This window comes from Hippopotamus amphibius, chromosome 8 (assembly GCF_030028045.1).
Source record: "Hippopotamus amphibius kiboko isolate mHipAmp2 chromosome 8, mHipAmp2.hap2, whole genome shotgun sequence".
Taxonomy (NCBI): domain Eukaryota; kingdom Metazoa; phylum Chordata; class Mammalia; order Artiodactyla; family Hippopotamidae; genus Hippopotamus; species Hippopotamus amphibius.
Window position 1 is genome coordinate 141,332,209 of NC_080193.1, and position 144,179 is coordinate 141,476,387.

At 36.2% G+C, this 144,179-nt stretch overlaps 1 protein-coding gene and 1 pseudogene across 1 annotated transcript; both read right to left on the reverse strand.

Annotated features, from left to right (window-relative positions):
• Nucleotides 1–7,955: 7,955 nt before the first annotated feature.
• Nucleotides 7,956–84,191, reverse strand: SCN7A (sodium voltage-gated channel alpha subunit 7). Its single transcript, XM_057746816.1, has 25 exons — nt 84,089–84,191; nt 64,309–64,547; nt 61,289–61,401; nt 60,714–60,803; nt 60,194–60,322; nt 58,719–58,810; nt 53,451–53,657; nt 51,173–51,242; nt 48,593–48,734; nt 41,673–41,879; nt 35,649–35,745; nt 34,817–35,055; nt 33,594–33,767; nt 31,756–32,112; nt 27,984–28,418; nt 25,424–25,529; nt 23,726–23,880; nt 21,553–21,726; nt 20,708–20,815; nt 17,307–17,585; nt 16,482–16,539; nt 15,577–15,710; nt 13,952–14,056; nt 13,363–13,633; nt 7,956–10,148 (listed from the first exon to the last, which is right to left on the reverse strand). Exons 1-25 carry the CDS (start codon nt 84,096–84,098, stop codon nt 9,082–9,084), a joined length of 5,058 nt encoding a protein of 1,685 aa, XP_057602799.1. The 5' UTR covers nt 84,099–84,191; the 3' UTR covers nt 7,956–9,081.
• Nucleotides 84,192–123,042: 38,851 nt separating this feature from the next.
• On the reverse strand, nt 123,043–123,995 carry LOC130859257 (DNA primase small subunit-like; annotated as a pseudogene).
• Between the last annotated feature and the right edge of the window lie 20,184 nt (nt 123,996–144,179).

The window sequence follows — 144,179 nt, forward strand, 5'->3', positions numbered from 1 at the left end:
TTCAGACTAGAAAAAAAGATTCTTCCTGATTGAAAAGAGGAGTGCTTCCTTCATGAAGACCTAAACAATTCACTCTACAAGTCTCACCACACATGTCACTTCTTCCCGAACTTTGCTTGCCCAGCCCTCCCTGTCCAAGTTTCCTCTCCTACCTCCTTCTTGGAGCCGTCTGGTTTCTCTGTTGTGCTGAGCAATCAGTTCAGCTGTGGTTCCAAGCTCGTTAACACTCAGCAAAATACAAGTACCATAGGATGCACTCTATAATAATCTCTTCTTTCCCTCCCTCCTTCCTTCCTTCTTTCCTTTTCTTTTTGAAAAAAATTAAATTACATTAAATTTAAAAAATAAAAAAAGCTAAAAAAAGAGAATAAGATTTAAGCTTACTTTGGGGGCAGTTATTACAGGAGATAGAATTTGAGTTCTTTCAGTTAAAAAAAACTAAAAAGCCAGAAGTTTAGCTGATGTACGGGTCAGGGATAATTTGTGGAGTGTTTAGCAAAGGGGCTCGTAAAAGGTGTGGGCAATGTTTAAAAAGAAATCAAGGGGTTTTGCTTCTAGGCCCGATGGTGGGTGGGGGCTGGGTGTCAGGGTGCCGGGGGCATGGGTACATCAAGATCCCTAGGGACTAGATGTAGCTATAAGAAAGTGTCAGATACAGAAGTTGCAGCCATGAAGAGTGGATATTGAACCGAGTACTCCGGGAGAGAGAAAGCACTTATTCTGGTGATTCGTATTGGCCAAACCCACGCAGAAGTCAGAGGACAGGAAACCTATGGAAGAAACTGTAGTTAGTGAGTCTCTGAGAGCACAGAGCAAGGAGAAAGCTGGAGAGTGGTTTTGGCAGGGCAAAGGGAAGATATCCAGCACAGCTGACAATTCATGGTTACAAATATACTCATTTCTGAAAAATTTCATTTATTCCTCGATTAGTGATATCTAATATAACTTTCTGAGTTAATGGGAATATAGTAAATTTGTGCTGTCTACTATGGTAGACTGTAGACACAGGTATTTACTGAGTACTTGAAATGTGACTAGTGGAATTTAGAAAATAAATTTTTAGTTTTATTTGTTTCATTTTCTTTGCAAACTAATTTCGTAAACAGCTACATGTGGCTAGTGGCTACCGTATTGGCAGTGTATGTTTAGATAATAGTTTCTTAAACTTTAGGGTACAGTAGAATCACCTGAAGGGCTTTTTAGTTTCTGACTCAGTGCTTGGCTTATTAAATTTGCATTTCTGAGAAGTTCCTAATCTTGAACACATTCAACACACAGTCTGTGGAACACATTTTGAGAATCAGTGCTCTAGTTCAGAATTTATTCGTGCAAACAGTGATTATAATTTTGATGGCTTAATACAGTTTTTATTACTGTTTCTACTTTTTGTGTTAAGTAGTGATGCTTTATTAATATGATAATTATAACCATTCTGATTAGTGACATATAATCTTAGTATTGTTAATACTTAGTACCTTTAATATTTAGTATTTAGCACTAATTTTATTGTATTTTAGTAATTTTTAGTATTTACACTAATACCATTTTATATAATTGTCCAATTAAACTGATGCCTTATTTATGTGATATTGGAAAATGAGATATTCTACATGTCAACTTTCTCTTTAATTTTTAATAGACCTTTAAAAACTCATGAGACCTAGATGTTATAGATTATATTTTCCCTGCTCTTTTCAGTTAACAGCTGGAAATGGCACAAAAGACAACAAAGGAAGGAGGCTGAGATAGTAAAAAAAGAAGATCAGCTGGCTTGAGATCCCAGGACTGGAGAAACAACACAGGGAAGGGTATTTTGCATCCCAACACCCTACAGCAGAAGGCCACCCATCTTTGATCTAAGAAGAGAAGGCAGGACTTCCTAGCTGGTGCAGTGGTAAAGAATCCACCTACCAATGCAGGGGACAAGGGTTCGAGCCCTGCCCTGGGAAGATTCCACATGCCATGAAGCAACTAAGCCCGTGCGCCACAACAATTGAGCCTGTGCTCTAGAGCCCGTGAGCCACGACTACTGAGCCCATGTGCCGCAACTATTGAAGCCCACGCGCCTAGGGCCCGTGCTCCACAAGAGAAGCCACTACAATGAGGAGCCCGTGCACCACAATGAAGAGTAGCCCCCACTCGCAGCAACTAGAGAAAGCCCATGTGCACCAACGAAGAACCAACGCAGCCAATAAATAAATAAAATAATAAATTAAAAAAAAAAAAAAAAGAAGAGAAGGCAGCCCAGGTAGGCTCCTCCTTCCCCTGGATCTAAAGGGAGACCCTCTGGCAACATCAGAGAAACCTACACTACTGACGAGGAGGGTCTAATGAGAGCCGTACCAGAAATATCATGGCTGGGGAAGAATTCTCCTTCCCTGGTAGGCCTGAGACTTCACTATTCTGGAGAAGTAGGTAGGTGGAACTGGCCATGGAGACCCAGATGCAGCAGGTGGCCTGATCCAGAAAGCCTCTTTGGTCCAGAGGTCTGCCTGAGGCTCTTCTCTGCCCAGAGACACCTGAGTGGTGGGAGGGGCCCGCGAGGAGGATGCAGCCACACGTAGCCCAGTCCAGAAAGTCTCCTTGTCCTCACAAGCTATTTGTGGAGGGATCCTTCCTCATTCCCCTACCTCCTTCTGAGAAAAGACACATTGCTTGGCCCGTGGAAACCTCTTTCAGTCCAGCAGGGACCAGTGGGAGGCCAAGCCGCGTCAAATGAACAAGGGAAACCAAAATAACACCTCAGAGGCTCTGAAAATTAAACTACCATGCGAACCACAGCCCACAAAAATAGACCAAGACCTACATGCTAAACCTAAACAGGGTGATTAATTGCTAAAATGAAAGATTTAAATAGAGTCCAGTATCTCCTAACATAGACAAACTATCCAGAGTATGATTAAAAAAAAAAAAACAGCCAACATACCAAGAACTAAGAATAATCACAAGTTAAAGGACAAAAGACAATTAGTTGACACTAATCCTGAGATGAATCAGATGTTGGAATTATCTGAAAAGTATTTTAAAACATCCATTATAATAATGCTTCAATGATGAATTACAAATTCTCTTGAAACAAAGTAAAAAACAGAAAATCACTACAAAGAAATAGATTCTATAAGAAAATATTAGAATTATAGAACTGAAGAATACAGTAATAGAAATTAAAAACTCAATAGATGGGGTCAATAGTAGAGTGGAGATGATGGAGAAAATCAGTGAACTTAAGCAGAGAACAATACAATTCACCCAATCTGAACAACAGAGAGAAAAAAGATTGTGTAAAAAAAAAAAGTGAACAGAGCATCAGGGACCTGTGAGACAACAACAAAAGAGCCATCCATCATGTCATTACTATCTCAGATGGAAAGGAGAAAAAAGGAAGGCTGAAAAATTGTTTGAAGAAGTATTGGCTGAAAATGTCATAAATTTGGCTAAAGACACAAATCTACAGTTCCAAGAAGCTGAGTAGATGCCAAACAGGATAAACACGAAGAACTCCCTGGCAAAGCTGCACCACAATTAAAAAATTTGAAAACTAAAAACTAAAAATTATTGAAAGCACCTGTACAGAGATGACATACTACCTACAGTGCAATCCCAATTCAAATGACAATGGGTTTCTTATGTGATTTCGGGGAATCCAGAAGGATGTGGCACAATGTTCTTCAAGAGCTAAAGGAAAAGAACAGTCAACCATGAATTCTATATCCTGTGAATTTATCCTTCAGTAATGAAAGAGAAATAAAAACATTCTCAGAGGAAAAAAAAACTAGAGGAATTTGTTACTAGCAGATATATTCTTTTTAAAAATTTAGTAATATGTTCTGTTTAACCTAATATATCAAAACATTATCATTTCAACATGTAATAGAAAAATATTAAAAAGAAATAAAATCTTACTTTTCAAGATTGGCCAAGCAAAATTCTGCAACCAGAAAATAATTGACAAAAAAAGGAATGATGGAGCATCAGGGAGGAAGAAGGAAGAATGCAAAGAGCAGAAATATGGGCACGTACAAGGGCCTGTTCTTTTCCTTATGAGTTTTAAAATCATGATGACTGGAACAAAAATTGTAGGGCCTTCTGGTTCCCAAGACAACAATATTTAAAAATGGGGAAGACAAAGAGACTCAAATGAGAGTGAGGTTTCCACACTTCGCTCAAAGTGGTAAAATGTTGATACTATTATATCAGACTGTATAATTCATAGACTGATAGAGATATAGATAAATAGATATAGTAATATTCAGAATGAGTACTACCAAAAATATACAAAGAGATACAGTTAAAAGCAGTATGAGTAAATCAAGATGGAATCCTAAAATATGTTCAGAATTGTGCCGGAATGTAAGAAAAGAGAACCAGAGAAATGAGACTGGAGGAAACAAATAGAAAACCAATAATAAACGGCAACCTTAAATGTTAACCTATCAATAATTGCCTTAAATGTAATTGGTCTAAATATACCAGTAAAAAGTAGATTAAAAAATGTGACCCAGTCACACAGTGCTTACAAGAAACCCACTTCGAATTCAATGGCATATGTCTATTGGAACTAAAAGGCAGAGAAAAAAGGAAGATTTCAGGAAAAACACAAAGACATGCCCTCACCAAGGGGCAGGCATCATTCAGCTCATTGAGGGCCCAAATAGAACAAAAAGGTAGAAAGGGGATGCATTCTCTCCCTCTGTCCTTGAGCTGGGACATCTATCTTCTCCTGCTCTTGGATGTTGGAGCTCCTGGTTCCAGGGCATTTAGACTCAGATTCTGGGGCTTACACCAGTGTTCCTCCCTACTCCTTAGGCCTCCAGCCTTGGACTGGGAACTACACCATGGCTTCCCTGGTTCTGAGACCTTTGGATTTGGACAGAACTGTACCATCAACTTTCCTGGTTCTCTAGCTTCCACATGACAGATCTCAGATTCTATAATCATGTGAGCCAGTTCCCATGATAATAAATCTCCTTTTATTTATCTCTGTGTGTCCTATTAATTCTGTTTCTCTGGAGAAACTTGACTAATACCTTTTTAAGGATAAGGCCAACTTTATCTCTAAATTGCTGTGCCTAATACCTAGGAGGTGCTCAGTAGATCTTTATGAAGGACGAGAAGAAGAAAAGAAGGGAAGAATGGTGATGAAATTTTGTATGAACGAGGGCGCTGAACTTATGGGTCATTTGAAGATGTTGCCTTCATGTGGTCTAGACTAGAATCCAGGAATAGGGGTGTTGTGCCACCTGGATGGTTAAGAGAGGAAATGGCTGGAGTTGAGAGAAAATCCTATGAGCTAATTTGTAATTTTGAGGTCAATGGAGATAAGAGCAGACTTAGAGATGAGGAGATGAGTGTGTCTGACCCTGACTGTTTGAGGTTACCTGACATAAAGATGAAAATCCCCACAGGTAGAGTGAAGCCTCGGTCATTCACTGGGGCACGCTGTTGAGTGTTAGAGTTGAGAATGTGGACCTGGAATTTATTGAAAGGAATAGTTTAGGGAGGAGAGGGTCCAAGAGCCAAAGGGCAAAATGAAGCATGTCTGGGAAGGAATTCAGGGTGGCCAGAGTAATTCTACTGCAGTTTCTATTCAGTCTCTTTTCTGCAACTTTTATCCTCTTGTTGGTTCCTCTCTTTATTGTCTAGGTTGAAGAGCTAGTAGCTGGAACCTTAGGTCTCATCTCCATGACAAACTCCTCTCCTTAAAAGTGTCTCTGTGTTGAATACACTTACCTTTTTCTCTAATTGATAAAATCTTTCTTTATCTTCAGGGGCTCACTTTAGTAACATCACCTGTAATTTCTAATGTAGAATCCATCATTCTTTCCTGTATATATATATATTACAGGTTATATGAAATAGTATAAAAATGACCATATATTATATCCAGCTTAATAGTTATGTTTCTCCTACAGCCAGTAAAGTCTTTAGTCTTGGATTTATCTCTGTATATGTCTGTGTGTATGTGGATGGATGTGTATGTGTATGTCTACATAGCCAGGGTCTGGGTTTACCTCTAGTATCTGGCATTCAATAAACATTGAATGAAAAAAAACTTCTACAGTTATATTCCTTGTGCCTCTCCTTTTCCAGAGGTGGTTGTGACTTCTAAAATTTCTTCCATGGGGGTGGGGTGTGGGCGGTGGGGGTGGGGGCCTGGAGGTTAAGGGAGAGAGAAGAGAGAGAAAGAGAGGAGGGAGAGAGGGGCGGGGGAGAGGGAAAGAGGGAAAAGAGGGAGGCAAGGAGGTTCCTTATCTCTGCATAAAAATATAATTCAACTTAAATTTCCTCTGTCTTTACCCAGGCCATTTATTACTAGACAATTATCATGCAGAATGGTTAATATTAAGGCTCTGAGACTAGCTCTGATTTGCATTCCTGGCCTTGTAAATTACAAGTTCTGTGTCATTAAAAGCACGTATAGCCCTTATAAGCCTGATTGCTTTCATCTATAAAATGAAAATTATCATTGCTTCATGAGTTGTGAATGCTGAGTTCATGCATGTTAAATGCTTAGCACAAGGCTGGGCTTAGCAGTCTGCTCAATAAATGGCAGCGATTTCCAACATTTGAAAAACCATTTTAAAGTGAATTATATTTATTAAAGAAGCAGAAAGAAAAATTTTAAAGAAGCAGGTATTGATAAATAGTAGCATACCAATAAATTTAATTTCAGCATTACTTTCCATAAAGCAACTTCTAATAATATGGAAATATATCTAGTAAACTTCAGATTTTGTTAAGAGGAGGGTTTTTTACATTTTGTCAGTTTGTAATGATCTCTGGTAAGCTTACTAACATTTATTTTACAAAATTAAGTTAATCCAAAGAAAGCACAAGTATTTCCATTTTTGAATTTTGAGCCTGAATGAATAAGCTTTAATGTAAGACACTTTAAAAAGTTCTTATTATACAAAGTTGCCAACCTAATTTAGCAAAGAAAAAGAATGGAAGCTTAGCATGGTTAACAAGTTTTATTTACTATTTTCTTTAGTATCTAAAAAGTAGAATATATTGTAAGATTTGCTAAAAATAATCCTTTACATAGTTTTTGGAAGGTTAGTGGCAGACATGATTTACAATTAAAAGATACAATTTTCAAACTAAAATCAGTTCATAGTCTTTTTGGAATTTGCAGAAGCAAGTTAAGATTCAGTTTGAATATTTGAAGCAGTTTCCACATTAAAGTATTTCCATGAAATAGAAAACTGATAAGCTTAAATAAAGCACCGGCTGTCACCATGTCACCAAATTAACACTGACTCCTCACTGGTCCCCATCGCATGATGGAGAATGGGAGGAGAGAGGGAAGGAACACTTAGAGTAAGAAGCAGAACCCTGAAATTACATTTGCTTAGGGGATCCCCCAAAGGCATCTTGGTCAGGTTAATACATTTCTGAGGAGCAGAAATAGATTATAATAGTTAAGGCTCAATCAAAATCATGCATTCATAATAAAACACAATTACTGATATTTAAGTGATATTGAATGTCATACAACATATTTAAAGCTTGTCATTAAGTCAGCAGTATACATATTTTCTTTTTGAATCCTTTAGGACTTTGCAGGCACACTGAAATCAATCTTTATACAAATTGAATAAATATCAGAATTTCAAACTACAGGGATGCAAGTGACTGCATTTTATGATTGCAGCAAAACAACTATTTGTGCCTATCTTTTAAAAATAATTTACTAGTGAAAATTAATGCTTAGGATTTTAAAGTTTTTCAAACATAAAACATTTTACAGAGTAATTACGTATGTGATAAAATAAACACAAAACAAAACAAAACACTTGGAAAGATAAATGAGAAAGTGAAAACTAACTTGCCTACACTAATATTTTTATTTGCATTGCATTTTATTTTATTTGCAATAAACTGCATATAAAGTATACAATTTGATGTTTTTTTTTTCTTATTAGTAATGTATATATGGCAATCCCAATCTCCCAACTCATTCCCCCCAACCGCCCCTCGCTTTCCCCACTTGGTGTCCATATGTTTGTTCTCTACATCTGTGTCTCTATTTCTGCCTTGCAAACCAGTTGATTTGTACTATTTTTCTATAGTCCGCATATATGTGTTAATATATGATATCTGTATAACACTAATGTTACAAAACACTACCAACAACAAACTTACACATTGATCTCCTAGTTCAGAGTCCGCACAGTTTTAGTGATCACTTCCTTTCTCAAAGTTATAAAAAAAACCATGGAGTGCAGTGCTTCAAAGTACTTCAAAGTGGCCACTTGTTTCCCAATGAGAAATGAGAAAAATTAGAAAATGTAGGTTGTAATTGTAGTTCCCTTTATGCTGATTGTTTTAGGAACCCATTCTCTTAAAGATCTAGACCTCAGCTGCAACTAGCCAAAAAGATGAGAAATTGGGAATCTAAGAATAATGAAACAACATTAATTCCCAGGACCAAAAATAAAATAAAATCAAAATAACCAAATACAAAAGCTAGACTCTAATCGATCTTTTTCAAAAGTGGTTTGAATCAGCCCAAGAGTCTCTGTGACTAATCTCAAAGGCACTTTCTAAGAACTGCCTTTCCTCTTCCCCTGACTGGCATCTGCCTAGGCAAGATTATGATTTAATGGCCTGTAGCACTGTACTATTTTTTAAAACATCATCCCACATGAAGAAAATACGTGTTCATATGTAATTAAGTCCTATTAGTGGGGACTTGAATTTCATCAAGTTAAAGTAGACATAAAATGTATAAGGAAGCTCCTTTTGCTACTAATCTCTGCTACCACCTTCCCCATCCTCCAGAAAAAGCACACACAATATAAGCCATATAGAGAAAACAAGTTTTGGATTATTAAACGACAATTTTAACTCAATTTAACTCTGCAGTGATGTTAAGAGGTTGTCTTGGTGAGACAGAATATATAGGGGTAAAAGTGAATTGGATATGGGATCCTGTGAGCACAAACTTATCTTCCATGGGTTGTAAACAATTGATTATTAAGTGAAATCTTTACTTTCTCTGATCTTTGCTTTTATTTCTGATTTAAACTTTTAGCATTTGGGGGATATGCAAAGAAGGTGAAAAGGTAGTAAGTGGGATTAGAAGTGGCTTTGAATAGTTGACTTTTCCTCAGCTTTGTCAAAATAAGTATCTTCTTTGGTAGCTTGAACTTCCATGTCACCATCTATCATGTGAATATCTGATGTATTTTTGTCATTTTGCCTCAAACGGTAACTTTTATAAGCACGTTGAATGATGGTTGCTGAGACTACCTCTTGCTTTCGTTTCAGAGTAGTTGTAATTGGTTCATATGTGATCTTAAAAGGGTTGGCTAATGTAAATCCTGATTCCATCTCTGAAAGAACTTTCTCCATGCTTACATCTTTACCCAGAACTCGCTTTGTTAAAGCAAGTAAGATGTCAAGGCAATGAATTCTGTCCCCAACAGCCATGGGAAGATCCATGGCAACGAGTTGGCCCTTGTTTGGTTTTGCCATGAAAAGAGGAGGATCAAGAGCAGCTGCAAAGTCTGAAAGTTTGCTGGAGTCTATATACTGGGTTCTATCAGGATCAAACCTCTTCCATACCTGAAAGAATTTCTGGAAATCATCTTCACTCAATGTCTTGGCTCTTTTTTTAGAAGCAATGTTTAAAAACTCCATGACAACAACAACGTACATGTTGACAATGATCAGCCATGATATGAGTATGTAACTGACAAAATAAATAACCCCAACAAAGGGGTTACCGCAGTCTCCCCTAACCTGAGTCCCAGGGTTAATTTTATCAGGATCACAGTCAGACCATTTACTGTTGAAAATCGCATTGAGCATCCCATCCCAACCAGCAAATATTGTAACTTGAAAAAGACAGAGCATACTGCTGCCGAAGGTTTCAAAGTTAGACACGTCATTAATTCCAGCTTCCTTTTTAACATAGGCAAAATTGTACATTCCAAAGATGGCGTAGACAAACATGACCAGGAAGATGAGAAGGCCGATGTTCAACAACGCGGGGAGGGACAGCATCAAAGGAAGCAGCAGGTCATGGAACACCTTTGGTCCTTTCTCAGGACGTAGGATGTGGATGATCCGTGAGAGAAGGATCAGTTGCACGCGGGAGGGAGGTACAAGGTAATATCCCACCATCAGAGGCAGAAATAGTCCTTGGTATAGGAAAAGATAAAGCAGGCAATACAATTATTTAGAGGAATATAAATTATTTCACATTTCATTGGGGTTTTTTCTATATGTTAAGGTAATTAATCCTTTACCACATAACATATGTACATATTGAAAGTTTAGGTTAGCCAAATACTAATAGTGGCAAGGCTCAGAATGTCTAACAAAATTTGGGAGAGAATTATTTCTATCATCACTTTAAGGGTATTATAGATCAAGCACTTCTGGAGTCACAGATGACATGAATCCATAATGTAGGACAGCAGTCATATTTCTTTTCTCATTGCAATTAGACCAAGAAATTTAGTTCAATCCAACCTTTATTGGATACCTAATAAAGGTGTTATGAAAATATGCAAAGATGAATGACATGATTCCTATCCTCAAAGACCATATAAATCTAGAGAGGAGAGGTACACATTTAAACTAATTATAATGCAAAGCAGAAAGACCTAGTTGATAAATATAATTACAAAATTATTTGGCATTCAGTGATTCACAGATTGAATTGAATAAATAGTATCTAAATTCATAAATAGTATCTGGGCCCTTAGGAGCTTTGAATGTGAATTGAATAAATGAGCCTTTGCCTAGAACTTTTCTTTCTGGCAGTGGTGGGAGGACGAGGGAACTACGGGAATGAGATATAAAGCAAGGTGAAATTATAATTACCATAAAAAACATAAGGGATGATCTCTGGAAGTGCTGGAGAGGGTGTGGTTCATTATGAGTTGAGAAGGTGGAGAAGGGGAAAAAATCCCATGAAGCTTCTAAGTGAGATGGTATGTTTGTTGAATCTGGAAGGATCACTTCTCACATTTCTGTTAATTTGGACAGTGTTGATGGCATTCTCTCTGATGTTCTATCTTAGATATACCCTCATCTCCACAGTGTTTAGTGAACTTTCTACTCTGACTCAAATTTTCCTTTCTCCTCAATCTTCCAAATTCTTCCATTAAGCAGGAGGTTTCCCTCTTTAATTGTAAACACATTTTTACTTCCTCATCACTAAATTTTCTGTACTTCCTTTCTTATCTAAAATCTGACTCTATCTTGAGGACACCATTTCCCTTGCAGCACTCAAGCACATTCTTTCCCATTCCATATTTCTTATTTTTTTTATTTTTTTATTTTTTTGGGGGTACACCAAGTTCAATCATCTGTTTTTATACACATATCCCCATATTCCCTCCCTCCCTCAACTCCCCCCCACCCTCCCTCGAGTCCCCCCCACCCTCCCCGTCCCAGTCCTCTAAGGCATCTTCCATCCTCGAGTTGAACTCCCTTTGCTATACAACAACTTCCCACCGGCTATCTACCTAACAGTTGGTACTATATATATGTCTGTGCTACTCTCTCGCTTTGTCTCAGCTTCCCCTTCACCCCCCGCCCCCCCAAACCTTGAGTTCTCCAGTCCATTCTCTGCATCTGCGTCCTTGTTCTTGTCACTGAGTTCATCAACCGAAATGCCCATCAACAAATGAATGGATAAAGAAGATGTGGCATATATATACAATGGAATATTACTCAGCTATAAAAAGGGATGAGATGGAACTATATGTCATGAGGTGGATAGACCTAGAGTCTGTCATACAGAGTGAAGTAAGTCAGAAAGAGAAAGACGGATATTGTATGCTAACTCACATATACGGAACCATTCCATATTTCTAAGGGTAGAAAGATGGAACAAGCAAGCATCTTTCTTTTTATTTTTAATATGATTTCCAGATACTTTTCCTTCACACCAATTTTATGAAGAAAAACAAAATTTTTGACAGTTTGTGGATCATGCCATTCAACTATACCATCGCCTACTATTCCTTAGTTCTGTGATCTATTCATTCCCTCTCACCCATATTCATTGGAGACTTGGGTACTTGGCTCCATGCCACCCTTTCCACACCAGCATCCACCATCAACAACCCATTGAAAGGCCAGTCCTTTAGTCTTTGGCTTTCTTAACTTTAACAATCTCCATCATTTTACTTTAGTCACACCCATCTATGGTCACATTCTGTACCCAGGACACCTGATTTCCTGAGATCTCAAATTCAAGCATCTTTATCTCAGACCACAATTTCCTCTCCTTCTAGATGTCTGATTCACTAACTCTCATTTCAATCTCTTAGGGCTCTTTAATTCCATTTCCTCTGTTTTCTTCCTATCAGCCCTCTCCCGACTTTACACACTTTTCTAGCAAGCTTCTTGTACTTGTCTATCAATATTAGTTGTACTGCCTCTATTTCCAGCTGATGAGTGAATTTTCTGGAAGCACAACTGGGCAGACAGTTTAGCTACATTTTTCACTACTGACTTCATAGAATAGTACTTGACAATAACAGTTAAATGTTGTCCCTACTCTTATGGAGATAACATTCTAGTATGTGTCTTATGGGAGGCAGACAATAAATAGACTTTTCCCTGCCTAAAACACTTTTATGCTAGATTCTTGGCTACCTCCTTACCCAATAGGTCTCTGCTTAGATTTTTGCTTCTTCCATGAAGTTTTCTCAGATCGCTGCTTACTGATTAGGTGCTCCTGTGTCTACTGTGCTGCTGTGGTATCCCATGCTTCTTCCCTCATAACCTTAACAGCATGACATTAAATGTACTGTTTAATTATCTGTATCCCTTGATAGATTACAAACTATGTATATACAGGAATTATGCCTCCTTGTTTGCTACTGAGTTCTTCTCACATAGCATAATATCTATTCACAAAGAGGGGGATCAAATATATTTGTTAAATAAAGGACTGGGATCTCCAGAGTAAGAGAAAACTTGTGACAAATTCATTAAAGCCTAAAACTCTAGTGTTGCGAAAGCAGTAGACAGTTTTAGAGATTAGAGGAAAGGAAACAATGAGTTTGAAAGGTTATTCATGCTAGGACATAAAGATCCTTCTAGAATCATCTTAGAAAAATAACGTATGTCACATACGAAAGGGGTAACTAAGCATTTACCTGGTGGTCTGTCAAGTAAAGTCTATGCACTAATTCAGAAAGTATCTTTAATATCTTAATCTGTCAGGCATATGTACATGTATGAATGGAAAAATGTAAGGCATTCCTGCTGGAAATAAAAAGGGTCCCTACCTGTTTTGCTTATTAAGAGAGTGTTTATCTGGAGACATTTCCTATAAGAGTTTGTCTGAATTAATATTATTACAAATGAAAATGTGACTAAACAAAATCTTACCTGTAATAGAGAAAACCACCACCATAAAATCAAAAATGTTCCATCCACTGGTGAAATAGTTACAATGGAAAACGATCAGCTTTAGTACACATTCTCCAGTGTATAACATAACAAAAACTGCATTAATCCAGTAGAGAGCAATGTCCATTTTGGGGCTCTGCTCATCACTTTGTATCATAATGGTTATTGCTTGGAAACATATGAGAACCATGATGATGACATGAAAAACTTGATTTGTTACCAAGTCAAAGATGAATCCTTGGAACTTATTCTGCGTGTAAAGAAAAAAGGTGTAATAGTCTTATTAATAAGATATTTATATAGACACATTGCCTTTAGATCTACAGCTTCCCTCCCAGCATAAATAGGAGAATAAGTGAAGACTAAGTTTTTGCCAAACTACAATGATAGCATATAGTCAAAGCAAACAAAAAAAAGACCATCGAAAGCTTTTTCAAAGAACATATTTTAAGAATTTGGTCAAAAGCATTTGTTGTTAAGAATTTTAAAAACACATCTTCATTTGTAAGAGAGAATATGTAAAGGAAACTTTTTCAGAAACTTAAAAAAAAACTAGATATTTCCTTACTTTTGGGCGACGTACTGGTTTTTGAGAATCTTCATATATCAGCTTCTTCAGTGCACGGTATTGTTTCTTCTGTTTTACTGTTATAAAGATATTCAAGCCTCCCTGGTAAAGAAATGAAAGAAAAAGATATTAAAATCATATTTAATCCACATTTCACCTTATATTAATATGCATTCTCAAAAGCTTGGCAATTATTTAATCCTTTAAAAAAGGCTTAACTGCAATGAACTAAATCATGATTAAATATGTCTGACTTTCTGCACAAAAATCCATAAGAAACACTTAGAGAGTACACACTGGGAATGATGGATATTCCATTATTTTTTGATGCACTTTCCTGGGGGTAGCCAACCCTATTTTAACGTTTTAGTTGCTGAGGACTTCTTGTTAGAGACAAAGGAGATACAGCAGGGGATATCTGGAAAAGTTACTAAGAAGAGTTGAACTAAAAAGCTAAAAGCAAAGCTGATTTGTACCTTTTAATAATCAGGAAAAAATAGAATTGGTCATATATGTGTTTTTATATGCTCATAAATCATTTGATTTTCCAAATACTATCAGAAGATACCTTTTCACTATTTTTCCAAGAGCACCTGATGCATACCTCATCACAGAACCTTCCAGGGATTATTCATCTTTGTGTTTCTAGGGCTAATTTCAGTATCTTATACAGAATGTGCATAGTATAAGAGGTGAATATTTAATGTGTTAATCTAGGAATTAGGAATTGTTACTGCCCACGTTAGGACTTGATCACTTAAAATTGACAGGGGTCATCAATTTGACGCCCAGAAGCAAACTCTAGGATGTTATCCCATTGAGTTGAAATCCCTAGGAAGCTGAAGCATCCAATTCAATGAATATTTGACCATTGATCTGTCTAATCCCATCTAATTAGTGCAAACTCAGAGTGGTTTGTTTACCAGATTCTGCACGTGGTTAAACTTTGATGACATGGTCAAAGGTGGAATTTCAAGATTAAACTCTTCTTGTCTTTGATTTACTATAAGGCATTCCTATGCCTAATAGAAAGTAGGGCCCTGAGGTTAAAATTAGTGGACCTATATGACTTTTGAGGTGTTTGTATTAATAGAAGCCCTGAAGGGTGTCTGTGTGTGGAGATGGTACCAAAGAGGGTTGTTCAATTCTGCCTCTGAATTCTCTCTTATTTGTTTCAAGCACACCTATTTAGGCCATCTGAGTAGAATTTATGACTCTGTACTTTTAGTGGAAAAAGCTACTTCAACAGACAAAGATGTCTCTGCTGGTTATGGCTCTGAAAGCTTTGAGTATATCAGAGAGTAAAAAGTGTGGTTTATTTTTCTTAAACATCTTCAGATATTTGTGCAGATGCATAACAATGTTATTTTTCACCTTATTATTTATAAACATATAAACAGACGCATTTGTAATTTTTAACGTTTAAACTTTGTGCTTATTTGAGTACAGAAAACAATGTAAGGATGAACATTTTAGCAATATTCATCAATGTGTGAGAACATTAGTCATTTTTTAAAAGATAAGTACCAAATAAAAATGATATTAAGCTGAATCCAGAACCAATGACTTGAAGCAGGACATTTTTTTCCCTTGGGCATTGATGAACAAAGAATGTTTATACTTATCTTTACTTTTTGCTTGTTGAAATTAGTAATCATAGCACCAATCAACATACTCAGAGGAAGAAATAATCCAATGATAATAAAGTTAATAAAGTAACAATACATGTAGATGTTGTCTTCAAAATTAGGTTGCATATCTACCTAAAAATTAAGTTAAAAATATAAGCAAAATAAGGCAGAGCACAGAGGATTTTTAGGGCAGTGAAAATACTCTGTATGATATTATAATGAAGGGTATATGCTATTATACATTTGTCCAAACCCATAGAATGTACAACACTGAGGGAACCCTAAGGTGAACTATACACTTTGGGTGATCGTAATGTGTCACTGCAGGTTCATCTTTGGTAAAAAATGTAGCACTGTGGTGAGTCATGTCACTAATGGGGACTCGATGCCTGTGTGAGGGCAGGGGTATACAGGAAATCTCTACCCCCTCTCAATTTTGTTGTAGATCTAAAATTGCTCTGAAAAAACTGTTTTTAAGTATAAAATAAATTAAAACGCGATAAAATAAGCAAAATAGTTATACTGACGTCCTAAAACATAAGATTTAGAACACAGTTTATGACAAGAAAATACAACAGTGCTACTTGAGGCAATATTTCCCCTGTGTTCTTTGGTGAAAAGATATCATTGCTTTTATTTGAATTTTAAAGTTTATTGCATGGGTTTAATGATTGTTATGATAATCCTTCAGATGGGCCTATTGAGCGCAACCATTGTATACAATCCTGGAAGGACTTCATTGTTCATGAAATATTCCATCTGAAATGTATTTAACTTCTGCCTAGCATAAGCATTTGCTTTTACCATGTTAATTACTCAATTATTGCTTGTGTCCTCTCCTTAAATTGCAAAAATGACTTTGTATGAACCTTAACAATGGTTCTAGGATTATATTGTACTTACACCAACAGAATCAACTGCTGAATTCATAATAGTGATCCATCCATTAAATGTTGCCTGTAAAAATGGCATGTATTTAATTCTTATGGAAATCTTATGCTTTGTGGCACATAAAAATTAAAACTCAATCTGTTATTAACACAGTAAAACATTTGATTCGTAAGGCTGACCACTCTTCAATGTACTGTGTAATTGAGATCTTTACCACTTTCATTATCACATTTATATTGTCTGCTAACAACTATTTAAAACTGCTTAGCTTAACTGTAGTTAATAACTTAAAATATTTTAAAATAGTGTTAATAAAAAGAGAGGGAGAGAGCTGGTTAGATAGATGGATAAATGGTAAATAGATACATGCTGCCCAAGTGTCATAGTTACTTATAATTGCTGTATATGTGCTTTACTATGACGGGGGTAAGGCAAGAAAGATTCACCACCTTGTCTCTGTTGGATGCTGGGGGACTGAGTAGCCACTCCTCAAAGGACTAAGTAGAAACAAAATAGCAGTAACCTGAGTTGAATCAAAAATTTCGAACCTATTATCTGATCAGTGGTGGAGGAAATAGGTTTGCCCAGTACCTGCCATTTCCTCCGTGAGTCCTACCTTTATTTCCACTTCCTTTTCCCAGCAGAGCAAGGGCTATATTTCACTTTTGTCTTTCTAAATGAGCTTAGTACCATATGTCCCACAATGTGTATCTACTAACTAATAATTGCTAAAATGATTTAAAACCAACTTTATTAAGCATCCACATTTTGTCCTTTATGTTCACCTACAATATGAATGGACATATAATTCACAAATTCAAACATGTACTTACTACTTGAAGCAGTGAAAGAAAACTGATTCCAACATTATCGAAGTTCAGTTTTGCATTCTCCCATGGCATGGATTCATTAAACACAAGGGTTTCACATTGACTTCTATTCATGACTTCAGATATAGGAAACCTTTCTCCACTTGTTGGGTCAATGCATTCATAGAACGTGCCGGCAAATAAGTGTACTCCTACGATGCTAAAAGCCAGCCAGATCATAAGGCAGACCAGAAACACATTCAACGTGGGTAAAGTTGTTTTTATCAAAGTTCTCACTACCACCTGGCATATAAAAAACAAACATGTAAACTTTAGGTAAGAAATGTGAAAGTATTTTAGTTAATTTGGAAATATTAATGTAATGTCATATTGAAATAACAAAAAAGGCCATCTTTAAAGATTTAATAGGTCACATCTGGTATTTGAATAAACTAACAAATTTCAATTAAAAATACATATTAAAAATCCAGATATTCTCAAAATTTTTGTACTAAAAATATTAAAAGCCACAGAGCTATTTAGTATAAATACTAGAATAAATGTCACTGATTTAACACATTTATCCATTTCTTATATTGTGCCAGAAAGGGGCAAGACAACTGAACCTGTGTATATGTGTGAGATTATTTAGAAAGCAGATAAAATGAGAGTGAAGTAAGCCTAAACCTGAGTCTCAGGGATTCTAACTTCAGGGAGAATTAGCCTATAAAGGACATGGCGAAGAAGTGGGGGGGAAGTAAGAGGAAGATCAAGAGATTGTAGATCAGTGAAGCCAAGGCAAGAGACTGTTTCAAGAAACATTGAATGGCTAGCTCTGCCTCCCAAAATCACAGATCACAAACCTCCTCTCTGAACCACTGTCTCTGTTGAACCACTCCAGAGTGGGAAGTTTGGGAAACGAATCCACCACCTAAACTTAAATAACATCAATAATCTATAATCACTGTCTTCATTTCCTCAGTTCCCTTTATTCTTTCATTATTATTGATACATTCAGGATTTTATTCTTATCACTATATTAAAGCTGTTATGGTGAATGTAAACCAGTGGCTATACCCGATACAATATTTTCAGTCTTTGCTATCTCTTTATCTTTCCTTATATACTTATAACTTTCCATAGATATACCTATGATGTATCTTCAGAGTTAATTCATCTACAGAACTTTCAGAGGACAAGGTAAAGATTAAGATCTGGATCTGACCTTGACCTAAACATAATTATTTACCTGACCTCGAACTGTCCATGGCTACTGTCTCATTACCGTTCTAAGTAATGTATGGTATCAAATAGTATAGCATTTGATTTCTGACAGAGGCAGCTTCCCTAGCAAATTGCTTCCTACTTTTCTGTGAATTGAGGGCAGACAATTTGCTGATTTTGACACTCTTTTTTCCTCTCTGCGTATCTAAATTGATTAGGAAAAAGAAACCCTGATATTATGCCAGAATGTTTGTTAAAATAAGGAAAAGTATTCTAAGTACATTCATTATCTAATCTGTGTGTGTTAGTGTATATCTGTGTGTATGTTTTGCTTTATTTAGGTATACTTTACAAAAATTGTGTAAATTTAAGATGTACGAGGTGATGTCCTGATATATGTATAAAATGTGAAATGATTCCCACAATCAAGCTAATGAACACATTCATCACTTCACATAGTTACCTTTTTGGGTATGTGGTGAGAAACATTTAAGATCTACTTTCTTAAAAAATTTCAAGTATGCAATGCAGTATTACTAACTGTCGCCACCATACTGCACATTAGCCAGAACATACTCATCTTATAAATGAAAGTTTGGACCCTTTGATCATCACCTCCCCATTTTCCCCACCCACAGCCCCTATGATTTAATAGGCTGTGTGTAGTTTATAGTCCTAGAATAGACTATGAAATTTTCTTATCACTAAACTGAATTTGTGCTAGAAATTTGGCTGTGTTGTCATTCTTGAATCTTACAGATCTTTTCAATCATTTTCTTCTTTTCAGCTTATTTTCCTCCTTATTTTGGTTTAAAAGCACTGGATAGTATCACCACCTTGTGGACTTCCATAATGTTTTTAATAAAATGTTTCATAAGTCATAATGTAAATTACAATTAATATTTAAAATTTTTGTTTTCTAGGTGTATGATAATTGGAATTTTTCTGTATTTGCTACATTATCAAATGTTTCTTTCCCAACATCAGCACATCAAATGCATTTGGAGAATAGTCACAGATTCATATTAATTACAAAAATATTGTCAATCATGTACTTGTATATATATTAAAATGTAATTAACATAGTTAAAACATACATGCATATGTACACAAATGTGTATCATATAATAATATATTGAATAATATAAAGATGGTACTATTAAAATTTTGGAAGTATGTTTTTGGTAGAACACATTTTAAAAATTACTTATATTTCTGTTTGGATTTATAATAATCATTCAAATTTTAAAATAAAAATAAATATCCATTTTTTAACCAAGTGGAAAGAATCTAGGTATTGAGTTTCTTAATGAATGACAGTTTAAATGTAACATACAATGTATCAACTACAAAAACAATACAGCTTAAACATAAATTTCTTATTGTTTCCACCTCCATTGAATATACGATATTCCACAATATTAGTCAACTAGGCAGGCTAGTAAATGACAAACGCAAGGAAATACAGATGTACCATTACAAAATAAAAGGTAAAATTTGACTTTGTCCCCCATTCTGCACTTAACTGATCAGTGTATAGCTATATAATTATACTACTTGTGGTGGTCATAGTCTCTGTTTTCCCTTTCGGTTGAGCCATATGGGATTTCCATCATAGGCCCAAAGATTGAACACTGGCCATTTTACATGGTTCAACCTATTAGTTTCCCTCACATTGTGCAGAAGAAACATTAACATGGGAGCGAGAGAGAGAAGACTGGCAAGAATTCATAATTTGTGCCGTGTGACTTAAAAGTGAATTTATTTTAAAACTCAAACTGTTATTTCATTTGGTAAATTACTAAGTGTGTATGATGTCCTTATGATTTAAAAAAGTTAGTTAACGGATGAACATTTCATTTTCTATCAGTTATATTTTTAACATGGAGATAATTTCATTAACACTTCTATGTATCCGTGGGTAAGAATGGTATTACTTTTTGAAACTATATTTTCTCTCTCAACTATTAGAGTTTTTGCTTCTCTTTATTAGTTTTCATGTCTTGTGAGCAATAAAGGCCCAAAATGTCAATAAGCATAACTAATAAGCCGTTCTTCTATAGTTTTAATTAGTAACATATAAGGCTTTTGTATTAATATTGTTAAAGACGCAAATATGAAGACAACAAAGATTGTCAGTTTGTGGAGATTTATTGATCCTAAATAAAAGCCTATAGATAGATTAGGAACTTTTCTCTTACCTTCATTCTTTCAAATTGAGATAGAACTCTGAGTGCTCGAAGGAATTTCATGGAAATAAGTGGTTTTAGTTCTTCCTGAGATTTTCCTACTAAGCTAAGACAAAACACCTGGATATATCAAAAAAAAAGTGAATAGAATTTAATTTTAACTTTAATCAAAGCAATGTGTAACATGAACTTTTATCATGGAAAAGATACAGAGTCAGACCAGGATGGGTGAAAGGGAGAGTAGGAGATAAGATTGGATCATGTAGAGACCTGTAGGCCTTTGACTGCCAAGACTGTAGCTTTTACTCTGAGTGAGGGCTGTTTATTGGAGGATTTCAAGAAAAGTGACCTGAGCTGAGTTTCATTTTACAACAGTACAAGGTATGTGCTTGTTATATGGAGAAGAGAACAAAGGTTTGCAGTGGTGGAAACAAGGTTTCAGTTTGGAATCTACTGCAGTGATCCAAATGAGCTGTTCGGGTAGCCTGTATCCGTGTGGTACTGGTGACGGTTACGATAAGTAGTCTAATTTTAAATGTACGATTTGAAGGTAGAGTCAATCTAAATATTTTAGAATGCTGATATTTTCAAGATATTGTGCAATAAGCCTGTTCTAATTAGCAGTGAATTTATAGGCAATGATTAGAAGAATCCAGGAGTTAAGTACTGAACTGTTAAAATTTAGGATGAAAAGGATGAATGTTAGGTATTACATATGAAGAAATATGGGATGTTGGTGGCTGAAAATGTATAGAGGGAAAAGAGAGAGATAAGTAAATGGAAGGGTAAGTCAGAGTGAGAGTAAAGAAGGAAGAGTAAACCAAAGAGCCTTTAACATTTTTCTTTAAAATACGTACAATAACAACCATGAAGTCTAGTCTGTACCAGCCATTAGTGAAATAGGCTTTCAAACCATATGCCATCCACTTTAGAAGCATTTCCAGAATAAAGATGTAAGTGAAGATCATGTCCGCATATTCTAATAAGATTTTAATAGTCTTCCTCTGATCAATATAAATATCTTCAAAAGCCTGTGGGTAAAAAAACTTAAGGATCAGTGTACATGTAATTTCTAAAAACCCATTGGCATAGCGGGGAATGAAATCGCATCCCTGGGTGTTGAGCATCGCCATAGACTGTAGTCTCAAGGGCTTGTTTGCTTGGTTTGGATTTATTCACACACTCCACATTCATTTTCTGATCCCATGCCTGTAGCAGACAACACTAATCGATTCCAGAACCTCTAAATAGGGTTCTAATTAGTGATCCAAAAAGCCTCTCTCAAATCAGTTAATCAAATTTAAGGGGCAGAATCTTTAGTCACATCTGATCTAGTTCTTATCTCTAATTCCACATAGCCATCTCATAGATACATGCCACTGCAAATAGAGGAGCCGAGATAGACAAACAAATAAACCCCCCAAAGCTGTGTTTTTCAGAAATCCATGCTGCTAGTACATGAAAAAGTCGCAAAGCTTGTCAGATAAACCATTGTAAACACATGACTATGAAGCAAAATTATAACGTTTTTCTAAAGTTTCTTGGTTTTAATAGATGAACCTCAAGTTTGCTGTGCAGAAATCTGATAATGTCATTCAAAGCAATGTCATAGTACTTTTTTAGCCCTGAAAAAAGGCATTATGGTATCAATAACCTCAGGCAGACTTGCTTCAAAGTGCGTTAAAGATTAAACAAGGATGAAAATCTTATGCAAAGAATGGTGTGATTCTTAAAAACCTATTGTTAAATAAAAGTAAATATAAAAGAAGAGAATTGCTGACTCGATTGAACCGATTATGGAGTAAAAGTGTCCATAAAAGCAGGTTAAAAATATCATCCAAAGTTATTTTAAAGAACTTTATTCATTACATGTATTTACTTACTGGATAGGTACATAATGCAAAATAATATAAAAAGATATATAGAAGCTTCTATTTCAGTTAAAACATTAAAGAATAGGCAAAACCAATCTATGGCAGTTGAAGTCCACATACTGGCCACCTATGTGGCAGGAGGCAGCAACTGTTCGGGGTGAGGGTATGGTTCCGGAGCCCTGGTAGGGTTCAGTTTCTCAAGGCAAGCCATGGTTACATGCGTACATTTTCACTTGGTGAAAATCCCTTATGCTGTACACTTACGATCTGCATGCTTTTCAGCATGTGTTCTAAATGTCAGTACAAAGTTTGCTTTAAACATATATGCAGTACAAAGTCTGGTTCCCAACCATGACTCCATCTTCTCTGTTTCGTGCATCTCACGATTAACTATTTCTTGTGTACCATTCTTTTATCTTCGTTAATTAAACACAAGCAAATATCAATACACATTCTATTTTCCGTCCTTTCTTACATAAAATGTAGCAGGCTGTGCATTTCACTCTTTTCTTTTTCTTTTCACTTATTACCATATCCTGGGGGAATTGCAATCTCAGCATGAAGACAGCTCTTGTATTTTCTAGGTAACTGCACAGTATCCCACTGGCTGACTGTAAAATAGCATATTTAAACAGTCACCTAATATGGATTCTTTTTGCTTTTCAATCTTTTTCTATGGCAAAAAATTCTTCAGTGCATAGCTTTGTAAATGCATTTAATACATGTGAAGACTTTAAGATAATTTCCCCAAATTAAGATTTTGGGGTCAATGGGTAAATATATTTGTAGTTCAAAGCTTCTTAAAAGTATATGCAATATTTCTCTTTCTTTATGGGACAGGTACCAAAGTACTAGCACAGTGTGTGCACTTTATCAAACTTTATTAACATAGCAAAAACTCGGTGTTTATTAATATTCTTTTCTCCTGCTATCATTCATACATTATGAAATTATATATTATTTATTTAATATTGAATGAGGCATATGCAGACTCTCTAAGAAACTGTAATGTATGTCTTCTAAAACTGAAATCATAGAATGTGAAATTTGGTGCTATAATAGATCTTCTGGGGAAAAATAATTTTGCATGGTGACTTCATGAATAAGACTCATGATGCATTTCTTTCTGGTGAAAATATCACATACTCTCACTTACCAGAGCACCTGTGCTGAGCACAGTAACTAGGCCAATGAAACACTTAAAACAACTGTTTTCAACTATTTTGCAACAAGTTTTCCTTATGTTCTGCCAAGTTTTTCCTTTCTTGGAGTCTCTACTGATTTGAGCAGATGAAGATCTCTGTCCATTACCTGTCAAGAATGAAACTATTAAGGACAGAAATCTAGAAAATTCATGAAAAAGTAAACATTCCAAATGTTTCAGCAAGTATTTATTTACAGAGTCTATTATGGGTGATTTCTGGCTTATAAATATTTGATTTTTACCCCTGTTGCAGTGACCACTGCAATCACTGAGGAAAAAAAGAAAAACTTAACTTGTGAGTTTGTAGGAAGAAAGAAATTATGAAAGGCAGAGGTGACTTAGAACATCCTCTTAGCCTGCTGGACGGAGTGTGAGAACAGAACTTAGCCCCACTCCTACAAAACACACAAACACATACACACACGCACGTGTGCACACACACACAACTTCTGATTACTACATTTTTTGTATAATGCCTGAAAATTCATTCTCTGAGGATTCATATGGCATAACAAGCATTTCCACTTAACTATACAAATATCTGTGATATGTTAAGAGCTATAATATCAGTTAAGTAAATTAAATTGATCCCAGTTCTTAGGTGGCATGGGAATGGAAATTTTGATTCAAATTATTTAAGAAGCTAAGCTTGGGTTATGGAGTGATTTGTGGGTAGGGTACTGGTGTATTAGTGGTTGAATTTTACTTTCTGGTCAAGAGAGTTAGCATAAGGGAAACCTGAGGCTTGAAAAGGGTGTGATTAGCAGGTAGGGGAATGAAGAATGGAGGTGGGTGGAGTTCAAAGTCAACACATTTTAGGATTTTACCTGGAGTCAATTTGCACATCTTTGGTCAGAAAAATATAGAAAATGTTTCCTCCCTGGTCTTGTGTGATACAAGTGCTAGAACTCAAGCTACTGAGAGCAGATTCTTATTTTTGAATATAGGAATTTTAACATTTAGCAATTACCATTTTGATGATTACCAGTGATTTTAAATATTCAGAACCTACAGGTATTTGTTAACCTTGTTAGAAAAATAGTTTGAATTAAAAGTCATTGGAAGGTGCATGCTACACATCTAGTGAGTCAGTCCACTGACTGAAGCCCTTTACATGTCTCAATATTCATGTGGAATAGAAAAACACATGACCATTACATGATTTGTTTTCCCATGAGTATTTTAAACATTGACCCCATTCCATACATTATAAACACACACATACAGACACTAATTTAATCTTTTTAATAATCCCATGAAGTAAGTCTTCGTATTATCCTCATTTTACATATCAGGAAACGAGTCAGAGAGAGGGTAACTAAAAGCTAGTCAGTGCTGGGCTGGGATATGAACTCAGGCTGTCTGATTTCAGAACCAACACTCTTAACTACTTCATTAGACTCACTAGGAAGTAGGCCCTTTCTTTCTTTTCCAAATGTTGACTTTTTCTTTGACGTTTATTATAAGTTTCTACCAGGATTCATGCGGGCATGTGCGTATGTGCAGGCAAACATGTCCGTGTGTGTGTGTGTTCCTTAGTCTAATTAACAAACTCTTTAAAATTAAAAGTATATTACATAGCATTATTTAGGTTAAGAGAAATTTAGTCTAATTTCAATATAATGATCAAAGGAATTTATTTTTTCTCACCATTTTTGAGATGCTTTGGCTTTCCATGTTCATAGACCATTTCTTCTTCTTCAGAGAGTGCAATATCAACTGTACTGCATTCAGATGAGCTGGATTGCTTTACCTTCTGAAAAGGAAAGTCCCACCAAGAAAGTTGTGATTATAGTTTCATTTACTCACTGTAGCTAAAATTTATTTTATTTTCAGAAAAAAGAAAAATTATGTACAGAAAGACTACTATCAGGTGTAAAAGACTGGGTTAATTTCATAATTGATATTAAAATGCATACATATCTCTGGAAGCTAAAGTTTTTAAAAAATATTTTTAAAAATTAATTTAAGATAAAATAATTTTAGATTAAAATTAACATATAGTTAATAATACTGTTCAACTAAAAGATGTGTAGGCTATCTCAAATTTCTGAAAGGAAAGATCTAGGTAGAGTATATAAAAAAGAAAATTATAAATATTTTGTTCCACCTCTTCATCATTTGCACAATGTGTCAAGGAAATAAAATTAGGAAATTTTGTTTGCTTTAAACCATATACAGTCAATTGTAAGACATTGTGGTGCTCAGTTAAAAAATAAAATATCCAGCAGGATAGTACTCTTAAATAAGAAAATCTTTTAAAAGATTATTTCATTTCCCTTTGTATTCTCCTTACTATTGATAAAATAAGGGTATAGCAATGCACTGATTTGGGAGTAGACAATAAATAAATTAATATTATATAATGTTTAAGCATTCACACATAAATTATTTGATGTGATTTTCCCAAAACCGTGTGAGTACTTATTATTCTAAATTTATAAATAAATCAAGATACAAAATTATAAATCATTTTAGTAAAAGATTACTTAATGACCAACATATATTGCTACATTATGAAAAAACAAGTTTTAAAATCTAAGTTTGACGTTATTTTTATGAAATTTATGCAGTTGCATATTTGTAATAAAATACGAAAGTTTAAATACCAAAGAAACAGGAGTATGAATTTCTGAATTATCAGATCACATGTAATTGTGGTATTCTATTCTTTGGGTTTTGGTAGATTAACATCCTAAGTACTCTTGGGCTATATAATCTGGAAAGTGTCTGATTAACTAAATATATAATGAAATATATAAATGAATAAATCTTGGAGTAGTTAACCAATCAACAGGACCAAAACACTATGCAGTTTAAATGACGACTTCTGAAACTTCAACATTTAGGGTTATATTAAGTTCCATCTTTCCTATGTATTTTCATATCTCTGACTTTCTAATGAGATTGGCAAGAAGTTTCCCATTTCCACATGATGTGCTATGATAAATAGCAATTTTACTGAGAAATGGATGGTAGTGCATCCCTTATAGTGTTGTTATAATTTAAATAAAATCAGCTAGCACTCTATAAATATTCAAAAATATTTAAGTGAAGATATAGAAGTAGAAGAATACTTTAGATAAGAATATTTTTCATTTTCGAATAATGGTATTAATTAAAGGAAAATGAACCTGAGAATATTGCTTGTGATAAGGAGTGAAAATGATTCTCTGAAACAAAAATGTCTTCACTAGAAACTGGAAAGACTTTGAAAAATGGAAACTTAATTCCTGTTAGAAGACCAATTTGATAAGTTATTGCAGAGAGCAGCTGCCAAGCCAGAAGAAGTCTGGGAGATAAAATGGTGCTAGAGACTTTGGAGACCTGGAAAAAGACATTCTCTGCCCTTCCTCATGTCGGTGAATGAACTGAAATGATTCCCTAGCTGAGGTCCAGTGCAAGTGGCTCACAGTGCAGATGTGATCTTTGTAGATGTAGCTTTGTATTCAATGACACCTCCTACTAAGTTATGCTGCTTGCAAATGAAGACACTAAGGCTGTATCCAGTAAGGTATACAATTTAAAAGCTAAGTGAACAGCAGTATCTGCCCTTCTTTGAATGTGACTCTTCTTTTTTTTTTTTTTTTTTTGCCAGGTGTTTATAAAGCTACAAAATACTCACAATTCAAACTGGTGGTTTTTTCCTTTGTTCTTTTTGTCCAACTCAATTATAACATTATAATATGTTGCAGAAAAGATCTGACAAGAATCTTAAAATTTTAGCTGGCAAGAAAGTAACTTAGCATTCTTCTAGTCCCATCTTATATTTTAAAGATGAGAAAGCTCAAGAGAGTAGTGATGTCTCCAATAATACATATTGATTTTTAAAATGTAGGTTTCTTCAATATGCTTTTCATTACCCCATGGTGCCTGCTTATTAACTGACAGGCTATTATAATTATATTATCTGAAGTTTACTACGTGCTAGCTATATATACTGGGCATTATTCTATGCATTATTGAACTATTTTTCTTGATCCTTCTATCTCCTCTAAGAAATAGATACAATTTTATCTTCATTTACAGATGAGGAATCTGAAGCTTAGAAAGTTTGAAAAACTTGATCAGGAGCAGAAAATCAGGAACAAGGCGTGCCATAGCTAGGATCGAATGGGTAATCTAACTCTGGAAACTCAACACTGCTTTACTCCCTTATCGACAATGCCATCAAGCAGCAATAAGCAACTGTGGTATTAAAACAACTTACCTCTTTGCTGCTTCCATCACCTGATTTGCTCTGGATCTTATTGTCCAGATTTTCTATATCGGATTCTTCTGATGCAATCGGCACAGTTTCTGAGACACTGGGACTGGGGATAAGTGATCGATTCTCATTTTCGGTGGCTGTGTGTTTCTCTGTGTCACTGCTTTTTTCCTTATCCTTGAGGAAATCTTGGGTGTCGCTCAATTCAGAGAGAGTATGGTCAGAAATATTCTCTTTAACATACATGTCACTTACATTGTCCATTGTTTCCTCTATAGCATTTTGGTTTTTGCATAATATTTTAGAAAGCGCATAATTTATTCCCTTTTTAATCCTTGCCATTGCACGCTTAAGATTTTTTGCTTCATCACGCTCTTCAGTTGTTGCAGCCTTGTATGAACTAAATGAGCTGACCAGTGCCAGAAACAGGTAAAGTATCTGAATGAGGAAGTAAATGAGGTTAAACGCATCTCATTTTTTTTTTGTTTCCTTTCAAACAACAGCAACAACAACAAAACCGTCTTTTAAAACATCTGACCTGAGATTTGAAAACAGCATACACACATACAATGCTATTTAGGCTATTCAGTTTTTACTCATGTACAGTGGGCCAGGTGCTGTGTTAGGGGTTTGTATAGCCAGAACTCAACTCAGGGTCACAACATTCTATGAAATATCATTTGTTTCTCTTTTACAGATGAAAAACACAAAGCTTACAGATGCAAAGTGTCAAAGATCACAGAGGCTGAATGTAACTCTGTCTTATTCCAAAGTTGTTTTCTTTCACGAAGCCAGCCTGACTCTCCCAAGGTGAGAAAATGAATTGCTACTCTAGGGGGCTGACGTCACTTCAGCCCTAACCCAGGAAGATGTGTAATGACATCTTCATGGGTTCTGCAAACTCTTGAAGAATCTCATGGGGAGGGAGCTATCCCTGGTTCTAAAGCCCAGATCTCATTTTCCTTGTGAGGTGCAAGCACAGAGATTGGGTAGGTTAATTGATTCTCTGTGGTAATAAATTTGGTCAGATAAGAAAGAGAGGTGTGATGGAAGAATCATTTCTAATATTTGCGAGTTACTTCGAATCTGGGGATAGTGTGTATTTTGACCTTTACAATCACTGAGAAATAAGATCAAGGCATATGCAGCTTCCAGAGAATCAGACTTTTATTTTGTTTGCTGTTGTCAGTATAGATTATAATTCTGGAGTCTAGTGTTGGAGATTTATATTGATTATTCTCTTAAAGCAATCATTTGAACATTTGTCTATTCTGGCAGTTTTCTCTCCTCTCTTCAGATATTTGAGCTTTTGAAGATTTAATTTACTTTATGTTTTATATAACATTTTTAAAGGAAAAAGTTCAAATGGTACACATTATATGTAAGAATATGTATATAACTTGCATAACATTTCCTGCCTTTATTTCTGATTTCTTCATATATTAAGATCTACTCTTAAAAATACTTATACTGACAATTTATGTGTACATAAAATAAAATAGTTAAGTATATGAAGAGGTGCAACATTCATTTGTTACAGTATCTTTCAGAATTTTGGATCTCTGAGAAGAGATGAATTCTCCAGCACTCTGATAATTACTGTTTGTCTTGCACATATACACCTAAAATATTATGAAGCACCCACCTAATTGTGTTCATTTCTAATGAATTACTTTTGCTTCTCAATACCCAGAACTTTTTTATCTCTTAGGAAGAGAAAAAAGCTCAAATAAGACTCACTCATGGAAAAATCAAAATATTTTTGCAGATAATAAAATCATCAAATAAATTATCTTATTTGTAACCATAGTTTTGGTGTAGCAATAAAATGGAGCGTGTAAGATGGCCCAGCATTGGAAATTTCTTGCAGGTAAGATCATCTGAACAACTAACACCTATTTTCTGTAATCTACAATGACAGACTCTCAATGGATAAAAAAGTAAAAAAAACTGAAAAGACAATAATTGAATGCCAATACCCCCAGAACAGTTTGACTGTTCTCCCACTAGTTTCCCATTTTGATATCAATACTTATTTACAGATAATCTGGGCAGAGGCTCCATGGCCATTGTAGGAACTACACTATTAGCATCTCTATCATTCTCAAAGGACAAAGGGCAAGACGAAGAGTCATTCAAAGGTAGTTGATTGTTTCTTTTTCCTTTGTTTGGTTAAGTATTGTCCATGGTGAGAAAAATGCAAAGGGTGTTAGGTAAGAATTTCAGGACTATAAGCTTCATACAAGTAGGAACCATGTTTTCTCTTAAATAGACAGCCAGCACAATGCTAGGCACAAAGCACATGATACATAAATATTTGATGAGAAATTAATTACTTATGGAATGAATGAAAGAATAGATTTTTATGCCAGGATTTGGAGAAGGAAAAATTATGCTACAGCAATTGTATTTTTAAGAGCTTACAATCTAAGATTTCTTATATCTTAGACACACACACACTCCCCCCCACATATATATGCATATATACATACACAAGAAGAGTGTTAAAAGGCTGAAAATTACGTTCAAAATGCTCTGGAACTGCGATATAAAGAAAGAATTTTATAACACTGTAAAATGCTACCGCTTTGTTTGAGTTCTGAATTAAAAATAGCCTAGTCTCTTAAAAGATTAATAGGAGGACTCATGATTCCTTCCTTCACGGAGCTTACAGTTTAATAAGGAAGAGAGACAAGTATATGAACACTTAAACATAATGCCAACGTACATATGACAGCAGTATGCCCAGGGTAAATAGAAGCAATGAGGAAATGCCCTGATATAATGGAATCTAACCTATGATTTTTATCCCCACCTTTTGGGAGGTGTACTTGACCTCTATGACTTAGGAGTAAAAAGTAAATATTGAGTCTCTTTTTTTTCCTGGTAAGAACAATTTTATCTTACAAGCCATTTTTTTTCTTAGAAGTAAAAGATACTTCAATTCATGTAATCTCACTCCAATTACTGGAAACTTAAGAGTGAAAGCATTTCCTCTTAGTTAATGCATGATAGTTTTATAGATCAGTGGCTTTCCAACTTTGCTGCACAATGTAATCAAATGAGGATTAAAAAAAAAATCCTGATGACCGGGTTATGTCCACATACCAATAAAATCAGAATCTCTGGGAATGAATCCAAGACTAGTTTATTTTTATTGGTTCCCCGTGTAATTCCAATGTGCAGTCATATTTGACAGCCAGCACTACATTTAAGTGCTGCTTAAAATTTAATGTGCGTACACATCACTTGGGGATATTGTTAAAATGTAGATTCTGATTCCACAGGTCTGGGATGGGGTCTGAGAGTCTTCATTGGTAACTATTTCCCACAGAAAGCCAAAGCTGCTCTGAGTAGCAGGTAATAATAACCAGTGCTATCCAATGGAAATATCATGAACATCACACACGTGAGTTTTCCAATAGCCACATTAAAAGCGTAAACAAAAACAGGGAAAGTTAATTTTATTAACATATCCTATTCAACGAAGTGTAGCAAAAATATTATAATTAAAATGCATCCAATATAAAAATTATTAATGAAATTATTATTTCTGGAGAGGTAAGACTTCACATTCAGTGGGTACTTTACACTTACAACACATCTGGAAGTGGACCACTCATATTTTAACTGATCAATGGCCACATGTGGCTAGAGGCCACCATGTGAGACAGCACAGTTACAGAACACTGGCTTTCATAAGTCCATATTATGAAAATGCCAGGCTACAATACATCAGTTTTTCACAGAAAATTTTAAAGCATGGATTACTTACCAATAAGTTTCCAATTAAAATCACCATCATGTAAAAAGGAATACAACTGAATTGGCCTGCCACCTTAAAGCAATCCCATAACGTCTCAATCCACTCTCCACAGAGAATCCGGAACACATTCAGGAAGGAGTGGAAGAAATCATGCATGTGCCAGTGTGGAAGCTGACAGTCTTCATCTATGTTGCAGACGTATACTTTGTAATTCGAACCAAACAGCTTCAGGCCAAGCACAGCAGAAAAGAACACGAATGTGAACAGCAGCAGGACCAAGTCTTTCAGGGCCACCATTGCGTTACCAAGAGTCAGCATCAAAATCGTAAAAGTTGGCCAATATTTCCCCAATTTGAAAATTCGCAACTGATACAGTAATGTAAAAGTAAGAATAGAGAAAAAACAACAAAAAATCTGGTCATTATTCATTATGATGTACATTTAAAATTTTTATCAGCATTATACATGTATACGTATGTAGTCTCTAATGTAATATTCAGTTTTGAGCATTATTAATACTAAGCACTGAAAATTCAGTTTATGTACAATTCTTAATACATCTTACATATTCTATAGTGTTTTACAGTAAATCCGTGTATATTTTCTTCTATCGATCTGTCAATTTCCATTCAATATCATAGTATCATAATTACTCTAGTGTTATATTTTAATATCTGGTAAAGCAAGTATCCATTCTTTGTTTTGTTTTTCACAGTATATTGAATATTCTCTCACAGTTTGACATACAGATGGTATCGGAAAAGTCTTCAGCTTCCATTGAATTCCACTGACAGTTTTGTCATATATTTACCTTTAAAAATAACATGAAAGACCAAACACAACATTCTAGGTTTAGTCTGAATATTTCAATTCTTTTCACTAGGTTTAACATTTTTATTTATATGGCAAAAGATCACCTTAATATTTGGGTCATCTAAAATTCATACATTATTTTTATATGTGCTATAGCTTCCCCAGTTTTTTATGGTATATAGTTGGCTTTCTAGACTCAAGGGTAGGACTTAACATTTATCCATGTAAAACTTACTCATCTTATATTCAGTCTGTTACTAGTCTTCCAGATATTTTGATACTATCTTTCATTACATCGTCTGTGTTTCCCAGTCTTGTTTCACCCATAAATTTGATAAATATAGCTCTTATAGTTTTCTCTTACTCATTAGACAAGCCTATGGGTAAAGATTTAAGATAGGATCCTGGAGAATTATTCGGATAAGATCAAATCTACTTAATTGTCCTTGATATCTGCTACATTTCTTTAACTTGTTACCAAGAATGAGATAACATATTATTTATCACATACCCAACATTTCCATAAATATTATTCTAATAATATTATTTCTTTGCCTAGTTTTCTGATACTTTTACCACCACCTACATTGCAGGCATATAGTGATTCTGATGATAATTTTCCAATAAAATGTTATTGGCCAGACTTCTTTTTTTACAAAGTTTTCTACCCTACATTTAGAAATACTCACCTGGTTCTATGGCTAATTCTTTAGTTACACATTGGCATTCAGCTTCTGGGGCTCTATTATCCTGCTTCTCAAAACTGACGCAGTAATCCTGACCCTGCTTTCTAAAATTATATCTCAAATTTCCTGCATATATGGCTTATTTCCTTTAATGACTGAGCCAAACAACAGCATTGGAGACTACTAACTTTTTTCTGGGTTACTTTCTTAGCTCGTTACATAGGAATTAATTCATTTAATACTTCCTGTATACCTACAATATAAGTATTACTATTCTTCCCAATTCATATCTGAGGAAACTGAGATGAATTTTTATAAAATAAAATTTAGGTCTTGGATTCTACTTACCACCCTGAATGATCGAAAAACAGCCAGTCCGTGAAAATGTGTCACGTAAATTTCTGTTAAACCATGGAGCACAATTAGGCTATCATAAATGTTCCAACCTACTTGAAAATACCCATATGGATGCAGAGCAATTATTTTAAAAATCATTTCTGCTGTGAAAATTCCAATAAACACCTAAATAAAACAAAACATAGGGATGAGAACGTGATTCCAATAGCTCTATCAGAACCCTCACACACAGAAACTGTAAATTTTCACTGCCACATTCTTCATATTTCCTCTGTCAAGATCTGATTAGTTTTGGAGTCTGTATTACAAGAACAGGCTCATACATTTTGTTTGACAATCTAATGTCAAACATCGCATATAGAATCTTCAATCACTTTAATAAAAGCCATCCTGGAAGAAAACAAAAGAATATTTGAGAGTGAAAATCTTTTCATTTTAAATAGCTCCTTTTGGGATAAAGAGTACATATGAAAATATTTAATTTTTAAAACTGTAAAAGAAATTTTTTAAAAGTATATATGATCCAGAAGAAAAGCAAACCTATGGAAACTGTCCTTTGAAACCACTGACAGAAGTAAATAAATTACTGTTTTGGTATCAAGTAAATATATAGTTCAAAATTGGTAGCAGTTGGCTGTTTGTATTAGTATCAAGCAACTAAACAACAACAATAAAAGCAAATGAAATTAAACAATGTATATTTGCTTGAACACAATTTGTTTTTAAACCCATAGAAATCTCTGTCTTTTGCACTGTGTATGAAAAAAGAGATAGGTGAATCTCAAAAATATCTCGCCAAAAGGGTAAGCTCTAATGTAAGATTAGGTGCAGTTGTAACAGGATTCAAAATTCTGGTGTCAGCGAAGCACTTGCATCTATTATTTCACTTCTGCCCTACTCTGATCTAGGGGCTACCATACCAAGAGAGAGGATATTTGAAAAGGTAGAGGAAATAAGTAATTTCTACTTAACCTGACTGCCATGCAGCTAGCTAGAATCATTAAACTTAAACGGACTCTAGCTACAAATCTATTCAATAAGAGCATTTACAAAGCATGGCTGGGGGAGGTGAGGTGAGGAAACATGAACACAGCACTTCATCTAATAGAATGCATGTGCAACGTTTTGGAGTTGTAAAATCAAATAACAGGGAGGACAATGACTAAAGAAAGGTTGAAATTGCAAAAGAAAATAACATACAATGAGAGCCTTACCAGGTTTCCAATGCTGAGAATATGGCTGGTTTCTACGCTCACTGGGTAGTGTTCCAAGGCCAAAAAATGTATGTTTAGAATTATGCATGTGGTGAGGAAAAGATCAGTAAATGGGTCCATTATAATCATATGGACAAACTCTTTCCATTTTAACCAACAGGGAGAACAATTCCAGATCAAGAAAGTTTTAGCAAATCTATACCAACAAAACGGGCAACTCTTCCTGGATTTTTTAAGTTCTGAAATGAAAGAGTAGAAAAGTTATGCATTAGCTAATTGTCCATTTAAGCTCTAGCTAGTAGAAAATTTTGACTTTTGCATGCACAGAAACTAGACCTCTGATTTCGTCTTAGCAAATAGAAATAGTTTGTATTAATAAAAATCAGAGCAAAGTAAATCTCCTCTCTTTTGTTCATGCTTGCCGAGTTAGACAAATGAAAATAATTTTAGATTTATATGCTCTACAAAATAATGTCTTTCCATATTGTTTATAATAATGATTACTAGTTGTATATATTAACAAAGCAGAGACAAGTATAAAAAGGACCTTAATATGTTAACATTATATACTCCAACTGTAGTTTTAGTTACAAGTTAATACTTCATGTTATTTTCAGTGTTAAACAAAGAAAATTCCTTGGCACTCTTTGGTGACCTTTTCTAGTGTTTAAAACACTATACTTATGACATTTTAAAGTAGCATTCGTTCTAGTAGTCTCATGTTATTCCTTAAATCTTAGTTATTATAATCTCTGAAGAAATTGGAGAATTTCTTTAAAAGTGACCCATATGAATGGGACCTTTCATACTGCCTAAATATTTTTTACTTTACCTTCTTCATGTCTGATAGTAGCGTCATCCAACATATCCAAAGAAGTAATCATAGAAGTTGATGATCTTTTCTTCATTTCTATTTGTGTGGTCTTGGTCTAAAAAGAAATTTGATGAGTCTAATACTAGCTTCCCCCTTTGTAGATCCAAGACTATAACTATAAGAAGGTTTATAACCTTCTTAAAAATGGTGATTTTCACTTCCAAAAGTCTTTCTCGTTTCCATAATTTGCGACTCTTTACACTATAGGTACTATTAAACTGACAGGATTATTTGGAAAATGAATGTGTATTATTACTTGCAACTCAATAAAATCATTTTATACTACAAGGTCAACTATAAAAGGGGTAAACTAGAGAATGTTAGTGGTATTACCCATATTTGACAAAGAATTCAATGTACAGTTTAGAATGATGGGCAAACATGCTACTGGATAATAACACCTTACATTTCTCTAACACCTTACATTTTTTACTCGAGGATATGTTAACGATGACTTTGTAAACTCTCTTGACAAAATCAAATTATTTGGCATTGAGATGATGAAATATGTCTCGTGTAATATCAGGTAATAGAATGAATTTTAAAGGATAGTTTTGGTTAGAATGTATGTGATAATTCCGAAAAGGAATCATTTCTTTCTGTCCCTCGTGTCTCTTGAGTAATGGTTTTAAGACACTCTCTGTTTCGTGGATGTGGTTACACGCAGTTAAAAAGAATCCGTGCATTGGAAAAGCACTCCAAACCCCTATGCGCTGATGCAGATGTTACAAGTTCTGCACATTCATGACTATCACAAGCATGGCCCCAGATGCTTCTAGTGACCAGGTATAAGTCTCCTACTTGAATTTAAGCTGTAAGATACTGACGATGGGTAGATGATATTGCATCACACAGCTCCCAACAGCTTTTTTACTTGACACACTCAAAGAATAATATTTGTATGCTTGTTAATTTGGTAAATAGGTGAAATACATAGTAAACAAATTTAAACAGGTGAGGCTGCTTTTGAATAGAGAGAAATGGCATGGGCCTGCTGTTCCCCTAACATTGAGGGGACTAGTGGTTAAGGCTCACTGACCACCCAGGCCCAGTACACCCTGGCTGCCAGGTTCTGCTGTGGTCTACCTGAAGTCCCGAGTAGATATCAAGGGAACCATCTTATTCATCTCACTCAGCGTCAGTCAAGTCCCCTCTAATTTCATAAATACTGGAGCTAGGGAAGGTACAAACCATCTGTACCACATACTGAATTCCAGCAGGAAAATGACAGATTCTGTAGGTCTACAGATCTCTGTTGCCTCACTTTTTTTTTTTTAATTGAAAAAGTAAGCAAAAGCTCCGGATGTGAAGCTAATTTATTTATTGAAACCATGCTTATTCCAGAAAGTATTTTCTTAGCTGACTTACAAGGCTACATAAAATATGTGATAATTTATATAATTCCAAATTTCCATGAGCTAAAAACCAACAGGACTATATTTTCTCTGTTATTAAAGTCTGAGAGGAATTTCCTAGGTGTTTATTCATAAAGATGATACTTTGTCTTATCTTGAATGATATCCTCCAGTATATTCTTAATACCAAGGAATCACTTCTCATAGAGCTGCTTCTGAGAGTGACAATGTTTGATGAATTTACACCAAAGAGCAAGTCAGTAAAGATAATCACGGGGGGGGGGGGGCGGCGTGGAGAGGGGAGAGTAACAACGTTATTGTTGATACAGTCAATGCTCAATTCTTCACTGATTTGGCTTGAACGATGGATATGTTTTAGGAAATAAAAGGAGCAAATCACACATCAGTCTAGTAATATATTTACCTCAGTTGAGCGTCTCAAAAATATTTAATAAGTGCCCATAAGTTGGCCAACTACTGCAGATATAGCTATTTTACAATGCAGATGGAGAGGATTATGACTCCCAAATCTCCTTTTTGGAAAGTTAAGAGCTAACAAGGGCATATGCCCGAATTTTAGACTATCCAACATTAAAATTAGACTGGAAGAAGCAGTTAAGATTCTTCTCACCACTAGTTTCAATTTTCTCCAGAGGGGAGATATGAGTAAGGAAGAACCCAGTCACACTTCTGGTGGTTAGCAATGAACACCTGGAATGTTCCTCTTGGACTCAGACTTGCTCTCTCTACTGACCTTTTTCATCCTCTGACTCATCCTGTTCCCTCCTGCCAGAAAGCATGGACTCATTCTTCAGATCTCACTTCAAGTGTCAGGTCCTCATAAAAAGCTTTTCTGACTCAGAGAAATCCTTTATTATAGGCTCTCAAAGCACTATGTTTCTCATTTTTATAGCACTTCCCACACTTTCATTTAATTTTTTAGTGGAGAATAATACTCACCAGCTACCCAATAGGTTGTTTCAACCATTAGTGACATTATACTCTCCATTTTTCATGTATGACTCACCCTACTTTCTTCCCGAAGTATTTTAAATCAAATTTCAGACATCATAAAATTTCAGAATAAGCTTTTTAAAAAGATAATCAAAACACCATTATGACAATCAGCAAAATTAGTAATTCCTTGATATTATCCGATACCCAGACCATGTTCAGTTTTCTTTCATTGCTCAGAAACATTCTATTATAGTTGGCTTGTTCCCATCAAAACACAACATGATATACATTTTTTTTTGGTTTGCAGTTCTGTTGATTATCTCATGATTTTAATTTATTTACCCTATGTGATTTATTTGTTAAAGATACTAAATTACCTATATTGTAGAATTTTCCACATTCTTAATTTGGCAGATTATGGTTTTTACTATAATTTAATACATTCTTCTCTCTCCTATAGTCTCTGGAAAAAGATGGTTAGATCTAGAGGCTTATTAGACTTCGGACAGATTTTGGCAAGAAGATATTGTGGTGTTTTATGTTTTTTATTTCATAACATCAGGAAACATAATGTCTGGTGGTCCTAGAGTTACAATTTTGTTTTTACAATAATTTCATATTTTATTATAGTATATTTGTTGTTATTGATTTTTAAACCTCCAATGCTTAATACAATGCCTAGCATATAAAAGATTGCCAATAATGTTTTATTTAATTATATAGGTGAACTACAAGAAGGTCAGTTTAGACAGGCACATTTTTAAAAAAATATTTATATTCCTACAGTCATATATATCTGATTCCTTTCTGAGGTTTTGGCAATTCATAGGAAATTTTCACATACAAACTGTGTAATTGATGGAGTAACATTGTTTCAGTGTCGATTCTCCAGAACAATGATGGTAAGGTGATGAACAGTGGCTTCTCTTTCTCAGTGTTGAGAAATCAAATACCAATAAATATACATCAAACTTTGCAACTGGAACCCCTCATTAAGGATTAAATTTGAGAATTCGTGAAGACAATAGTTATGTGTCTGGCACATAGCTGACACTCAATAAACATTACATACTATTATCACTACCATTATTATTATCATTATTATTGTTATTTTAATTACCCCAAAAGGGGGACATAGTCAAAGACAAGAATTTTGTATTGACGAGTATTCTCCATATGGACTGCTGTGCCTTCTTGCAGTGGTCTTCCTGTGTTTCCTATAATTAGCCATTACCATTTTTTCAGTTGCTTAGTCTATTCTAAGTAGTGCTAAATGCTTTACAAGCATTTATGTAACTTGAATCTCACAAGAACCTATGACACAGATATTATAATACACAGCTTACAGATGAGGAAACTGAAGTTAAGAAAGGTTAACAGACTTGGCAAATATCAGACATCTATTAAGTAGCTAAAATGGACTAACATTTATATTTATTTGACTGCAAAACTGTGATTTTAGTCAATATGATCTACTGTTTTCTTAAAATGTGAGAATAGGAAACATGCAATTTCCCAGTAATTCCAACATTGGAATTAGAATCTGTCTAGTGTTAAATCAGATCAGTCACCTAAAGGGTTCTCAGTATGTTCCATTTTAAATTCTTCACTTTCCAGTCTTTTTTTATGTATAAATAAAAAAACAAAAAGAAAATACATCAAGTGAAAGTGACTTTTACTCTCATTTTCCCAGAAAACTTTCCAAGGACAAAATGTTCTAGTACTCTTCCAGGAAAAGAAATCCTTTATAACTGAAAGATTTTAATTAAAACAAGAAAGGCTGTATGTGGTCCAGAATAGCCAGATGAATGGAGATATTGGGAAATTAGAAAATTAAGTTCTTCATAAGCATCTCATCTGAAATAAGAGAAGTATTGTGCTGTTGGATACATTTGTATGTAGCCCTTGACATTTGAAACGCCACTTCAAAACAGATTACGTATTCAACATATCATTCAGACTACAATCTGAAGGGCCTCAGATTCAATTCTAGAGACAGAAAGCTTTTGGAATTTGTTTTTCTGTGGCTTCCTCATGGGTGATATAATGGCTATACTCAATAGCTTCTCTTTTACATGTTTTCTTCATACAGTCTATGATTGTTTCTTGTTTCAATGGTATGCATTGAAACCTTGTAGATGCATGTATCTATCAATAACTTGTCATTTGGTATGATCCTACATCATGTCATTCAGCCCTCACTTTTCAGTGAAATGTCTTTTCTAGAGCTTCTTTACTGATGACAACTTAATGAAAGACTTATATATTAGGGAAGTTAACATTTCCCCCATTTTAGCCCAGCAGGAGCATTTGGTATCAATGAACTTCTTAGCCAGCCATACTATACATGCCAGAGTGAATCTTGGCCCTTTACTTTTCCCCACCTCTTTTCATCTTTTTTATATGAGAGGGTCCTGGATATAGCTCCTGCCAACCTTTTGTTTGCTCCCTCAATCTTTTTTACATCTACTAGAAAATGTAGTTTGAGTATTTTTTCCCCTATGTAGACAATCTTCATTAGCAGGTGTTAAGAGTGCAAAATAGTAACAAATCCAGAGGGATGGAAAAAAAGGCAGGGTATGGCTCCCCTCCCACAAGTGAGAGCCCTGTAACCAGGCCAGTGCGGTGGAAGCAATTGACTTGCTCGTGACCACTTTGGGCTGAGCACCCTCCCAAGAACAAGCTTCTGGGCAGAGGAATTCCTCACAATACAGGGGAAGAGAGCGACACCCCAGAAGAGGCACGGGTTCTCTCCCACCTTTGGCTGCTTTGGCTCTTGCTGACCGCACACCTTGGCAGCTCTGAGTAGGGATATCAGGAGACCAGGCTAAAGCTATCCCTTTCTAAACCTAGGAAGAGGTGTGAGATACCCAGGTCCTGTGGAAAATAAGTAAGCTACTTCTGGTTGCTTTCCTGGGTCCTTATGGCACAATTTAGATCTTTAAAGATAATTTTCTACAACTTCATTCATGTTACTTCTATTAATACTTTTCGACTCATGGATTAAATCTTTTGCTGTGAAGCTAAACATCTGAAAACATATTCAAACATAACACTAGGTCATTGAAAATTAGAGTAAAACTATAGTAAGTTTTACTAATCATGGATTTAATTATTCCACAGATGAAATAACTCCCTATGCCAGGATGCACAGTGCATTTCCTCTTTAAAGAGCTAAAAAGTCAATAAAGTAAATTTTTTTCCTCCTTTTACAACTTCAGTAGTATACTTTGATCCATGCTTTTAGTACTTTAGATTTCTAAATTATGGAAGGCACTATCTCTTTTGAGTTGAACAACAAAATTTTCCAAGGTTAATTCCGATGTGCTGTCTGAAGCAAGTTTAAATTAATAAACTATACCTGCATTAAGAGAAGTCAAGTTCAAAAATATCTATAATATATCCATAGTTTATCAGTAGTAGTAATATGTATTTTGGAACCAAAAGATTGCATATATTAAGAAAATCTTCAAGATGTTGGTCACTCTTGGCCTACTGCACTCAGGAAAGAATGTTATGTAGCAAAAAATGAGCCTTCTTATCAAAATCACTTATGATCTTCTTATCACGTACCACACACAGATATCGAGCATCTATTAGAAGGCAATATGCTCCAAGACCTTGAGAGGATAAACTCTGACTCTAAAAAAGCATTTAAAAAAATCTATACCTCTGCTCCTTTTTTTCCTTCTTGAAGTTCCGTTAAAGCCTGCTGAAGTTCTGGCTTATTCTTCTTAGCTTTTTCAGCACTTCTCTGCTTTTCTTCTTCATAGGATATAGCAAGTATGCCTAAGAACAAACTTGCCATATAAAAGGCAAACCAAAAGCTTATCACGACAAAAAATACCATGTAGACCTTCCCAGAAGCATAAAGGATCTAAGGAGAGGTGGAAAACAGGACAGAGAGGAAACGTTATTTATCTCTCTGTAATCAGCTATTATAAAATGAAAAATGAAATTTTGTTATGAAAATAATTTAGTCGTAAGTGGAATGTAATCTCATCATTATATTGGAGAAATAAATGAGATGCTCTTCAACTTTAGACATATATGTAAGGTACAAAATACGTGGAACAAAACCAGGGAAGAATTTAGCAATTTAATTAATTCATGGTGAGCATTTGACTTTTATGTCTTCATTAATAGAGTAAACAAGTTGAAAGGAAAAAACTGTCATGTTTCAATAAAGAAAGCTGGACTGTCTGAATATGAAAGATTATTTCCTTTGCAGTAGAATCTTTAAATATATGAAGCGTAATAAAGTCAAAGAATGAATGTTTAAAGATTATTTTCCTCTGATCATTACTTTATGGAAACATCACAGTGAGGTACAAAATCGGGTCTATTTAAAAGGATGAGGAGCGGGAATATTTCTATATCTGTCAGAATACCTGCTTTGTTGAAGAACCGCTAGACAAATCACATAGGGAAGTCATATCATTCACTTATACAAAGTCATTTATGGATAGAAAAATAGAATATTGTAGATTTCCAACCTGAGCATTGACTAGCTTTTATTTCATAATAATAACCTAAGGTATATCAGAAAATTTAAAAACTTATAAGTAGATATTACAAATCCAAAATATAGTCTACTGATCTATCTTCATTGATTAAAAGTATATGAACAAACCTCAAGAAAATAAATGGAAATAGTTTTAATTTTTAAGCATTCATTTGAATCAACAGACAAGTATTATTTGCAGAAAATACTGTGTTGATATAACAGAGTTAAGCATGTTTATAAATTAATAGAAGCTTTTAACATTTTATTCAGAAATAATTTCTTATTAATCTATAGTATGTTTTTCTTTAAAGGTATTTTTAATAAACTCTATGTTCCCAGTGAGTCAGTTATTTAGGATTTGGTTAAATATTTTTCCTATTATTTAGTAGGAAATGTACAGTATATTTACAGTTTATTCAAGAGTTAGTAATAGATACCAAGGTGTATACTGCAGGACATGCACATTAATAAATACTTTATGTTTACTATTTTATTAATTCTGTGTAAAACATTCATGTAGTATTTACCACATAGAAGAGATGAAAATTAGGTAGGTAAAGATTTCAAAGCTGGGGGGAAATGCCTGAATTCAAAACTTTTGCTCTTTCCACTATATGAGGCTGATTTATTAGAATGGAAAGTGTATAAATTCTAGTTCTATTATATTTTAACAGGAAATAGGGGCTAATTATAGCCTCTTTGTCATAGATTTGTTAAGAAAATCAAGTGAAACAATATGAGAAGATCTTAGCTCATGGCAAGTGTGCAATAAACGTTAACTGTTTCTAAACGTAACTGCATTCCATGAGGACTGACGATCTGCCCTGTTCATTTCTGTACTGGTGCTGTATCGAAGAGTATTTGGATCAAATAAATATGTGTTGAATGAACGGGGAATGATAGTTTCTACAACCTGAGCTGTACTCTTTGGGAATAATTGCTGAATTTCTCTAGCCGTGGTCAGTTTAGTTCAGTAGGGCCATGCTCAGAGTAAAAATTCAGTCCAAATTCAAGCAAACCTTATCTACACTAGTCAATAAAAACCTAGGGTGCAATAATGATGAAGGTCCTGTAAGACTCCAGCACCGGGGCAGTCCCGGACTGATTTTTCATTTCACTGGTTTTATGAAAGGATTTCCTTTAGACAAATGCTACCAAGAAAATTAGGTAACACACTTTGAAAGCTATAAAAAAGGCAAGACATTCAACTATTATATAAAGTAATATAACCCGTAAATATTCACTTATATTTTTGTAATTAAAATTTCATTAAGCATTTGTATGTTAGATGCTGAGAACACAAAAATTAAAATAAGACAAAATACTTCTTCTTAGGTAGTGTATCTCCTAGTGGGAGGAAATGCTGAACAAGCAATTAAACTAACCACTATCAAAAGCAATTACATGGAATTCTGATATAGAATATATCCAGCTCTAAAAGAAGAGGTTGAGGAAAAGCTCAAAGAAGAAATATGGCTTGGAGGCATAAATCTGAGGCATGAGACTGAAGATAGAAGAAGCTTGAATTTACACACACTGAAACAAAAAATTACGGGAAAATGTCGTTTAGGAAACAGCAAGTCTTTTGACTTAAATAAAGCAGAGTATATATTGAGGTATTGTTGGGAAATGAATCCGGCAACAAATGCAGAGACTGGAGTTTAAAGGGCACTATGAACCGTGAATGTGGACTTTGAGCTTCATCCCATAGAAATGTGGAAATCACTGAAGAATTTTTAGAAGGAGACCAATATGATGCCATTATTTTAGAAATAAAAAGTGCATCGTGTTGTGGAGGAGGCATTGGTGTTTGTCAACAAGTTTGGGAAATAACAGACTACTGCTACAAAATTAGAAAAATATAGTTTGCATAAGGAAAAGAATCACTTGTAATATTTTTATGTACTTCTACTAGAAATATAATTGTACTACAAGCATGTTTGGTTTACTTGATTTTCTTTTAATAATATACTATGAACCCTTGTGCCAAAAATATATTAATTTACCCTTATCATTATTAATGGCCTGTAAACACACATATACACACACACCATAATTTATTCAATCATAAAAGCTATGGTGTGTGTGTTTGAAAAGAGTGTTCTTCTGCAACTGTAAATACTTTTGGAATTTAAAGTAATTTATTTATTTTATCTAATATCCTTTGATATTAACTATGCTGCTGAAATGACACTGCAGATTCCACTGTGATAGAACTTTTCTTAAAAGAAAAACTGAATCTCTATTTAATGAGCACATATTACATCCTTCAGGGACACTATCACACACAAATCATCAGTTATAAAGGAGGACTCTCAGAATTTTGATTTCATGTCTCATGACAGCAAGCTTTCTGTTACTACAACTGGAGCATGATTGAATATTAAAGGAGAATGAGAAGAAATAGAAGAATTAAAAAGAACGTACATTTAAAATGAAAAGACAGAAATAGGATTAAGATGGTGGAGTAAGAGGATGTGCGCTCACTCCCTCTTGCAAGAGCACCGGAATTACAACTAAATGCTGAACAATCATCAACAGAAAGACACTGGAACTCACCAAAAAAGAGCCCACATCCAGAGACAAAGGAGAAGTCTCAATGAGACGGTAGGAAGGGCGCAATCGCGTTAAAATCAAATCCCGTAACTGTTGGTTGGGGACTCACAAACTGGAGAACAGTTATACTGCAGAAGTCCACCCACTCAAGTGAGGGTTCTGAGCCCCATGTCAGGCTTCCCAACCTGGGAGTCCAGCACCAGGAGGAGGAATCCCCAGAGAATCAGACTTTGAAAGCCAGCGGGATCTGATTGCAGGACCTCCACAGGACTGAGGGAAACAGAGACTCCACTCTTGGTGGGCACACAAAAAAGTGTGCTCACCAGGAACCAGGGGGAAGGAGCAGTGACCCCAGAGGAGACTGAACCAGACCTACCTGCTGGTGTTGGAGGGTTGCCTGCAGAGGTGGGGGATAGCTGTGGCCCACCGAGGAGACAGAGACACTGGCAGCAGAGGATCTGGGAAGTGCTCATTGGTGTGAACCCTCCCAGAGTCCACCATTAGCCCCACTAAAGAGCCTGTAAGCTCCAATGCTAAGTAGCCTCAGGCCAAACAACCAACAAGTTGTGAACACAGCCCCATCCATTAGCAGACAAGCAGATTAAAGTTTTACTGAGCTCTGCCCACCAAATTGGATTAAAGTCTTACTGAGCTATGCCCACCCAGACCTACCCACCATCAGTACCTCCCATCAGGAATCACGCACAAGCCTCCTAGATAGCTTCCTCTACAAGAGGGCAGACAGCAGTATCAAGCAGTATCAGCAGTATTTCGTCTTGTGGAACTGAAAACCACAACCACAGAAAGACTGAGAAAAGGAAAAAGCAGAGGATTTTGTACCAGATGAAGGGACAGGATAAAGCCCCAGAAAAACAACTAAATGAAGAGGAGATAGGCATCCTTCCAGAAAAAGAATTCAGAATAACGATGGTGAAGATGATCCAAGACTTTGAAAAAAGACTGGATGCAAAGATCAAAAAATTTACCAAAGACCAAGAAGAATTAAAGAGCAAACAAACAAAGATATGCAACACAATAACTGAAGTGAAAAACACACTAGAAGGAACCAATAGCAGATTAACTGAGGCAGAAGGGTGAATAAGTGACCTAGAAGACAGAATGGTGACAATCACTGATGTGGAAAAGAATAAGGAAAAAAGAATGAAAAGAACTGAAGACAGCTTAAGACACCTCTGGGACAATGTTAAATGCACCAACATTTGCATTATAGGGGTCCCAGAAGGAGAAGAGAGAGAGAAAGGACCCAAGAAAATATTGGAAGAGATTATTGTTGAAAACTTCCCTAACATAGGAAAGGAAATAACTACCCAAGTCCAGGAAGCGCAGAGAGTCCCAGGCAGGAGAAACCCAAGGAATAACAGGCCAAGACATATAGTAGTCAAATTGACAAAAATTAAAGACAGAGAAATGTTATCAAAAGCAACAAGGGAAAAACGACAAATAACATACAAGGGAACTCCCATAAGGGTAACAGCTGATTTCTCAGCAGAAACTCTGCAAGCCAGAAGGGAGTGGCATGATATATTTCAAGTGATGAAAGAGAAGAACCCACAGCAAAGAATACTCTACCCAGCAAGGATCTCATTCAGATTCGAGGGAGACATCAAAAGCTTTACAGACAAGCAACAGCTAAGAGAATTGAGCACCACCAAACCAGTCCTACAACAAATGCTAAAGGAACTTCTCTAAGCGGGAAACATAAGAGAAGAAAAGGACCTACAAAAACAACAAAACAATTAAGAAAATGGTAATAGGAACATACATATCAATAACTACCTTGAATGTAAATGGACTAAATGCATCAACCAAAAGACACAGACTGGCTGAATGGATACAAAACAAGACCCATATGTATGCTGTCTCCAAGAGACCCACTTCAGACCTAGGGACACATACCGACTGAAAGTGAGGAGATGGAAAAAGATATTCCATGCAAGTGAAAATCAAAAGAAAGCTGGAGTAGCAATACTCATATCAGATAAAAGAGACTTTAAAATAAAAAATATTGCAAGAGACAAGAAGGACATTACATAAAGATCAAGGGATCCATCCAAGAAGAGGAGATACCAATTATAAATATATATGCACCCAGTATAGGAGCACCTCAATACATGAGGCAAATGCTAACAACTATGAAAGAGGAAATGCAAGGCAGAAATAGAGACACAGATGTGGAGAACAAACACATGGACACCAAGTGGGGAAAGCGGGGAGGGTTGGGGGGGAATGAATTGGGAGATTGGGATACCAAATCGTACACTCTACATATATGCTGTTTATTGTCTGTCAACTGTATCTCAATAAAGGTTCTTTAAAAAAAATGAAAAGACAATCCTCAGAATTGGAGAAAATATTTGCAAATGAAGCAACCAACAAGGGATTAATTTCCAAAATATACAAAGAGCTCATGCAGCTCAATATCAACAACAAACAACCCAATCAAAAAGTAGGTGTAAGATCTGGACATTTCTCCAAAGAAGACATACAGATGGCCAAAAAGCACATGAAAAATGATCAACATCACTAATTAGTAGAGAAATGTAAATCAAAACTACAGTAATGTATCACCTCACACCAGCCACAATAGCCATCATCAAAAAATCTACAAACAATAAATATTGGAGAGGGTGTGGAGAAAAGGGAACCCTCTTGCATTGTTGGTGGGAATGTAAATTAGTACAGCTACTATGGAGAACAGTACGGAAGTTCCTTAAAAAACTAAAAATATAGTTACTGTATGATCCAACAATCCCACTCCTGATTATATATCTGGAGAAAACCATACTTCCAAAAGATATATGCACCCCAATGTTCACTGCAGCACTATTTACAATAGCCAGGACATGGAAGCCACCCAAATGTTAATCAATAGAGGAATGGATAAAGAAGATGTGGTAGACAATGGAATAGTACTCAGCCACAAAAAAGAATGAAGCAATGACATTTGCATCAACATGGATGGACCTAGAGATTGTCATACTGAGTGAAGTAAGTTAGAGAAAGACAAATATAATATGATATCACTTATATGTGGAATATAAAAAACTGTATAAATAAACTTATGTACAAAACAGAAAAAAAAAGTACATTGTATGCATTCAATAAATAATGTCTTAATACATGATAATCTTATCGGTTCAATTTTTTTGTCTAAAGAATTCGTACTTAGAAATGCTCTTTACTTAGTTAATGTTAAACGTCTGAGACCATAGTATAGTGTTCTCTGGCAGATACATGTGTTTTAACTTTGGAGAGATTACCTAAATGCTCTGATCTTAGGGTTTTCACATAAAAAGCACATACACACATTTATATCCTTGTAGGATTGTTTCAAAGATTAAATAAGATATCAATATCACACATAAGAACACAGACTTGGGCTCAGTGTTAACTTGAATTCTTCTTCACGTACAAATTTAATAAAGTGCATTACATTTGATCATTACCTCAGAAAGGAGGAGCATGGCACCATTCGTCCATGCAGTACAGATGCTTTGTGTTCTTACCTGGTGATAAAGTGCTTCAGGGTAATCCTGCGTCATTAACCGAGATAGGGCTAAGAAGGCCCAGCCAAAATTGTCAAAATTTGTGTAACCATAATCAGGATTTGCACCAGCTTTTACACACACATATCCTTCAGGACACTGACTAATTAAGAAAAGGAAAGAAAAACTGCTTACTCTTAGGTGACTTTCAGGTCATGGTCAAATCATAAATATAGAACATTTGCCCGTGAATAATAAAGGGTTCCCTCTTCCACAGGGAGTAGTCTACTCCCAAACAATTCCCAGTGAAAAAAGCTGCATATGAGTTAGATTTTAAGTTGATGTAAGTGAACAGCATTAATTAAGCTGAAAGACAACAGGGCCTCAGAAATGGTTTTTGCCAAGCCTTTGTTAAAGATTTCTTTCCTACCCAATATCAAAGTAAAAGTATAACTGATGGAAAATAACACTGATAAATATAAAACTACAGTAGTTGAGGGTTTAATTTTTAAATGATCTCACCACAAACCCTTAGATCCCATCACTGAAGAGTGAGAAAACATTTATCATCAATAATTTATAAGCAGAACTGGCAGTTTGGTAGAAAGATCAGATTAAATATTTACTTCATTTCCTTTCATGGAGTCTTCATACTTTTACCTACTGGGGCTTGGGAGTTGTGGTCCATTATGACAGTAGTGGTTCAATAAATCATGCTTCCTCCATCTACACGCTTCTGTAGTTCCTCCCACATTATTGGACCCTTGGCCATGTGACTTGTTTTGCATATTTGTTAATGGTTAAGAAATGTGATGCAAACAGAGGTTTAAGAAGTACTTAAATTGCTGACCTATAGAATCTAAACAAATGGATTTTTGTTCTTGTCTTAAAGCACTAACTTTTGGGACAGTTTACCATGCAGCAAAGTATGAGGGCTGCAGGTGAAATGCTGCATGGCTTTCTCTTCTGGCCTTGACATACTGTATCATTGTGGTTCTGACTATCCATGACCGGATATCTTCAACATGCATTTCAGGTCAAATTTAGCTGGGCATGTCCACAGAAGGGGTTAGCTCGAGTAGGATGGGGCAGACACAATGAGATGGATTCACAATTGGGACTTGAAAATAGAAAGGAAGCCCAGCAGTAGGGGGGCAAAAAGAGCCGAGTAAGCACCAAATGCCTGAATCACCTTAATACAACTAAACTACATAACTCATGCTCCCCTCCTCCGTGTGCTATTTTGTCAGTCTGGGCCCAGAGCCTCTAAGAAAAAGCTGAATTTACAGATGGGTGTCAAGTCATCCCAGCTGAGGAAAGTAACATAAGGCATTGAGTCATAGTACTGCTGAGAAGAACTCTATCTCTACCTTCTCATCTCTTCATCTGAAATTAGAGAACAATAAAACTTGAGAGTTTTGTCATCTCACTGAAGAATTATTTATAAGTACTGTTTTTAAGAGCAATAAGCTTTTTATTAATGTAAATTATAGTCGTTAAAGATATACAAGCCATAAAATTAGTGAAATAACATCGTGTCTTTATTATTTCTTTTCTTCAAAGTCTCCTGGCCAAAGAACAGGTTATATTGTCTTCCTTGATAATTCCTATTAGCTCTGGGGCACACTGAAAACAGAAAAGCAGATTCTTATTTAAGTCCCAGCACTGCCATTTACTAACTTCTTGAGCTTCAATAAATCATTTGCTTAGTCTGTTATATTTTTTTCTGTAAAATCAGATTAATAGTATTCCATATTGTACACTTCTCAGCATGGTTTTGATGGTAAAATGAGATCATGTAATCAGATGAGAACCATTAGTAAAAGCAATAATCTTTCAATAACTACTATTGATCAGTGATGCTGAAACGGAGCAGGACCCTGTGATCCTTGCTTTCCCCGCCCCCCCCCCACCCCCCAAGTCCTCAGCCTGTCTTTTGACTGTGGAAAAACTTTAGCCAAAGAATAAGTTTAATCAGAAAAGTGAGAAAATGCAGAGACAAAGGAAAACAAAGGAGATCAAATAATAATAGTTTAGTCACTAAGCAGAGTCAAGGACCTTTAGTTCCTTCTCAAGGGCTATAGGTAATATTCTGAGCCATATCCTGTGAGCTGCCTTATAGATACTGAAACCCCACCAGGTGAAAGAAGTTAACTACACGATGACCAGACTGCAGTCATGACATAAGATGCCGTAATTCTGAGAACTGGCCTCAAGGAAATGGGAACAAACTGACTCTCGAACTGAAGATGAACTGTACCTAAAACAATCAAGATGACGTTGATCAGACCACCACTGACCAATTTCAAGATGACTGTCAGAGCTGACTGTGCTGTTTCTGCATGAAACCCCCTTCCCCTGTCTGTAAAGATCTTACCCCCTAGTTGTCAGGATAGTGGGGGTAGAGTTGGCCTTTGGACAGGGGTCTTCCCTTTCCTCCATCCCCTCCACTCCCCCCACCCATGTTGCCAGCATCCAAAATAAAGCAAACTTTCCCTTCCACCAAGCTGGGCTCTTTATTGGTTTTCAAGCAGCAAATAGCCAGACCCCACTTTCTGTTACAATACAGACTTGATCGGGGAAAACATTAATACCACTTACCCAGCATCTGTTCTGTTGCCACAAAGAAGAGCATATCTTTCTCCTTCCAAATAATAAAAGTTTTCTGTTTCTGAAAATAGGAAAGAAATGATATTCTATATCTAATCTTGAGTGAAAGGCATATCTGAAACCCAATTAAATCTGTACAGGTGAACATCCTTCCTACAGTGAGAAGGAAGGCGCACATAGCCTGCCTTTTTTTTTTTTTTTTTCTTTTCTTTGTATCTAGGAAGCTGTCCTAGCATCCAATGTACAGGCCAAAAGACCTCTGGCAATCCACCTACACCAGCCAGGTATGACCAGACCCTGAAAGAAAAATTCCCAAGACTAATCTGTTTGAAAGCTGAGGATTGTTCCTTCCAGGGTTTATTCCTGAAGATCTTCCTGAACAGAAGACCAGATTTTTCTGTGTCTGGTTTAATTTCCATTCTCTTCCCACTTCACAGCTTATTTTTCTATAATGAGTGTCCAGTGCCCCCTAATTACTTGTCCTGATGTCACCTAGTTTCAATCATAATCTGAGCTAATCTGACTCCTAGACCATAGAATTTATCCAGGTATTTTTAACTGCTATCAGTAAAAATGTAAATTATGTATTTATAGATATCAGTTACCAGTGCTGGGAACATGCAGACTTAGTAGCATTGCTTTTTAGGTTCTGAATTCAAATCACAAAGATCAAACCCATGAGATCAGTCCTGAGTGAGTGCGTGTGTGTGTGTATACAAAATTGAATTACACCAACCTCAGACAATGCCACTTTAATTTGTCACCTAAAATAATTTTAGAAGAATTTAAAAATCATAGTTAGGGACCATTACTCAAACCTTTTGAGTGGCAGTCAAAAACCAAATGAAATTTAACATTAGAACTGGGCACTCCCAAGTGCTCTTCTAAATACGAGGACTATGACATGGAAATTAGGTTAAATAATGTTTTGCAAATATATTTCCAGCAATTCCTAACGTTATTTGAGAAAATGGAATGACTAGAATTGGACAAATATTAAAGTGATAATCTTTACAACTGATTTCATTATAATATACATACTTTAACAAAGATGAAAAGAAGCTGGACTCTGTTTTCTTAGCAATAACCAGTGAAGAAGCAAAATTTGTTTATTTTGCAGTAATTAGCATATTTTTGTTACAACATCAAAGAAATTAAAGAGGATTTCAGTTGCAATCTAGTATTTAACATCCACCTCCTGTTGTTCTTATCAATAGAATTAAGATCATGAAATAGAGCTACATAAAAAGGAAACATTTCACATACTCATATACTAACAATTCTGCATTACTTTCATCATAATCATAGCATGGGGTAAACCAAAGAGTAAAAATTATTAAGATTTGTTTTAAAACTTATTAAGTCCAAAGGATACCTAAAATTAATGTAGAAGGACTACTGAAGATTTATCAATATTTGATTTTTATTAGCTGAAAACTATGCTTTTGTTTTTTCCTCAATACTGTCAGGAAGGAAATGATGATTTCAATATGAGAGAAAAATTTAATAAGAGAGTATGGCCTGGTGAAAAGGGAATGGGTTTTAAAGCCAGATGGAGCTTGGCTAGAATCCTGGTTTTACAGCCGAGTGGTTATAGTGTGTGGGAACATTCACTGGATTTCTTTGCACTTCTGTTTCCCTGTTTGTAACAGGGATTATTCATGTCTTCTCTGCAGGATTACGGTGAAGATATGTGACCAGGCATGTGAATTACTTATATATAAGAGCTAAGCAATACTTATTTGACATTATTTCTGTTAGCCTAAAATATTTTCATTATTCATCAAACTATAACTCAAAGCATTTAAAATGAGCAGCGGCAACTGAAATCCAACAACAGTAAGAATGCCTATATTGTAGGCCATTTTTTGATTTACATGATCATCGCAAAGTTTCTAATGCATTCACTTACATTTAGATTTTAAACAACTTTATTGAAGAAAGGTAGTATCACGAGGATTGTACTTTGATAAAATTGCAGTTAAGACTTTGGTCATATTTATTTATTTTTGAAAGGATACAATTTGCAAGTTTTAGCAATTCCAAACTTAGGTTTCCCTGATTTAACTATCTAAAGACTGGGAACTTTATTATCCTGTTGAAGGAAACTGATCCAAATTAGTACTTGAGCGTAGTTACAGCATTTACACGAAGGTTGTCCCAAAGTTGAATTTGTTCTGAAATTGAATGGTCAAAAATTTCTGTGAAGAATCCTTTGCCAGTAAGAAAAGTTTTAATTTTTTTGATTGAGATGGCAAGAGATTCTTACCTCGAATATAATATGGGTTTCCAGTTCTGTTGTGCAGCGTTTCAGTTTCATTTTCTTGGGGCCCTCGCAAGCATTTATGCTTCAGGTTGCCCATGAAGAGCCCCATCCCGATCAGAGAAAATACCGTCAGGAAAAAGAGAGTTAGGATAACGACCCCAGTGAGTTTCTTCACACAATCGATCAGGATCCCTGCAAAAGATTTCAGACCTGCAAAGAGGAAAGTTTGTTTTTGAGAAAATAAAATATCTTAATAAAGCAGCGTTAGCAAACTTCTCCCATGAAAAATGCAGATGTCATCGGAATCAACAGCTTGGTGTTTCATAGTGCATCACTATCGAGGTCCAGTGACTAAAATGAATGAAACCCTAAACTTTGAGGTTTCTGTATTATTGTGAATTTATTACATCTGACCATAATTTAGACACAATTTAGTATTTTTAAATTAGCTCTTTGTTTATTTCTCTTTACTACATAAAGAACAGGCCTTCTCTCTTGACTGTTGCTTTTCATACTAATCACCATTATTTATAAGCACAGGTAAAGGTGTAGAGTTATAAATCAACATGGGTTGCAAATGTTGTTGAAACAAGAAATAGTTTGAAATAACAGTGGTCTACAAATTCTTTTTTTTTTTTTAAGCTCTTTATTGGAATATAACTGCTTTACATTGTTGGGCCAGTTCTTTTCCGTACACCAAAGTGAATCCAGTTGTATGTATACATTCTTTCCTTAACTTTTTAAGAACCCAATTTTTGGAGCTGGTTAAGTAAAACATGAAGAACTTTTAATGATTAGAAATGAGACTAACACATGGGTGTGTTTATATGTGGCTGCATTTATATCAGAATACTTGCTAATTGAGAATTCAACTTTAAAGCTAGCTTTATTTAAGGACATTCATTTTTCTAATTATTAAATAATACACGTTCAATTCTGAAAACATAGAAAACAAGAAGAAACAACAAAACCCCCATAATTAAACTTCATAGATGAAACCACTACTTCCTCCCTCTCTTCCTTCCTTCTTTCCATCCTTCGTTTGTTCCTTCCTTCTCTTTTTCCCTTGTTCTTTTTTCATTTATTGCACTGTTTGTATTTATGATCCTAATAACTGCTCAGCTGAACAATGGATGAGAATATACTAGCTCTGTGACGTCGAGCAAGTTACCAACATCTCTATGCTTATTTTATTATTTTTTTAATGGGTGTAATTATGCCTATTTCAAATATCACTGTGAAAATTGAAAATCTGTTTTTTAAATGACCTCTTCAGTTGGTTAGATTTCTTGAGTGTAATAGAATAGGATTGAAATAAAGTTATTCCTGTGGTTAAAGAAATGTGATAGATAGAGTAAATATATAATTTTACTTGCTATCATACTGAAATACATATTTATAGCTACTTTTGCCACCTGGGATTATTATATTAACTTTTTTTTGCTATATGCAAGTCTTTTTAAAGTATTACATTAGAAATGGAATTTCTGTGTCAAAATATATGACTGTATTTAAGTATCAATTCATATGTTCAAATTGTTTTTAAGGGAGGATGAACCAATGCATAAACCAAAGACTATAAATATATAGTCAGGCCTTCACTAAAGCGAGGACATTTTACAAAATATTGCCAACTTATCAGAAGAAAAATGGGATCATTTTACTTTGATGTAGTTCCCATGATTACCATAATAAACTTTTAAAATATGTATATATGCACTGTGTAGTTTTTATTTGGTAACCGTTACGAGTCCTCTGTATATTTTTTACTGAAAAAATTCTTTCATACTGTTCCGTTTAAATTATCTTTAAGAATAGAAATTCTTAAATAAGAATATATATGTGTGTATAAATTCATGCACAGTTTATTAATAATAATATTATATAAAATATGTATACAAATATATAAATTAAAATATGTTTATAAATATATGACTATAAAACATTATTAATATTAACATAATTTATAAATGTTATATATAATATATATAAAGCCAAGTTTCTTGTGGAGCTTTAATTTTAGTGGCGAAATTTTGATTGAAGGTAAAAAAAGTCACCATCAAATTTTACAGAATCAAATTTATTAGTAATTTTCATTGTTATTTGCCATTCATTGTTACCTACCATTCAAACTTCTCAGCCATATACCAATTTTGATTTTGATTTTTGGTATAATTTTTTCCTTCTTTTTACTTTTAAACTTTCATTTTGTTTTAATTTAAGTATATCTCTGGTGGAGTTTAACTTATTTCTGATTTAATTATAAAATCTCTACATCTTGACAGACAATTTTAACCCAATTATATTCATTTCTATAAATCAGCTTTATTTTTGGATTGGCCTCTACCATTACGTTTTTTGGTTTCTATATTCCCTTTACAATTTACTATGTGTCCTTTCTAAATAAACTTTAATTTCTTTTTTCCCTCTAGTATTTTAGGTAAAATATACCTATTTTGAGATGTATCCAACTTGCTCAAACTTAAGTTCTTATTTTGAAAAAAACATGTGCTTTCTACGTCAAAACTAAAACTGTATCTGCTATAGTCTCACCATATAAGATAAATGACTATATTTACTTTCTCACATTTCTCTATTCCTATTCTCAGTTTTTGTTTATTTATATAATTTAGGACTTTTGACCTAGTTATTATAATTGTTGAATTTTATGTATTTTGCATTGTATCTTATCTTTTGTGATTTATAGGAAAGGTAACTTTCAAATCGTTACAAAGACTTGTCAGCAAACATAAATTCATGTAACTAGGGAGTGAAGGGTACCTGGATGAATATACCTAACTTAAAGAGGCAGCTGCTCCTCAACTATAGCTGGTAGTTGCCATGCAGGAATGCTGACAATTCATCCCAGTTAATTTAGAATTTAATGTTAAAATCATCAGATTTTTATAATGTTGGCAACTATTTCAAATTTTTCTAAAAAAGCAAAATACATCTCTAGTTGAAGAATAACCCACAGATGTCTATGTTATAATTTCTGATTTATAATATTTGCATTCTGTTTTGCAACCCACTAACAACAGTAGTTTGGAATTTATTCTCTGTTGAAATGATTTCAGAGTTCATTCCCATTCCTTTCGTACTAAATCTTCCCATTGTTGAATATTTTATTTTCATAGTTTTGATTTTCAGCAGATATTCAGAAATGATACACATAAAATTTCAGAGTTCTTGCATAGCTGAGGATGTCATTCTGTAGACTTCCCATATGAATGGCAGACAGGCATAGAATTCTGGTGTCACAACCTCCGCATCTACACTTTCCCTAAGCTCTGAAACTCCACTGTCTACTCGTGTTTAATATTATCAGGAGGTGTGCATAACCTTTCTATAGGCTCTTTTTCTTTGCTCTTTTCTTGTAGGTTTTATAATGCTTTTTTTCTTTAATAGTTTAAATTTACAAAATTTTATACTATGTCTAAGTGCATCTGTTAGTTTTTTTTTTTTTTTTTTAATCTAATATAGACGAGACTTTTCCATTTGTGACTAAGGTCTTTCTCAGGTTAAGGGATTTAAAATACTCAGATGTATTTTTGAAAAATTTGTCTTTTACATTTCATATGGCCTCTTTTTTTTAGGATCACCAATTATCCATATGACGGAACTTAAATTTTATCCCCTTCATTAACTTATCCCATTTTTGGTTCTACTGGTTCTCTAGTTTTCCTTCACACACTGTAGGTTTATTTGCTACACCATAATACTATACAGATAATGCTATATTTTACCGCTTCTATTACCATCAAATGGTCACCAAGGATGTTATAATTTTTTTTATTTTTTTGTCTTAAAGGTTCATTTTCATCTTCTGCTTGAGAGTCGAGGTTTTTTGTTTTTTTTTTCTACTGGGACTACAAAACTACAAAACAGATGATTTCTTATGCTTGCCTCTATTCCTTAGAATATATTTTTAAAAGAAAAAAAAAGGATTATTTTCAGTATCTTGAATAGTATGTTTTTCTTTCTGTCTTGCAAAATATTTTCATACACTCTGCATTGCTGGTGTGTGTCTCAATTATTTTCTCCTTTGGAACAAAGAGTAGTTCTTGTCAGACTGTGTGCTCCCAATTCTGTTTACTGTATTCTTCTTGTATTACCTTGGATTTACCTGAATTCTTCCATAACCTTTACCTCTGATTCTATGATGAAGATGAAGGTGATACAATTTTATGTTCTAGTAATTTATGGAGAGTAGTAAGAGAGCTAGGACTGTGAAAATTCCTGCCAGGGCAGTTCCCACTGCTGGTTTCTTCACTCTGTTTGGTGAAGCTGCCATGCCACAGACCATTTTTATCAGACAGCTTTGCTGAGATATAATTTATAAACCATACAATTCACCTGTTTAACGTGTACTATTTAATGTTTCAGTTTATCCACAAGAGTAGGCATCCATCACCATATTTCTCCAATCTTTTTGCTGTTTTGCCCGGCCTGACTCCAAGGACAGAGTATGCAATATATCTGGCCTTTTTCATGATGTTCCAGTGGATGAAAGTTGCCTGTAGATCTTAGTTTTTGGTATTATCACACTTGCCTGTGGATTTATTCATTCAACTATTTCATAATACTTCTGACTCACACCAGTCAAAAAAAAAAAAAAAAGAAAAAGAAAACCCTGAGTGAAGTTTTCCTATCAGATTGTTTTTATTCATTCAGGACAACAAATCAGAAGGTATTTGTAGGCTTCTCTAAGACACCTTCAGGAATGGGAGGTGTAAATTAGTCGTCATTATCTTCAATCAGTGTGGTCACAGCTCTACTTTATTTAGCAGAACCTTCTTAAACTTTGTGGCATGTGGAATGCATCCTATCCAAGCACTGAGAGCAAAAGGGCATTTATCTTATTTTACATTACTTTGTTCATTTCAACTGGTTTTTAGATGCAAGAAGGAAAAAAAGAGGACAGATTAGATATCTGTCTACACTGCTCTCTCAGAAGTCTAAGGGCAATTTTATAAGTTCATATTTAAGACATAAAAATAAGTGAATAAGAAAGAGAAAAATAATATATTTTGATTGAGCTCTATATTTTATTATCAGAAGTATCGAACCCACTTCAAATAAGTAACAAATGTGATACTTTTTTCTTGCCGGTCCAGGAGTGACTGAAATAAATTTAAAGATCAGATAATTCATTAATTCCAAAGCTGAAACATTGTTCAATTTAACATTTCTTCAAGCAATAACAGGGGTGTTCAAATGACTGCATGGAAGTACATAAAACAAAATGAAGAACTCAATGCCTTTTCTTACCTTGGTTTAAAGGAATAATTTTCAAAATTCTCAAATTTCTTGTAATTCTAAATATTGGAATGAAATTTAGAGGTGAATATCTTGATATATGTCTGTGGAATAAATTAGAGTTATTTAGAAGTCATATTGAGTTTATGTTACTTACCTTTATCTCTTTATGCTATTTGAAACTTATTTTTAAAATCATATATCCAACTGTTTCCCTTGCTTTCATTATTGCACTTTGCAAATAGTTGTATTATTGATTGGAGGGAAAGATTGCTGCAATGCAAGGTATCCAAGTAAATATTACTCTACAAACAAATTATGAGAGTTTATAAAAGCTTGACACCTTGAGTACTCACAACTTCATATCGAATACTCTATATTATGTTCATATATATTTTGAATCTAATTGGTGAAGAGATAGTTAAAAATAAGAAAATCCATAGGTTTTTAAAGGAATAAGATTTAAGTAAACTTCTGATGATGATAACGGTGATGGTGATGGTAGCAGAAGACACGGTGTATAGCGGTTAAGGGCACAGACTCTGTAGCCAGTCTGCCCGTGTAGAAATACAGGCTCCACTATTTACTAGCTGTGTGATATGACAAAAATGGCAATCTTTCTTGCCTCGTTTTTCTCAAACGTAAAGTAAGGAGAATAATACTTCCTGATTCTGAGGATTTGGGGGGGATTCAATAAGTTAATATATGTAAAGTTTATAGCAAAGCAACTGGCACATACTAAGGGCTAAGTGTTCACTAAGTGTAAGCTAATAGCAATGGCAAGAGGAGAAATAATAATAGCAATAGTAGAAGTAGTAGTGACAATAATTTCAATGATATTAGCTACTATTTTTTGACTGCTTACAACATGGCAGAAAATAATTATGTTCTCTATACAGGTTATTTCTTTTTAAAAAAATTGACCTCAAGTCTACAAATAGAGTATTATTTTAAATTATTTTTAACAGAATTTTGCTGCATGACAATTTCTTTAGACATAAAATAGAGTACACTAAGTAGAAGAATTAAAAAAATCAATACACATGTAAATTATCAGAATTTAATGTACCATTCTAGAAAGATGTGCATGTGTATAAAATATCTTATTCTGATAACTAGAATATTTACAGTTCTTAACCAATGTAGATTAGAGACAAAATCAGATATCCTAGGATCCTCTCCTAAGTTTCCAGGAGAGTTTCTGGTCACTGAAAACATTCACTTCAAATGCAAAAATTCAACCTCTATTGTTTTTGACTTAGGTAGAGAACAGAGATAATATCCCATTCTTTCATTTTCATCGCATATTCTGAGGACTAGCTCTGTTGGAGCTTCCTGAGAGAACTCATTATGGCTATGATGTATGAGTTATTCTTTACTCACAGAAGTTTTGCAGGCAGAAAACTTTGTCAACGCCAATGTTTCTTTATGAAAAGCATTTTCTTAGCAAGGTATCAAGATGTTTGCAACTTAAAAGAAGTACTCACTCAAACAAAGTTACACTGAAATCAAGCCAGTTCCATGGATCACCAAAGAAATAAAAAGGTCCTGCCCAGATGCCACTTGCAATGAGTTTTACAAGTATTTCAAATGTATAAATTCCAAGCAAAGTATTCCTGCAGAAAAATTTTCATATAATTTTCATATAACTTTTCATATTAAAAGTGAGACATACATCGTTTACTCTGAAATACTATGCCTAGGGTAATTACCTGGCAACCAATCAACCAATCAACCAATCAATCAATCAACCAGACAACCATAGGATAGGGCTTTAGTTAGAGCTTCTAGAGTGGGCTATGTCTTACAGCACTGACCATGAAATTTGACTATCAATTAGTTGTGCAATGTGTATAAACATTATATTATGTACACTGTATAATATATATAAAATATAAATATTAATTTGTACCATAACATGTGATATATAATGTACTGTAATACAATGTGTTAAATATAAAATATAATTATATATGCAATTATATATAACAAAATTATTTAACTTACTGTAATGCTGGCCCCCATTTTGGCAAATCAGTCATGGACATAAGTACGCAGTCAATCAGGACACTAATTAAGATGAACATTTGGGAAAAGGTAAGGTATAGTCAAGGAGTGATGGTAATAAAAATAATATTGGAAATACATGTTTCTATAATCTATTTATATGTATGTACACATACAAAATCAGATAGTTTCTTAAATGTTAAAAAGCATACTATTCACATTGAAAAACAATGAGGATTAAGATTTGTTAACATTTACTACTGTTGTATGTACTAGAAAAAGTATGTATATATTTTTTGGCCACGGGGCATGCAGGATCTTAGTTCCCTTACCAAGGATTGAACCCTCACCGCCTGCAATGGAAATACAGAGTCTTAACTGCTGGACCACCAGGGAAGTCCCTAGAAATATATTTTAATGTATTTTCAAATATGGGACACAGTGCAATTATAATCAAGATTTCAGTGTAACCTAAAATGAGATATTAATTAAAAAGACAAAAAGACTGCAGCAATATTTGAATAGAATAGTTGCATTTGATATTAGTACAGCCTAAAACCAACAGAAAAGGATATGGATGTACCAAAATCTTAATGGTTGTTCTTCTAATGGAATTGAAAGGAGACAATGTACACCAGGTGGCATTGAATCTGAATATGGTTCTCTTTTTATTTAGTACAATGAAGGTCTGCAAGAGGAAAAGAGGAACATTGAGTGAAATCAGAACTGAGAGCTATGATCTCATCAATTACGCAGCATGTTGCCAATGATCGTTTCAGTCACGAAGTCTAACAGTTATATTTCTTACATTTTGAAATCCTTTTACAGACTAAATCAAATGGAAAGGGTTTTTTTAAAAGCTGTTTTTATTAATATTTAGGCTTGCCTACCACTTTTTTCTTTTTTGCCAGTGTTCTACCTAAGAAAACTACTTGTCACACACCAATCCTTAAGTCTTCCTGCAGAAGTAAAGTAATAGAAAGAAATCAATATCTGGATGGCTCATGGGTATGCATTTAAGCATACTAAAATTCAATGAATGTAAAATAAGTTAATTTTATTTTGAAGCAAATAAGGTATGGGATTATAGTAGTAAAAGTGACCCGATGCACTCAAACATTACATTAATCATTAGTAATTATCTATGGTATAAAACCCACTTGTATGTTATCACTGACATAAACATATTTAAAACAGAAATTTATATCATGTAAAACTAACGTGTTGGGGATATAGAAACATTAAGCCAAAAAAAGGGAAAAATCAGAAACACCTTAGAAAGGATATATATGTATATGTGTGTATATGTATATGTGTGTAAAATATGGATAAACACAGCAAAAGTGTATATGTAGGTGTGTATGTCTGTCTTTGCTGTGGTGTGTGTATAACTATATTACATGTAGTAAATATTATATAGAGTATAACGTAGCAGTATATAATATATAATGCACAATGCATGTGATAAAATATAATATGCTAAAATATATATTACATTTAATATATAATTATACAGAGGTATATGTGGTGACTATATATTTGTATTTATATTTGTGTATATATACAAATATATATTCATTGATATTTTATGAATACCCATTATAAATGGAAACCAAGTCACGCTATAATTCTCAATAGAACACTTTTCCAACAAATCATCTGTGTGTATTTTGGCCTGATTGTAGTTATTTTCCCTCTTTCCATTTTAAAAGCAAAGAGAAAATTAAAAGGGCTAAATAAAATAAGTCTGATTGTTTTAAATGTGCTTTCCATGTATTTTCCAAAACAACCTCAAACTTCACATAAGATGTAGCCAACCAGCTTATGTCTTTGTGAAAGGAATGAGTAATTCCAGATATAATAATTTTCTAGTTAATGTTTAACTGCTGAAATTGCTCATTTAATTTTAGAATTATTTATTTGTATGCCATCATTAATAGAGTAAACTAAATATAATTCAAATTTTTACTAACTGTTATCACTAACAAGAATACTTTTTATACTAAGGTATCCTTACAGTTTTTAGTTTATTTTATTTTTCAAAATCTTTGATTTTGTCTTCAGTAACACACCTAGATTTGTCTTCTATGTCTGTACACACTACAAAGAACTCAGGACTCTGCTACAAGTTACCTCTAAGATTATTGTGTTATATCAACCGTTAATGACTTAAGCATAGCAAAAGTAAAAGCAGAGATAATTGAGATGAAGACTTACATTTTCACTAAATGTTCTTAAGATTTTACAGGTATTTTATAGTGAATGATGCATAATGCCCATGGAGGCTACCAGAGATACTGGAGTCTTTTTGTTAATATATACATTTATACTGTAAAACGTCAATATGCTTCCACCATGCAAAGTATTCGAAAGAGTTGTGATTATACAAAATGTTCACTTTGCTTTCCATCCAGAAATTGATTCAATTCCATTTCATCCATTTGGTAAAATCACTGAATGCTCTACAAGAATATCAAATTACATTTGTCCACAATGGGGCTAATCTTTATCTCCCCCAAATCTGATACTTCTTTATAGTTACTTCATTTTTGCCAAAAGCACTTCTATTCTTTCAAGCTGGAAACTGCTGGCATTATTAATCAGTCTTCAAAACCTGCTGCTTCTTCTCAGATGTGTTACCCCTCTCTACCCGAAGTACTCCTATAATCCAGACCTCTTGACTTCAGGCCTCGATGGCTTTCTCTCCAATTTCATCTTTCTGACCCTATCTCTTTCATGCAATAGTAATTTAGAAATCTCTAGATTAATCTTACTTAAACACTGCATTCATCACATCAGTACTTTGGCCACCACATTAAAGCCAGGTTGTCATCTCCATTACCTCATCTTATTTCCCACAATTTATACCACATCTACAGGATTCTAGTTCTATCATCAGCCTATCTCTTCCCTATTCCAGAATTAATCTCTGCTATGGACTGTTCATTGAAGATCTTCCATTTGCGTTATAAAAATGTGAAGTATTCTCCAAGCTATAACTCAAATTCTATTTCCTTAGTGAAGATTCTTCCAGCTTTGTCAGTCCACACAGATCTCTGTCTTTTCTAAGCATAATTATTTTTGTTTTTATCATTTTGTGCTCCTTTTTGGAGTGTTCAAATATTTAGTACGTTCCTCAAGTCGTTTTTGGGATAAGATAGGATGTGACTGTATGAATGAATGAAATATAGACCCACTTTATTTTCATAACTACCAAGTAAACTCATCAAATCGAACAGTTGAAATTGCTGTGCATAGCATAGAGATTTTATATCATGTTATTTGAAAATCAATAACCTTAAGTAGCCAATAGCCAATCATCATGCTCACATAAACAAATCATTTACATTAAGGCATAATGGTATAGCCTGTTACATACAAAGTAAAGTAATCCAAACAAACTAATCTACCAGGCAAATAATCACTTTTGATAAAAATCTCAGATATGTGTGAAATTTCTTATCCAGTTTTCTGTAACTTAAAATAACGCCTTCACTTATTCTTCCATCTTCTTTCATCTTATCTCAATTACATTTTTTTGCATGTCTGGAGAATGAATAAAAATGCAGTCACAATAAGTTCAATTAATCCTTACCTTTTTATTCTTGTAGTATGGGTCCACATCTTCCAATGGCTCTGACACCATTGCTCGAGGAAGATTTCCATACACAAATGGAAGCTCTTTTCCAACTTCCAAGTCAGAGTCCGGCTTTAAATCTTCCATGTGTTCCTTGCTGTGTTTTTTAGCACTAAGCTGTTCCATAATTTCAAGAGACTCTCTGGTGAAGGGGACAAGGCCCTTAGGTTCTGGGGAAGCCATTTTCAATTTTGCACCTGCAAGAAAAGTATTTTCTTCAGTTCTATATAAGATTCAGGTATATAAAGAAAAATTTTAAATTATAAAAGTTTAGGATATGAATAAAAGAGAATAGCAAACTGAATAAATGCATTCAAAGAAAATTCCTGAGTTTTAGAGAAATCTGAGTTATTAAACTTGGTTTCATTTCACTTAATATTAGACAATTTGTAATTTCATGAATAACGCATTCTATTTCATTTATTCATCCATTGAATCCTTTTTCTTTTACTGAAATCTGCCTTTCAGTTTCTCCCTTGTTAATGAAAGAGTTCTGAAGTGGCTAGAGATAGCTTCCTCCACAAGAATGCAGACAGCAGTATCAAGCAGTATTTCATCTTGTGGAACTGAAAACCACAGCCACAGAAAGATAGAGAAAATGAAAAAGCAGAGGGCATTGTACCAGATGAAGGGACAGGATAAAAACCCAGAAAAACAACTAAATGAAGAGGAGATAGGCACCCTTACAGAAAAAGAATTCAGGATAATGATGGTGAAGATGATCCACGACTTTGAAAAAAGACTGCATGCAAAGATCGAAAAGTTTACTAAAGACCAAGAAGAATTAAAGAGCAAACAAACGGAGATAGGCAACACAATAACTGAAGTGAAAAACACACTAGAAGGAACCAATAGCAGATTAACTGAGGCAGAAGGGCAAATAAGTGACCTGGAAGACAGAATGGTGACAATCACTGATGCGGAAAAGAATAAGGGAAATAGAATGAAAAGAACTGAAGACAGCTTAAGACACCTCTGGGACAATGTTAAATGCACCAACATTCGCATTATAGGGGTCCCAGAAGGGGAAGGGAGAGAGAAAGGACCTGAGAAAATATTGGAAGAGATTATTGTTGAAAACTTCCCTAACATAGGAAAGGAAATAACTACCCAAGTCCAGGAAGTACAGAGAGTCCCAGGCAGGATAAACCCAAGGAGAAACAGGCCAAGACATATAGTAGTCAAATTGACAAAAATTAAAGACAGAGAAAAGTTATCAAAAGCAACAAGGGAAAAACGACAAATAACATACAAGGGAACTCCCATAAGGGTAACAGCTGATTTCTCAGCAGAAACTCTGCAAGCCAGAAGGGAGTGGCATGATATATTTCAAGTGATGAAAGAGAAGAACCTACAACCAAGAATACTCTACCCAGCAAGGATCTCATTCAGATTCGAGGGAGACATCAAAAGCTTTACAGACAAGCAACAGCTAAGAGAATTGAGCACCACCAAACCAGCCCTACAACAAATGCTAAAGGAACTTCTCTAAGCGGGAAACATAAGAGAAGAAAAGGACCTACAAAAACAACAACAAAACAATTAAGAAAATGGTAATAGGAACATACATATCAATAACTACCTTGAATGTAAATGGACTAAATGCATCAACCAAAAGACACAGACTGCTTGAATGGATACAAAAACAAGACCCATATATATGCTGTCTCCAAGAGACCCACTTCAGACCTAGGGACACATGCAGACTGAAAGTGAGGAGATGGAAAAAGATATTCCATGCAAATGGAAGTCAAAAGGAAGCTGGAGTAGCAATACTCATATCAGATAAAAGAGACTTTAAAATAAAAAATGTTACAAGAGACAAGAAAGGGCATTACATAGAGATCAAGGGATCCATCCAAGAAGAGGAGATACCAATTATAAATATATATGCACCCAGTATAGGAGCACCTCAATACATAAGGCAAATGCTAACAACTATGAAAGAGGAAATGCAAGGCAGAAATAGACACAGATGTGGAGAACAAACACATGGACACCAAATGGGGAAAGTGGGGAGGGTTGGGGGGTGATGAATTGGGAGATTGGGATACCAAATTGTACAATCTAAATATGTGATGTTTATTGTCTAAGTGTATCTATCTCAATAAAAGTTCTTAAGAAAAATTAAAAAATTAAAAAAAAAGTGGCTAGAGATTGTTGGAAGGCCAAATCCAATTATTTCACTCCCATTTACTAGATTTTCCTTCTCTAAATTCAATTTTTATCAGCTCTGGGACCCACTCTTCTATATCTCTTCCTTTAGTCTGATTATTTCCTTTGACTTAGTTATTCCTCCCAAATTTTAACTTGATATCCTTTAAAGTTCTGCTTTTCCCTTTTATTATATCCATTTTTATGGTAAATACATAGGCAAACACAGTTTTAACTACCATACATGCGTATTTACCAAGCACATTTCCCAAAACACTCCCTTCCCTCAGTCATCTATGAGGCAATCTACCAATAACACCAATTTAACAGGTAAAAACAAAATTTGCTATTTTTCCCCAAGACTAGAATCACTCTTTTACCTTCTAGCCATTGTAAAAACAAAAACACACATATAAACTTATTACAGTGAAAATTACTCATGAAATTTTTTTTTCATTAATTAGCCTGGAAAAAGTAATTTTCTTACAATTATTTTCCTTAGGTATTTAAATATTACCCATTGTTCATATACCTACATCAAGATAGTCATCTTTGTAATTCTATCTCTGGCTTGCTTTAGTAGTCTTTACAGGTTTCTCTCAATTCTAGTCTTTATTTCAAGTCATCCTATGGGTCACTCAGATTAGTCTTCATTAAATATAATTTCATGCATGAATTCTTCATTGATGAACCTTGTTCTTTCCTCTCATATAAAAGTATGTTCTCTTGTTGATTTTTTCCAGCTCAATTTCTGTCAAAACCTACTCTTCAAGTGAACCTACTCAGCGACAACTGGCTGATTATTCTTTATACATTCCCCTTAACCCTCCTTGTAATTTTATTATTGCAGTTAAGGATAATAAACTTTGTACTTGACACTGTAGCATTTTCTATATGTATATTTTGTCTCTTATAGTGCTGGTCTTAGCTGAATTTCCTCTATAATATTTTCCTAAGACAGAAATCACACACATATGCTAATTCAGAATTTTCCACTGCTGGGCAAATTGAGTTGTTTAATAGTTGAATCCATTACTTGCTATTAATGGAAAGTAAGAAAATATAAGTTAATCATAACAGAGTACCAATCATTCTGAGAATCAGACTCCTACCAGCTTAAACAAGAGGTGTTAGAGAAAGATTTTCACTAGACAAATATCAATCTCATAGACATCCAAGGAGAGAACACATAGTCTATTTCTATATCCTGAAAAATAAAAATGGAAAATAATTACTGAGATAAGTCCTTACTTGGCATCATAGTTTTCTCGACTTTTCCTTTAATTTCTACTGCATTCTATCTAAAGAACGGCTACTTATGCTTACTTCTAAGAATGCACATAGAACAAAATGCCATCCCCTGCCTCAATTTTATTTGATTTTCAGTTTAAGTTCCCACCATATGCCTATAACCTCTACATCCAAAAATGTAAATAAAAAGATACTGTTATTGATTAGCCCAGCCTATGGATTTATTTCCTCTTGGTTCAGTCATTTATGACCAGAGAGAGGGACATTTTCACAATAGCACTGGCAGCTTATGCCTGAGACCCTCAAGGGATGTTGCAAGGATGGGGTGCAAGGCAATTTTAAAGAGAGAAGCAGGGAACAGGAATGTTAGCATGCATCTACTTGGAACCCCCTTTCCAGAATAATAAAAACTAACAATTGCTCATCATAAACGTTGCTTATTTTTCAAGTATCTTGCTTCAATATCACGCATGAAACTAACACTTATTAAAGGATTATTAAGAATTACTTATATACACCATAGGCACATACAGATACATGCATAGTAATACCTTACACATCAAATTTTATTGAGGGAGTCAAAATGCTTTGAATAAGTACAGTTTATGAAGACAAGCTACAGACCACTGACGTTTGCTCTTACTGACATATATAATCTTCTTCTTTTAAAATATTTAATGAGTTTTCAAAATTGTACTCCTTACATGGAGTTCCTTAAATAGATTCTTAACGATTCATGGTTATAGGCTAGTACAAACAGAATCACAAACTTTGGAATTAGACCTACAGTCAAATCCTAAGTTCTGTTATTAATATTCTTAGAGGTCTCAGTTAAATTACTTATATTCTTGAATCTGTCAATCATAAAATTAGGATTTCTACTCAGGTTAAATAAGGATAAAATAAAATAACATGGATGAAAATGCCTAGTGCAGTGACTGGCACATAATAGGTTCGAATGAAACATAGAATTTTTAACTGTGATATGATTTTATATCTAAGAATGATTGGTCAAATCTGATAGAATAATAGTATAGTAGGAATACATGTAAGGTTTTGAAATTTGAACCAAAACAACCCATCTGCGCAAGTGCAGTCAGTATGTTTTTACAGCAGAGAAAGCTGCCAAGGCGGTTTACTTACTGGTAATTGCAATATAAATCAATACTGATTTATGTCTGCCAAGAAAGATAATATAATCTTTATCTGTATTGAAGGAAGATGGAGGAGGCAGTTTTTCTCTATTCTGCTGTATTGCATGACCACACCCAAAAGGCAGGCCTGTAAACTAGAAGGTCTTCAAATGGGGTCAGCATGTTGATAAAACTCAAATCATGCCATCTATAGACCAATTAAAAGAAAAGATACATTAGTTGAAGTAGAAGAGATGGAAGTAGAGCATTATTGTTTCCAAGTATCTGAATGATTTTATGTAGAAGAGAAATTAGACTTAAGTATTATTTTTAAAAAATAAGATGAACTAGGAGTAATGAGCTGAAGCCAGAATAGATTTGGCTCAAGATAATAATGCACTTTCTAAATAGCCATTTAAAAATGGAATAGGTTGATTGGGACATTAATGCTTCCCTGTGACTAGCAATGTGGAAGCATGAACTTGTTAACAGTTGGGTAGAAAAATTTTAATGGGTCCAAATACTGATATATTACTACCTTGTAGTTTTACAACTTTCCAATCCTAAAATCTTTGAATTGAATTTTTAGAGTATCACATGACCTAAAAGTTTGGGCTAAATATTAGCTAAACTAAACCTATGCAGCATTGAATTAACAATCATCAAATTAATAAAATCAAAAGCATTTTTACATATATCTTTTCAAAAGCATTTTTACATATATCTTCTCATATTACAGTAAAAGTGCTTTTTTATATTTTACTGATCATTCTAACTGCTAAATATCATTATTAAGTTTATGTGTGTAAAAAATATTTTCCTTAAAAGTAGATACAAAGGCAGGTTATAAACTTATTGCAAAGATGTCACCATTAATGAAATATTTTTGGACACCATCCATTGAAACCTCAAAATTTAATTTGCCAGCCAGTCTTCTTATTGTGTAGTCCAAATATAATCTTCTTTTTCTTTCTGTTATCACTTCACAGCATAAAAATCTTTGACTCCCCAGTTTGCCACTTACTCTCTATGAGACCTTGATAACATAGCCTGGGTAAATTTTGCAACCCTTCGTATACCGCACAGGGTCACAAACACTAAACCAGACCACCTATGCATATACAGAAAGCCTGCTCCACAGTACTGACTCTGTCAGTGCTAATTCTCTCTCCCCATCCAGTCAGTTATTCCAAAAGACTTCTTAGTCATGATTTTGATGCTCAATGAGACCACTCTGGTTGTTGACTAGGTGAATGAATGGGTAGTGGGCATTGTCTTCTGCGGTATGACAAAGAAATGCAAGAGCTTAATCAAATAAAACTGGCTCGCATCTGACTTTTAGACGGCTGAGTGCAGATTGTAAATTATTAATCATTAAATCATAATTCAGTAAAAGCATTTCTGTGGGGAATTTATGAAGTATGGTCCAGGCCCTATGTTTTCTGGTGAGTGATCTTAATATAGAACTAATGCCTGAAAAATATAGAAAGATTAATAGTTAATCTGTCCATTAGACTGCCTTTCTAAAAAATTGAATAGCTAAAGTAAGATTTTGGCAAGAATCATATCAAAATCAACTCAGGTTTGGTCTCTAACAAGTTCCAGTTGTACTAATATTTTATGTTGTTGATTAAAGTGCAAGCCATTTCTCTTGGACATTAGATGAAAGTAGCAGTACCAGCACCAGTATGGAGAAAAGAGGTGCGTTCTTATAGAAAAAAATATTCTCCTTAAAAAAAAACTTTAAGCATCTGAGCATGGGCCAATATTTACCGTAATAATTATGGCAATTATAATGATCGTTACACTTGCTGAGTGGCTACCATTTCAAGGCACTGAACTAGATGTTTCTAACTCTGTTACCTCATATTCTCACATAGTACCCTTGTGATCACCATTTTACAAATGAGGAGACAGAGACTGATGAGTCTCACGACCTCTCTATCATTGTACAGGTAGTGAAGATAGATGCTAGCCTAGGTGTGTCCAAATCGACATTTGAGTGCCTCTAAACTACACCAAAAAAGTGCTCACAAGCTGTAAAATTTTAAGACAAGTGTAAATAATTGATACCTCTGTATGGCTACTTTGGAGATATCCCCAAACCAATGGGCTTACTAGGATAACTTGCTTCACTGAGTAGCTGCCAGGTTGATGTCAGGTGGAATGGTCTGGAAATTTTCTTTGTGTAAATGTTGTCAAAATCAAATATTTTGTAAAATTTTGTAAAATTGAAGGTGAGCAAGCATGGTGGACATTAATTTGGAGGGAGGAGGTGCTGCCTAGCAATGGCGACCCTGCACATAGATTTAGGGAATCTGTTACTGTATGAATCACGGTGGGAGACCTGCTGCAATAGAAATAGAAAGGAGCAGGTGACTTTTCCAGGGCCTCATGGATCTAAGAAGTGACCACATGACCTTGGCTGAGCCAATCAAGTACATCAGCTCAAGATTTCTAATCTGGATTTAATGACACAAAATAAGAGAGGCAGTGGAGAATCCCTATGCGTAAGAGAGTCCGAAGTTTTAGGTTTTCACCAGTTTAGGAATCAATAGCAGCAAGGGAGTCAGTAGCAGTGACCAGAGCGATATTTTTGGTGGTTTTAGCTGAGGTATTATTGATGTCAACTGGACCGGTTCTGCCATATATTGGCTTTGATCTTGGCTGACTAGTTTGCCATCCCCTATTACCCCTCCCCCCATTTTCTGTTTTGGATGCCCAGATTTAAGATTATTGAGAGCTGAGTTTTAACCTGTCACATGATTTCATTCCCCCAGACTGATTTTGTTACTGTCATTAAGCATAATTTGAAGCATTAGTATAATACAGAATCTACACAAAAACTGTAGTTTCAAATCAGAGTGGGAAAATAGAGTTTATTGGGAAGTTTGTGGAAATGCTTTTTTCCCCCAGCACTTTCACAATTAGGGAGAGCATCCTCTTTCTGTCAGTCATTTAAAATGAAAATTGAGACTGTATTTTCTATAAAGACTTGGAGTATGAGAGAGAGTGCAGATGAATTTGGTTTTACTTTTCCTTTACAGGCATTTTGAAGTTTGGGCATCCTCTGCCTCCTAGTTATGCTGATGGTGTGTGTTTTGTGTAGTTTTGTTTGTTTTTCTTTTTTGTGCTGTATTCTTTGTGCAGCATATATATGAAGGAGCAGAATCAGGCAGTTTCCATTATCGTTGGCTCTATCCACTTATATCCAAATAGAAGTTAGATGGCTCAATGATTCAAATCAAAATAAAATTTAAAAAAACACCAATGAAACATAAAAGAAATCAGAAGTAAACATGTTTATAATAATTTAAAATGGAAGCCCTAGTTTAATAAAGCAAAGTCCTGCCTAGGATGTAGGAAATAAAGCACTCTAGTAAACTTTTTTGATAGTGTTAAATTGGTACAAATCTTTTAAAAGGAAATCTGATACTAGTTCTCTGACTTAAAATGTACATATCTTACCTTTGCAATTTGAGCAATAGGAACTGACCTCATGGGTATACCTCAAACCAATTTATATGCACAAGATTGTTCAGAGTAGTATTTTGATAGCTAAGAATAGAAGCAGTTAACATGTATTTCAGGTCCGGCTTCGAAAATCTACATATTTTAAAGTATACGCATGTAGAATTATTTTAAAAATAGAAACAAGTGTTAATTAGAAAATGTGATTTTTAATACCTCTTTATAAATTAAAAAACCTAATAGTTGATTTCTAACTAGGTACATAGATCACGGGTTCTGACAGTGAGGTCTATAACATCTGGATTTTACGACTGAATATCATGTCATATAGAGAATATGAAATGTGAAAAAGTACCAGTTTAGAGATTATGGCAGGGAGAGATAATGTTTTGTATTTTTGGGGATTTGAGGTACATCTGAAACATCCAAAAGTAAAAATTGAGAGATTAATTAGAAATTTGGATCTAGAGTTTAATAAAGAAAATTAAACTGTATATGTGCTTATATGTTTTATACATACACAGAAACATATGTGTATAAATGAGTGTGTGCATATATACATACTCTACGTGGTTATATAGTTATACCATATATAAATAGCTGAAACTAAAAGATTATGTGGATTTGCAAAATGTGTGGAATTCTTTGTGAAATCACAAAATGTGTGATTTCAAGGACAGTTTATTGAAAAGGACCTACCTATAACTTAACCATTTTTGATGAAAAAAATAGTTTAGAAAACAAATTATTTTATATATCACTACTAATAAAGGTTTTAAATCAGATCAGTTAAATATTAACAAGGGATACCATGGTCAGAAGAGTAAAAGCATGTAAAAATAATATATTATATATTAGGGAACAAAGACAAAATAATCACTGGCTTCTAGTCATAAAAGAACAGAAACCAGAAGACAACATAACAGTCTTTACAGTGCTGAAAGAAAAAGAAATGTAAGGCTAAGATTACAAATACACCAAAAGTACCCTTCAAGAATGAAGGCAAAATAATTTTCAAATGTTTCAGATGGAAATTTAGATCTCTAGGAGGGAATGAAGAGGAAAATGATAAACATATGGGAGAGTATAAAAAATATAAAGCATAATTACCAAAACCTGGAAGCAGCCCAGCTGTCCATCCATAGAACAGAGAAAAAAATAAAAATTGTGGCATATTTATACAACAGAACACAATCCTGTGATAAAAATGAATGAACCACTGATGCACATGAGTCCAAAACCTTCTGCCAAGTGAAAGAAGCCTTACACCAAAGATTACGTCCCCATTTCATACGAAATGCTAGAACAGACAAAATTAATCTCTAGGAGTGAAGTAGGAACTGACTGGTGGATTGGAGGAAAGATGGAGCTTCTGGGGCGGGGTCATGTGTGACATCCTGAGGGTTCGGAGCACACGGGTATTTATGTTTGTCAAAACTGATGAAATGATACTCTTAAGGTTTGTGGATTTTACTTGTCTTTACCTTAAAAAAGCCCATAAACAAATACTGAATTCCAGTTAACTATATGAACTATGAAGTGTTTATGGGTGAGGCCTAATGGTATTTGCAACTTATTTTGAAAGGCATCAAAAAATAAGAAGAATTAATTGATGGCTTGAATAATGCATAGACAGATATGTGATAGAGCAAATACTATAAAGTGACAATTGAAGATACTAGGTAATGAGTGTATGGGTGTTCATTGTACAGTGCTATCAATTTTTCTACATGTTTGAAATATTTTATAATAAATATTTGAAGAAAAAGTTTGGTTTTGGAGCTCCTATCTGAATTCAAATCTGGGCTTTAGAACTTTCTGTGACCTTGAGCAAGGCACTTAACCTCTCTATGCCTCATTTTCCTCAACGATAAAATGGGAATAATAAGAGTATTTACCTCATAGGGTAATATGAGCGTTGAATGAGTTAATAAATATAAAGCACCTAGAACAGTGCCAGCCAGGTACTACACACTCAGTAAGTACTAGTTACTATTTTTTCATCCAGGTACTACACACTCAGTAAGTACCAGTTACTATTTTTCATCCTTTAATGCATAATATTTTTTTGTTTAACCATCTTTTTAATTAAAATTACTGCCTTATTTCTTGGAATTTATAAAGGGAATATGCAAAATATAACTTAATTTCTTACTGACAAATCAAAATATTAGTGGTATTCAATTACAATAATCAACTGTATACTGTGACATAATTTTAAATAATTTTTAAAACTCAAAGTTTTGTTTTTTACATTTTCTCCTTTATTTATTTGTCTCTCATTTATCATCAGACTTTCAGACTTTATTCTTCCTGCTTTCAAGTTGCTTGCTTCTATCTGCTTCTTCTTCTAACAATTGCCTCTAACTTGCTAGGTGTAAACACAGTGGTAGTCCAAGGTCTCCAATGAAAAAAAATAATCAACCATTATTTTCTTGTCCTGAGACATAGCCTAAAGAGTTGAGATTGATGAATGATGACTCCTAGGTTAATAAGGCAGAATGTACTTCTCTTAGATTCCAAGATCCCTGTCAGGTTTAGAAGAAGCTGATGATATTTCTTTTTATTGTAAGTATAATCCAAAACCTCACATTAATTACCTGATGATTTAAAGTCCCACAGGTAGAAATATTTCTACACGGGAGGACTGATTGAAAGGCGGCTATCAGGACAGACCAAACATCTGATGAAAATAGCCCTTATACTCCTGTGGATATATAAGTTCTACCCGCCCCTCTACCCCACCCAAGCCAACTCAAGCCTCACTGCATTTACTGCAGAACTAACTTATTTTCTTGGATTTTTCTCATATTTGCATCTCTTTGCTTCAGTGTGGCTAACATTTTCTTTATTCCAGCTCTTTTTCTTGCCTCTGAGATTGTTTTACTCTTTCCTGACTTAAATGACTTTTGATTTTTGGCTCTTATCTTTACATGCCCCGCAATTGTATTCTCCCCAGGGTTTAGCCAGTTTTCGTCCAGGCTCCTCCATTTGTGTGCCTAACTTAGGACTGACCTACTCTGGGCTTTTTGGTGGCTTCAGATTTCCTGATGGCTCAACTCTATCCTTCCTGAGATGTCCTAACCCATCTCAGACCCCTTGGAACACATTATTGGAATATGCTACCTTGCAGAGAGTGGTTGTAAAACAAGTGAGTTCCTCAAAAAGATATAATAATATATACTTATTTTTATTTATATTTCTATATTTTAGCATTTTAATTTCAGACATTTTTCAAAAGTGAGCTCCAGTTTTCCTTTAAAAGATCGTTCCTACAGTTTGATAATATCATATAGGGCAATAAGTTTAACCATGGTGTTTGCTTTTGACATTCACTTTTTAGCAATCATTTGTGGAGCATATATTTATGAAGTGCCAAGCACTGTGCTAGGTATCAGTGCTGGAAATATTAATAAAATATAGTCACTGAATTTAAGGACAATGGGAGACAGACTTGTAAACAAATAAGAAGCAAGTTATCTTGGTCATCTCTGAAAATTATTGTTTCAAGAGTAACAGAGACTGAAATTAAAATCATCTCCAACACTGGCTGGCCTAGATTCTACAGAGTGTATGTCAAATTTTCCCTCATCTTCTTGAGGGAGGGAGAAGTCTAGGACATTAAGCTTCAGAATGGCACAGTCAATATACACAGGAGGATTAGAAGATCTTAACCAGTAGCAGATAACAAAGTCTATCTGCACCTGACTGAGAATTTTCTAAGAACAATGAACAGGAAGCTCAGTGGCATTTGAAATACCAAGAAGGGATGCAAATCACTGGGGACAGGATCCCAATGAGGGTCTCCTGCCTCACTAACAAATGCCACTATGACAGTGATAAAGGCAATGGAAAGCCAGGTTGCCAGGAACACAAAAGGTAAAGCTGATTCCATCTTAAATAGTCCTACTTGAATCTTCTAAGACAACAAATGCTTTGATTCCCTACTGATGAGTCTGGGAAAGTGGTCTAACTCAACACTGTAAACCTCTCAATGTTCCCAGTTTCTCTAGATGTTCTCAAAACTTCTACTGCTTTGTGAAATTGGCCTCTAGGGTTTCTGAATGATCCCGTTACACTGAAAAAAATAAGCAAGTTTTAAAGGAGCCAGGATCTTCCTAGAATTGTATTTCTCATGAACCCAAGGACCTGACAGATCCTTGACCAAAAATTTCTGGTCAGTGGCCACAATAAGGGTTAACAAGTAAAGGAAAAGTACCCTCTGCCACTTTGCAGAGGAATGCAAAGGGGCTCTGTCACACAACCAGATTCTGTAAGTTATCTTCAGTCCTAATGTTCCTGATGCAACTGGTTCCCCTGAGATGTAAGACCTGATCTCAATATTTGTTCAAAAAATCCAGAACTAGAACTATACCTTGGAGCTCTTGCGGACCATTCACAACCAGCTGACCTCCTTAGGCACTTTCTTAATCTCCAGAAAGACTGTAGATTTTCTCAGACCTTTATTGTTGCCCAGCTTCTGAGCAGTGGAACTAAGCTCATAGAACCACAAACCATGTCCTAAATCTGCAGTCAGATGGAAGAGCTCTGAATCAGTTGTCATAAAAGGCCAATCATTAACCTCCAGCACCTACTGTGGCTCTGGGTTAGCTTGAGATGGGCACAAAACCTTCAACAATGTACCACAGCCTGAGTGGCTGACTAGATGTGATCATGTCAAATCTGCAGTTTACGACTCCTGGGGCCTCTGAGACAGTGGAGAAGGGAAGAGGGTCGTGAACTCTGATCAATATCCTGGTACTGAGAGTTGTAGGGAAAGAAAACCCTCTCAGTGCAGCAGATTTCAATGATATCAGCTCTTGACGGCATATTAGAAATCTGGTGCTAATGTTGAATATCTAGGAGTCAGCGGCCCAACCCAGCTGGACAATTTCAGATTCTCTTGGGCTGGGGTCCCTTGGGATGAATCTAGTGCAGCCTGCTAGAGAGAAAGATTCCTTTGGCTGATAGCCACGTTTCATTCAACCACCTTCATAAAGTAAGCAGGGACATCATTACATTTTCTTCCGTTGCTTTTTCTTGTCTGATATCCTAAGTATGAGAGACGAAGCTTATACCGGAATTGCTGAGGCAAATACTCACTTTAGAATATCACTTCTCCAAAAGATCACATGTGTTTCACCTCTCTGGGCACCTTATCTCTCTCAGCTCTAGAATTTTCCTTATTCTGTGGGTGCATTGACCTAAGCAGGTGTTGCCATTCTGCCACAAAGGTCCTGGTGCAAAACAGGTCTTAATTTTGAAATAAAAAATGTAACTGGGCATCGATCTTATGTTTTACTCCCGGTTCCCTCCAAGATAACAAATCTAGCTTCTTCCTTCCACTCTTTCCAACCCCCTCAATCTCATAGTTAAGTAGCATGACCAGACGTTACGGGGTTCTGGGGACAGTTTGGGTTTATGTCTGTTGCTGAGAACTAATTATTAACGGCATTCTATTTCCTTTTCCAAAGCATCTGAGTTAGATGATGAATGACACAGCCACTCAATCAGTGGGCCAATGCTCAGGCTCTCTGTAGCTTAGTTACCCAGAAGGGGCTGTGTGGATAAATGGTATTGTCTATCAACAACTGCAGCTGCATCTTCTCAGAGATAATGAAGGCCAGGGAAGAAAGGGGATGCCAGAAGTCAATGTTTTTCCTCCCCCTCCTCTCCCATTCTTTGTTGCTTCCCTTGTCCCTCAGTTTGACTCTTAGATTGCAGCCTGCCAGTAACGCAGTCAAGCTGTGAGGACAGATTCTGCACATGTAGGAGGTGACTGCCCAGAGCAGTCACAGCCTCCTCACTTCCATTTTCCCCACCTTAGGGAATTAAAACTACAGCATCTACATAATTAACCTATACGCTTTCTGGGAAGCTGGAGTTGATCCTAGGGGTGAGAAACAGATGCTAGAGTAGCTTTGCCAAAGAAAATTACAAAATGTTCTACTCTAAAACAGATAATACGTATTTATTTATTCTCTTAATACATTTACCAAAAGATTTAGGGTAGCTTACAAAGCTGTAGGCCACAGAGCAAGATAATATAAATTAAGAAAAATGAAGCAAAAATTAGGACCCATAGAGTAAGGATAACTTAGCAAATGTCAATTTCACTCTGACAGGAAATATAGGAAATAAAGGATAAAATGACTTAGTTTCCAAGTTATTTTGAAACAATTATGCTCTCTATCAGACATGGACAATGCAGCAAGCCTCTTGCACCAATTACATTCAGATAATTGTAAAAAAAAAAAAACAAACTAATGATTGTAATGACCAGGCTGATAAACATTTGGAAACTAGAAGGTACTGCATGCACAAGTGAAAGAGACACAGTTAATGTGATGATTAACTGGAATCTGTATTATTGAGAATGTAGGAACCACAGCTGCTTTAGTGAAGTGACCAATTGAGATTATATTTTTGTTCACTGACCTCTTGACTGCACTGCATAGATATATCAGCCTTATATTTCATCTTTCCCAATTCTGTAACGACTCACAGCTAAATTCTCTTTTCACCAGGGGTTCTCTATAATTTTTTCTTCTCCAGGTTCAGAACTCAAATGATATTAGATGCATTGCTTTTTTCTTATAAAGGATACAAAAATATTATCATTTTCTTTTAGCAAGCATAAGGAAAGATGATTCACAAAATCTTGAAATATATGGATAAGATTAAAACAATCAATAATTTTAACAGTAAAGCTCTAGAGTCATATTGGAGACTCTTCTCAATGGATGCAATCTTTGGCAGGCTAGGATATGGAAGTAATGGGCCCTCTCTCACAGTTCAGGTAAGAGTGTGAATAAGTGCATTTTTTTCCTGAAGGACTGCTTGGTAATACTTCCTAAAATAAAGTTGCATGAACTCTTTCGCCCAGCAATTAAACTGCCTTTTAATGAATATTTTGCTGAAGTTTGAGTCTGCGTTCACATGGAAAGATTCCTCAGATAAATTAGTGAAAAACAAAATTTTGAGACCAGCTTGCACTGCGCTCAAAGAACGGCTTTGAATAAAATGTTTTATGAGGATTAGACACACAGTAGCACATATGCTAGCACGTGCTTGATGTTTTCCCTCTGAGAGGAAGGTAAACTGCTGTATCTATGGAGAGGGACGGAAAAGGTGTCAGAGGACTCTGTTGCCTTCTGGTTAGTATTTCTATACTACTTGAACATAATTTACCATGTACACGTATTACTAAAATCCAGAAATGGAAAGTTTACATACTGACGGCTTGGGAATAAAGGACAGATGGACCAGAACAACACCAATCCACCTGGCATTTTGCAGCTGTCTGTTCCCCTTGGCTTCAACCTACCTGGTTTTCTGCTTTTGGATTATGGTTTCACTTTAGCTGCTTGCTTCCTGTTTAGCTTTGATTATCTGACTCCTACACTTGCACTTCCCTCTGGCAGACAGTTTATCTCGCCTGGCTTAATTGACTTTTTCCCCTTTGTCCCTGGACCTGGATTCTGCCTGCAGCTGTGTTCTGTAACTGGGTAGGCCTATTTTGACTTCAATACATCCACTTAATTCTGGACTCAACTCCCTTACCGTGCCAATTTCAGCCAACACATTCCTAGAATATGTCATTCTGCAGAAGAAAACTGTAAATAAGTAATTTTCTCAAAAACATGCACTGCCATTTTACTTTGATTTTATTTCTCAAGATTTTTTTTTTTTTATTCCAGCCATTCTTCTACATTCAAAAACTAGGAAAACAGCTTTGGAAATAAACAACTACCAGCAAAAATCCAAAGGGACAGGTGCCATTTTTCCCCATCTTTCCCCAAATAAAAGTTCTCCTTTGAGAACTGAACTCTCCCCAAGTTTTGTAAACTTGAATTCTAGCGATGGTTCATTAACATAATCAGGATCTGAGGTCTCTGTAAGTGTCATATTTCCAGGGAGGAGGAGTTCAGGTCACACATTCAGAGTAGTACCAGAGTCTTAGCACCTGGTCTCTTTTCACATTCACTTAGAGGAATGAGCCCAAGAAAGGTCGGCGCGGTTTCGAATGCCCGGACAGGATGCAGCACAGGAAGCGTCTATGGGAGATGGAGTCTCACCAGGGTGAACCATTATGACTGCAATGAAAGCAGGGAAAGTTCTAGGAACATGAAGGAAAGTTGCCTGGGTTTTAATTATGCACACTTAAGCTTCTCTATGGCAACCGCATGGTTCACTAGCAGAGTCCCTTGTTTCTATGGATATGACAATAACTTCTAAGCTGTGCCTGTCCAGTCCATCAAAATAAGCATGTTGGGGAAACGCCAGAATCTTTTCAGAATTAACTATTCTTGTGACCCTAGTCAGTCAGAGCCTTGACCAGAGGAATCTGGCCAGAGACTATTTAAGAGCTCAAGAGGGAGGAATGTATTCTTGCCTCTGTTAGAATAACACAAAAGAGAGCTTGTTATGCATGTATCTTCTATACTCAGTAGCAATCCTGAGACCTCCTGGCTTATGGCTTTAGACGCCACTGAATCTGTGGAATACAAAATGTTAACAAATTCCAGAACTGGCGTATTCACTGGAACCCTAGAGGCCTCTTAGAATTGGCTATTTACCTTTGCTTCTGATCATCTGAAACAGTTGGCCTGCTTTTCCAGGGTCTACTTGTACTACGCCCAAAACTACAAATGTGGTTTCAAATGTGGAACCAAACACACAGACACCAACTCTTTCTCAAGTTGGAGAGCAACTAGAGAGGAGCCTTGAAACATATCAGGGTGAGGCAGGATACGGACCAGTGCCAAAATTATAGCCTATAGTTAGGCTCTTAGACCTTGCAGCCTCTGGGAGCGTTCAGAGAATGAGAGGCTGGTGAATGGGAAGCCTCACCCTGGCATTTAAAGCAGAAGGGGAGGAATATTCCACTCAACGCCATATACTCAACCAGGGACTGTGGCCCCCAAGTCAGCACGCTCTTATGTTCCAGTTTAAAACCAAGTGCCCTGGACTAATCTCTGACTTTTAAAATCAGAATTTCCCTGGGTGGGGCTTCAGCATTTTCCTCGAGCCCCTGTTTGATGCTAATACAGTCAGTCTGGCACCTGACTGTCACCACGGCACCTGACTGTCACCACAGTCAAAACTATCTATAGAGTTGGCTGTATCAGTCAGCAAAAGCTGAGTCAGTCTAGTCAGAAATACTGTGTATGCAATAGGAATATCTGGTAGCCAGACATGGGGTCTTCCCCATCAGCACAGAGCATGACCGGAATACTCCTGGTTTATAAAGAGCAATGAATGAGCAAATACATGGAACTCGTGATCCCAGCAAGGCAAAGAGATACAGACCAGATGGAGAACTTCCCTGGAAGCCCACCAATGAAAGCTTTCTCTTCAGCCTTAAAGGTTCCCTCTTTCAGTGTTGTAGAGGTGAGACCTTGTGTGCATGGCCTTGGTTAGGCTACATTAATAGAGGAGAAGGGGACCAGCGCAGGGAAAAATTAGATCTGTCCATACAAGTTAGTGTCATGTGATGGTGAGTAACTATGCATTGCTGATAGCTAATCAAGGTGGGCAGACTTTGCAGGTGTCCTCTCACAACGGACCAATCCTGATACGCATTAGTGGAAATAATGGGATCAGACGTCCAGGAATCAAGAATGTCTCTTTCATGCTAATGCCTCTACCATACGCTTTCAAGAGAGAGTCTATGGTGGGGCTGTGGGTCAGTCTCTGAATGCCCTAGTTGCTTCACAGATCCTGTCATAATGAGATCCAGGGCTGGGGCATATTAGGGTACTTCTTCCCTAAGGGAGGGATTGAGCAAAATGGTGTCATTTCCATTTCCAGTGTGCTTTAGACCTGCATTCACCCTACCCGATCAAAGTGAGTGGGACTGTAAATCAGCTGCCCTCCCAGAGCCTCTCCCACAGGAGACTGTGATACAGAATGCCCGGTTCCTGGATGCTTAGCGCTACAACCTCTTCTCCAGTGGAGACTGATACACAGCAACATGTGGACCATGTCCTTTGGAATCTGTTGGTTCCTTTCCTGAGCCTACATCCAATTTCATGTTTTTTCCCTATTGTTTTAAGCACACTGGTGGTAAAAAGGGAGCTCACAGTACCTCTCCACTCAGTGCAGAATTCTGATAAATCCCAGCAGTCAAGAATAGCGTATTTATGCCTAAACTTTGATTTCTCCTATGTTAATTAATGGATCAAACAAATTCAGCAATATCCACTATACTTGATGGTTTCATCTCAAGGTCGTAAGAGCATATTCCTAAAACAAAATTTAAAACTAAAAAAAGAAAGAGGGTAAAGCATATTGTGAGAATATTCAGAAGTGTTTAAATATGAATTGTCAGCCAAAGCACACAATTTTGTGAGGATGGAGGCTTACAATTTAGAATATAATTTAAACTGTACTGGTGGTGGAAGGTCATGATCTGCATTTGAATTTCACTTCCTCTAGTGTAAGGCCTGTCAAAACCTTTTTTTTTTTTTTCTTATATTGAACTGGACTTTAAATGAGAGCTAGAGAGTGAAGTGGATAAAAATGCAGAACAATTCCTTATATAAGCAACAGTTACACATGACATTACCTTTACAAAACCCTTCATGGAATCTCTGTCATTTAGTTCTTATCAGCATCTGTAAGTTTTTTTATGTGTCATTTACAAATAAGAAAGATAAAGCTTAATCAAACATTAAATAACTTCGACATCACAAAAATGGAAATCAAGTTTTATATTGCATTCAAAGTTTTCTTCACTGGAATTCCAGCTCATCATTGATTAGCCAGGTAACCTTATCAAATTATTCCTCTTGGGCCTTACCTTCTTTATTTGTACAACTAGAGGCTGGATTACAGAAACTTTAATCAGGGATGGTCATAGCAGGTACGGTGCTCAGGACTTTGTTTATTACAGGACCCAACTTCCTTATATTTTGCTATAGCCAGGAAGAAAAATATCCACAAAAAGCACCATCCAAACTCCTCCTCATTTCAAGAGATTTTTCTAGCCAGTATCCAAACTTGACTCCACCATTTCCATTAATGAAAGGACCCCATTGGTGTGTCATTCCACCTGTATTCATCATTTGTCCTTCTTAGACCAATATCCTAAGTATTGGAAGCAACGTGTAACCAGAGTCACAAGGAATACATCATCATCACTTTTAAAAGGAAACCTTCAGAAGCTATGCATATTACAGAGCCAAACAATGGAAATGGAAAAACAAAAACCTGTTGGTCCAAACAATACCAAATTGCCCAGCCATTTAAATTGGGCACACCATTGCCCATCACATTGTGCTACAAATTTTATACTGTTGATTCTTACATGAAAAGCACCAGCCTTGAAATCACTAAGTTACTTGGAGTAAGAGATAAGATTCCTTAGACGTATACTCCATCCTGCATAAGCTTTTATTCCTTCTGTTCTATCATTGTGTCATGTAACCATAAAAGTCATTACCATACAGGGATTTTAGAAATTTTACACTAACAGAGCATCTTGGTGTTTAGAAGCTTACCTGGTGGGATGAGAAAACTGACCACACATACATACAGCGCAGAGCACACCTTCACAGACCGTTACTGCTCTTGAAGGAGCTCTCTTAATTCAAGTCCAGAACCTCCTGCTGGGTCCCTAAGGGTGTGTATGGGGTGGGGCAGGCAGGGTGGGTCGGACAGGCTGGCAGCAGATGGCAGCTAGCACCATCCTGGGAATGGGCACTCAGCAAGAAAAAGGCACTTACTTGCTACCATGTGACGGGTCTCCACCAGCACCTAAGGGAACCCTGAGAAGCTGGGCTCCTTGGAGTCCCTTTCTCCTCCTGGGTTTCTCTTTCCTCCAAGATCTCTGGTTTCCCGAGCTCTGGTTGCTCAGGAGGTGTTGCTAGGGTGGCGTATGCCCTCACCAGCGGATGCCACCCAGGCCACGACAGCTCAGCAGTACACGGACCCCACCGAATTGCCGGCTGGAAAGAGTCTCTGGTGCGGCTGCCCAGCCGCTGACCCAAAGAACCCTGCTGCCCAGATGCGCCGCGGAGCCCCGCCCGCCGCCTGGAAGCTGTTTTTGAGCCCGTCTCACTCCTCCCTCCCCTCTCCCAGCCACGCCACCTTCGCCCCCGCCCGCATCCCCGGGCCGGTGCTCGACTTCTGCCTCCAGACCGGGCGTGCGCGGGGGATATGGACGGAGACCCGGCGGCGGCGGCGGCGGCGGCGGCGGGCACGGCGGCAGCTGCGGTGTCTCCTCCACCAGCTGCCCGGGAAGGGAGGGGCGAGAGCAGCTGGATGGGTGAGGAGTGGGAGCGGGAGAGGACTGCGAGGGCACGAAGGAATGGAGAGTAGAGGACGAGCAGGGATGCAGCTGGGGGTGGGGGAAAAGACGTGAACAGGAGAGCCCGGAGCGGGAGAGGAAGAGAAGGCGCAAGCTCAGGTCTTTATCTCGGTAACGTGCTCTCTCTCCTTGCCTCCTTGCCCCCATAGAGGCAGTGAGAGGCAGTGGTTAGCCTGCAGCACTCACATCTGGACATTGCTGTAGGGGTGTGTGTGTGTGTGTGTGTGTGTGTGTACGTGTGCAGATGTTTAGGAAAGAATGGATTGGAGCCACTCTATCTTCTTACTCGAGATTGCTTTCCCACTCGGGATTTGAGACACAAGGACAGAGGACTAGTTATGCGTATCTTGGAAAACTAGTGCGCAACAGCGTAGTATTGGGGGTGAAAGAAGGAAGTGTTGGATCTTCTTTCCCAAAGGGAGTTGGGGAAATTTTGCTACATCACAGAACATTCATTTTATAACCCAAACGTGTTGAAAAATAGAAAGATTCCTACAACGCAACTCAAAAAGAAAATAAAAATGAGGAAAAGGGAAAAGAAATAATGTATATTTATGAGGCTCAAATTTTACATTCCAAGGCATCAGACAGAAGAATAAAGTAAGCTAACATTAGTTCTGTGCAAACCATGTCAGAAACAGCATCTTTCATCCATGATTTATTACATGTATTTTGTTTGTTTAAATTATGCATTTGTTATGAAAAATTTCAAATATATAAAAAATACAAAGAAATTATAATAAACTCCTATGTACTCATCATTCAGCCTCAACTATTCTCAACATGTAGCCAATTTTATCTATACCCAACCTCTCACCTTGGATTAATTTAAAAGTAGTCCAGATATATCATTTTATCCAAAACAAAATCAGCATGTCCCTGAATGATAAGAACTTCTAAAAAATACAACCCAGTGCAATGATCATTCCTAAAAATGAATAATCGTTATTTTTGTAGTCAAACGTCCACTTGATTTATTTTTAATAGACAATGTGTGGTGTACCAGCTTCTCTTCCTCACACTTTGAGGTGACACTGCAAGTGGATTTTCTAGTGCATTGAACTTTTCTTGGAGCAATTCAGCTTATGCATTCATCACACCCAGTAACATTTTATGCATCTTTCTGCACATTCAAACATAATATAAATAACATAATATAAATTTAATAAACATAAAAATATCAAATATTTTAAAGTTTAAATAAGGTACCTGGGGGCTTCCCTGGTGGTGCAGTGGTTAAGAAGCCACCTGCCAATGCAGGGGACACGGGTTCAAGTCCTGGGCCGGAAAGATCCCACACACCTTGAAGCAACTAAACTCATGTGCCACAACTACTGAGCGTGCGCTCTGGAGCCCGCGAGCCACAACCACTGAGCCCACATGCTGCAACTACTGAAGTTCATGCACTTAGAGCCCATGCTCTGCAACAAAAGAAACCACCACACTGAGAAGCCTGTGCACTGCAATGAAGAGTAGCCCCTGCTCACCACAACCAGAGAAAACCCGTGTGCAGCAATGAAGATCCAACTCAGCCAAAAATAAACAAACAAACAAATAAATAAATAAGATACCTGACATGAATAAAGGGAAATTCTGCTTTGTATAATGTACAAGTATGACAGGCAACTAATCCCAAGACTTTGTGCAAACCAGTAATAGAAACAAGAGGCAAAAAAAAAAAAAAAAAGAAAAAAGAAAAGAAAAGAAAAGAAACAAGAGGCAAATGGAAGGGAAACCAATGACACTGGATTTACCTTCTGAGTTGGACAATAACTTTTCGTTGTTGTTATTGTGGAGCAAATATTTTGTCAATACGATTAGATAATATTACTAAATTAATCTGACCAAATTTAGCAATTATTATGCCCCCAATAAGAACTGATGAGACCCTTTGGGTTGCTCGGCTGGGGGAAGTGTGTGTGGTGGGAGGGGTCGCTTGCCCTTTGTTTTCCATGCTTCTGCCTTAAGAACCTTATAATCATATATTTTAAGCTGTGTTTCCTAAGTATATACTCAGAAGGCAGAAGCTCGAGCCCTGCTTGCCCTACCTCTTCAGGAGACACATCTTCTATCACACTACACTTGAACCAGATAAGCCCCTGGAGGAATCATTTCCCTTGCAGCCTGCTCAAGTGGAGGCTGTTTGTTTCCAACCTCAAAGGTGTCAGTGTCAGGGGTGCGGATGGGCCTGGTGTTTGGATTCCCGCTCCATATCACCACATCCAACGTTGCTAAAACCTTAAAATCATTCTCCCAAAACACAAACAAATCAAAACATACCTTCCTTTGAACGTATGTCCACTAGCTGTATCATCCATTTCTTCTTCTGGTCTAGCATGCGTCTTCTGACTTTATAAATATTCTTATTTATTAAGGATTTATTTTCTGATCGACAGTCTTCCCTTCCATCTGGAATCTTACAACTTTCTACTTTATACTCTCAACAACTTTATCACCCATTTGGATGCTAATAGTCATTTCAATAGCTAGTTTCTAATTTCCTCCCTAATAGATGATTTTTTTCCACTTTACCTCAGCTATGAATTCCCACACTCACACTTTGAATCTTGTCACAGCTGGCAACTAAGCTGCAACACTTATCTGACATGCAAAATATTAGTTGCTTACTTTTTTCTGTCTTGTCCCACCAGAATGCATGCTACATGACAAGGGAGATTTGTTTATCCTGTTATAAGGTGCTTAGAACAGAGGTTGTAATATAGTAGGTACCCAGTAAATTTTATGAATACTAATCATGCCCCCAGTCCCCTGTGTGCTTCTTGGATGAATGTGGTGATTCACCATAGAAACAGATCATAGGGCACATGTAATATGAAGAATGTGAGAATTGTTTGTTGATCTGCTTTCATTCTGCTTATTCTATGATACTTATATACTTTAATGCTTCTGCATACACAGGTGTGAAAATTTCCCCAGGCTGCAGAGTCTTGATATAAAGCACAGGCCTGTCTGAAAAGAAGCGGTACAAATAAGAAAGCCCAATTTTGTCTATGGGGAATGCCAAGGCACCCAGAGACATAAAGCACTCAGCATCAAAACAAAAAAACAACCAAAAACTATACCCTTATTCTAACACACTAAGTAATAGACATCGATGTGAGATTGTTGTCAAAATCCAGGCCTAGGTATTTTTAAGGATGAATAAAAAATAAAACATATTGTAGAAACATGTCTCTGAATCATTTGAATTTTGTGATTATTAAGACGTCGTATTTTCTTTAGCAAATGCTAGTTAACTCTCCACGTGTCATGTGTAATATCACAAGCAAATGCCTATGATCCTTTTTGTCTTAGGTCTGCTATAAAAAATATCACAAACTTGGTGGTTTATAAATAATAGAAAATTATTTCTCACAATTTTGGAGGCTGGAAGGTGCCAGCATAGTCAGGTTCTGGTGAGAGCTGTCTTCTAGATTGCAGATGGCAGCTTTATCATTGTATATCCACCATGGTGAGGAACTGAGAGAGGAAGAAAGCTCTCTTATGATTCTTATAAAGGCACTAAGCCCATTCATGAGAGCTCCACATTTATGACCTCATCTAATCCTAATCACTTCCCAAAGGCCCTGTCTCCTAATGCCATCACATTGGAGAGTAGGGTGTCAATATATAATTTTTTTTTTTTGGAAGAGGACACAAACATTTCATCTATAACACTTTCAGTTTTTATCATCTTCACCTACCTACATCAAGACAGGGCTGCAAAGCCAAAATCAATTCCTTATTATTATTTTTATTTGTATAGTACTCTACTTATGGTTCTGACTATATGTTTGAATTACTTAGAACTGTTCCAAGAAAATCTTGCCAGAGTCTTCAATTCTGTCCCAAGTTCCAGAACTATAAGAATTTGGACAGTGAATAAAACTGTATAAAGTTGTTTAAGCTGTTGCAGAGGAACCAAATAAGTGTCTTGATTCTTAAGGATTCTCAAAATTGAAAGAACAGGCCATAGATGCTAAGAGTCGATTTGGGGTCCTCTATAAAAATGTGAGCAAAAATCCTTTTAGAGCTTTAATTATCAGTTGATAAATTACTAAACTAGTTCCAATTTCTCCGATTCCCTGGAATATATACACATGTATACAATGTTCCAGTTTGACTCTTCCCCAAAATGTTCCAGAGGTAAGCATAGTTAACAAAGACTATCAGTGAAAAGCCAAATTAAATATTGGAAATCAGCAGGGAAAAATATGTCAAACATCTCATTTGGAAAACACATTCATAAAGTATAAGGTGGACCATTTTGTGCCTACATTTATTTCATAGTTTTCTGTGGTACCAAGAACCAGATTAGTCAAATCACAGACACATTTGTCATTTGTGTTCAAAATGTTCCTGATCCCAATGCATTTCCTTTTGCAATTTTGTATCCAACACTCATCAGTCAAGTAATTTCTAAACAGTCTTGGCAGAAATGCAGAATATTTTCAAGTGAAATAATAAAAGACAAAACAGAGACAATTACAAAATCACAGTTTGTTGCCATTTATCTGTTTGTGTGCCCATATGAAACAGTTGAATATATGCATGCCATATGTAAAAGTAAGATTTGATGGCTGTAACAAAAACCTTAAAAAAATGTGGCTTAAACACAGTAGAAATTTATTTCTTTCAAACCTAATAATTTAGGCATAAGGAGTTCAGGGCTACAAAATATCAGCAAATCAGGCTCTTTCAATCCTGTTGATGTGCCATCTCTACTATATTGTACAATTGTTTGCATGATCCAGGACGGCTCACCAGCGCATTTGTATACCAGATAGTAGGAAAAGGGAACAGGGAAAATAGAATGCATGCCATTCCACTAAATGTTACAATCCAAAACTGTCACTTTTCACATTCTTGAATTCTTAGCATGTTGGCCAGAACTTAACTCCACAGATGCAACCAGCTGTAAAGAAGCCTGGGGAATGTCATGTTTATTCTGATGTCTATTCGTTGAGTCAAAAGTTGAGGTTTCTACTAAAGTCGAGAAAAATAAAAATAAATATTGGGAGACTTCTGCCAGGCCATGTCTGCAACTGCAATTAGCATTCTAATTAGACTGGATGCCCTTACTACACAGCAAATTAGAAAAAAACAAAACAAAACAAAACTGTGACTACTAAAGATTTAAGAACTTACAAAAGCGTAACTAAATTTATCAATAAACATTTCTCCCCACCTAAATTAGAGTTATCAAGCAAGAAATTCAGATGGAAGAGCAACCAATTGAATAGTTACAGTATTAGATTCTAGTTTGTCTCCTCAAATGTTTCTTGCATATCAAGAGTTGTACTGGTGAAAGTCGAGATACTCATCCTCTGTAGACAGCTAGAAAATCTCAGGAATTAGGGAGACCTGGTTATCTTGCACTGGGCTTGGTTGGGTGCTGAAAACAGGAAGTTGTTTGAAAATCTGTAGGCCACCAGAGGTCCAACTCTAGCCCAACCTGCTAACTGTGCTCTTCCTCAACTAGTGGTAGGAAATATGTTCTCTAGAAGATTTGGATTGTAAAGGCTTGAAATCTGGAATATTAAATACAGAGAAGAATAAAGAGAGGTGCTGGACTGAAAAGATGAACATTAATAAAAGTTTGTATTCCAACTGATGAGGCTCTCCCCCTTGCTCCAGGTAATTTCCCGTAATCAGCACCCAGTATTCTGGTAGTCACATTTTATATTTTAGAAGGGAGATTCTAGGATCTTCTCCTGGGAAATCTGACCTATCCCACAGGATAGGCCCATTGATACTGGTATACTTATGTCTTCAACAAAAAAGTTAACTGACTACTGGATCATCCTAGAATAAAGTCTTCTAGTCTACAAGATTTACTTCCCCAACCTTCAAACACATGCACAAATATATAGTGTATCTGATTATTTACTTAGTGACCACTAAACAAAAATCACTGGACATTTGAGAAATGACTTCATCATGGCAGAGAGGAACTGAAACAAATCAATTGAATGAAGTAACTTTGTGAAGGTAGAGACAGAGTAAGGCACAGAAGAAAATTCAAAGAAAGTATAGTTAATGTGGGAAATAAGAGTGAGTGATATATCCATGGAACAAGGACAGGATGTACTATTTTAAAGGAATACTATGTGAAAGAGCTCTTGGAATCTGTCATCATCTGTGATAAATGATGAGGATGGAAGAGTTTGGATAATACAATTGTGGAAATGACCAAGTATGTGCAAAGAAAGAGACAACAGGATATTAAAGATAAAATAGACTAAATCCCAAAGGTTCAACCTTCAGCATCCAGAAAGAGAGAATAGAGAACAAGTGAGAGTAAATCATCAAATCAATAATACAAGCAAATTTCTCAGAATTGAAGGACCCAAGTCTCCCAAGTGAATGTGCCCAGAGAGGGTCAATCAGTTTAAGTGGAAATAGTTCCTCAACAAAGAAAATCACCATGAAATACTAGCATTTTTAGATAAAGATAAGATTTTAAAGCTCCCAGAGAGAAAAAAATTGAGTTACATACCTTTTGCCCACATCTTGGGTGTAATATCACTCTCCAGTAAGATCAACCAGGATTCCTTTGAGAGACGGTTGGTTGCCGGTACGGCTGGGGCAGGAAGCTTGAGTCTACAGCACCTTGCAGTGCCAGAAAGTAAGAAAGCTCAAAAAAAGTTCACAGCAATGGGTGTATGTCCAAACAAAGGGATATGAGGGCCAGCTGAAAGCTACTAATGACCAAAGCGGGGACAATTTGAGCAACAGAATAAGTAGTGTTGGATTATAACCCAAAATATAAAATATCCATGAGTCCACACTGATATAAATAAATGATTGAATAAATTAATAAGTGTGGGAGAAGAGACAAATCTCCCATGCAGAAGAATTCTAAATAATTTATGTAGATTCTCCACACCGAAGGAGAGGATAACTCCTTACCTCTTAAGTGTGGGTTACACATAGATACTTCCTTCCAAAGTGTTCAGTACGGAAATGGGGAAAAAGAGTAACTTTACAGTGCAGAAACCTGACAATCCTACCTCAGCCAGGTGATCAAGGTCAGCATCAATAGTCATAAATCATGTTGATAGTAGACACTCTTGAAAAGACTTGATGGAAATAGCACTTTACCTCTGTGATCTCTTCCCAAAACACACATCTTCAGACTAAGAAAAAAACATCAGACAAATTCCAATAGAGGAACAAACTACAATTTACCTGACCAGTACTCCTCAAAACTGTTAAGGACATCAAAACAAGGAAACGTGTAAGAAACTGTCACATCCAAAAGAAGCCTGAGGATCTGACAACTAAAGGTAAATATGGTAAGCTGGATGAGATCCTAGAACAGAAAAAAAGGACATTAAGTTAAACACTAAAGAAATCTGAATTAACTAGGGACTTTAGTTAATAGTTGTGTCAACTTTGGATCATTAATTGTAACAAATGCACCATACTAATGTAGGATGTAAAAAGCAGGGGAAACTGTGTGTGTGTGTTTGTGGGAGGCGGGGGGAAGGTACATAGGACTCTCTGTATTATCTTTTCAAAAATTTTTTTATGAATCTAAAACCTCTGTACAAGAAATAAAGTATTATTAGGATGAAAGTATAATGAGAAACAAGATATCCCATATTCTCAAAGAATCTAGTCACAAAATAGGCACTAATTACAAAGGAAAAAAGAGCAAATTTACGGTGGAATGTCCTGACAGAGGCCAACATAGTGAAACAATCAAAATTAACATCACCAATAATGACATGCAATATCTCGCTCCCAAATTCATAAACTCAATTTAATCAGGAGAACGCACAAAACAATCTCAAATGGAGGGATAATCTACAAAATACCTGGTCCATACTCATCAAAGGTGTCAAAGTCGCTAAAGGCAAAGGAAGACCAAGGGATTGTCATAGATTACAGAGACCAAGGAGGCTTGACAACTACATACAATGTGGAATTCTGGACTGTATCTGGAATCAGAAATGTGACATTGGTGGAAAAACTAGTGAAATTCTAATAAATTCTGTAGATTAAAACCACAACACAACAAAGAATTGGGCTATAAATGATATAGGATTTATCAGTTGCAGCACTGGAATCCAGAAGGCAATGGGGTGGTTAGTTCAAATATCTAGAGAACAATGAACTCCAATCTAGTATTTTAGACACGGCTAAGCCATCAGTCAATAAAAGAGGAGGATATAAATAATTTTCAGACATGGGAGTTCTCAAAACTTTATTTTCCATGTACTTTTCCATTTACGTATTCTTTCTTAAGAAATTACAGAAAAATGTGATTTATCCAAAGAGAGAACCATACAAAAATATTCCTGGGATCTGATAAACAGTGTTTCAAGATAGAACAAATGTGCCAGAACCAGAGCGACACTGCAGGCCCCAAGAGATCCAGTCCAGACTGGAGGTGGAGGTACATGTGGTATTTTACAGAAATTTTGAAGAGTATGAGAATATTTATTCAACAGTTAAAAAAATAAGAAAATTTAAAAGTTATTAAAATATTAACTCTAGAAAAATCAAAATCACATACATATAAGGAAATACAATTATGGTACTCTCCTTGACTTAGCAGAATCTTATGATCAAAGCAACCAATGTGGGTCTAATCAGTGTCATGTAGCGACATTGGCAGGATGTTTGCATGCTCAGGGGTTAAAAAGAGGGAAAATGCTAATTTCCATAGTAGAAATGTGATAAATAATATCTAAAATTGATGAATCAAAAAAGAGCAGTATCCACATACTATTGGTAAATTTGGAAGAAGATTACAGATGAAACAGCTAAAATGGTTTAAAAGGTTGCCTGCCTAAAGTCAAGAAAAAGACAGTGTTTTGATATTTTGATACTGATGCCTTTTAGGACTATTTAACTTTTTAATCCGTGTTTATGTTTTACTTTAATAAAACATACAATTAATTAAAAATAAAGTTAGGGACTTCCCTGGTGGTGCAGTGGTTAAGAATCTGCCTGCCAATGCAGGGGACACGAGTTCCAGCCTTGGTCCGGGAAGATCCCACATGCCATGGAGCAACTAGCCCGTGTGCCACAACTACTGAAGCCTGTGCGCCTAGAGCCTGTGCTCCACAGCAAGAGAAGCCACCGCACTGAGAAGCCCACGCACCGCAATGAAGAGTAGCCCCCCTTTGCCGCAACTAAAGCCCACGTGCAGCAAGGAATACCTAACACAGCCAATAAATAAATGAAATAAATTAATTAATTAAAAAAAGGAAAGAAAGTTAATACATAATTTCCCAGGAAGTTATCACACCAACATGAGAATATGTATAATGTGCCAACTCTCCCCTTGACTGATGCTTTCTCTCTTTATCCCATCTGAAGAAAAGACAGACTTGGAGAGAGAGATTTCACGAAACAGCTATTCAAGAAGTGACTCTGCAAAGAGATGGCTGGCATCCCCATCTTTTCACATCACCAGAAATGAGAGAAATTTCCACAAAGTCACTCAATATTCAATTGGCTCTTCTCTTGTTAAGTGAATATTGCATTTATAGCCACAGCCTGAGAAATTCATCTGCACATCCTTCCAAACTCCATTCTCACATTCAAGGAAGTCTACCTGCAGGCTCCATCTTGTAACCTCCTGTAAACAAAGAAAAACAAAGTGTGTTATTCACCACCAGGTTCTACAAGGGTTAAGTTCTTAGCCACGGCAGTCTCTGACCAACAAGACACCCTGAGAGGAATTCAGGATGAAAAACAGAATGAGGCACCCTGTGCCTTGGGTAAACAGGCCCCATAAATAGTTAGATGTATAACTCAGGAAGAATTTTAATGAACGCAGATTCTTGCATCTTCCCATACATCGAAAAGCACTAAAATTATTAACTTGAGATATCCGTTCTTTGTGACTAGAAGTAGTCTTTTACCAAGATGTATGCTTGACTACATGTATTCCCTAGCCAAAAAATGTATATAAACTGGCTTCTCCTCTATCTCTTAGGAGCAATTTCCTCACAGCTACTGAGTAGTTGTCTCCTGGGCTGTTGTCCTCCCTAAGGTCCCTGAATAAAACTTAACACTCACAACTCTTAAGTTGTGTGTTTTTCTTTAGGTCAGCATCCCTTTTGCTGGCAACTCTCTTCCAGAAGCAACTGCATCCCTTTCAGAAACAGAATCTAATTGTCTTTCAGGACCCCTACCTCCCCGTGCCCCCAGTATTACAGCTGACGGAGGGAGGAAATCTTGAATGAACCAATAGTACAGGAGGGTTTGTATCTTGCCAACACCATCTTTTCTGATGCACAACAAACATCAGCTAAGGTAAATAGTTAATTAAATCCAGCATTTGGAAATGTATATAAATAGCAAACAAATCAGGTTCTTTTCCTTCACTATGTTCTAAAAGACAGAAAGAATTAACTGTTGTTTCGTTCTTCTTTCTGAGTCAGATTCTTCTCCAATGTTTGTCAAACATTTTGCCTCTTGCTTTATTTTCCCTTCAGTGGTTTATCCTTCATTTAAAAAATCCTTAGGAAATCCTTTGCTGCCTCCTACCAGATCAAGTTAATTATCCCAGCTATGAGCTTTCATATTACTGCAATGTAGTTATTAACTGTGTCACTATTTGTTTAATTTACATCTTCTTCTCAGAATGCAACACCCAAGGGGTCAGTGAATGTACTGTTCTTACTACGTGTCTCAGTATGAGCTCTGGAGATTCAAGAACCATTGTATATGTTATCTGTAAAACAAAATAATAATGTACCAATGTCTAAAGTCATTGGGGTGATTAAATGATGCAATGTATATAAAGCTCGTTGACATAGTAATTACTTAATAAATGTTATGTTTAATTGTTATTTAGATTTTTTATTACAGATTATTGAGGAACAATCAGAACAACAATGCAATTTCCAAAGACTTACTTTAGAATAAAATATAGAGAGGTTAAAAGAAATAGTATCACATTGTAATTATAGACAGGCTTCCTAGGAACTGTGGCTACTTAACGTAAAGTGTAATGTGGATTTTGGACACGTTAGAGAAAGGCAGAAAATAAATTATTCATGATAAGTAGGAAAGAAAAGTAAGATTCCCAAGTGTACTAAATGTATAAAATTATTAGAGCCATACTAGACGAGGTCCTTCTTTGCATAATTCTAGCCTTAGTTCTAGTAAACATATGTAAGAAATTAAAACAGTACTGAGTGTAATCTGTTAACATTAAGTGCTTAATTAGAATTTGTTGATAAATTACTTTATAATTAGTGTTTTTAGACATTTTCCACGAAATGTAATATATTGTTTAACAGAAACATTTCTCTATGTAAAGGCAAAAATATTTGGAGAAGTCCTAGGTGAAAGCAAGAAGAAATTTAAAGCTCTGTAAACAGTTTTTTGGGACTTAATATGATTATTCAAGACTATCTCAGCATATAAAGACTTTCTTCCCTAAGATGACCAAAATTGAGGCTTTTTTATTCTTCCTTAAGACTTACTTTTCCCTTTGTTTCCTGATTCCTTTTTTTGCCTCCTTCCTCTGGGAACTTTTTCAGTTTTCTGCTTTTTCTTTATCCTCAAATTCTCTCATTAGACTAACCTGTAGATACACTACACACTCGATTTACAGAAAAAGGTACATATGCACAAACCTAGAAAGTTTTGCACTTAGTTAACTTCATAAGATTTGTGAACCAGGCTGAAGGTCATTTGTCTTTAATCTTAAAGCAGACAATGCAGGGAAATAAACTGCTGGTCTTCCATAGGCTACCGTTCTTACTTTTTTTTCTCTACCACCTCAAAATAACAGCTTATACTTGATGTTTTGCTTCCTCCCTGTTCATTTTTTCATTCTACTCCGGAATTTGGTTTTAGGTTCTTTCCCACTGAAGTGCTCTTGCCAGCGTCACTAACAAGAGTACCTTATATGAATAAAATTCCGTGCAAAGGATACACAGGCTGTGGCTGTTGTCTCCATAATATAATTTCACAAACATTTTGCAAAGTTTACACCACAAAAATTAAAATTGTACATGTTTCAATGCTGATTAACTGAAATAATGTATCACCATGTCATAATTCAGTAATCTCATTTTGTTACAATTGTTTTCCCTCTCTGGAAAATTATGTTATGTTAGGATTCTGGGAAGTAAGCAGACACTGTATAAAGTTGTGAAAAATGATTTGCTAAATGTCAGAATCAATAGGCCCTTTTCCGTTTCCATCTGCCTACCACCTCTGTTGTATTATTATTTCCTTTTTGAAACTATCTGTTTCTTTGTGTTTGCCAACCCCACACTTCTCTAATTCAATTTCTCCAGCCCATCATCTCAAGAGACCTGGTTTTATTCCAGCTCTGACTCTAGTGCAGAGCTCTCCAAAAGAACTCTCTGCAGTGAAGGGAATGTTCCATATCTGCCTAATACAACAGTCATTAGTTCCATGGAGCTAATGAGCATTTGAAATATCGCTAGTGAAATTGAGGAACTACACTACAGATTTTTATTCTCTTAAAATTGGTTTAAAATAAAATAACGACGTGTGGCTAGCAGTGACCACACTGGGCAGTACAGTGCTAGAAAACAGTATGATCTTGGAGAAGACATTTTTCTTCTCAGGTGCTTCATTGGAAAAAACAAAGGGGGTGGGGTGGGGTCAGAACAGCTGGTTTCAATGATTCTTTCTACTTCCAGGTCTAAATTCGATTGTGCTCCTTCACATGAAAAAAATGATGATTTCCTGAAAACATAAACCCCAAAGATTTTCCTTTTTTATGATTTGAAGCAGTTTGAATACTGGAGAAGAGAATTAGCACTCAGCTAGTTATTGGCATTTATTCAGAGAGCATTTGCACAAAGGAAGTAGAATGCCACTTAAGGAATTATAGTTTAGTTGCTAAAAGAGTAGATCATAAAAGTTCTCATGAAGAAAAATAATTTGTAACTGTGTGTGGTGATGGATGTTAACTAGATTTATTGTGCTGAATGTTTCACAATATATACATATATTAAATCATTGTTGTACACCTGAAACTAATATGATATTATATGTCAATGATGTCTTAATTTAAAAAAAATTATGGATTGCTGTTATAAGAGGCATATGTGTTGGTTTAAATTGAATTAGGAAGCCTCAATTTCAATGAAGTAACATAGAACTGATGATGGATTTAATAATTATTCCATTTTAAATGTCTATGAACTGTGTGTATTATTTCTTAAGGAATTTTCTCAACATATTTTTCAAGGGTCTGCACACAGTGGGCACTGAGTAAATGCAACTGATTGAAAAACAATTTTAAATTGTTTTTCCTTTAGATACATTGTATTTTAAATAAGAAAACACGGTATTGCCCCCTGGTGGTCAAATTAAGCCTTATAAACTACACAGTCTACCTCCTACCCAACTTTCCCATTGTTTTATTCAAGCTTTTTCTTATCAGAGGTAGGGTGTTGGTGTTGGTTCAGATCTATTTTCATATCAGCTGTGATTTTTGTGAGATTAATAATTATATCTAGACCTCTGAGCTGATCCAATTGACATATCCGAAATAATTCCTACCTAAAATCTAAATTTTAGAATCTGTATCTGTTCTCCTTTTACCTCTTCTTGCTTCCCTTGCTCCTTTCCTCTTCTCTTCCTCTCATTAATAATACATCCATGCACATTTGCAAGGATGCACATTCTTTTAGCTTGCCTTTTGCCCCTCCTGCTGAAATTAACTGTGAGGAACAGCAAAATATTATTAAACATTCACAACTGACAACAATCTTTAGTTCAAATCTCTCATTATAGAAGTTAAGATGTATTTCACAAGGGACATAAGATAACAGTGTCAATAATAAGATGTTAAATGTCCTGCCCACCACTCAGGCCTTTTCCTGCTGTATTCCTTCTTCATTTCCTTCTTAATTTCCTTCACAATTGCCTTAAAGTCAAGCAGACAGGGATTTTTCATTGTTAATTTTATACACGAGTAAATTTTGTGCCAGATATTGTGCTAAGCACAAGGCAGGCCCTTCTTTCCCTTATGAAAATTATGGTCTAATAGAAGATACAGATAAATAGGATTTACAGTACAGTGTGATGTAAGTGCATTAAAAGAACAAATACAAGGTACTAAGGAGGATCAGGAAATAATCACTCCGAATCTAGAAGGCAAGAATCAAAAACACTTCCCATCAGAAGTGGTGGCTAAACTTTGACCAGTGCTGCAATTTTTTTTAAATTAATTAATTAATTAGTTTTTGGCTGTGTTGGGTTTTCATTGCTGCGAGCCAGCTTTCTCTAGTTGTGCTGAGCAGGGGCTACACTTTGTTGTAGTGCACAGGTTTCTCATTGTGGTGACTTCTCTTGTTGTGGTGCATGGGCTTCGTTGCTCTGGTGCATGGGCTTAGTTGCTCTGCGGCATGGCATGTGGGATCTTCCCAGACCAGGGCTTGAACCTGTGTCCCCTCCGTTGGCAGGCTGATTCTTAACCACTGCACCGCCAGGGAAGTCCAATGCTGCAATTTCAATAACCCCATAGTAGTCAATTTGGTTACAGCTATAAGAAATTTGGCCATGAGGTGTAAGAGCAAGGAGCTTATCTTTCTACAGGCCAAGTTGGTTTAGAAATAGGGATTGATTTATAAGGAGAAAACAAAAAACAAGTTCAGAATCTATTTTCTTCCTGATTAAATACCTGAGCCTCCCCTAACCCAGGCATAGGGAAAGGTAAGGAAAGAGGAGAGAGGAACAAGTAAGTTGGCAGGAAGGCCATTAGAAGATTTTACAATCAATTCAATAAAAAATAATGGCACTAAAGTCCTTCAGAAAAGAATCACTTTTGAAACTCTAGGCAGACTAGAGGGAGTTTATATGAAATCAGTGCTCAGACTTTATTTTAATAAGATAATTTGTTTCAAGAACTCAGAATGCAAGGAAAGTTTAGCTACATTTTGGGGGAGGGTAGTTGCAAAAAAGTGAGCATTTATATTTGGATGGAGGAAAAAAGAACAAAATATTGAGGACCAGAATTAGTTGCAGGTTCCAGATCCTGTTTTAGAAGAACATTTTTTTGTTTTAGGAAATTATTTGTATTTTAATGATAAGAATGTGTCTTTTGAGACATCCACAATTACAGATTTTAAAATTTACACAAATACCATAATTGTGACTAAAAGAACTTTCTGTGTATAATCTATTGCAATTGCTTTTTGGCTTCCACACTTGTAGTCATTAAGAATAAATGTCAGTATTTGTAATGGCACAAAAATTAGTCTTGCTGCAATGGTAATGATTTTCAATAGTCCAAGGGCAGGGAAGGAAAACCAAATGCATTTACGGAGCGAAGATAAGTGAGAAATATAAACACAGGGAGATCAACTCGATGATGGGTGATGCTTTAGAGGGCTGGGATAGGGAGGGTGGGAGGGAGTCGCGGGAGGGAGGGGATACGGGAATATATGTATAAATACAGCTGATTCACTTTGGTGTGCAGTTAAAACTGGCACAACAGTGTAAAGCAATTATATTCCAATAAAAAGCTTAAGGAAAAGAAATATATTACTGCTTAGGCAGTTCTTGGAGTCTCGGGGACCTTGAGACTAAGGATATCATGATTATTTGAGAACTCACAATTGCATCTTAAACATCATGGCTTCATTTTATTTTAAATCAGTTAAAATTATTTATAGTTGAAAATTTTATTGAGAACACTATACAATACATTCCTCAGCTCAAACTGAAACTTATGGTAGATATTCATTTTATGGAGGGTTAATTATTTATTGAAGTCAGAGTTATAATGGAGTATGTGAATAATGTAGTATATTGTACTCTCCAATCATTTGTTTGCTTGAAAACAGCCCAGATTCTCTTTTTTGTAGGGCTCCTCCCTCCTCACCCAGTTTCCTTCCACCTAAGTTATTCTTCACTTGTTTTGAAACTCCAAAGAATCCTGAATTGCTTACTGGGTCCCAGTTATTTGGGGGCAACTCAGTCTATGTTCCTCTGACATTTAACAGAGCTGAACAATGATGTTTCTATTTAAGTAATTCTACGCTTTCCCAAGAAGTAACTAGACCATAACAAATAGGCCTTTGACTCCAGAAAAATGCAGAACACCAATTTTTTTTCAACTAAAAATATCCTCAATTCTGCAGGTTTGAAATTCATTTAAAATGATCATGGAGGGGATTATTAAAGGGGAAACAAATTTATTAAAAGGTAGCACACAAGGAGTGAAGGCATTGAGAGTATGGAGCTATGCTCTGACAGTTGTCATTACAGCCGGCATCATTCAGCACATATTATATGCTGAGCTAAAGGCTCATAAGGGAAGTAAGATCGTCATCTCAACATACATGATGAGTCCAGGTAGACTTAATCCAGGGTCCATGTTTTTAACCCCTAGTGGATAACCTCTTAACCTCTATATTCTAAGCCAATTTATAGTTCCCGAATTTGGATAGCATTAAAAAAAATAGCTTAAAGAAATTATTGCAAATTTAATGGATATGGAGTGAGGTCCAGGGATCAGCATTTTAACTACAGCCCAGATTACAAGTGTAGACATACTAAAGTACCGGGATATCCTGGTTTAGCAGGGATCATGAATAACAGTGGAGTTATTTTGTGCATGTGAGCATCAGGTATTTGGTTCCTATAAGTTGCAGGAGCCAGCTTCTTTACTTAGCACCCTTCACTCACCTGCACGCATCACTGCCCAGCACCAGGCAAGCCCCCTTCTAGGGATGCTCTGTTTACCCTGGAAAAATGGCACTGGCTTCTTCCAAACATTCACTTTTCCCAGTGTAACTGTTCCGGCTAAGCATTGGCATCTTCTTAGAATATTAAAACAAGAGTTAGAAGAACATAATACTCTTCACAGGCCCAGTGGGACTGCTGAGTGGACAGCATTGAAATGCAACTCTTTCCAAGCTTTGCTAAGAGCCATCAGTGACAAGTTAAATTCTAATCCATCTTCTAAACACAATTAATGGAGATGCTAAAACGAATGGAAGGATGGAAGTAGCCATCTCTTATGTAATAATGTAATTTCCAGTTTCATTGTAACTTGTCTGTAAAAAGAGAAGTGTTAAACAACATGTAAACCAACTAGCATATTGGTCATTTTTATTCCTTACTTCTACTTCCCACCTATTCTACACTTCTGCTATTTTCTAAAGGTATCTCTAAATTTATTTTACAGAGACTATTATTTATAACCATATAAACTTTATCCAGTTTTAGTCATCACACCAAGTTTTATAATGTCCGAGAAGTTCATAGAGCACTGAAGATAGGTTAACACAACTTATGGGTGTACTCTAAGTGCTATAAAATATGAACAAAAATGTGTTTGGGTAGAATTAATGGTTTTGATAAATCTTGCTATTAACATTGGTCTTATTAATATGTTCTGAATTTCAATGTGTGATTTATTTTTTGAATGATAAATTACTTGGGATATTACCTTGAACGTGCTCTGCTGGGAGGTATTGTCCCAGATTTTAAAAATGCAGTAGTGTGGAATTTGCAAAAAAAACAGAGTCAAACCGTGTTCTTGATCATCAAATTATACAACAGCAAATTTTGTTCCTTAAAAAGGCAACACTGGAAATATGGAATGTATTTCTGGAGTTTAACAGGCAGAGTTAGGCTATATGAATATATCGGGCAACACTTACTGCCGTCACAGAGCTCAAGCTCACCTAAGTTTCCTAGACCAATTCTTTGGTCCCATTGTTGTAAATCCACTAACTTTATGTGGACCTTGTCCCAACTACCACAGAACAATCTAATGCTAAATTTTGTGATGCTTGCTCATCCTACCGCTTCTGACTCACACGTGAACTTTTCTATGTTCCACGCATCAGATGGGGGAATTTGGCTTTCTGATGGGAGCTGAGACAGTCAGGTGAGACACCTGAAAGTGATGGCAAATTAATCCCCCATGGGGAAAACTTTGACCAGTGAGGGATAAGAGTCCAGAGTCCCTCTCAACATGCTCCTGGTTTGGACTATTTGAGATGCAGTAGTTTCATGCTGCATCTATGATAACATCCAGCAAGCCAAAGCAAAAAAACTCATCCTTGTTACAAAGCTGTGGCTGCCTCACCCCTTTTAAAAACATCAGAACCTGAAGCAAAAACTATTTGCTTATGCTTTATTGGTACTGCAGTCCCTCAGACCTCAGCTCCTGTGGTGTTGCAATCACCAATAAAAAGAAGGCACATAAGCTTTTACTTCAGATTCTATTTTCTATGTAATCCTATCAAAGACAATGTGGTTGGCTGGGCAGTGTTTATAACATAATTTCAGTCCTAATGCAAGTTTCAAAAGGTTTAGGAGTTTGTTCAGCTCCCATTGGAGGGAACACAGGAAGCCATAGAGAAATATACTTCACCAGAGCAGGCTGAGTTAGGAAGCTCAGAAATTGCTCCAATAGGGAGAATTGTATGCCTGAAACTGTTTACTCAAGGCTGCCTGAGTATTGCTAAAAGGAGATTTGGAATTGTGGTTTGTAGGCACAATTACAGACTTTAAGATTAAGAAGATTTCTGAAAGGCAAGGGAAAGGAAACATGATAATATAAAAAATGAAGTTGGAAAAATCAAGAAGCAAAAGAGGCAAATGGTTCAGAATTCAGCTGAGGAGGCTTGGCTTGGAAAAGGGAGTCTAGAATAAACTGCTTAACTATTGTCCCACCAGCTTTCCATTCTTGAAGATACATCAATATGCTCATGGCATATCATCCTTTTTATTTATTATTGGATTTGATATGCTAATTTTTAGGGGTTTTGCATCGATCATCATGATATATTAGCATCCAATCTGTCTTTCTTATAATATCCTTGTCATATATTAGATCCATGATTATGCTGACCTCATACCAGAATTCAAGTCATTTTTCTATTTTCTGAAAGAGTTTATGTATATGTCTAGAAAAGTTCACATGTGAAACCATGGGTTTAACGCCTTATTCAATTTTTTGAGTAAGTATAGAACTATTCATATTTTCCATTTCTTCCCAAACCAAATTTGGAAAATTACATTTTTGAGAAATTTGTCCACTTCATCTAAATGTTTAAGTTCTTGGAATAGAGTTGTCCATTATACTCTCTCTAATCTTCGTATATTAGAATATGTAATCATGTTCCATTTAAAAAATTCCTGATTTGGTAATTTCCTTTTTTCTCGATCAGTTTTGTTATTAAGAAGATTTTTTTCTGTCTTTTTAATATTTATTTATTTTTTAAGCTCTTTATTGGAATATAATTGCTTTACACTCTTGCACAAGTTTTCGAGGTACACCAAAGTGAATCAGTTGTATTTATACATATATCCCCATATCGCCTCCCTCCCACTCTCCCTGTCCTGGCCCTCTAAAGCATCACCCATCATCGAGTTGATCTCCCTTTGTTATACGGCAACTTCCCACTAGCTATCTGTTTTACATTTGGTAGTGTATCTATGTCTATGCTACTCTCTCACTTCATCCCAGCTTCCCCTTCGCCCGCCACCCCCCACCCCAGCCTCGTGTCCTCAGGTCCATTCTCTACATCTGCATCTCCACTCTTGCCCTGTCACTGGGTTCATCAGTACCAATTCTTCAGATTCCATATATATGAGTTAGCATACAGTATTTGTTTTTCACTTTCTGGCTTACTTCGCTCTGTATGACAGTCTCTAGGTCTATCCACCTCATTACATATAGTTCAATTTCATTCCTTTTAATGGCTGAGTAATATTCCATTGTATATATGTGCCACATCTTCTTTATTCATTCATCTGTTGATGGGCATTTAGGTTGCTTCCATGTCCTGGCTATTGTAAATAGTGCTGCAATTGAACATTATGGTACACATTTCTATTTGGATTATGGTTTTCTCTGGGTATATGTCCAATAGTGGGATTACTGGGTCATACAGTAGTTCCATTTTTAGTTTTTAAGGAACCTTCAAACTGTTTTCCGTAGTGGCTGTAGCAACTTACATTCCCACCAACAGTGCAGGAGAGTTCCCTTTTCTCCACACCCTCTCCAACACTTATTGTTTCTGGATTTTTTGATGATAGCTATTCTGACTGGTGTGAGTTGATACCTCATTGTGGCTTTGACTTGCATTTCTCTAATGATTAGTGATGTTGAGCATCTTTTCATGTGTTTGTTAGCCATCTGCATGTCTTCTTTGAAGAAATGTCTATTTAGGTCTTCCACCCATTTGTGGACTAGGTTATTTGCTTTTTTGGTATTAAGCTGCATGAGTTGCTTGTATATTTTGGAGGTTAATCCTTTGTCCGTTGCTTCATTGGCAAGTATTTTCTCCCATTCTGAGGGTTGTCTTATTGTCTTGCTTATGGTTTCTTTTGCTGTGCAAAAGCTTTTAAGTTTCATGAGGTCCCATTTGTTTATTCTTGATTTTATTTCTATTATTCTAGGAGGTGGGTCAAAAAGGATCTTGCTTTGATGGATGTCATAGAGTGTTCTGCCTATGTTTTCCTCTAGGAGTTTTATAGTGTCTGGCCTTCCATTTAGGTCTTTAATCCATTTTGAGTTTATTTTTGTGTATGGTGTTAGGAAGTGTTCTAATTTCATTCTTTGACATGTAGCTGTCCAATTTTCCCAGCACCACTTATTGAAGAGGCTGTCTTTTTTCCATTGTATATTATTGTCTCCTTTGTCAAAGATAAGGTACCCATATGTGTGTGGGTTTATCTCTGGCTTCTCTATTCTGTTCCATTGATTTACCTTTCTCTTTTGGTGCGAGTACCATACTGTCTTGATCACTGTGGCCTTGTAGTATAGTTTGAAGTCAGGAAGCCTAATTCCACCAACTCTGTCTTTCCTTCTCAAGATTGCTTTGGCTATTCAGGGTCTTTTGCATTTCCATACAAATAGTAAGATTTCTTGTTCTACTTCTGTGAAAATGCTGTTGGTAATTTGAATGGGATTGTGTGGAATCTGTAAATTGTTCTGGATAAGATAGTCATTTTCACAATGTTGATTCTTCCAATCCAAGAACATGCTATGTCCCTCCATTTGTTTGTATCCTCTTTGATTTCTTTCACCAGTGTCTTATACTTTTCTGCATACAGGTCTTTTGTCTCCTTAGGCAGGTTTATTCCTAGGTATTTTATTCTTTTTGTTGCAACAGTAAATGGGAGAGTTTCCTTAATTTCTCTTTCTGCTCTTTCGTTGTTAGTGTATAGGAATGCAAGGGATTTCTGTGCATTAATTTTGTATCCTGCTACTTTACTAAATTCATCGATTAGTGTTAGCAGTTTTCTGGTAGAATTTTTAAGGTTTTCTATGTATGATATGTCATCTGCAGAGAGTGACAATTTTACTTCTTTTCCAATTTGGATTCCTGTTATTTCATTTTCTTCTCTGATTGCTGTGGCTAAAACTTCCAAAGCTATGTTGAATAATAATGGTGAGAGTGGGCACCCCTGTCTTGTTCCTGTTCTTAGAGAGAATGCTTTCAGTTTTTCCCCATTGAGAACGATGTTGGCTTTTGGTTTGTCATATATGGCTTTTATTATGTTGAGGTAATTTCCTTCTATGCCCATTTTCTGGAGCATTTTCATCATAAATGGATGTTGAATTTTGTCAAAAGCTTTTTCTGCGTCTATTGAGATGATCATGTGGTTTTTATCTTTCAATTTGTTAATGTGATGTATTACATTGATTGATTTGCATATATTGAAGAATCTTTTCATTTCAGGGATAAACCCCACTTGATCATGGTGTATGATCTTTTTAATGTGCTGTTGGATTCTGTTAGCTAGTATTTTGTGGAGGATTTTTGCATCTATATTCATCAGTGATATTGGCCTGTAATATTCTTTTTTTGTGACATCTCTGCCTGGTTTTGGCATCAGGGTGATGGTGGCCTTGTAGAATGAGTTTGGGAGTGCTCCTCCTTCTGCTATATTTTGGAAGAGTTTGAGAAGGATAGGTGTTAACTCTTCTCAAAATGTTAGATAGAATTCACCTGTGAAGCCCTCTGGCCTTGGGCTTTTGTTTGTTGGGAGATTTTTAATCACAGTCTCAATTTCCATACTTGTGATTGGTCTGTTCATATGTTCTATTTCTTCCTGGTTCAATCTTGGAAGATTGTATTTTTCTAAGAATGTATCCATTTCTTCCAGGTTATCCAATGTATTGGCATATAGTTGCTTGTAGTAGTCTCTCATGATCTTTTGTATTTTTGCAGTGTCTGTTGTTACTTCTCCTTTTTCATTTCTAATTCTGTTGATTTGCATCTTCTCCCTTTTTCTCCTGATGAATCTGGCTAATGGTTTATCAACTTTGTTTATCTTCTCTAAGAACCAGCTTTTAGTTTTATTGATCTTTGCTATTGTTTCCTTCATTTCTTTTTCACTTATTTCTGATCTGATCTTTATGATTTCTTTCCTTCTGCTCGCTTTGGGGTTTTTTTGTTCTTCTTTCTCTAATTGTTTTAGGTGTAAGGTTAGGTTGTTTATTTGATATTTTTCTTGTTTCTTAAGGTAGGATTGTATTGCTATAAACTTCCCTCTTAGAACTGCTTTTGCTGCATCCCATAGGTTTTGGGTTGTTGTGTTTTCATTGCCATTTGTTTCTAGGTATTTTTTGATTTCCTCTTTGATTTCTTCAGTGATTTCTTGGTTGTTTAATATCATATTGTTTAGTCTCCATGTGTTTGTATTTTTTACAGTTTTTTTTCCCTGTAATTGATATCTAGTCTCATGGCATTGTGGTCAGGGAAAATGCTTGATACAATTTAATTTTTTTTTAATTTACTGAGGCTTGATTTGTGACCCAAGATGTGATCTATCCTAGAGAATGTTCCATGTGCACTTGAGAAGAAAGTGTATTCTGTCATTTTTGAATGGAATGTCTTATAAATATCAATTAAGTCAAGATGGTCTAACGTGTCATTTAAAGCTTGTGTGTCCTTATTGATTTTCTGTTTGGATGATCTGTCCATTGGTGTAAGTTTGGTGTTAAAATCTCCTACTATTATTGTGGTACTGTTGATGTCCCCTTTTATGGCTGTTAGCATTTGCCTTACGTATTGAGGTGCTCCTATGTTGGGGACATAGATATTTACCATTGTGATATGTTCTTATTGGATGGATCCCTTGTTCATTTTGTAGTGTCCTTCCTTGTCTCTTGTAATAGTCTTTACTTTAAAGTCTAATTTGTCTGATATGAATATGGCTACTCCAGCTTTCTTCTGACTTCCATTTGCATGCAATATCTTTTTCCATCCCCTTACTTTCAGTCTATATGTGTCCCTTGGTCTGAAGTGGGTTTCTTGTAGGCAGCATATAGAAGGGTCTTGTTTCTGTATCCTTTCAACCAGTCTGTGTCTTTTGGTTGGAGCATTTAATCCATTTACATTTAAGGTAATTATTGACATGTATGTTCCCATTACCGTTTTCTTAATTGTTTTGGGTTTGTTTTTGTAGGTCTTTTCCTTCTCTTGTGTTTCCAGCTTAGAAAAGTTCCTTTAGCAATTGTTGTAAGGCTGGTTTGGTGGTGCTGAATTCTCTTAACTTTTGCTTGTCTGTAAAGCTTTTGATTTCTCCGTCGAATCTGAAGGAGATTCTTGCTGGGTAGTGTATTCTTGGCTGTAGGTTTTTCTCTTTCAAGACTTTCAGTATATCCTGCCACTCCCTTCTGGCCTGCAGAGTTTCTGCAGAAAGATCAGCTGTTATCCTTATGGGTTTTCCCTTATATGTTATTTGTTGCTTTTTTCTTCTTTCTTTTAATATCTTTTCTTTGTGTTTAATTTTCATTAGTTTGATTTATATGTGCCTTGGTGTATTTCTCCTTGGGTTTATTCTGTATGGGACTCTTTGCGCTTCTTGGACTTGATGAATTATTTCCTTTCCCATGTTGGAGAAGTTTTCCACTATAACCTCTTGAAATATTTTCTCAGACCCTTTCTTTTTTTCTTCTTCTTCTGGGATGCCTATGATTTGAATGTTGGTGCGCTTAATGTTGTCACCAAGGTCTCTGAGACTGTCTTCCATTCTTTTTATTCTTTTTTCTCTTTCCTGCTCTGTGACAGTTATTTCCCCCGTTCTATCTTCCAACTCACTTATTCGTTCTTCTGCCTCAGTTATTCTGCTGTTTATAGCATCTAGACTATTTTTTTTTTTTTTTTTGGGCACACAGGCTTAGTTGCTCCGCGGCATGTGGGATCTTCCTGGAGCTGGGATCGAACCCGTGACCTCTGCATTGGCAGGCAGATTCTTAACCACTGCGCCACCTAGGAAGCCCTAGACTATTTTTAATTTTGGTTATTTTGTTATCTATTACTGTTTGTTTGCTCTTTAGTTCTTTTGAGTCCTTATTAACTGTTTGTTGTATTTTCTGTATTTTGTTATCAAGATTTTGGATCATCTTTACTATCATAACTCTGAATTCTTTTTGAGGCAATTTTCCTGTTTCCTCTTCATTTACTTGGTCTTGTGTATTTTTACCTTGTTTCTTCATCTGCGAGATTTTTTTTGTCATCTCATTTTCCCCCCACTTTGGATGGGCGAGATTGTGTTCCTGTCCCACTGGGTGCTTGGCCTGAGGTTTCAAGCATTGGAATTTGTAGGCTGTTGAGTATAGCTGGGTCTTGGTGTTGAGGTGAGAACCTCTGGAAGACCTCACTCTGATGAATATTCCCTGGAAACTGGGTTTCCCTGTTAGTCCAATGTTTTGGACTCAGATCTCCCATGTCAGGAGCTCAGGGCTTGTGAATCAAGACCCACAGGCCATGTGGAGCAGGAAAATGAAAAAAATTTAAAAAATAAAGTAGAACAGCGGAACAATAGCAAGATAAAAAAAATACGCTAATAGGAAACTAAAAGGTGTTAGAAAAAAAAAAAAAAAGATGGAGCAACAATTGGAAGGTAAAACAACTGCAGTAGCCAAAGTGAGGAGGTGGGAAGAAAAAAAAGAAAAAGAAAAAGAAAAAAAAGAAGCCAGAAAAGGCCTTGGTTGTGGGGCCTGGGCTTAGACAAGGGTGGGGGTGAGGGGGTGGGGGCGAGGTTAGGCAATAGGCAGGGCCTATGCTTAGAAAAGGCCCTGGGGGTGGTGAGGAACAGGGCTTAGGCCCAATGAGGCAGAGGGGCCCAGGAATGACTCTGGTCCTGGGGGCAAAGGACCAGGTCAAGGTACCCAGTGGGCTCCTTTGGCCTGAGTTGGTGGGAGAAATGCTAGGCACCTCCCCTAGCCCTCCAATCTTGGAGGGTCCCTCCCCCTTGGGTTCTCTTCTTCCTCATCCCCTCTCTTCTATTCCCCTAGGACCCTCACAGCTGCAGGGGGCACTGGAAGGCAGGAGACCAGACTCTGATGCCCAACAGGCTTCCCAGGGCCATCTGAGCTAGGGTAACTCCGGCAGCACTTCCCCAGATCTCCCAGTCTCATAGGGTCCCTGTCTGCCTCTCTTCCTCTTCCCTGCTCCCCACTCTCCTAGGTCCCAAGCTGGAGGGGGCCCTGGAGTGTGAAAGACCAGGTCCGTGAGCCTAGCAGGCTTTCCAGAGCTAGTGGGCAGGGGAAATACCTTCTTCGCCTCCCTTGATCCTCCAATCCCAGAAGGTCCCCTCCCCTGCCTGCCTCTCCTCTTCTCCCCTGCCTTCCTTCTACACCCCTAGGGCCAGTGAGACCTAGAGGGGCTCCTAGAGAACTGAAGACCAGGCCTGGGGGCACAACAGGCCTCCCAGCACCAAATGGGTAGGGAGATTTCCCACAGCATCCCCCCTGATCCTCGGGTCCTGCAAGGTCCCCCCCCCCACTGTCTGCCTCTCTTCCTCTTCTCCTCTCCTCCCTCCCACGCCTGTATGACCCACTTAGTCAGAGAGGCTGAGGGACCAGACTCGGGAGCCCAGCAGGCCTGCCGGGCCCAAGTGGGCAGAGGAAATGTCCTCCGCACTTCCCCTGGTCCTCTGCTCCTGGAACATCCCACCAGCAGTCTGCCTCTCTTCCTCTTCCCCTGACATGCTCCAATGTCCCCAAGACCAACACCTCTGGGAGGGGACCCTGGAGATTTGGAGACCAGGCCCGGGAGCCCGGCAGGCTTCCTGGGTCATTGGACAGTGGAAATGCCTTCTGCTCCTCCCCCGATCCTCTGATCCCAGAGGGTCCCTCCCCCCTTCCGCCTCTCTTCTTCTCCCCTCACTGCTTCCCTCCTGTACTTCTAGGACCAATGGCTGGGAGGATCCTTGGAAGGTGGAGGACCTGTCCAGAAGAAATACTCGGCAGCTCCTCCCCTATTCTTCTGACCTGGAGAGATCCCTTCCCACCTCCACTGTCTGCCTCTCTCCCTCCCCATGTCCCCCTCCCCACCATGCCCCCAGGATCCTTGTGTCAGAGGGGGGCCTGGAGAGTGAAGGACCAGGCCCGTGAGCCCAGTCGGCCTCCCTGGCCAAGAGGGCAGGTGAAACACCCTCTTGCCTCCCTATCCTCCAGTCTCAAAGCCCCCACCCCCACCTGTCTGCCTCTCCACCTCCTCGTCCCTCCTCCCTCCTTCCCACACCCCCAGGACCCAGGCAGCCCAGAGGGGGCCTTGGATGGTGGAGGACCCTTCTGGGGGCCCAAGCTCCCAAGCTGGGGAGCTCAGCAGGCCTCCTGGCCTCCTGGGCAGGAAAAACCCAGTGGCAGTTTCCCTGATCTCCCCAGCCCCCAAATGTCCCTCCAGGCAGGAACCTCCCCTCTCACCCAGCCACCCCCCAGGGGTGCCGGTCCCATCTGGCTTCCCCTTCCCATCCCCCTGACTTCCCCTGGGTCCTACCCAGTTGCTCCAGGGTTCCTGTAGTCTGCTTGGCCCTCAGGTCCCCCACCGGCCTCTGGCAACCTATTTATTTGTGGGGAGATGTGATCTCCGCGTCTTCCCATGCGGCCATCTTGACTCCACCCTCTTAGTCATTTTAAAGAACTAAATTTGGTTCTGTTGGGTCCTCTGTTGTTCATTTGATTTCTGTTTCATTGTTTGTGCATCTTATCTTTATTATTTATTTTCTTCTCTTGTATTTTGGTTTGATTTGCTGTTACTTCTGAGCTTCTTAGGATGGATTCTTCAATTATTAATGTTTAGGCTTTCTGCTTGCCACAATATGCATTTCAGTCTATAAATTTCATATAGCACCATTTTAACTGCATGCTGTAAGTTTCTGTTTGTTTTCTTTTCATTTTCATTTAGCTCAAAATATTTTCTGTTTTTCTTGAAAATTTGTCCAATGGGCTATTTAGAAGTGTGTTATTTAATCACTGAAGAGTTAGAGATTTCTTTTTATTGTCATTGTTTATTTGCTACTCGTTTAATTTCATTGTGGTCTGATAGATGTTCTGTATGATTTTTAAACCTTGGGCTTTGTAATTCAAGATATTGGTCTATTTTGTTTAATGTTTCATGTGCCCATGGGGGAAAAGTGTATTCTGTTGTTAATGTGTAGAATGTTCTATATGTCAGTCATTTTTGTTAATGGTTTTGTTCAAATATATTATATCCTTCTTGACTTTTGTGGCTTTCTTTTATGTGTTAGTGAAAGAGGTATGGCAAAATATCCTTCTGTGATTGTGGATTTGTGTATTTTTCATATAATGTTGCCAATATTTGCTCTCTATATTTTAAAGCTGTATTTTGGGTATACAAAGATATATTGTGATATCTCCTCAGTATGTTCAACCTTTTATCATTATGAAATATCATCTTTATTTCTAGTGATGCTTTTTGCTTTAAAGTATTTTTGTATTACCTTAGCAAAACCACACACTCTTTCTTTTGGTTGATATTGTATGGCATAATCTTTTATATCATTTTACTTTCAACCTTTCTTACATTTAAAGTATGTTTATTACAATCAGAAAACAGTTAGATTTATTTTCATCCAGACGGAACATCTTCATCTTTTAACAGTATCACTGGTATATTTGGATATAGATCTATCAGCTTACTCGTGTTTTTTATTTTTCCCTTTTGCTTGTTTCTTTTTTCTTCTTTCTTGATTTATTGTGAATTAATCAAATGCAGTTTTAATATTTCAATTTTCCCTTATATTAAGATTGTGTTATTATTTTGGGAGGAAGAAGGATGAATTTCCTAGAGATTACACAATGGATCCTTGATTTATTGAGTCTACCTTAAATAAATACTTTATCAAGGTAGTACAAACGGATACATAATATGGTATATTTGAATTACTGCTGTATACAGCAATTTGGATGAATCTCAAAATCATAATATTCAGCTAAAGAAGATATATACAAAAGAGTACATGCTTTAGGATTCTATTGCTAAAAAATACTGCAAATTGCCAAACTAATTTATGGTGATAAAAGTCAGAATAATGGTTTCTTCAGGGGAAAGTGGCAGAGATAGGGCACAGAGGGAATTTCTTGAGTGCTGGTATTTTCTATATTTTTATCTATGTGTTGATTGTATGGTTGTACTATAACCATGTTACGAAAATTCATCGAGGTATACACTTACATACGTACTCTTCTATAGATATATTGATATATGTGTATATTAATATATGTGTTATATTAATATATATATTAACCTTTAATAAACATAAAATAAAAAATCTAGTCTTAAAAACACTCCTTGGAGCTAACTTCTATAAGTTGTGCAGATAGGGTGAATCACTGCACTGTGCTCAAATGACACATTGTCCACCTGTTTTTGAGCACGCAGCGACTGTATTGAAATGTGCAAGTGTACTCAGCAGATTAATAATAAAATAATTCATTTTTCAAGGAGGGTTCTGGGAAATGTAAGGTCATGGGTCTTTAAGTGGTCATAGTAATCTATTTTGCAATTGACCTTGATTTCAGAAAAAAATGTAAGTAATGCTTCTTCAGCTCAGCCTTAGGCTTGCTCTGGTGATCCTAGAGATAGGGATTGGCAAAACAGCCCACAATGGGCATGGGGTCTCTTTCTTCAAGAAGCTGAGGCTCACGTGCATGACATCTAATTCCTCAAATCTGCCTGCTTCTTTTTCCTAGAAGTACCTAGAATCCTGCCACAATTATCCTCCTTTTTTTTCTTCATTCTTCACCGACTTTACCAAGTAATCAAGATGTGTGCTAGGTGTGTGATTAAGAGAGACCTCTTCTTAAAGAAAGATTCCTTCATATCTTGCTTCAACTTGTAGCAATCTTCCAAATACTGGCTCCTTGACTTGTCACTCAGAGTAGAACTTCTCTTTAAACCCATAGGCAGATTTTTTCTACCCTTCTTGTTTAAAGAGTTGTTGTAAATTCTGCATATGAATCCAAGTTACTGCACTACCTTTAGTGTAATGAGGATATCCTCTGCTGAAATATTGTCTACTAGTGCCTGACCCTGCAGACTTTCACACAATTGACAGCATTTTTGTGTTTCTTCAATGGTTTTCATCTCTCTTCTATAACAAGAGCTTATTGTTCTTTTAAACAAATTCATATTCTCCTTTTCTTTGCACATAATTTCTTCAGTTTCTGGTAGAAAATTACCCTTACTAATTTCAAATTTTATAGCAGTAGCCAAAGTCTTCAGCCTCAGCCAGAAAGGCAGTGCAATGGCTTTAAATTAATTCAGGCATGTATAATAATGACCACCATTTTTTAGCCAAGAAAAGTCCTACTGCTTTAGAAATTGGGTTTCCAGGAAGGTTGGGTTGAAAATATTTAGTTTGCAATCCTACAGAGAAGTTTCTGTAGCTTTCTCTGTGTAATGAAAACAATCAAAGAAAAAAGAAAAAAAAAAAAAAACCACTGTACAGAATATTTTATATCTTCTGATTGGATAAATAACTTTTTCCTCCAAATCGCAACTCTAGTCTGGTCAACTTGCATGCCTTTCGACAGAAAATTTCAATATCATATGTTCGTAGTTAATCAGCACTCCTCTCTAGGGTGATGATTATAATTCTAGATAAACTCTGCTTTCATTTTGAGGATAGAGTTTTCAACGAGTCAAAAATAAATCTGACACAATTTCTAGTCCCCTCTAGTCATCCCAGGAAACAGCTGCTGTCTGTCTAACTAGTTACTCAAGCCAGAAATTAGGAGTCACCCATGGCACTTTCTTATTGATCCTCCATCCACTCCATCATAATTAGTGAAACCTGTTGATTTACTTTTAAACAGCTTTTAAATCCATATACTCGTCCACATTACAACATCACTACGCTATTCCTGGCCGCTATCAGCTCTCACCAGTACTACCGCAATAGCCTCCTACTGGTCAATTCACATATCCTATTCTATTCCAAGCAATCTCTGAAGAAAAATCCTTTCACAATGTAAAATTGATTATATCAACCCATCTTTCCTAAAGACAAGATCAAAATCAATATTAAGATCCTCAGGACCCCACATAGTCTGATGTCTTTCTACCTCTTTAGTTCCTTTCACTTCAAGCACCACCTCACTGAATACACTTCAGCCACACTTCCTTTAGTTCCTAGAAAAGGCTATACTACTTCACTTACTCATCCTTCAGATTCCAGGGAAAGCTTTGTTTGACCATCCTGAGTATATTAAACTCCTCTACTTTTACAATTGTAGCAATCACAACATTAATAATTTAACACCTGTATGTCTGATGATTCAATCAATGTTTGTCATCCTGCTCCTACAAAAACTAAACGCAGACAGAAACCTAGTTTGTTTTTTCTCCTCAAGACTATCATGACCTTCTAGCACAGGGTATGACACAAAATGTTGGCTCACTAATAATTTGTTGAATGAATGAAAAAAAAAATGATCTGGCAACCTTAAAAGTAATTTTACTGTCTACTATATTCTCTTAAAAATTCTCAAGTCTCAGTATCTTACTAAGGCATGTTCTTAAAAACCATTTGCCTATTTTTTTCACTTTCTTATACCTCCTAGTCATCTCTGTTTCTTTTCTCTTTCCTGTCTTCTCTCCCAAGAGAAATCCTGTGATTTAGCCAAAGCAAATCCCACTAGTTTCTCTTATTCTCCAGCTTTCACCTTTACTCGCTATTAGGATAAGTATGGGGATCTTTGGTTAGTAGATAATCCTTAAAGAAATAAGTGAGGACTGGGAAATAATAATGGTTAACATATACTAAGGGCTTCTTACTGTGTCAGGCGCTGATTTCAGTACTTTACATGGATTTGCTCACTTAAACTTCAAAAGCCTCATTATGTAAGAGCTAAAACAATTCTCATTTTATTGAGGAAAGATATGAGGCACAGAGGAGTTAGTAATCTGCTAAAATCAGAGAGATGATAAATGGTCAAGTCCCGTCTGAACTTCGAAAGTCTGAGTCCACTGTCTATCAGTAAGCAGTACGCTGCTGTCTCCCTAAAGTAACAAAATAATTCTCAGTGGTGGTGAGCCTGGAAAAGGCTATAAAAACTCATGCATTTATATTGTTCTGTGCTTGTCACACACACATACACCCATTCAGTGTCTAGCATAAACTCTAGAAAATGGCCAGTAAAATATCAGTAGAATGAACTAACGAATGAAAGAATGATTAACCAATGAATCAGTCCATCAAGCGGTATGACTTAAGGTGTTGAAGCAACAAAATGATGGATAAGCAGTGTGTATTAAGAAGAATAATCTGTAGGATAGATGGTAGGAAACAGTCTTGAAAAAACACCAGTAACTAGACACCCTTGATAATTTACATAGGATATAATCATGAAGCTGGTCAGATAGATACTTTTTATAAAATTTCTTGAATGTGAAGTTCTTTTTCTATTTTTCTCTGACTTCCATTTACATAGCTGTAGAAGGACAGATAAGGCAGATAATGGGGAAAGGAAGGGAATTCACATCTATAAATTGTTTAAATACATTATGGTCCAGATTTTAAAAACTGCTCTCCAAAAAAGGACCAGCTCTGTCTTAACAGAACTTATTTCCTATTTAATATCCCACAGGGATTATATTACCCTCTTTCATTGTATTACAGTTTTAGTGATAAAGAAGGAACTTAAACTGTTTCCAAAAGGGCCTTTTTCTTTTTTTCATCCCTATTACTTTCTTTCTATTCCACAGACCACATTAAATTTAGCCGCCAGTTTCTAAATGTTACTAAAGTAGATAGAACACTGTCTTCTTCCTCTCTTGCCAAAGATGTCCATATCCCAATCCTCAGAATATCAATGTTACCTTGCCTGGCAAAAGAGACTTTGCAAATGTGATTATGTTAAGGATCTTATGATAGGGAGACTATCCTGGATTAACTGAGTGGGTATAATGTAATCACAAGTGTCCTTTTAAGAGGGAGGTAGGGATGTCAGAGTCAGAGACAGTTTTGAAAATGGAATGAGAGGCCATGAGCCAAAGAGGGCAGGAGGCCTCTAGAAGCTGGAAAAGGCAAGGAAACAGATTCTTCTCTAGAGCCTGCAGAAAACATGTGGTCCCTATGACATCGGATTTTGATATTTTGACCCTCCATAGTGTAAGATAATAAATTTCTGTTGTTTTAAGCCACCATATTTGTTATAATTTGCTACAATAGCAATAGGAATGTCATACCTCTATAATATGCCCATAATATTTTTTTTTTTTATTTTAAGGTTGGCAAAGGAGCAAAAGACTAGTATTGATTCACAAAGAGTCAATTATTTTGCTATTGCTGAGGACAGAGACAAAGAAATTCTCGGAACATTATAAAGTTAAAGTCATCCAGCTTTGTTTTGTTTTCAGAGATACTTTAAGTGGCTTCAATACAGTATCTTAGTTTTTCAAAACTGGATTACCCCTGGAGGAGTAAAAGATTGATAGTGGGAGAAGGGAGAGAGACAATGTAGATGTAAAAACATGTAATGTAAAAACACACATTTAGATATGTGCTTAATCTATAAAGTACCAATTTTTTTATACCATTGTTTGATTATCAGAGGAAAAAAGAAATCCCAGTAGCTCCTGAGAGTTAATGATATAAATCCAAGCATACATCATTTTGATATATAAACTTTACTACATAAAAGGAATTCTGGAATTATATTGTTCAAAACAAACTTTTCTAGCAAGTTAGAAGCAATGTTTACATCTTCCTTTGTGTTAATTACTCCCTTTATCCATATCCTAAACTATAATTTACATTTCAAATTGTATATTTTCCACTATACTACAGCCTTTCATTAATTTACCCATAATCTAAAACTCAACTTCTTCATTGTATCCAATTAATACATGTTTATCTTTTCCCATTTGTTGTGTAACTATGCTATCTATCTGCTGGTCAGAAGCTTTCCAAAGCTGATTGAATTTATATTTAAATAACAGAGGAAAGAATTCACATCTTGGTATAATCTTATACTCAAACACAACAGACTAGGGGAATAAACCTATATTCTTTATATTACTCATGCTATGTAGATAACCAGGAATAATTCCAAAGTATCTTCTAACTGTGCTTCTTAAATGATGTGTGATTAACAAGTTTTAGTCCTCAAAGTAATTTAAGAAAAAACCTTCTACCTGCCAGACATCCCTCTCACCTCTGTTACACTTGCTCAGGAAGAATTCTCACAACCCAAACAAAGTTTTGCTTTCCCAGTAGCTGCAGAGTGAAACTGACAAGCTGTGATCTCACTAAATGATGCCAAGAGAATCTGTTATTTCTGTCTGATTGCATGAAAGCATAGCTCTGATGAGTGTCCTGAGTCATAGGCTTAGGTAATTCTTCTAGAATCTAGAATCTAAAAGAAGAAGCCATTAAAATGTCATAGACAAATGAGTTTTTTTCTTAGTTCAGTAACTTATTGGTTCTGCCACCACTTTTTTAGTTAAAGACTGTATCTTTGGGCCTGAATTAAATTCTTCTTACATTAAGGATGAACATTAAAACTCCATGAAAATGGAGAACTGATGACTATCCTTCCTTTTACATACTTGTTCTTGCATCAATCATCCCTTCGCAGTTGAACTTCGTTGTGTCAAACAGTTCATTTAAGTGGTGACAACCACTGACCCTTGTAATTCATTCCAGTCTTGCAATTTCACATTGTCTCATTAGGTTCAGTTCTAGCCCATTTCATGATCAGACTGTAATTTGTTCATTTTCTATTAACTTCATTATAGGCAATCATTTAAGAAACTCTCTTAAAGAGTTGTCAAATGGAGAGAAAATCAGCAGATTTTAGAGTTACTCTGCCTCTGGGTACACTCTAGGTAGATGATAGTAATCCAGAAACAATCGGACTTGTTCTTAAGCAGCCCCAAACATATAATTTCTATGGTTCCTATCGTCAAGAGATTTGAGGCAGCCTAATTAATCACTCTTCTCAGCTTTGGGAACTTAACCAATTTAAGTCAGACAAAGAGCCAGTAAGTATTAAAATAGGCTCAGAATTTTTACCTGTAAAGCTGGATTGAAGAGTATAGCAGGATCTTTCTGCCTTTATTTTGATCCTAGAACCTGAGACCCTCAAGTCTCTGACTTGTCTGTCTCATTGCAGGTGGATAAGCTGAGCCTAAAAGAAGCCCTGCTTCTTCAACTTTTACGCTATGGAATTTATGAGAGCAAGCATTAGCTTTGTCTAGACACAGTTCTCTCCAAAAAGACAAGAAGAATTGGGTTCATGCTGCCTAAATCATAATGCCTGGGTCCCAACCTCATGATTATGTGATTTAGGGAAGGGCAGACTCTTTTTTTTTTTAAAGTGTACAATTTGATATTTTTTTCCTTATTAGTAATGTATGTGTGGCAATCCCAATCTCCCAATTCATTTCCCCCCAGCCCTCTACCCCTCCGCGCCCATGCTTTCCCCACTTGGTGTCCATATGTTTGTTCTCTACATCTGTGTCTCTATTTCTGCCTTGCAAACCGGTTGATTTGTACCATTTTTCTATATTCCGTATATATGCGTTAATATACGATATTTGTTTTTCTTTCTCACTTCACTGTGTATGACAGTCTCTAGGTCCATCCATGTCTCTACAAATGTCCCAATTTCATTTTTTTTTTACAGCTGAGTAATATTCCATTGTATATATGGACCACATCTTTTTTATCCATTCATCTGTTGACGGACATTTAGGTTGGGGAAGGGCAGACTCTTAATCAGAATGCTCACTTCTTCTACTATGGGGAGAACTCAATACTGGAATAAGGTGGAAAGGAGGATGGGATGAAGTGTTCCTTACTGGAAAATGGAGTGAAAGCTCCTTCACAGAAAAATGAACATGGAGAAAACACTCAGGAAAAACACCCTGACTTGTCAGGTATATGACACACTGACTTCCAAGTATTTCTATGGAGCTGTTTAGAACTTGGACCCAGCAGAGATGATTTTAAATCTCAAACTGCTACCTTTCAACTAGAACATTAGATAAACATCTTAAGTGTCTAAATCCCTGTTTCTTCATCCGCCATAGGGTAATGATATCAATACCTACTTCACAGGGGTGATGTGGATATTAAGTGAGAAATTACATGTAAAACACTAAATAAAGTGCTTGACCTACAGAAAGACCCCACCAGAATGATAGCTCTAACAGTAATTGTAATTATTACTATCACTATTATTATTCTCAACTGAATATCTTCTTCTTTTTGAACTGAACTTGCTTATATAGTCACATGCATATAAATGGTGCCTATTCACTTATTGAAATCAGTAACTCTAACCCAGAGTCAGCAAACACAGCCCATAGTCCAAATTCATCCTCAAATCCCTCTTTTTTTTTCTTATAAACAAATCTGTATTGGAACACAGCCATGTTTATTCATTTATATGTTGCTTATGGCTGCTTTTGAGCAACAATAGCAGGATTGAGTGGTTGAGACAGATGCCAGACACCAACCAGATCACAAAGCTGAAGATATTTACTTTTGGCGCTATACAAACAATGTTTAGCAATCACTCCTAACCTCTGTGCAGGAATACGTGAAACACAAAAATGGGCCCAACTTGGGTGGTAAGAAACATTTATGGCAATTCAAAATTAGAGCATCGATATGTTTTGAAAAAGGTAATGGTTAAAAACGTGAAAATGCCTCTGATTTGGGTTCATGAGGCAGTCAGACTTTGGAAACTTTGCTGCAATCACTTTGAAATAATACTGTGTTTGGCCCCTCCAACCAGACACAAATAAGCATGTTTTTGTTTTATATTATTGTTTCTTAATAAAATGTTTTTAAGCAATTAGTCCTTTTCACCTTTCCTAATTCTCTTCCTTATTTGAGATTGTCATTTTTTTCTAATAGCTTAAGGTAAATACCAACTCCTCTCTTTTTCATCTTTCTTTATTAACAAAGTATTGTGAGGGTACAATTTTTCCTCAATCCTGCTTTTTCTGTAACCTCTAGGTTTAGCTATAAAGTATTCTCCTTTTCATTGATTTTTAATTTATCATTTTATTTTTCTGTCTCCCTTGATTCAAGAGATGGGTGTGCTTCTTAACTCCCCAATAATTATGATACATTTAAAATTCTTTCTAGTTTTATTATGCTATAAGAATATGATATATAAACATTTTACTTTTTTGGATTTAAGATACTCATTTTAGCTAAGTGTATGATTTTTTTAAACTTCCATAGATATGTAATAAAGATTATTCTCAATTTGGTGAATTTAAGACCCCTCCCATATATATAGCCATAGCTATGTAGTCAGATATACCAATTGCGCTATCCACAGCCTGTATGTCTTTACCTGTTTTTTGTGTACTATCTCAATCCAATTCCAAAATGCATGTATTGAAATCTTCCTCTTGCACTAAAAGAAAGAAAAAAAAAACAAGCAAACAAAAAATGCACTCTATGACCTCATTCATGCATATGTAAAATTACCCTTAGATGTGTGTGAACGTTCTTATTCCCAGGTGTTACTGCCATCCTACTGCCACCACCATCCATTCTTATTTCTACCAAATCAGGGTTTCTATCTTCTCAAACCTTGCTATCTTTTAAGGTTGATATATGATATATGATTGGCCTTGTAAATATCTGTCATATTCCTTGGATCTAAGATTGGCCCTGTAAATATTTGGTAAGTTCCTTAAATCTAAGAATAGCTTCTTTAGCATGGTTGTTTTTCAGGACAGTAATGAAGAAACTCAAAGCAACACCCCTTTGACTGTACCTGCTTTGAGTCAGTGCCCAGCCTCATGCTAGATGGCTAGTCTTTGAGTCTTGCCCATCACATATTAAATTTTATTTGCAAGATGTGATTCCACTTAAAGGACACTAGGTGGGACTAAAATCTCACTTAATGCTTCTCATAAGGCACACTGCTTTGGGTTTTCTCCCAAATAAACTCTGATTTAGGTTGTTTTTTCCTGAGCCACTTTCTTGATCCTCATATACAGACCACAATTCAGAGTATTTGTTTTTGTTCACAGTCTTTAATATTTCTTTAAAAAAATCAGAAAGGAGAAAGAAATGCAAGGCATTTCAATGTGTTGACTGCATTATAGAGTCTGTTCCACATAAACTAAAAGATAAAAGAAAAAAAAAAGACTGTGTGTCTATAGAGAAAACAATGTTAAGGAAAGAAAATTTTCATTTAGTCATGGAAAGCACTAGCCCAAAAGCCTGCATCTCAACCTATCTTCTTTCTCAGAAGATAGAATGTAAACCAGAACAACTCTTTTCTTCAAATTGGTTGTAAAACAAGGCAAAATAAATCTGACACTTCAAAATCTATCACACAAAATCAAACACGGAAGAAACAAAATCTTTAAAATTGAATTTAAGTATCTATATATGGAAAGTACAAGCATTTTGACAAATACAACAGGTTTTATGTTGGTGAAATGAAGTTGGTTATTTTTTCTCAGCTGCTTCTTTAAGGTAGACTAATCCAATTGTTCTCTGAGGGAAGAAGTTAGGAGCTACAATTGTAATAGTTGTAAAAAATACTCTAGTAGCCCCTAATATTGTAATCTAGTAACTCATATCTTTTGAATTGAAATTTTGGTAGGTTTAGATGTCCAGTTCAAAATAGTTTTTAAAAGATGGTCAGTAGGGTGTGGCCTGACCAATAAAAATATTAGTGAGCAAAATTAGGAAGTGACTGAAATATACCCTCCACATACAATTAACTTAAGTGTCTCAGACTTAAGGACAAAGCCCTCACTCACCTAGAACAGTCAGTCCAGAAATATGGAGGCTATATCCAGTTAAGTGAGATGAACGTTTTAGACATATTACTGCTCACTTACCTCTGTATATGACAACCGGTAGAACTGTATATTCATATCAGAAATCTTAGAATATTAAATTTTACAAATTTATCTGCAATCCACTTATTCTTTGCATTATAGCTCCTTCCAGGAATCTTGACACTCTCCTTCGGTGGTCTCAGGAATCTTTCCAACATAATTATTTCTTAAGAAAAAAAATTGCTTTGAGCATTAAAAATTCATATGTGGTCCTGCAATATTTATTAAATGGCTCTTGAAGTATTTGATTCTTGGTGGAAGGCAGACAATATTCACACTGGCTTGAAGGGAGTTGTTATCTTCAGAAGTCTTTTTGTAAATCACTCTTCTTGATAACTTCTCCTTTTGTTGATTTACTTAAACTTTAAAGAAACTGTTCAGAACCTTTTACAGAAGGAGCTAGGCTGGTCTTATAATCTCTGATTCTATGTTTAACATCAGATTCAGCTTCTTTCTCTTTTTCCTATTTCACTAGTGGAAATAGTATCCAATTCATGGCACATGGTGCTTATGGTTGGAACAGTAAATGGATCAAACTGATCTACTTTCTGTAAATCAATAAGCACACTGCATGCTGTTGCAGGATGAACACTAAAAGGGCTCTTCAGTCAATGACTGATTCCTTTCCAGCTGTGGAAAACAGTACTGGAGTGTGAGCTCTCATTCCCGCCAGGGGCCTCACTTGTCATTTTCGATGTTATTCTGACATCTGCTGGCTCCCTTCCTCAAATGCTCCCAATCCTCAAGGGAACTGTGACGATTTGGGAAGCTTTGTTGAAGTTCAACATGAATTGTTTCAGAAACAAGGGCTAAACTCTTACCCCAGCTTTATTTTCAAGAATATCTTGATCAATCAAGGCATATTCGTCAGTGTATTTTTTATTATGTTCATAGATTTTCTGACAAAAGGCTGAATTTTTTCACTTAGGTGAACTTTCTTTGTAACACCTTGACCACCCTTCGCAAGCCTCAAATACTCGACTACCAAAGAGAGTACTTCAAAGGACAATTTTCGGATTCATCCCAGACGCAGCAATGAACCTCTCCTTCCAGAATACACCCAGAAAAAGATGCTTAAATGCCAAATCCTCCTTCAGTGCCTATGGCCGACGTCTGAGAGCCCAGCACTTAGACTATGTGTCCACATCATCTTTCTCAGATCACTCTGGTTGTTGCAGGATTGGTAGCGAACGTAAATATCCTCTCAAGGCGAATGAAATTTCACGGTGCCAAAATCATTCGGTGATTCTTCATCACTCCGCCACAGCTGAGTCAGCGATAGTTCTGGGCGTACGGGAAAAGCCTCTGGTAATAAAGCTTAAGCAGCTCCGGCAGCTGGGCGGGTTCAACTCCTCCACAGAGCGAGGAGCTCTCTCCCAGGCCCAAGGCCGGGAGAATTGGCGGGAACCGCAAATTGCAGCCTCGGCCACTGCGCAGGCGCGGCGCGGCGCGGCGCGGCGCGGCCTCGGTGGCTGTCTGCAGCCGCCATGGAAAACTGGGAGGTGGCCTCGCGCCCAGAGGCTCGGCCGCATCTCTGCCCATCCGCTCTGACAGTGGGGCCAATGCTGAGATGGACGGAAGGAGGCCATGCCTATTCAAAAAAGAAGTTTTTTTTTGCAGGAAGGGGAGCCCTTGAGCATATTGAGAATCAGCAGCCAGGTGAAGACACAGGTAGTGCAGGGCGAGGTGTGTGAGAAGGGGCTTCCATGGCCTCCTCCTCAGGCACGCCCCTCTGCCCAAGCTCCGCTCTGGTCACCAACCCGGAAGCTCCCAGAGTGATTTTTCATACACACGTTGCTTGCTGCAAAAGCCCGTGTCTACCTGAGGGCAAGGCGGTTGAAGCAGAGGGGGCAAGATGGAGCTTGTTTGCCCGCTTTGCCCCTGCTCAGGTGGAACTGCTGCCAGGAGTCTGAGCTGCGCGAGGTATGGATTAACTTGAGATGGAGTTCAGCATTTGCTTATTAGTCTCCAAAACTTCATGGCCAGAATGGTTTAGAAGTTGGCCAAAATAAGACATGGTTTCTGTCTGAGTAAAGCTTCAGTTGATTTTTTCAGACCTGGTGATCTAAATTTCAAAACAGTGCGAAAAAGAAATCAGTCAATTGGTACTTGACTCTGGTTCACTGCCTATCTAAAATAATGCAGAAAGTTAGCATTACTCACATTTTGGGGAGAGGATCTGGCTTAAGGATATTTTTCCCTGTCCTAAGACCGTAAATATATGCTCCTATATTTTCTTTAAAAATAGTTCTTTATTAGCCTGGAACACATCTTTTTTAAGTCTAGTGAAAAAAAGAACTTGCTGGGGAAGAAGGTCATGGAAGGGCTTGGGTACCATGAAAGATAGAATATATTGAAATATCTATTCTTTATTTCAGGAAGATAGAGATATTGTTAAATTAAAAAAAAGAAAGAAAGAAAGAAAAAGGAGAGCAGCAGCAACCAGAAAAAAAAAAAAAAAAAAGAAGGATGTATGAATTTAAACCCATCAAAGGAAATTTGATCTGTCAAGTGCAGGGCAGGAAAGGAAAAATGGAAAAAAATATATATAAAAGAAATACAAAGAAACTTGGACAAAACTTGTATTAATTAGTTCTGGCTATCATAACAAAATACCCTAGACTGAGTGGCTTAAACAACAGGTTTTTATTTCTCACATTTGTGGAGGTTGGGAAGTCCACTATGAAGATTCAGTTCCCTGGTAAGGGCTCTCTTCCTGGGTTGCAGAAGGCTACCTTCTCAATGTATTCTCACATGGTGGAGAGAAAGGAAGCAAGCTCTCTGATGTCTCTTCTTACAGGCCCTAATCATAAGGGTCACACCTTCATGACCTCATTGAAATTTAACTGTCTCCATCTCCAGTTGCCACCACATTGGTGGTTAGGACTTCAGCATGTGAATTTTGGAAGGACACAATTCAGTTCATTCCATTCCACTCCTGGCCCCACAAAATTCATGCCATTCTCACATGCAAAATACATTCATTCATGCCATTCCAGTAGCCCCAAACCTTAAATCTTTTGAGAATTAATTCTAAATCCAAAGTCCAAAGTCTCATCTAAACAGCAAAATCAGATATGAGTATTACTCAGGGTATGATTTATCTGAGGCAGAAATTCCTCTCCCGCTGTAAACTTGTGATACCAGATGAGCTCTGTGCTTCCAAAATACATTTGTGGGACAGGTATAGTATAGACATCTGCATTCCAAAAGGGAGAAATAGGAAAGAAGGAAGGGATGATGAGTCACAAGCAGATCAAAAACTAGAATGGTGAATTCTCAGAATAATCCTCTTTTGTTAGATGCTCTGCTTTTTGGACCCATTGAACCTACAGTCCTGCTCATGCAGCTCTGCAGGGTAGGGATCATGCCCTCAAAACTCTGTCAGGTGAAGGTCATTTCCCCAAGGCTCTTCCAGGTGAGAATCTAGTCTTGAAGGTTCTAGGTGACCCCAACCCCACAGCTTCAGTTGGCAGCCGTATGGCATGTTGATACCGAAGTGGTGGCCTTAATGATCTCTGAATTGTCTTCAGCATGATTTGTTTTTTTTTTAAATTGAGGTATAACTGATATATAACATAATGTTAGTTTCAGGTGTAAAACATGTTTTTTGTGAAATGATCATGATAAGTCTAGTTAAGATCCTTCAGCATATGCAATTACAAAAATATTTTTTTTATGATAAAAACTTTAAGATTTACTCTCTTAGCAACTTTCAAATATGCAATACAGTATTATTAACTATAGTTGCCATGCTGTAGATTACATCCTCATGACTTATTTTAAATGGAATTTTGTACCTTTTGATCGCATTTACCCATTCTGTCCACCATCACTGCCCCCCCCCCCCCGCCCCCCAGCCTCTGGTAGCCACCAGTATGTTCTCCTTTGTATCTATAAGCTTGTTTTTTTTTCAGTGTCATTCTTTTCTTTTCTTGAAGAATTGTGCATGTTTGCAGCTGAATAGCTTTATTGTCCTGTCCTGTAGAATCTAAGTCCAATAGCCTTTCTTTATTTTATCCTTTCTTGCTCCTCTTCGATTCAAACTGGCAGTGTTTCTGCTTATATAATCTCATAATTTCTTTATCAAATGATAGTCTAGCCAAATCCTTGGTATTATCTTCTGAATATACTTTCTCACTTTTTGAAATATGGACAGGCTGAGAATTTTCCAGATTTTTTAAGTTTTGTTCCTTTTTGCTTACCAATTCCTTCTTTAATTCCTCTCTTCTTGAATTTTACTATAAGGAGGTAAGAGGAAACAAGCTGCTCCTTCAACACTTTGCTTAGAAATGTCCTCAGCTAAATATCCAATTTTATCACTTAAAAGTTATACCTTCTACAAAACACTAGAACACAAACACATTCAGCCAAGTTCTTTGCCACGTTATAGCAGGGATTATCTTTCCTCTGGTTTCTAATAACATGTTCCTCATTTCCATCTGAGACATCAAAAGGGCCTTTAACATCCATATTTCTGCCAGTATTCTGCTTCTGAATGTTTATGTATTTTCTAACAAGATGGAAGCTTCCTCTCCAGCTCTCTTCTTTTTTTCCCTGAGTTCCTCAGATTCACTCTTAATGTCCATATTTCTAGCATATAGTTCAGAACTCTTCAGGCAGGTCTTTACCCATTACCCAGTTCCAAAGCTACTCCCACATTTATAGATATTTGTTGTAGCAGCACCACACTTCTTGGTATCAAAATTTATATTAGTCAGCTCAGGCTACTATAATCATAGACTTAAACAGCAGGAATTTATTTCTCACAATTCTGGAGGCTGGGAAGTCCAAGATCAAGGTGCTGGCCCATTCAGTTCTCCATTGAGGGTTCTCTTCTGGCTTGCAGATGGCTGTCTTCTTGCTGGGGCCTTGTATGGCAGAGTGAGAGCAAGTGAGATCCCTGGTGTCTCTTCCCAGAAGAACACTAATTCCATCATTCCTCATATATGGTATATAGGATATATATTATGTATAACATGTATATAAATGTATGATATATTTATATAGTGAGTAAATATGTATTACATTTAATATATATTTAAATCCAGCAATACTAAATCAACTAAAACTCAACAAAAGCTATAAAACAGGAGCTAATTTGGCAAGAATATGTAATTTTATTAAGAAAACAGTTGTATTAAATTTATTAAACAAATTTGAATAAATAAAACCTAGGAGATATGAATGCACAAGACTTGGGACAAGATAAGCAGATTGGAGTGAACAGAGTTTAGAGCACATGGTTATGTTAACAAATGGATGTAAAACTATAAAGATATATTGGAGCCAAATTGTAAATATTATTGATTACTTTAAATTTTAGCCTACTGTTGTTGGGGCATATGGAAGGCTTTCAAAAAAGTTAAATGACACGACCAGGATTATATTTTAAAATTATAGTTATGGCAATGGAATCAAAGATGAATTGAAACAGAGCTAGAGGACACTAGAGAAAATGTAATCAGCCAAGAGGTTTCCTCAGCTAAAGAAAAGAAGGTCTAATTGTTGTGGCTTGAGCGCAGGTTAGAAAAGAATTTCCAGACACAAGGCAGAAGAATGTAAAGAAGATAGAGTTTATTAGAGAGAAGGGATGCTGCAATGACAGTGGGACGACTTCCTGGCAGACCAGGGAGAGCTGACCCCTTTTGCCGGCTCGCAGCCAACTTTTATAACCCTTAGATAAAGAAAATTCCTGCTTAGGAGAATGGCATTAATCAATTAGTCAGTGTGCCATAAGGTAAAGGGTATAGTTAGGTGATAGGCCAGGATCCTATATGTTGAATACCTTCCCTAATATGGGGTCATGTTGTCAGCTAGCCTAAGTCAAGAAACATAGCCTAAGTTAGGATACAAATCTTGCGGGGAGAGGGGGCGATGTATTGAGCTAACTCCGGAATTGAGTTGCTTGGCCATAAACTGACTCTGACTTTGGTTTAGGTCTCCACACTTACACCAATGGTAAATTTCCTTTCAGTCAGTTAAAGTTAATCCCATGTTCAGGTATCTATCATGGCTCATTTTCCACTGCTGAAAGCCTCAATCTGCCTGGCATTAATGACACCCACATTTTAACCTCACTCTTCATATATAATTATTTCCTAAACTAATTGTTTGTCTAAAAGTACTAAAATTTGTAGTGAAGTGATTTAAAGAAGACGTGAAATCTAGCATGGGTCTTGTCACTCTGCTTGTGTGACCTCAAATAAGTATTGTAATCCCTCAGTGGGACTTTTTTCCTTACCTGTAAGTTCCATGAGGGCCTAGACCATGTCTATCTTGTCCATTATTGTTTCAGCCCAGAGTGTAAAACACAACAAGTGCTTAGTAAACACCCATTTATTAAATGGAGTGATAATAATTTTTGCCTTATGTACCAGATGGGGGTCCTGTGAGGATGGATCAAGCCAAAGAATGCAGGGGATTAGCATTTTACAGTTTAGCCATGTTAAAAATCTTAGTTTGATTACGACTTGGTTATAAACAAACAAACAAATAAACGTGTGTGTGTATATGGTCTATGTATAGAAATAATGAATTTTTACTCTAGAAAATCTTTAAATTTGGTAAATCACACACAAAAATAACAACAGATGTTATTATGCTATGCAGAGATAGTCAGCAAGATGAGCTTGCACTTAGGCTTTTTCTAATGAAGTGCACACCTTAAAAAAAAGAACGTATGTCATAGAATATACTCATTTATCAGTAATTGTTGGAGGAAGTCGTTGAGAGGACATAAATGCCTCTTGACCCACAAGCTCCATACCACCACCACCATCCCCCCACCCCCTGCCTTGGAATAAATGTTCCATCTTCTGTTCTCATACTAGAAGCCACTTCACGGATGCAGCTTTGACAGAGTAATGTGTTATTGAGACTAGCTGGACTATATATATGACTGAACCTTATTAAGGCCTCTGTTTAAATTCTTAAGATTCTGGTGGGTGGGGGTAGAAATCTACTTGTCTTGTGGTAGCCCAAGACAAGCCTCATGTATAAGTTCCCTTGCTCACTGAAACTACTGCCACCCACAGAAAGAAAAGAAAAGAAAAAGTAAAAGATTGTTGTATTAAGTTTATTAAACAACTTTGAATAAATAAAAAGGTATATCACGTTCATGGTGGAATGACATAACATACTAAATATGTCAAATATTATAAATTTTCTCCAAATTAGTTTACAAATCCAATGTAATCTCAGAAATAATTATGCTGGATCTGTGGTGTAACTGAACAGATTCATTCAAAAATTTATGTTGGAAACTAAATAAACACCTGGAGATTGCTAGGTTCACTTTAAAAAGACAGATGAGAATACTAACTAGATATTAAAAAATTCTGCAAAGCTATAATTATAAAACCAATATTATCTTTATATCAGAAGAGACAAATAGATAAGTCAAACAGTATAGAAACTTTAGTAGATACATGCATTTGTGGAAATGTAATATATTATGAAATGGCACCAAAAATCAATGGTTAGAAGATATGAGGGAAAACAGCTTCTCTAATTGGAGAAAAATAAAGCATGGGTACTCCTTATCTCTGATACAAAGGCAGATTTCAAATATGTTATAGACAAATGATGTGAAATTTGCACCATAAGCACCATAGACCACAAGGTTAGTCTTCTACCATTCTTCTATGTAGAAGAAAATTATTTCTTATATTTAGAAGAAAATTAGTAGAATAGCTTTGTGGACCATAGGTAGGAAAAGACTTATGTAAGACCTTCAAAGCACAAGCTATGAGATGAAAAAGCCAGTTGTTATGATGTTATCAATAATAAGATTTTCTGGTCAATGAAAGATACCATTGATAAATGGGTAAGCTATTGGCTAAATTTAACACTAACAAGGGGGAATTCCCTGGTGGTCCAATGGTTAAGGCTCTGTGCTTCCAGTGCAGGGGGCATGGGTTCGATCCCTGGTCAGGGAGCTAAGATCCCACATGCCACATGGAGTGACAAAAAAACAAAAGCAAAACAATAACAACAAACAACAACTAAAACTAACAAGGGATTGTTATCTGTTATATAGAAATAACTTCTATTAATCAAGGAAAAGACAAAAAATCCAATGGAAAAAAATGGACCAATGAAAGAGACACACGACCATAGATCAGACTTCTGCACAACTAAACAGTACGCAAGGAAGCTCTTATAATCATATAAATAGAAATTAAAGCAGTGAGAAATCACTTTACTCATGTCAGAAAGACTATATTTCAAGGATGGAAACATCGTGTTGGCGAATGTGTATGGAGTGCTAACTTTCACTCACAGTGGAAAGTAATCTGGAAAGTAATTTTTCCTAAATTAAATATTAATAATATATGATCTCACAGATCTGTATGATATATATCATACAGAAATTCTCAGAAGCCTCCACACATAGATAAAGACAAGGATATTAATTGTGGTATTGTTTGTGGTGATAAAGTTGGTGGCAACATCAGTAAGAGATATGATGGGTGTTTAAATGCAGTGTATGTTTACTAAGATTCACTATGAAATATTTAAGAATAAGTGAGCATGTTCCAGCAACACTAAAAGACCTCTAATCAGAGATTTGGATAAGAGAAGTAGAAAACAGAATGAGATTTATATACTGTATAGGAAAATTGGAAATAGCCACAAAACATACTACACGTTTTATAAAGTTATATTTAAGAGCATGGGTCAATCATATTAGTTGTGGCGTGAGGGGAATAAGAATGGTGATGGTGAAAGAATGGCAAAAATAAAATGAGAAGGATTACTGGCAGGATAGGTGGTGTTAGTGTGCTCTTTAATTTAAATGTGCGATCAATTCTTTCAAACTGAGCTCCATTAGAAAGACAAAAAAGCAGGGGAGGGGGGAGGGGGAAGGAAGGAAGGAAAAAAACCCCTCCCCTAATATTTGGTGTTTGCTACTTGAAGTTCTGAATGTTTTATTTAATAAAACATTTTAAAAAGGAACACATTGAACATTTAATTTATTGAGCCTGGTAGAGAGAAGAGAGTCTGCCCTGATACATTTCTAAATGTGAAGTTCTTTGTTCATTGCTTATTCGTTCACCAATTTTTTATTGTTACTGTTGTTTATTACCACACTACAACCGTTATGTCACTACAATGCATTGGTATGGTGATTAATTCTTATTTATTCTGCTCATCATTCCGTGTGTACTTTCCAGTTGAAGATTCATGTTTTCTACCTGTACTGGGATATTCTCAGCCTTACATCTTTGTGTATTGTTTCTCTAGTACTTCCTCAGTGTCTTTCTTGTGCATTTCTATAATAGGTACATGAGAACCTGTCAATAAATCTGTCATTTAACATCTGTCTCTGAACTTCTTTTTTGTATTTTTACTCTTTATTTTACTGGCTCTTTTGTGTTCTCTGTGCATTCCTTACAATAATAAGGAAACACTCTAGTCCCTTTTTTGACTATGTCCCTTTTCACCCTAAACAATCTCAATTTTTAAATTTCAGTCATTGCATTTTTTAAAAAATTTTCTCTACTAAAGTCACTGGCCCTTTAACTCTTTTTTTTTTAATGTTTATTTATTTAGTTAGTTATTTTTTATTGGCTGTGTTGGGTCCTCATTGCTGCACATGGGCTTTCTCTAGTTGTGGCGAGCAGGGTCTACTCTTCCTTGTGCTGGCTTCTCTTGTTGCAGAGCACAGGCTCTAGGCACGTGGGCTTCAGTAGTTGTGGCACATAAGCGCAAAAGTTTTGGCTCATGGGCTTAGTTGCTCCGTGGCATGTGGGATCTTCCTGGTCCACGGCTCAAACCCGTTTCCCCTGCACTGGCAGGCAGATTCTCAACTACTGAGCCACCTAGAAAGTCCCAGGGTTGTGATTCTTATTGTCATCCTGTTCAGCTTACTTGTCCTTGCTGCTTCCTTGATGACAAATTCAACAAATTGTCTCCTCACTTCTGGCGGTCCTTGAACTCCTTTAAGCAACCTGAAGATTTTTTCATATTTTCATCCAAACTGTCGAATTTCCTTCATTAATTGACATTTTATATCAGCATTGGTTTCCTCAGGACTTAATGACAATGTAGTTGGCATCATTCCCAATGCAGCCATTGCTATGACTTTTGGGTCATCCTCTTCCATGGACATGGGTGAGGCCCTGGGTTAGGATTCTCCCTCTCCTTCCTGTTTCACTGACAGCAGGTCCATACTCAGCTTTTCCTTAGATGAAGAAGGACTCTTGGGTTCTCCACAAAGTTCCATTTGGTTTTCAAGCACTACAGCAAACTGTCCTTCATCATTCATCATTTCCAGAAGCTGATGTCTTACTGCCTGGGAGGGCTGAAGGGAAGCCGCTGACCACAGGTGCTGCTCCCAGTCACTGCATTTTTAATACCTGATATTTGGAACTAATTGTTTTCATATTGTCCTGCTCCTGTGTTTCATGGTTTCCTTTCTCCTATGCCTTTGAGAATCTCCAACATACTTTAAGGTCATCTTAGATACATTATTTTGTGCTGTATCTGAAGTGACAGTCTCTTGAATTTTGATTTTTTTAAAGCTGTTGCTATTAGTATTTTTTCCTCATTTGTTTTGGAATTTGGTTTGCAGCCCTGTCTGTGATGGCATTTGCCTCCTCCCATACCCTCTGTATGCAGTTTCTCTTGTCTGCAGTTTTATGTGTTTTAATTTGGTCCTTCTAGTTCTGTGTATATAACCAGGTCTTATGTTATCGATTTAGCACTTTAATCTTCTGGGGATATTGGGAAACCTCAGATTGAGTCGCAGCATAGCAAGTACCTGGGTACCTCTTCTCAGTGGAAAGATTTTTCTATTTCTTCCCCATGTTTTTAGGTATGTCTCTTTAAATGTCATTTCCTTGGGAAGAGTTACAGCTTTTTTTTGCCCCCCTTTGTAGGCATGAATTCAAACAGTGAGTGTGGATTTAGTGTGTACTTTTATGAGGCATTTTTAATCTTTGCTTCTCCCTATCTACTCTTCCTGCTCCTGGAGGCAAAGCCCAGGAAATCTGAAGTTTCAACCCTGCTTCCTGCTTTCCACATCGGATTCCATTTTTGATTCCATAGATTTTTTTTTTTTTTGAAGATTGCTACACTTAAAAAACCTTTTTCCTTTCCAGATTTTCTCTGTAATTGAAATTTGTTTAATACATAGAGGCTGTCTTAAAGAGTGAACTGGTCTTTCTTTTTCATTAAAAAGAAAACAAAAAATGACTGTAAGGAAAGGGATTCATTTAAAGTCATTTAAAAGAGATTATTTTCTCAAAGTCTTAACATATATACCTCTATTCTAAAAACTTTCAGAAGTGATGTTTTAAAAATTGTTTTCCTCAATTTGTGCAAATTATTTTTAATTTGCTAATTGCTAGTCAAGAGTTTTAAAGTTTTAAATGACATAATTGCAAATACTATTGCTTAATAGACTTATTTTAGTAGTTTAGTCGAACTTATTTTCATATATTTATTTTGTAAAAGTCAAATTTAGGGATTGAATATACTTTATCTGAGTCATTAATTTGGGCCAATCTCTTCATTGAACGTGAAATTTCACACCAATCCTTATTAAAAAATAAAATTTTGAAAGTGCATTAAAAATGATGAAGTACTTATAATTTTGCATGAATATTTTGACGACAGAGCTAAGCCTATTTTAGTATTGGTAAGAAACATCTACTCAAATGTGTAGTAGCGACTTGAGTATAGATTTGTCAATAATGCTGTAAAAATATTCATTTTTATGAATCATCTTTTTCAGATATTTATTTGTCGTAAAGGTTTTTATCCATTCATTTGTGCCTGATATGTTTATAAAATACTAAGTACATATTTTTTACAACAAGTAAGTTGCCAGCTTTATCTCCATAAAAGGTAATAATGTTGAAATCAAAGATACTGAAAATATATCATTTTACTCCCTAAGAGGCACAATCAAAATAGATTCCTGTATTAGATTACGGCATTTGAGTGATTTTAGTTCTCTTACTTTTGAGCAATTAGCTAGTTTGACTTCATATGTCCTTTAATCCTAACTTCAATTTATTAATTTAACAAGTTTAGTGTTACAAATACTCTTGCCATCTTCAGTAGTCTTTAACTTAGTGTTTCAATCTACCATTACACTGGAAGAACAGCCTAGTCAAAAACTGGGTACATACAAAATTGACCAACTTTACATAAATAAAATATGAAAAGAACATGGGTTCTGGAGTTGGAGACCTGAATTTGTATTCTGGCTTCACCACTTGGAGCCTCTATGACCTTAGAAAAATTATTTAAGTGTCAGTTTCATTGTCTGTAAAATGCTGGAAATAGCACATAACTTGCAGGCTTGTTGGAGGATAAAATAAGATAATACAGAACCTTTGGCCCAACACATATCCCATATCAGGGATTCTGTCAGTGATGATTCTCTCAAATATGAGCGTCCAAAATTAGCTATTTGATTCCTTGGAACCAAGCATCTAAACAAACTAATGTCTTTATAAATATGTATATTACATATAGTTTTTAAAATCAATAACCATTTTTTGAGTACTCACTATGAGGCCTGTATAGTCCTAGTTGTTGGCAGTACAAACATGAGCTTTAATTCTACTTTGGTGAGGAAGAACAATTATAATTATCCTAATTCCTAATGGCATTTAGTCAGGGGAACAAGAACCAAGACCTATAAAATAGACACTAAGAAAGCTATTACCCTTATTTCTTGCCCTCTGCCTCTCTTTCTGGGTTCATATTTCCTCTCATCCCTGCTTCTTTTTGTGAATCAGCTTCTTTCATCTTTTTTCTTGCACGTCAGATTTCTTTGTCCAAGTTCCTCCTGGTAGCTCAGTGACAGTCACGTAAGACTCTCTCAATGCAGAGACTGCATCTTTTTTTTTTTTAAGCTCTTTATTGGAATATAATTGCTTGATGTATGTATAGAGACTGCATCTTCTAGTCTTTCTGGGTAACGACTCCACATTCCTTGGAGATGCATTCCAACTGGCCCAGTTTCGGTTGATTGTCTACATAGTCCAGTTGGCTGTGGCAGGTGGCAAGGTCATGGAGTAGGCTGCTTACTCAAAAGAAGCTGAGAGGATCCAGGATTTAAGGGTGTTGTCTGTACAGACTAGAAAAGGTTCATTTCTAGTTATTGGTAAATATTCTTAAGAAGAGAAAATATATTACTCAGAGAAAAGGAGCTTTAAAAAATAAAGCTAGCATAGGCTGATGGAAATAAGATCACCATGTCATATCTGATTTCATCTAGATTTTCCCACATCAAGATATCTTATTACAAAGCAGTGACCAAAAGAGAAATATCTTTGAAAGTTGAAGAAACTGTTACATGAAACCGAGGATTCCCTGGTGAGGACTTTTGGTACATTGATAAAATGTTATAATTGTAGAAAACCTTCTTAGACACCTTTATAAACCACATTTATTTGTGAACTCATTTTCTTTAGTCACCTTGCTGATATGACCAAGGACACAAAATATTTGGCTTCGTTCCACTTCATTGATACAAATTGTCCCCCAAACCCCAGGTAAATAGAATCTATTGATCTGAATGATGAACAGGTGAGACTGTATGTATGTACATTTAAATATATATGTTTATACAGCAATATCTGAGAAAGGATTCATGGTAGGCTCATTCAATATTGCATCAAAAAATATTACTTTACTAGAAAAGTATTTTGAACGGCATGCCCTACTAAAAATGCATAAAGGGCACGTCTCTACATTACACACACAAAAAAATCAATAGTATTATCTGGAATTTAGATCTAGGAAAAAATTGTGATATACAAGGACAAAGAGTAAGTCAGGCAGAAGTAGAAACATAATTTGATTCTTAACACTAATTCTGTAGTGAGGACAGTGAAATTTAAAACATGGCAACCAACTTAGGAGAGAGCTTATTTAAAGTAAAAAAAAAAAATTTCTCAGTATGTTGATAAGGAAAATTAATAATATGAGGGTGAGTCAAAAATTATCCGCACTCTTAAAACTTCTGTTGGCCACTCTGTCTTATCAGCACTCTCCGTTCAAGGCTACTGTTTCCCTAGTTACTGCTATGCAGGTATGAACGTGTTACATCAATTCATTTGTAACTGTGGTGCAAGCAAAAATGGATGCCCCACGTATGATTTGCACGAAAGAAGAGCAACATGCAGTGATTCATTTTTTGTGGTCTGAGGGTGTGCACATTCACACACTTCTGCCCACACCATCAGCACTCTGCAAAAATTTCATTTTGTGGTGTTAATGCATCCTCCCTATGGTTCTGGCCTTGCTCCATTGGACTTTCACCTGTTTGGTCCCCTCAAAGCACCCTACGAGGATAACGATTCACTTCTGATGAAGAAGTGAAGACAGCAGTGCATTCGTGGCTCTTAGCTCAGCCTAAAACATATTTTAATGAGGGAATATGAAAGCTTGTTGACAGATGGACAGAGTGTATTGAAAAGCAAGATTATGTCAAAAAATGATATATTTGTTTTTTTCTAAAAGTTAATTAAGATAAATTCTACAGCCAGAATGTGGATAATTTTTGACTCTCCCTCATATATGATTTACATGGCTGAAAATCACTTTTTTTTTCTTGAACAAAATTACCTTTAGTAAAGTTTAGATCAACCAGTACTGAATGCCCACCATACATAAGATTCCATATAAGATTTTGAGGATCAAGTATTAATAAAAGTTATGATGCCTTCCTTTAGGGATTTTAAATGAGGGTATTAGATGAGGAAGACATGAATGCACATAATCCTTAATTCATTGCTACTTTCATAATGATGGAAGTATGCATGCAGTACAAAAATAATATGAAGAAAGGTATGTTGAAATACCAGTATATAAACCACAGAGTGGCTCACTCATAGATTCCAGATGTATGAAGACTGGAGGTTCACCATAAATCCTAACATCACCTTGGTGAGATGAGAAGAATCAACAACAGATTTCTTTTCTACAGAGGGTTAAAACTTTAAGCCAAATGTTTGAGGTATGAAATATTATGTCAATAATCAATCAATGAATAATCTTTTTCTTTTCTTTTTGTTTTATATAGTAGGACCTTCCTACGTATCTGAAATGAACCTTGGTAGACAATTACCTACTTTATACCTTGAACATGGAATGGGTCCCCTTTCAACACGCCCCCACTTGAGACCCCTTTCTTTGTGACAGATCTCAATATTTCTGGCTTTCTTGTCTCTACATTTCACTCCATAGCCCCAATTTATTCTTGCCTGTGACATTATATGGTCTTATTCTTGTGACCTTCTGCTCTAGAAGGCTGTCCTTCATTTGCCTACTCAGACTTGGCATCCATGATATTCCCTTTGTTTTGTCCTAATGACCTTAGTTCTGCTTAAAATTTTTCCAGTAGGTTCATATTATGCGTCAATTGTGACATGTAATTCCTCATGCTTTGATTACCTGGCCCAGATTCTGTTCTTTTCTCCTTGTATCTTGCTATAAAAACTTTGGAATTGTATTAGGGATATATAATAGTTCTCTTGTATTGCTCAAAATCTGACGTTTTTGGTTATTACATCAAAGTTTGCAAATTTTGAGCAAAGACTTTATTCTCACTGTATCTGCAGAGTCTATCAAATCTACTCCCCTCCTTCTCCCAATGCCAGTGTGAAGCATCTTGACTAGGTCTGTGATTAGATGATTAACATGGAACATACTCAGAAACTATTTCCAACAGTAGTGCAAGTGAATGGTTTGGTAGAGAATGGAAGACATAGGGTGGGTTTCTTAGTACTAGGCTCTCCTCTCATTGCAGTGTGATCTTCTGAGCTTAGATATTTGACTTTAATAAGCTCCATTAAAAATACAGGCATTATTTAGGAGAATAATTCCTTAAGAGTTATTGACACAACCTCAATTGTTATTATATACGTTAATAATATTTTATTGTCATTGCCATTGAGGGCACACTGGAATACAGGACAAAGGCGTGGAAAGATGGGAGGCCCTGTTAGAGGACGTGAATGAAAGGATTTTACTGATACCACATATAATAATTACTGGGACTGGCAATTAGGAGATCCCTGTCCTAATCTTAGATTCACCTCTGACTGTAATTGGCAAACCATGAATCTCCATGTTTTCAACATTTTCTTTTGAAAATAAGAGAAATTAGGTTTAACACATGAAGGTGACTTTGCACACCTTATGTAAATTTTGACATGAGTGTTAGAGCTTCATTCTTTGCTTTAGGTTATTTTTAATTGAAAATATGAACATATTTATTGCTTAAAAGATTCATCTGAAATGATAGCAGTTTATAAATTATAAAGTGGCAAAAGTAGATATGGAACATCAAAAATATTGTGAACCCTTTTGAGATGTGGGGGTTACTTGTATTTAAATATCCTTTTTTAATATGGGATGTTAGTAAGAAATATACAGTGCAAAAATATAGAATGGGCAAATGTATACTTTGGTGGCATTGAGTACCATCAGTTCTTGCATTTCATAATCTTTCCATTCTCAGAAATATTCTCTCTTCAAGTTTTCAGTCAACAGTGCTCTCAAATTCTGATCTCCTTCCCTTCTAGTCAAGTATTTACAAACCATATATATTAAGGCATAAATACATGATAGGAGTTGAATTTCTTACTCTTCTTAAGAATATTTTCATTTAAGCAGGGTCAAAGCTTAAGCCAAATGACTGGTATCAAATGTGGGAATAACAAGAATCAGCCCAAGATTAAATGAGATTTTTTTTCTTTCTTTCTTAAACAGAAGAACCTTCTAGTGCATCTGGAATAAAGCATGGTAAGCAATTGACTGTCAAGCTGCTCTTAAATTCATTATTTGTTCTTTTATATTTCAGAAAAATTTATGCATGAATTATTCATAATACAGGATTTGTTTAAATGTATTTTTCATATCATAGTTATAAAGGCATTTTAAAAATGGAACAAAACACAAATGCACAAAAATTGAAGTGAATTTTACTGGTCTGTGCTATCTGAACCCAAGACATATTAGACAAATCAATTTTTTTACTTATATGCATTTGCATGCTAAAGGGGGTAGAAGAAACATTACTTTAAACCTATGGAGTTAGAGTATATTACACTACTGAGCTTAGAGGGTTGGACTGCTTCTAGGGCTAAGCCATGTTTGTGATTTTCAAAGGAGGTATGGAAATCTGGGCCTGAGAAAATGGTCTTCCTGAAATGGTGTAGACACTGTCTAGAAAGGCAGAAAGTGATGGAGAATAACAGAGCAGTGCTTTCTGACCATTTTTAATACCTTCATTATAGATTTGTTGGTCTTAGCTTCTGTGGCTTGCGAAAATTAATTTTATTGGTGTTCCCTGTTAACATTTTTCCTTTTATTTTTAGCACATTGTTTATATGAGACATGATAACAGTTTGCTAATAGGATGTTAAAAAGCATAGAGAACTTAATTTAATTTACCTTTGAGATTTAACACCTTGAGAAAAGAGGCATAGAGGAGAAATTCAAGAACTTTATTGTACAACAAACTGAATGAGAATGAGCGTTGAGCTGTTAGAATATAAATTAATTGATTAATATGTAATCTTGTAAACAAACATTATGATGCTATCTATGTTCATCTCTCTTCAAAATAGATAATTTCTGCTTGAGAACTATGCCTACAAATTTAAAATACAGTAGAAGCATTGTTCTATCTTTTCACAAAAATGAATAAACTTTGTTCCTAATATTTAAAAGAATATTTCACTTACAAGGGCTGAACTGAGGTTCTGATAGGCAGTCAAATTAAACTCACATCACCAAGACAGAATCATCATCCATCTATCCATTATTGTAACATCCAGTATTATTACTCACTGTTTAAAAGTGTGGGCTTCTGATTTAGCTTTCTAGAAAGCTAAATTTAACAATATTTATGTTGATTTATATGTGACTTTGTATATTTTGTTTAAAAATGCATAAATTTGCTGTTATCCCGCACTCAAAATTTTAGACGTAATTCACAAGAGTTAAAACTTAAAATGATGTATACAAAGAGCAAAGCAAGTGAGTTTTAAATTATTTTTCAATTAGATTTAAGCTACAGCTCTTTGACCACACTTCAGCTGGTGCTATAATGTTATTTTTAAAGCATCACTGGAATTTGTTCTGTTTGAAAATATAAAGACTTTTTGCTAAAATTTGAAACCATTGAAAATAGCAAAGGCCATGCACAAAAACTGGTCTTTTTACTGCTGTACTGCTATACACTTAAAGACTATTAATTTTAAATGGTTATAAAGCAGTGTGAAAACCATTATATTTATAGGACATTAAGCCTGATTCCTTTCCCAAAAGAAGTCTCACCAGTTGCCTGTTTCTTAGATTTTAAATATAAATTATTTAATAACTAGTTCTTTGTTGTGTTTTTAAAGTGACTGTGCACTATAAATATGGGATGGTTTCAGAATAAAAACAATCTCACAGGGGACTATGGCCTTCAGCCAAGATGGAGTGGAGTGACGGGATTTATACTTTCATATGAAAACAATATGAAAAAATATGTATTTATTTCAATTATTGAATACCAGGCAATGCAGGACCGTGAACTCTGAACCCTGAGAGAGAAAGGAAAAATCTTTGGTCCTGTCATTGCCTTAACACACTGCCTAAGACTTTCCAGGATTCAGCCCAAAGAGGGGGAACCCAGGGAGGATCCTAGTGAACTTCTTGAGTTGAGAAGTTGGAGCTTAGTGCCTCCAAAGGCCAAGGTGTTGATATGCCCCAAGGTAGAGTTCTGGAGAGGAAAGAGTTATGCATAGAGAGTACTCTGGAGATTTTCAGAGGGTCTCATTCATATGTTTGACTAGGTAGAAACTACTTGAGGCCAAGAAAAGGATCATCTGAAAGAAGCAGAGGAAACAATCCAGAGAGCTCACATGAGGTTGGAAAAGTTGGTTTTCCCACAATCCAAAAACCTTACATTTTGTGGGTAATTAGGTATTGCCTTAGTAGTAGGGTATTGCTTCAATAGTAGGGAAAAATAGCCCTAGATTAATGCTGCTTGGTTCGCAGATAATAAATTTTAAAAGTATACCTTGAAAAGATCAAAGTTCCTAAGAGTTTCCCAGAAAAATCTTTTCCAACTAACTTTGTAGCCCTCATAATAGAAAGACTTCTTTTCACTTTCTACATCAAGAACTCTGATTTACAAATTACTTTCCCATCCTAATGTCTCCTACCTTTCTCTAGCTCTGTTTTTATCCTAAACTTTGAAATGGGAAACAAATTCTGCAAGAACTTACTTCATCTGATAGTCTTTCATGGCTGATAGAGTTTCTTATAGTATATAAAGAGCACAAGAGTAAGGAATTATGGAGAAAATAAACATTAATCATTTGAAATATAATTCTGCTCAAGTGTTTAAGATGAAGGTGTCAGACATAGGTTTGGATACTGGTCTGGAGACTCTGCTTAGACCAGATCTTATGGTCAAATGGTTATTGGTAGTTTTTCTGAGCTTTCTCTCATTTGTTTTCTCTTTCTCTATTCTAAATCTGTCATCTCTTGGTAGTCCCTTTGGAAGTGTCAGTAGAAAGCAAAATTTATGTTTTGATAACAACATTTTATTTTGGCAATTGAGACTAGGATACCTATACAGCAAAAAAGAAGAGGTGAGTGAAATGTTTTTAGTATAGTTGGCCAAGATCTGAGTGAGCTACTCCATTTACCTAAGGAAATGGTGCTTAATAAAGAGCTATTGCAAATTAGAGCTAATTACCATCATTTTCATTTCCATAGATAATCAAGGACAAAGGGATACAACTAATGATATTTACATCTTTTTATGGAGAAAGATTCTAGAAGATTGCATATTGGTGAATGTTGAGGTTGCTTTAATAAAAAGGGAAAAGTACACTGAACATCAGCGGAACATGAGTTCCGTAGTTGGTAGTACATGTGAATGAGTTATTAAAATTACTTTTAAGTTATATAGAAGAAAACAATCTCAGGCTTTATTAAGGTAGAATAGACATTCTTTGTCAAGACTATTTCTCTGAAAGATATATTTCCTTTTTAAAAAATATTTTTTATTTGATTGATATCAAGTGTAAGAGGAAACCAAAACATGGTTTCTTGGTCTCTATTGCAATAGACTAACTTTATCTAAATAACAGTGGTTATGCACAATTTTGATATGAGCCAAGACAGTGTGACAAAAGTAACATAAAGAATTCCCAGCAACTTGATTATAGCAACAGCAAAAAATCAAATAAAAGAACAAAGATTGCAAAAGAAAAAACTCATGGATTACAACTTTAATAGAACCATGTAACAGAGGATTTCTCTTTTGGTTAGGGTGTAAAAAGATGTGGAGTACCTTCACTCCTAAAGTAACACAAAGGGAATCCTAGATAAAATAGAAAATCATATTTACCTAAGGGACTATTGAAGACCACTGGATGTGAGAAAGTCTTGATGAACTGATTCCCAGAGAGAGGAAGGGTTCATATGTGAGCAGTAAGTCCGTGAGCAGTAAGTCCCTGAGCAGTTCTGGGACAACTGCTGGGTCTGATTCAGGCAGACGGAAGAGAGTCTGCCAAAACCCGTAAGAAATGGACTTACTGAGGAGATGCCGGAGCCTGCCGGCAAAATCGATCAGGTCCTTAGGCAAACACGACGCGGCTAAGAAAGACAGACAGACAGACACATAAAAGATGGGGTCGAGAGGGCCAGAAGCTCATAGGCAACTGACCTTCATGCCCGTCGGCATCTTTCCAGGTTAAGAGAGCGGAACTCTGTTCAGGATTAGTCATTTGCCCTATCCCCTGTAGGGTGGATATAGCCACTTGCTTAGGCCAAGATTTAGGCCAGAATTGCTGAGAAATCACAGAAATATCAGCACCTGTATCCAATATTCCCTTAAATCTTTTTTCATTAATTAACAAAGTTAATTCAGGTCGATCTTTTCCTATGGCTTGCAGCCAATAGGCGTCAGAAGACCCAAATCCCTGTTGGTCTCGTTGTCTAGAGGAACGAGAAATTCCAGTTTTCACAAGGGGTAAAAGAATTAATTGAGCAATTCTGTGTTGAGGTTGAATTGTAGTAATTGTTTGAGGAGAATGAGCCATAATTTTTATTTCTCCTGTGTAGTCCGAATCAATCACACCAGGTGCCACATGTAACCCTTTCATGGTGACACTGCTTCGTCCTAGAAGTAAGCCTACAGTTCCCTCAGGCAAAGGACCAAAGACACCAGTTGGTAGGGCCTGCATGCCCATTTCAGGAGTTAATACTGTGTAGGCGGAGGAATGGAGGTCCAGTCCTGCGCTTCCTGGGGTGGCTCTGAACAATTCCCTAACAGTCCTTCTTTGTAATTGTGATTCATTCCTGGCAGGGCTGGGCTCTGCATTGCCCCATAACATTGTTTCGGGGCCTGGGGCTGGCCCCTCACCCAGGTTCCCTGCAGCAGTGGCAGGGTTTTCCTATTGA

What these genes read in the sequence shown, in the direction of transcription:
- SCN7A (XM_057746816.1), bottom strand. An exon ending in AAATGGGGGCCAGCATTACA is followed by an intron (nt 60,323 to 60,713) that starts GTAAGTTAAATA and finishes ATTTTTCTGCAG; the next exon opens with GAATACTTTGCTTGGAATTT. An exon ending in AATTATTCCTTTAAACCAAG is followed by an intron (nt 53,658 to 58,718) that starts GTAAGAAAAGGC and finishes TCCTCTTTGCAG; the next exon opens with GTCTGAAATCTTTTGCAGGG.